Below are 113,756 nucleotides of genomic sequence, written 5' to 3' on the forward strand. Positions count from 1 at the left end.
CAATGTTTTGAGCCAACAATCATGGCGGAAACGAAAGTAGCCAATCAGACGATGGCAGAAACGAGAGTAGCCAATCAGACGTGCCGATGCTCGGTTGTTTGTTGGCTTCATCGATTTAATAGGATGAAGATACATATGGTCAGATCCTCTATTTATAACATCCTTGACTGATGAGGTATCTTCTGATCGTTCAGGTTTACTTTAGGTGTACCACTCGAAATAATTGTTGAAAAATTATAATTTATCACTGTTTCCGAAATGATTTGCGTTGACCGACATGAAAATTATTCGCATAGCATAGGTAAAATCCCTCAAGGGGGCCATCAAAAGCAATTATCGATTAACTACAATTCTGTTAGGATTTGCGTACAAATACGGGGCCCGGATATAGAGAATAAAAGCTGTAGTGCAAAAAACGCAAACCAAGTTGTGCTAGGTGGCCTCTGGAAAGTATGAATGCTATCTAGCCGAGTCACGACAGAGCCACGACGGGGTCCGAGCACCAGTCAGTGGGTGCGAGCGAAGGAAGCAGGCGCGTCAGTGAATGTAGTGAAAACGAGTGGGTTTCGGCAATGATACGTTTGAATAGCAATTGTCATGGTATCGTGGTAGTAGCTCCACTTGTAAACAAACTATAGCTTCTGTAACTATACAGAAATAAACCGGTGTTGGAAAATAGTATCATATGCACTCACTTAGGTGAATGATTCGCAGAATGGGTCCAGAAGTAGGCAAAACATACAAAATTTACCGGAGAAATGGAAGATGCAAGTACTTAGACCTAACACAACCTAACCAAGTCTGACTTAATGAAATTAACTAACTTAAACTAACCTAATATTAGTAGAAGTAAGCGAAATTCTGTCACTTTTTGAAAATTAGCTGGAATCATATACTAATATAATCTAACGTAACTAACCTGAACCAGCCTAAACTAAACTAATGTTAATAGAAACTACCTAAATTCTAACATTTCTTAGAAAAATTAGCTGGACACTTTCTTCTAAACATTGTCTCTCCCCTATTTTATCCGTCGTTAAAACATTTATAATGATTTTACACTAGTAACCATATAATTGTAAACATAAAATACAGCTGTATTACTTTGTATTGAAATCTGTTGTTTGCAGAAATCTGATCTTTATAAATATGTTTTTTCATGCAAAGAATTAAATTTTACTTGTAAACCTTCTAAAATGTGGTCCGCCAAAAGTATACCAGCACCCTTCTGACTTATGTTTTTCTTTTTTTTATTTCTTTTTTTTTTAAAGAGATATCCAGTTTAACAATATAGCGCTTGTTATTAATATCAGTGGGATGTGCAGTATGGTTAGCATAGTAATTCTTCAACTATGTATTTTTATTAAACAGTCATGTTGATAAACGTCATTGATAAACTTGTTGATAAACGTCATTCGGTCAGACAGGAAAACTCTTCACGTGTATGGCACAAAAAGGGTAGGATTTCCTATAAGATATGTCATAACATTTTTCCGGTGATAAATCCTAAGATATTTCCTAGGATTTATCTCGTAGTGTATAGTTCGCCTAACATGCTTTCTTAAATCCGCTTTTCCAGACGTTAATGATAGTGGCAGTCACATGCGCGGCAATAAGCAAAGAATGGCCCCTTGCTGCTTCGTTTCAACCACCCTTTGAAACATGGATCGTTCTCCCACCCCTCATTGTATTTTTGGCTGTATCGTGCTTTCTTTCTTAATGGTTGCGTAGTACTTGTACTTTCACCAATACTTTCCTAATAACTCACGCTAAGAAATTTGAACCCGCAGCACAACACTTTCACACGATTACAAACACACGGTGGGTCTAGATGAACACAGCATCCTGTAACACAAGTCACATGTAAACTAATAGTGAAAATGATTTCTGATTCGAAAGAAGATATCAGTTACTGGGAAAGGAAATAGAGGAAGTTTAGGACATACTTTTTTTCATCCCTCTCTAGCTTTATTTGTCAAGTTCGGCAAGTTAAGAATTTTATCACAGCGGCAAATTCAACAATCAAAATAAAAGAAATGATGGATCCTTTCTTTTTAAGAGACCTAGGACACAAATATACACAGAGAGAAACACTTGCTGTTATAAATATCCCTCTTTCGTCGGGATGTTTCTTGAGTTAGGTCTGTGGCACCTCTTTCATATACGGGAGAAAATCTTTTTCAAATAGCGTTACTGGATATTGATTATTGAAGGGGTCGTAAATGTCCATCCGGTCCGGTACCAAATGTACTTCAAAAAGAACACGGAAACGATAAAAGAGAGAAAAATGAGTATATTCTTTTAGATTTTTCGCCGATGAACAAGTGTGACTTGTTTGCCATTTCATTAACTTCTAAGCTTATGGGTTTCACGAACCACCCCCAATCTCCAAGTCAACATGCTAGATCATATACGTATGTCGGCAAGGCTCTTTGTACGGTTAATTTTTTTCTCCCTCTTTTACAAAACATTCTAAAACAAGAATAGGGTGCCTAGAAACCCGAGAATGTCTTGAGGATGAGCCAGTACTGACCAAACGAAAGAGGGAAGGAAAGAGAAAGGCAGAGCGGAAAACAATTTTGTAACCCAAAGTCCAGGCATTTTTTTTGTTGCAACCGACGCCTCAATAAAAGTTCATTGACATGAAAAAAAAAAAGGTTATCTTTCAGGTTGTATCTCATTTTAGCATTGGAATTTTAACACATGTATTGAGCTGAACAATGTTCTCATGAACCCAAAAGAAAATCTGTAGATTAGACCAAAACTTTTTATTTTCCGTATTGCTACGAAAAATCTGTAGACTTAGCAACGCTGCCCGGGGCTGCAATGAGCCAACACCATCTTATAATGAAAGCCTACGAACTGATTTTGTGACGTCACTAATCGAAGTCATAGATTTTCAATATTGTGCTATTTGAAACAAGGGCAGGATACTGAAATGTACTGTACTTATTTTGATTAAAAGTGATAAAATCGGATATGAACAACAAAAATTGGTTGTATACATATATGTGTGAAACTCTATATTAAAGTTTCTTCAAGTTATTTTTCTAAAAATATAATTTTAAGAAGAAAAATCTGAAGTAAGTATTTGGTATTAAAAGGCAACGATTTATTGTTTACAAAGTGGTGTTATGATTATATTTCTAAGATTGTGTAATGATTAAATATACATTTGAAGGGAATTAGTGAATGATGGAAATGAGTACCCTTTATTTAAGTATATAAGAAAAATGTTTATTTAGAAAGGCCTGATTAATGTTGAACTAAGTTGTTCATGAAGGCGGAGATCGTGTTCCCAACTATTTTATTTATGACATTGAAGATTTACGTATATTTTTAGCATATATAAATATTTGCAGTGTTTATTGCATATAACTATTTCTCTCACCTTTAAAACAAACACAACAAATATTAAAATGGAATATGTTATCTACCCTTGCACTAATAAGCGGTCATTGTGTAATAAATGGTATTTATGTCTTGTTTTTTAATATGCCGTGAAGTAAAGGATTTCACTTCCATTTTCTTACTTTAAATGAATGTCTAAGGTATAATGCACTCGTATATTCTTAGCATATTTCCAAATAATTGCGTCAAATGTGCGTGTAACATAATGTACCATTGAAACGATCGTAGGTATTTCTACAGATCATACGTTCCAGCATCCAGTGAAAAAATTAGGGCTTATGGCATTACTGCTGTATCACTAAACCACACGAAAATCGAAAGAAGAAAGTGAATATTATGTTTCCTCCAAAATAGTAGGTAGTCACAGTTGCTTAGTAGTGATGATTGTTTGAAATACAGTGTGGATGTATGGCATAAAACACCAATTTGTGCTAGGTGGCCACTAAAACCACACGAATACTATCTAACCGAGTCAGGGCAGGAGCGCAGCAGGACCCAGGCGGTAGTGCGGGGGTGCGTCCGTAGAGAGCAGGCGCGTTATCAGTGGTGGGTATAAGTATAAACGAGAATACTGAAAAGTACTTTATATGTCATAGAATGCATGGCTTATGTGTTTCACAACTTTGGGGGAGATATTAAATGCCACCCAAAAAGTACAAAAATATACTAAATTAGGTTTGGTTACATGTTTCTCTTATCACTAGTTTCAATTCGTTAGGACAGACTGTTCACCTGTTTAATAGGCCATGCCTTCCAGAAAATTTCAACGAATGGCACTCCTTATTTTTGTACAACTCGATAAAAATCAAACATAATAAGTGAAAATCTTGTCATTTACGCACCATTGCCACACTACCTTTCCCATAAATCATAGCAAGTGTACCTCTCCGCCAAATAGTCCCTTCTACCTTCACTTATAAAGACAACTACCAACAACAAGTATTTTGTCAACTTCAACTATTCCCCTCGCTTGACTTTCACTCACTCCTCATCACAAACCAAAATAAATTCTTTAATACATCTGGTAAACTTCCTAAAATTCGTCCGGTGATTCGGCATTTAACCAAGCCCTATTTTTAAGTAGTAAGAGCAGTAGTAATAGTAGCTTAGGTTAGATTGAATTCAGCGTAGTCACACTTTATGGGTGCATACTGACATTCGTGAAAAATAAGCCTTTAGCACCAAATCATTTCTTATTGGTATAGTCTCAGCAACTGCTCCTGAGAGGCTGTACCGTACAGCATTTTACGGGGTGCACACTGACATTCATATAATAAAGAGCTCAACTAGTACTCTTGAAGCTGCAGTGAACAACAATACTATATAAGCTATTTAATATTTTAAAACGTGATGTAAATGAGATCATTTCCACATTACGGATGGATACATTAGTATTCATTATGTATTGGGGCGAATAGTTCAGATTGGTGGGTACTTGTTACGGGTGTGAATTGTGGATTAGGTAAAGGAGACAATGTCTGTAGCACGACGTGGATTACTGAAGCAAGGAAAAACGTGTGGAAGTTGTAGGAGAGACCTGGAGATAAAGAAAGTCCGAAAATCGTGTAAACGGTTAAGCAAGTGAAATATGTTCCACTTCGCTTTATTTTACATACAGTCCTTAGAACCGCCTTTGGTAGAGAAGCCATAGTTATTGTACAAAGAGTCAGTGCCTTTGTGATGTCACTGTCGTTCTGTTGCTGGTCTAATACGTATAATGAAATATCCTTTAAATTGTCATAGTGGGTGCGCCAGTTAACAATGAACGTACACCTCGTGTAGATCGGTTATAGAGAATGTAAGCGTGCTATCGTAAAAGTGGATATTATGCTACTAATACTTCGTTCTGCAACATATTAGCCCTGGTGTACCATACGGAAAGTTCTTAAGAAGAAGACGAAGTAGACTCTTTTGGGTGGCCACTAGAAGCATGGATCGCATCTATTTCGCCCTGGGACTAGGCGAAACTTGTGGGTACTCGCAGGGGTTTCTTCATAGAAAGCAGGCACAAACTGACAGTGGGTATGCGCAAAAACTCTTGCTTTTGCGGAAAACACGATTCAACCTGTCCTAACTGGTCACTATAGGCAAGAATTGAGGGCAATTGGAATTGGTTTAGGCATGGCAAAAGCGGCGTGCAACGGGCTGGGAGGTTGGCCATGTAGCAGCTACGTGTATGCAGATAAAGCAATTGCAAAAACGCTTTAGGATTGGTGCAAAGGATTCAAGTTAGTTTTGGAGGTTCCTTAACCTGTAAATGGTGAATACTAGAACTTGATCATAGGGTAACACATGTTTTTGCAGTAAAGTTCAAGTTACTTGGGGAAATGTTTTTCTTGGTTGTAGGAATAACAAGACAGTTTAAGATCAGGAATATTTTAAAAAAAAATCTTAGCGCAGGTCAAAATGTATTAAAAATGTCATAATGACCTACCTGGAGAGCGAGGACTTAGTGCTAAGTAAAACTTTTTCATCTAGAAATTTATACTTCGTCACTTACACTTTTTAGACTTTTGTAAGTTACTATTAATGTAGTTTAATAATGTACGTACTTAATCTATAGAATGTTTAGTATGCGTATCATTCTTCTTCCAGGAAAACATCACACCAACTATCAGTTACCGGGATGACTTACGAAAGACGTGACTTAATAAATGAGAATGTAACAAATTTGAAGAAGGCAGGGACGATAACAGCTGTTTTGGACTAAAATAAAATGTGGTAGAAGTTCATGAAAATTGGCATAATACTACGTGACAATATGTATACTGTATAGTAGTTACTGATTTTTAACGTATAATTATAGGTACTTTATATTGGTGTATGTTTTTCTATCTAAATTACAGCAAAACCATTTCATATGTACGTGCACAATACTTAATAAACTATGCTTCAATTTAGAAAGTTGTGATTAAAATAAATGCCTTAGTTTTCCACATATTCCTTGCTTTTAGTTTACTTGCTTTAATGTAGTGTTCCATAAGTTTCCGTACTTACGAGAAATAAATATTTTTCGCTGAGAAACTATTTTTATATATTAAATATGCTCTACATAACTAAAACATTTCCAAACACATTTCGATGTATGTTCTCCAGTACTGGAGAACAAGTATAACCACAACTAGAATTATGCTTGTAAGGTCGTTGGTAATGCATTCATAGAGATAACTTATGTTTTGTATCTTTTCCTGATACAGATGTCCTTCAAATGTTCTCAAAGATAAAAATCATGTGTGGTGGAATATGGAAGGTTAAATTCACAGAACCTCGCCAATCTATCCAAGCAGCTGGAGACTGCTGATCATACGAAAGAAAAATTATTAACAAATATTCTCCATAAGTGTGGAAATTTACGGAACACCATCTAAATTTCTTGCACCGTTGTAACAAACATCTTCGAATACCAATTATAATCACCATCGCCTGAATTGGTGGATGACGTCAGTCGGAAATCTCACAGTTCTCTGTTGCTATATCTTCACAAAAAATGTAATCATTCGTAATTGATGATGTTCATATTTATGGACAATTATTAATGATACACTAACGATTCATTAGTGATTTGGCAACAGCGCTCTGCAAGCTTATTGGCTGACGCCGCCTGCCAGTTCGGCTGACACTGACTATAGGTACTATTTCCGGTGAAAATTTACCTAGCAACCGTTTCTTTTTCTCCGAACCTTTGTGAAAAGCTGGTTTTCCAATTCGGTCGCAATGGTTTAGGAGAAAACTGGATGACTTTTTTTTAATCACTTTTGTATATAATAGTGATTTCAAGTTATTCGCAGTTATAAAATCACTAGTCTGTGCCCAACTGTTCTTTTGCTGTAGCTTTTCCTAAACCCTCCAGAGATTAAATTTCATTGTGCTAGAAACTTTCGATGAATCTGTTTCATTATTAATATTTCGCACATGCCGATGGGCTTCTTTAGAATCATCTCGTTTCAAGAACTCATTGTTGTCCTATCTAAGTTGTTTGTCAGATTAAGCCCTGCAAAAGAAATACTCTTTCCCCCCAAAATATCTGTGGATGAAACACTTCTATTCTTTCTGTCATCAGAAATAGTACTTTTCGCAGTCACTCTTTCTTTGTAAGGGACATTGCATGCTTTTCCTTACGTACTTTGGCACTAGGCACTTTGGAAGTTCCTAGCAGTTTCTCCTTTTACAATATCTACGTACATTCTTCTAATTAAGTATGATTTTATTCACTAGTGGGTTTCCTTATTATGGAAAATTCGTCGTTCCTTGAATTTTTCTGAAAGCAAATTCTACAGCATAGCTAATTAACAGTCCCATCGTTTGCCTTTTTATGTCTCAAATTAACGTTTAATATAAGGTAAGTTCCATATGTACCTGTTCTAACAAGCAATTGGCTTTATTTTCTCTTGAAGCTTGACTAAGTCCAAATACAAATTTTAATGATCCATAACTGGGTTGTTGGCAAGGAAGGGAATGTCAGCGACATAAAAAAAACTTAAGATAACATCAATTTTTCACTTGCAACCAGTGATGTAATGGTAACATAAGTAGTACAGGACTATCCCATTACTTTAATGTTTTGTCATAATAGGTATATCCGTGTCCCTAACGCGCCTGTTTGAAGCCGTATTCATTGCACAGTATTTCATAAATTGAATAAACTTCATCGTTGAACATATGCAATACGTCAAGAATGTTTTTTTTTTAAGTTCATTCTTTATTGATCTATCAGAAAAGTTTCCGTATTTTCCTCTTCTTCTCGTCCTTGCTTCACACGTATAACAAGGTGACCAGACGTCCCGTTTTATCCGGGACAGTCCCTTTTTCAAGCGTTGTCCCGTTTTTTCCTGGTTCTCAAACGGGGCATCTAATTGTCCCGTTTTAAAACAAAAATGACTGTTGTCCCGTAATTATATTCAAAACAGTGGCGTAGGGAAGGGGAGGGGCCGGCCCCCCCCAAAGAGGTCCGACAATGTACTTTGGTACTTTGATGTTTGTAATTTTTTATATATTTTTATGTTTATATATTTTCTTGTTTGTAATTTTTCTATATGTACCTATAACAGCACTTGGGCCCCCCCCCAAACACACATCCTGGCTACGCTACTGATTCAAAATATGCAAATTCTACACTCTTCCGTACCAACACTCATTAGGAAGGTTCAGCCGTGTCTGGAACTTCTGAATGTTCAAATGAAGATTGAGTGTTCTGTGGTTCAACTGGGAACTGAGTTGGAATTCTGAGTGCTCAAAAAGTTAAAAGTATTGTTGGGTAGTACTTAAAGTTAGAAACTCTGTGTTATCACTCTTACTTCTGTATTTTGGAAATTGAAAACTCCCAAAATGCAATCTGGAAGTCAGAAATTTATCTCCTCCCATCACTGATTATTATGCGTCCCGTTTTTGCAAGTAAAAATTCTGGTCACTTTGACGTATAATCCCTTCTTGACACAATGCAGCCAGCAGATTGATTATTTCTCTGAAATAGTGCCAGCCTTACCTTGATAAGAGATGCCACCAGCAGAAGAGTAGAGGAAGGCTTAAGCGCCGACGCAATTGAAATATTGGGGGGAGGGGGCTCAACTACTATAAATAGATTATATAGGGAATTGTTGATTGGCCGACATTATTTGGCAGGCTGCAGGGGTGAGCTCCCAGGTTCCGGCACCTATGAAGGGAGATAGAATACGTGGTAGAGAGAATCTGTAGTGCAGTGTCTCTAGCATATTATCGAGTGAATAGACGGTACGAGGCTTTGTTGCATTACTCGCAATACTGAACCTTGACTGTGCCGCCGTGTTCTCTGGTCAAGGCATGGATGATCTACTTCCAGTTGGAATCATAACATATATATTTTTTTATTGGTCAATGACTTTTAGGTATGTGCTTATATAATTTTAAAGAAGACTTCTAAAGAAATGAATAGTCGTAACAAAAATAACCATGACATTCCCATGGGTTGCAAAAAATGCACCGTGGTGGCGCCCTAGCACAACTACACCACGGCTTGCAACTCATTCCTTCTCTCATATCTGCTTTGCAAATTTAACTGGATTTCTAGACGTACTGGGTGTTCTAGGACAGGGTTTCTCAACCTGAGGGTCGTGAAGGAAGACGAAAGATGTAAGTAATTAGTATCTAAAAGCGGAAAATATTTTAGAGTCTATTTTGATAACACATACTCCTACTTGCATGCTTATTGTCGAATACTGCCAGGAATATTAAGAAAAGTTCCTCTTACAAGCACAAACTGGAAATAAATTACAGAGGTCAGTGGCAATCTGTGATACGAAATAGGTTGAGAGCCTGCTCTAGGGATGCGATTCTCTACCTTGGGATGCATGAGCCTGCTTTTCCACTCTTCTAGCGACCCCTGTATATTGACTGTACACAATAAGTAAACTCGTATATTTTTCTCTACAAAATTTAGGCACATTTCACTGTTAATATAGACACTTCTAGTGTGAGGTAGAATGACCTTCAATTTGGTAGACCATGAACTTTTTATTATTACGGAGATCATCCTTGATTTACAGGATAGCTAAGCAAATGCCTCATCACTTGCTTTTTTATGATTTATATTTACGGTTAGTAACAGGCTTGTTCCATATGTGTTTCTTCTAAAATGTTTTTTTTTTTTTTTAATTTGCAAGTCCAAATACCAAGTTTAATGGCCCATTATTTTTTTTTAAAAAAAGCCTGTACATCACACTATTTTATTCCTGCACCAAATATATCAAGGTCTACACCATGCCACATTTAATCCACATCGGTTGAACTAGTGCGACATATGGTTAAAATTGGTGGTGTATCATACACACAAGCAGAAATCAGATCCAAATAAATCAATCTGTTAACAGAAAACGTGAAGTAAGCCAGAGATTTATTCAACTATGACAGTGTAGTTTCCAGTGATGAAGGGATACAACTGTTATATTAATTTCTAGAAGGCAAAGAAAATTAAACCCACCATTAAATTTAACCCGTTCATATAATGTCATTTGTGTTTGGCTTCTCTTAGAATTTTCTTTTCTTTACAAAAAATCGTCACCGACTTAAAAACGAACTGAAAAATAGAAAATAATAATGAAGAAATAGTAGTATATTAAAAGTTTTGAAGCCTGTTCCAAGCCAAGCACAATAGGGTCTAATACAAAATTACGGGAATATGATGAAGCTCTAATTTGCGTGGCTTGGCACAGACTTCAAAACTTCTAATATAGTACTATTTCTGTTTTATCATCATTATTTTCTGCTTCTCGGTGCATTTTGAAGTCATGAAGATTTTTTTGTGAAAAAGTTACTACTTTTTCTTTCAGTGCTTTCTGCCATTGAAGAGCTTCATGGTCTTACTCCAAAGATTACCATTTAGTCCCAGCGACTTTACACCAGACTATCAAGAAAGCATACATTTTTTAACAACAACAAAAAAAAAGAATCATTAATATCGGTGCATACCGTCCCTCTCGAGACAAAAGGGCGTATGTCATTTTCTTAACTTTTCCAGGATACGAGTTTAAACCTTTTCTAATTATTTATTCTATCGTCTTCTTTTAAAATTTCGTTGGATATCATTCGTGTCAGATATGTAACTTACGAGATCAAAAAATTAAATTTTGACAGAACAAGATAAAATTAACTTATGATAACATCTTTAAACTTGTATCCCGGAAAAGTTGAAAAAATGAGATCCGCCCCGATAGGGACGATATATACCAAAGTTATGCCTGACCATAAGCACAGTGAAGTCGATTAATCAGAATATTAACACTGCACCCGTTGAAATATTTCATCGTCAATCTCGGAAGACTTTAATCAGACAGCAATGCAAATTCTAGGGGACCTTCCAGAAAGTAGAGATTTATAGGGGGCAAACAGGAAACTACACTCTTAAAAAAATCATCAGAATCGGTGCACCTATGTCGAAGTTATGCGTGAACATATCCACATTATATATGTAAAGAACATATCGAAATTTCAGGCATTCAATAGTCTAATCGTTAGTACACAACTAACCAGAATTAAAATGTTTATGAACAGAGCTGAATATTCTTATCAGTTTCCTCGGTGTTAGCGCGCTCACTTCTGGTGCATGGGTCACTGGTTAGATCCCAGTCCATTTTGTGGTAATCTACCTATTTACCATTTCCCTTAGCTTTCGAGCATAATTGTGAAACTTAACGAACAAGCAAACAAAAAAATCCTCCAACTGTACAGACAAATGTTAATTTTTCAGCGAAAATGGTATTAAAAGTTTTCATTAGAAGTCACAATTTTGGAAATTACGGTTTAATTTTGAAGTAAAGTGGTTGCAATAAGGTTGGAGGACATATATAGTTGTTGTCGGTAACAATCTTCTATACAGACTGCATATAAAAATAACGCGGAATAAGACGCAATATTATCAAGTGTATTAAAACACCTGGCATTTTCCGGTATTACCTAGGTGACTGGTAAGTACAGAAAATAATTTTTAACAAGAAATTTCTATAATACTGACTCAAGGGAACATTTTTGTACAACTGGAGAGATTGGAGAGTACCGATAAAAATAACGAGTTATACAAGCAGCACAGTTTCCAAAACATGATGGTGACGACACGAGATCGTTGAAACAGAGACGTTATGCAATCTTAACATTTGAATGCTTCAGTGGATACACTATTGTTTCATTCAGTCGGAATAAAGTCCACTGTAAGTAGGAAAGTCACGTCTTATTAACAATTAGATGCCATACATGGAAAAGAAAGTTTACATCTGTAAATTATGAAACCTTGAAATGACACAAAGCTATTGCTATTAATAAAATGAATTATCTTTTTATAATTACAATTTATTGAGGCAAACAAAACTAGATACAATGAAATATTTACAAATAATAGTAAAAACAATATAACATTCTTAAATTTGACAATATTAAGGTAAAAAGTCGTAAGCCTCACTTCCAATTTTTTTTCAGGAGAGCAAAAAAATAACCTCTAAATTCCATTTGCATCTTTCCAAGACACAATTCAAAATTCAAAATTATGAATAGATGTGCTTAAAATTCGGCAAGTAAATCACAAGCACGTAATTTCAGAAGTTATCATTTGTACATGTACATGTAAAAAATGCTATGAAAACTTTATTTACTCTGGTATAGTACTCTCACTGACACCTCTCACTTTATATTTATTTGGATTGTATTTTTTCAGAACATGCCTGATGGAAGTGATATTACACTGCCAAACCTGTTATCCATGGTTATTAATATAGGATATTCTTTGATCATATTTTTTTTTATTATATGATTTCATATAATATGTATATACAAGATAAAAATACTTTGTTGTTCTGTGAGTGTGTGAATTATTTTCGTTGAATTAGGGATAACCATTTCCTCTTAGATTCTTCGTCAGGTGGAAATGACTAAACGTTCACTTTTGGACCACCTGGGAAGTTTCCTTTGCAAAGGGATACGCAACATCTATTTGGCATAGTTAACACCTGAAAAAAGTAATAACGAACACATAATAAACATTAAAGATGCCTCATGCTTTTTACACATAGTTTGATCTGATAATATAATAACTTAAAAGTGGATAATCTTCAAATTTAAAAGTATTCATAGGTTTACTACCAGGGAAATATCCACTCGTCCTTCCATCTTTTCCAAAGACACGCACGTAAACAAACGCTTAGAATTGCTATTAAATTCTGGATAACAAAAACAATGGTGGGAACATCTAATCGTGCAGAAGATTGGAAATCTTTAATAACTAAACTTTCACTGAGCATGGGAAAAAAGCTAAATCATTTATGTGTTGATGTTGACTATTAGCATTCCTTTTCAACACGGAAACTATTTGAAACGCGAGACTACAATTTCAGGTAGACCCCGAATCACTGCGATGTGTTCCAATATCATAGCTCCCCTACCGGGAATTCAATCCACGACTGAGGCGCGCGTATGTGCACCGGGGCCAGCCGGGAGGACATCCTTAATATATGGAATAAACCCCACCAATAAATATATTATAACCCTAAAGATTCACCTTTTATCCAAATTGGCAAAAAGTATAACGAAAGTTAAAGACTAAGGGACACCGATATTAAGGAGTTTCAAGTTATGCAAGTGAGGGTTAATTTATAGTAACACTATACAGAAACAACCACATGCATTACATATACAAAGTAGAGCCCATTTTACCTTCAAAGCAACAGCGTCAGCTATTATTAATGTAATGCTCAAGAATGAAATTAAGGATTCTGAGACGACGCTAGAACATCAAATCTGAATTTCCGTTATATATTTAAAACGACAATAACCTAATAATTTGTTTCATTAAGGTGATCTGGTACCCCTAGCAACCTTGAAAGTTAGTCCATTTAAAAAGCATTGCAAAGTTTTTCACTATTTTCTTCTTTATTATTAAAGTTACAAACGTCAAAATTTGAACAAACCTAGAGGAGACACATATCTATGCCTTGTGTGTTTAAGATTTTGAAAAAACACAGTAAAAAAGCTTCCATGTTTGACTTTAAAAACTTGGCAACGCAGATGTAACCCTCCCACTCAAATTTTGAGTTGGTGTCTCCTTTTGTTGAAATGTCTATTGACTCCTGTGTGAACCTCCCTGTCCGCGTTTAGCGGTCGTCTTTCTGCCTGTTCTTCGAGTCGTGGTTGCGTGAAAAGTGAATATCGACGGATAATCACTTTATGAGTGACAGCAGGAGGGATAGCTGTACAAATGTCTGTGCCGTGAAAAGACAATGGAAAGCGAGATATTCCTGCCGACCGAGGAAAAATATCGCACGACCTTCGGCTTCAGAAACATAAGAAAAGAGAAGAAAGAAGTGCTATTGTGTTTCATATTTCTGTGGTTGTTTCTTCCGTTTCTATATACCTTTATTTCAATGCAGTATTTGAATTTAGAATGAAAGATGATAAATCGAACGGTTGATAGACAGGTAAACAGATAGAAGTAATATATATAAGTAATATATATATATATATATATATATATATATATATATATATATATATATATATATATATATATATAGAGAGAGAGAGAGAGAGAGAGAGAGATAGATAGACAAGCATATAAATGCAGAAAAAATATTTTCTAAAAATGATAAATAGCTAGAAACGATATATAGGACCTAACACATCAAACTGAAGTTCTTGGAAAGTATGTACATTAGTAAAGAAATACTTTCAAACAGTGGCGTACTTTAAGATGTGTTGGTACAGGTTGTAATCCCTCCTTTCATATCTATTGAAATGAGAATATTTTAGCTTTCATCTTGGATCAACAACAATCTTCCTGTGTGTAGAAGGGGTTTACATATACGTACGACGACACATCACAATATTTAGAAAATGTAAATGAGTAGAGAATATACACACCCAGGCAGAGGTCCCTATTTTCCCCTGAAGGTTACCATTCTTCCCATTTACTGTCCTCCCCCCAATTTTACCATTCTTTATTATGACAATTACTTATTTAAAAATGTTATTCATGCTAAGTTCTCCTTCATACTTAGTGTTCATCAGTCGGTGGCTATCGAGCTCAAGCCCCCCCCCCCGAAATAAATTTGTTATATTCACAACTTCATTAAAATTTGTCGGCACCTAAAAGGAAAAATATAAGTGCTTATTCTCGTATTGTGTATACCCCTTCCCGAAACAAATTCCTAAATACGCCACTCGTGTTCATAAAAGCATCATTGTGGTATAATTAAAATTCGATTGTTCCACTTTCAATGACAAATTATGTCCCTCCCTAAAAAAAAAAAAAAAATCATAGGTGCAACCTGTGCCCCAAAACCTGACTGTGGGCACCCCTGTAATCCAGAGAAGGCTAGGAAATGAAGTTTCTTTGTTTAAAATCTTTCCCAACCCCATAAACACCCCCTAATGCCTCTTTCACATTATCCGGCGATTTGCCGGATCCGGTTCCGGCTGTTTGCCGGATCCGGTTTCGGCCCCTTTCATATTATCCGGCGTTTTGCCGTGGATGAAAAATATGCGAGCAGGGTTGCTGTGCAACTGAAGAAACAAAACTCAGTGACTCTTGTCGTGTTGTGGTGGTTGTAATGGACAGACGCAAAATATGTTTTCTACTCGCCTTGTTAAGACACAGGCAGAAAAAAAAACGTCAGAGACACATATGGGTTCACCCTTTTTTAGAGAAGCGGTATCTTGAAGGAGATTTTTCTATACTGTTTCCACAATTAAGGGAAGACGAAGGAAAATTCTTTAATTACTTTCGTATGTCTATCGCATCTTTTGATGAGTTGTTGGATCGCGTACGGACCCAGCTGCAGAGGCAGAATTCAAAATTTAGGAACTGTATTCAACCTCCAGAAATGTTGGCTGTAACAGTTCTCTCTTTCTCTCTCTCTGTATATATATATATATATATATATATATATATATATATATATATATATATATATATATATATATAATATACAATACGCTACAAAAACGTAATTGAAAGTGTCATATGTAACTAACAATAATTTTACTTTTAGTACGATATATATATATATATATATATATATATATATATATATTCACTCCATGATCGATTTCACTCTAACGAAGTAAAAAATGTAACTTCATCACCATATTATAGTTCATTTGCAAGCCTACCGTGAAACTTTTAGGGGGCCAGCCAAAGTTTAGGGGGCCTGGCCCCCCTAGCCCCCCGTGGATACGGGCCTGTTTGTTACCGAATGAGAGAACATGCCACATACAGAAAAGATGTGCACTTTTTATTAGAGAAGCGGTATTTTGGAAGACATTTTTCTATACTGTTTCCACAATTGATAAACTTGGGCAAAATAGCGGCCCGGTTCTGGATATTTAAAATACCGTTCCGGTATTCAACTGTTGTGACTGAGAAAACCAGGCTAAAGTCCTCTCAGGATAGTCAACCGTTGAGGTCTATCCGCGAATCTCAAGCCAACATTCAGCCACTGACCCCAAGACTGGTTTGTAGGCATTATTATTATTATTATTACTAGCTGTTATGCCCGTTCTTCGCACGGGTCAGATAAAATATCAAGGTAAACAAACTGAACAATGAAAGAAGAATTAAGCAACATTTCTAAAATTAGATACATTTTGTGTGAATATATATCCAACAACGTACATGTTTTCATTGGGAAGGCCGACGGGGGCTGAATTTAAACGTAAACACTATCGGGAGTATCAATATACATCTGAGCGACCTCATAAATATGAATTCATCACAAATATTGGTCATTTTCTACTACTTTTACATGTCCCGGTAAACGGCCCCTGAGACCCCTCCCTGGTTCGAATTGTGAAAAAATCGCCTCTGGTCTTCAGCCGATACCGCAAAAACTATGAATGTGACACTAACATCTGTCATTTTCTACTACTTTTACATAGAAAGTAAACGCCTCTGTGATCCTCTGGTACCAACTTTGAAAAAAACAACGCCTCTGGCTCCCAGTCGACGGGGGCTGTATTTGGAAGTCAACGCCTTGGGTATATCACCATTCATCTCAGCGACAGCGAAAACTATTGATTTGACACTAATATTGGTCATTTTCGATTATTTTTACGTCTCGCAATTCTCCAGCCCGGTGACTCCCGGCCCGCATATAATGGTGGCTGAATTTGAAAATCATCCTAATGAAAGTATCACCATTTATCTGAGACCGCGAAAACTGTGAATTTCACACTAATATCGGTCATTGTGGATTATTTTTTACTTGTCTCGGTGATCTCCTGGCCCAAGTTCCTTAGCTGATGGGGACTAAATGTGAAAGTAAACGCTATCTTGAGTTTCACCATTGAGCTCAGTGACCCCGAAAGCTATGGATTTGACATTAATATCGGTCATTTTCTATTATTATTACATGTCTCGAAATTACTCCCGCCCCCCCTCTGGTGATCCCCGGCCCGCATACAAATGGTGGCTGAAGTCATCGCTAATGGTGGTGTTACCATTGATCTCAGCGACCGCGAAAACTATGGATTTGACACTAATATCGGTCATTTTCTACTACTTTTACATGTCCTGGTAAACGCCCCCCTGAGACCTCCTGGTTCGAATTTTGAAAAACACGCATCGGTTTGATCTGGAGCCTGGATCAAGGTACCCGTGACTAAATTTTGGTAACTTTCGGTCCACTCGTATGGTCCCTAGGCCGCACAAAGACAGAGATAGACACATAAACTCTTTATTTTATTTATATTAGATTATTATTATTATTATTATTATTATTATTATTATTATTATTATTATTATTATTATTATACTATTTCGGGTTTATTCTTTTGTTTTAAGCGTTCCGACTATTGACTCAAGTCTCTTTAAAGCACTGCTCTAGTCTCTGAATTCAGAGGACTATTCAAGAAATTACAGCCAGATAATTATAAAATATATAAAGTACGGTATATTTATCAAATATCACATCATGAATTCTCTCTTGCTTTGCGTAGCAAAATAGTACATAATATATAGCAAAAGACTGTATATTTCAATTTTGGGTCACCACAAATTTATAGAGGGTCATTTGTCCAGTGCTACACGGACATCTCCCAATCTTCTATTACATAGAAAAATAATAATTTATATTGATTTCGACACTTCGGTAGCATTGGTCGTTTTCAATTAATTTTACATGTCATCTTTCCCCATATATTGTATATACAGGTTTGGTTAATTACTCCAGATGTACTGGGCTAGAACATAACACACAAAACACACTCCACATAACACACAAAACCACACGCTCCCATATTATAGCAGCCACTTTCTGCTCTTTCCTGGCAACACTTGCTACCTCCCCCAACACCCATCCGGTAGTTTGCCGCGTATATGTGAAGAGCGTCATTGCTTGTAATGTTCCGCTTGGCTATACACGGCGATTTGCCGCGCCGGATTCTAGCAGGGAGATCCGGCTGTTTTTGCTCGCCGGATGAATGTCCGGTGACCGCCGCACATATGTGAAGAGCTTCATTGCTTGCAATGTCTTTCTACCTCGTCCGGCAATTCGCCGGATAATGTGAAAGGGACATAACACCAACCAAACTTTCTTTACACACATCCTGGGCGTAACAAAATATATTGCTTCCTTTGCGTTTCTGTAAAAATATGTATCACTATTCTAAATGCTCTCCCTATTGGGTTTTGAACACCTCACAAAATAAAATTCCCAGCGTACTTACTGATTAAACGGGAGACTCAGGTGAGATGCCCGATTGCAATACGTACATTTCCAGAGTTTCCCAGAGGGAAGTATTGCGTCGCACACTACACCACACATCTTTTAGGTGAGGACTGTTAATTTTATGCAAAGATTGAAGACTATAAAGAAATGCATTCCAGTGAAAATAACAATAAACAGAGAGACGGACCACCGAGACTGATTGGAATCTAAAGATGTGGGGGTGGGGGTGGGAAAGAGGAAGAAGTCTACGTCTGTTCTACGAAACACAATACTAAGCGGATATAATAATAATAATAATAATAATAATAATAATAATAATAATAATAATAATAATAATTATTATTATTATTATTATTATTATTATTATTATTATTATTATTATTATTATTATTAGGGGCTCTATATTTAAACCCGACTAACAAATATTTCTGGCTACGCGTATGCCTTCAAACATAAGTGGAAAACATTCTTGCGTATCTTATTTTATCCTGTAGGGATGGCATAGAGACTTGTAGGCGGATCCTGAGGGAAGGGTCGTTCGCCATCTCCAATAGAACAAGCACCAGTGATGCAAAAGTTCAAGTCTGTACATAATAAAACTAAAGTAACCCTAAGTAGCAGTGTTACAACTCACCGCTACCCCATCCCTCAGGAATCCATCTTGGATCCGTCCCTGTGTCGTCTGGAGTCGAAAATATGTCATGTGAAAAGAAAAGGTATGAAAAATGTCATCTTACAGCCTTTTGCGTCGATTTCCTTATAAATTGTGAGAGGCCCGTCCTAGTGTGCTAATTGACGAGGGGATGCCAGGGATTTCTCCTCTGAGAAATTTTTATCCCCCTGCAAGAGAAAATTTTCATTCCAGACAGGAATAACTTTTCCCCACTCTTACGTGTGTGATGGCTGGGTGCGTATATGAGTGAAATTCATCCGCCCTGGGAAAAATATTCAATTCGCACACTGACCCGTCGAGTTATCCCATTTTTATATAACGTAGTGAAGAATTTTTTTGCGAAATAAAGTAGTGGTGTTTATTTTGTGAAATAAAGTACCGGTACTGAGGAATCTACTTACATAGTTGTGCAACTACGGCGGGGGTTAGGGGGCCTGCTCCCTTCCTAAATTTTTTAGTCCCTCAAACCACAATGCATCCGTATGACATTGATACGGAGACCCAGAATTGTTACGATTGTCCCCCTAGCATATTTATGCTCCCCAAACTTCAGTGGCTGGTTGCGAGCCTGGTCAACAAGGTTTTCACAGATATTACATAATTTAAACAAATTTGTATAATGCAAAATAAATTTACTACTAAATCATGCTTAGGGGTGCGCACGAGACGAGTCAAGACACGGCTCTTCCAATAGAGAAATATACATTTTTCGAGTCGAGACATCACTTTTACAGCAAATTTTCGAGACGAGACAACCACAAATCTTGTCTCGAGCGCATCCCTAATCATGCCCAATTTTAAAATAAGCCAACATCATTTACTTACAAGAACATAAAATGTTGCGTGAGCCGTTACCCAGCTTTATCAAACTTGGTTCTCTTTTGTTCGAACTCACAATGAAAGTTTGCACAAGATATTTCACACGAATTTGATCGAGGGTGTATCTATGCACATGATACCTAGGTAGAATCTCACAGTCTTCAGGCGCCTTGCGAACTTCATTTATTAAAAAAAAAAAGTAATCTAAAATTAGGAAATGCTAGTGTGAACATTACATGGATCTATATTTTTTCCTTCTCCGCTTCCAGGAAAAGGGAGGTATAGACATTACACATGAGTATATGGTAATTTATATAATATTGTATTGTCACCGGACATATGTGCATGAATAATTAAAAAAGTTCTAGGGGATAGTATGGAAGTGGCCATGTGGACAGGCAACAAAGAACGAAAGTGATTTTTTAAAAAGCAGGCCCCAGGAATTTTGCCCACATGCCATTTCACTTGATCATATTTCCCTCAAAAATTATTCATGTAAATATCTTTCAATTATTTCTGAAGAGAGGGTTTTGACCTCGCTTTCAAAGGGTAATTTTGTCCTAGATTGATTCCAACAATATTTTTTCTATAATCTTTCCCAAAGATCACAAACTGACATCTATACTAGATTATTTTGCGGAAATGGTAAGCTGACAAGTGACAACTACCCTTCCAGGAATTCGCAGAATGAAAAGAAAGAAAAAAAGAGAGAGGGAGAGAGATGAGAAAAGAAGGTTTCGGTTGTACCGCTGTTTATGAGTCACCTGATTGGAACAACTTGAGCCAGGCAGAGAACTGAACTTGCCGCTCGACTCGGGCGGAAAGGAAAAACTATACCGTTGCAGGGAGTTCAGGTCTTACTGTTGCCATGTTTTCAAAGTTGAAGATAAAAGTTTCCTTACTGTGTTTTTTTCAAAATCTAAAACACACAAGGCATAGATATGTGTCTCCTCTAGGTTTGTTCAAATTTTGACGTTTGTAACTTTAATAATAAAGAAGAAAATAGTTAAAAACTTTGCAATGCTTTTTAAATGGACTAACTTTCAAGGTTGCTAGGGGTACCAGATCACCTTAAGTCACTATCATAAGAAGACTGCTGTACTAACTGCACGCTTTCACTTCATATCTTCGTAACGTGCTAACAAGTTATATGCTCCACCTTGCAGTATGGTAGAAAAACTTTTTCGTATCAATGATATTAAAAAGAACTTTGTTCTAAATAATTATTTGAGTTTCTCTGACCTATTTCAGAATAGATAGTTACTGCAGAACTCTTCACTTTCACTCTGTACAATACTCTTCGTTACAGTCGTAATATGTTCATCCATAAATCTAATATTAAACGGTGTCAGATAAAGAAACTGCAGTTTTCTATTAATAATGAAACTATAGTTAGTGTCCTTAATATTTTGTTTGCAGTTGTTTGTATAAAGACATTTCGGCCATATCAGGCAGTAGTAGTAGATTGGGTTAGCTTAGGTTAGGGTAAGTTCTGTTCTGTTATATAATCGTGGTCACTATTGCATCGCGGAAGGCACTGCAGGAGGTATGCCATCTACGGAACTTTACCCCATTTACTTTAAGATTTGTAGATATCCATTAAAAACTTCAATAATCTATTTCGTTTTAAAATTATTCACATTTCGCTTTAAACTTATGAATAACTGATAACAATACATTCTCTTTCATATCAATTGCATGAAAACTTGTTAAATTAGTAAGTTTCTCCAGTAAATTTTGCTAATTTTGCCGCCTTTCTGCAACAGTTAGCCCCCGAAATATAAGTGTATAGCACTAAAATACGGTATCTGACATTAACTTAACCTACTACTATTTGCAAGAAGGTACTACTCTTGTAGCGGAGACTGAGCAACCGGAGTGCTGTGTGAAACCATGACAATTTTCATTGAAACTCATATTACTGCCAAAATATTTGGTTTCACAACCCTCACTTACATGTATACCCATCGTCACTGACACGCCTGCCACCTTTGGACGCACCCCGTCGCTACATCTTGGGTCCTAGTTGCGCTCTGCCGTGACGGTTAGACAGCATTCGTGCTTTTGTGGCCAACTAGCACATGATGGTTTGTGTTTCCTTGCATATAATTTTTATGTACTGTATCCGGACTCCATTTATATGCAAATCGTAAAAGAATTGTAATTTTTTCGATAATGGCCCCCTTGAATTTCAACTACGCCAAGTGAGATATTTTCATGTCACCCAGTACAATTCATTTAGGAGACAATAAAAAGCAAATCTGTGAAGGAATTTTAATTTTTCAGCAATTATTTCGAGTGGTGCGCGAAAAGTAAACCTGCACGGTATTGTTTATTAGTATGATTAACTCTTGTCACATGAGGAAAAAGCATGTCACCCGCTTCAATGTGTATTAAACACAAGAATATGGAGGAAATGTCTGTTTAAATGAAATGTGCAAAATTCCACACAAATTAATGGGTACTATTATGGAAAAAAATAGTGCAAGGCTGGACATGTGCTCCCTGGAGCGCCTAGCGCTACAAGTACCGGGACTCACAGTTTTCTTACATTAAATTAGGTTATAGGCCTACTAAGAAATTTCTTTGTGGTTTTCTGTACTCTTAAACATAAATGAATATGTGTAGGACTAATTATTTCAAACATTTTCACTCAATGAACTTCACCTCGGTGTTATGGAGAGGAAGATAAGTTCCTATTTCCCTCCAATCTTTTAATACACATTGGGGTTTACTATAAAATAGTCTTATAATCAACAAGAAGCTACACATTTATTCTGATTATTTTGAGCAAGCACGGTACGAAAACCGTGAATTTTAATAGTTTACGCTGTACTTCTTAATCCACATTTAAGTAACATTGATAAGTCTCATTTTGAGGTAAAATTTATAGCGAATGTATTGTTGTTTCGATTGTTTTCAACTGCAAACTCTTAAATAACGTATGAAGTACATTTATTCATTACTCTAACCTCTCTGGACATTAAATGAACTATCTTACGAATAAAAATGTGTCTTACCTTCAGCTCCTTCGTATCCTTCTTCTTTCTAACATTGGGACATTATGACTTCGATTAGTGACATCACAAAATCAGTTCGTAGGCTTTCATTATAAGAGGGTGTTGAATGAGCAACGGAGAAACCCTATTGTCTTCCGAGGCTGCAGTGGGCAAAGGAGACTCCTAATCACCTATCTCAGAGGTTGCAATGAACGATGAGTTCCTGTCAAAAGTCAAATTGAACCTATATTCCCGAAGTCACTATCCTGTGTGCTAAGGATTCATTGGACTCTGAAAACATTTAGCGTATTACAAAGAAACTGTAAAATATTAGACATTTATTTTTGTAAATTAATAGGTTAAGGGATAAGAATCCCTTAATTGTATTAGACTCTATTGAAAAGATTGCAATATACAGGGTGCGGCACGTAAAACCGGCCCGTCGTAATATTCTGGTATATTGTGTTTTTGGCAACACTTAAATATTCTTTGAGACGACAGTGAACAGTGACGTGTATATGGGAATCCTGGAGGAGTTTTATACACACTTGACCGAAGAGGAGCGTCAGTTATGTTACTTTCAGCAGGACGGTGCAACATGCCACACATCAGCTGCATCATTGTCTCTTGTGCATGAGATGTTTACACCAGAGAGGACAATCAACAAAGGCTTGTGGCCTCCTCGGTCACCAGATTTGTCCACGTGTGACTTTTACTTATGGGGACTGTTAAAGGGAAGAGTATACGAAACAAATCCACACACAATTGAAGAACTCAAGACCAGGATCCAGGATGCCACCAATAGCATTACAACACAAGAACTGACAAGGGTATATATGAATCTCCTCAATCGTGCTCACATGTGTGTTGAAGTGGGCGGAGGACACTTTCAGCACCTGCTGTGAAGGTGAGTAGTCATATTCAATACATTACATTTCATATATGTGTTGTAGTTAATCATATTCAATACATTACATTTCATCTTATGTGTTCACTTTACGGGCCGGTTTTACGTGCCGCACCCTGTACTTTCTTATACATTTTAACTGTAATGATCTGTCGGTCCTCATTCCGTATTTATTTGCGTGACGCAATACAAAATTTACGAATCCATTGTATCACATATTGATTGTACGATTCGACGTTAGTGATGCAGATTCTACCTTCTAGAATCACTTGCCTTTCCAAAATTTTTACACAAACTTACTACCAAAATTTCTTAACGCTTATTTTGCCTTGAATTTGATCTACACATTTTGCCAAGACTGATATGGGGCTAACTTGGATTTCGACTTTCATCGAAGGAATTTTGAGTTTTTGCGATAATAGCCGTAATTCCAATTCTTGTAGTGCGAGTTCGTCTGTATATTTTGAATTGACTGATACAAAATAGGATGTGTAAGGTATACTTATTTAATAAAGTTTCTGCTAATTGTATTATTGTATTTACTGTAGCATTAGGGGAAAGGTTTTAAATACGGGAGAACATTGGCAAATTTGTCAGTGCTAGCCTTCCAGTGCTCATCGCGCTGCCGTGCCTTTGTGCAGAGGAAGGATGACAGTGGGATTTTCTTCATACATACACTACACTTATATTTCTCTTCTTTGTCCATTTACTTCTAAATATATCACCATCTTCCTTTACACTTTTTTCTTTTATCCATGCAATTCAAGGATGTTGTGCAATTTTACCACACCGGTCCATAGTATAAGTAGTAGTAGAAGTAGGGGTAGTAGTAGGAGTAGAAACGGGTTAGAAGCCCTTCAGGGGTTCGTTGGGTTCTGTTCTAGACATAAAATGGGCAAATTAACGACTTTCCTAAATTATTTTGGGCCTTGAACAATCTGTGGATCCGTATAGTAAAACTGCACCTTTTTATCATTATACATTTCTGAGTTTTCCCCACATTTTATCCTCGTCTACATCTTCGTACTTAGCCCTCTTTTTTATTTATCTGATTTTCTCACTAGATGTTGACCTTTTCCTGGTTTTGACGTTTTTTCCTGGTTATGATTTTTTACTTCTACACTATTTAGTTTTCTTTTAAATTTCGTCCGTGAGAGGTATTTATACAAATAAATCAATTTTTATTTGCTGCCTACATAGAAATGTGCGCGGCAATATGTCCAGTCAGGTGTTTGGAGAAGAAGAAGAAGACGACGAAGATGATGGAGTGCAATAATTTAATTGTGTATAATTAAATATAAACGAGTTTGTTTTCAAATAATAGTTTTCGTTTTAAATTTATTCAAGAGAAAATGTGTGTATAGGTAAAATATAATATATTTCGTACAGGTAGGTGATACAAGGCAGTTACATTGTATGAATATATTAATTCACTTCAGAAACTTATTCGGCGTAGATTTCAAATGAATAAATATGCTTATCTTCCGAGACTTCCTTTATATAAATCTCCCGTAAGGGAGATAACTGAACTGAACTGAACTGATTGACATGAATATTTGTTTTGTTCGTGAAGCATATTTGGCACAACTATAGAATCGTATGTCTGCAGCAGTTTTAAGAGCTCTCAACCAAAGGAAAATGCTGCTGGTCAAGTTTAGGCACACCAGATTTTCCAAAATTTACAATAAAAATTCAATACTTTGCATGGAAAGAATATTCATAATAAACCAGAATGAATGCATTTGTTTCATGGCTCCAGAAGCAAGTACTTTTGTATGTATAAATTGTGATAAAGATATTAGAAATGTTCCCTGCGGGGTTTCAATCCCATTACCTGAGCCTCTTTTCAACATTGTATTGCTATTTATTTGGGTAACTTTAGTATTATGGAGCCAAATTATCGTTCACTGTTTTTAAAGGCAGTAGTGAACCTGTACAAATCGTAAAAGTAAGTAAAAATAATTTATGTGAGGAAAGAAAGTTAATTCTTGGCAACGAAGACAGAAAACAATGTGCACTGCGGGGCTCTAACTTGCCTTCTCTCGTTGACGCTCGCTTGGCAATTCTGTCTGAATTTAATGTTGGTAACCTAATTTAACATATAAAACCATAAAACGACCGGGTCGGAATAGAATATCGCAAATAAGTAGGGGAAAAAGCTGGCCCCCTAAAGTTAAAAATAGCCCTTATTTGTTATTTGGCAATACTCGAGCAGGTGGTTCTACCAAGTTTTGACACTTCTCTTACATATTCCGGTTTCTTTTTGCAGAACATGCACTAAAGAAGGAGCTCTAAAGACTACAGTGCATAAACCACGAACGAGCTTGTGATAGGTGGCCACTAAAAAGCACGAATCCTATCACCGAGACAGGGCAGTAGCACAGCAGAGTCCTCCGAACTATGCAAGGGTTGCGTCAGCGACGGTGGGTGTACGCTTGAACGAGTATGATGGAAAAACATTTAAGTATCCGTAATAATTCTTATTTTCAAAACCACTTAATTTCGATCCTTCAAAGAAAAAAGTACCTTTCATAGCAGATACACGAGTGTTACACTGTCTTCTTTTCTTACGTTTACGAGAAAAACTAGTGTATGTAGGTCTTTTGCCTCTGTTCTGGATTTTTACTTGATTTCCGCACGTGGTGGACAAACACCGTGTGCGTGGTTTTCTCGGGGTTCTCCCGTTTCCTCCCACTTTATTCATTCCACCATTTCATTCATTACTCATCATCACCGTCTCCTTTAGCCTAACCGGCATAACTGTGGGACGTAAAACTCAAAAATTTCATTTTTTGATTTCCACACTTTGTACAGTTAATCTTATGCTTCATCATATCATGACTATGCAGAAACATTTTAATCTTTATCTATTTATCACACAATTCTTTGTAAAAATAAATAAATAAAAAATAAAAATAAAAAGAGTATCTTTGCATCACATCCATCGCACGTATCCATAACTAACATATGAACCGAAAATTTCCGCCGTTTATTTCTACCCTATTTGTAGTCTTGAATTTACTCCGCCTACCCTATTCAATCTACCCTATTTGTGTATTTACTCCGCTTCAGTAAATAGTTACACATACACAATACTTTCCTTACCATTCAAAATCCATTTCAATATGCTGTGCAATGGCAGAAATAATTTAACGTTCACACTCATTGCTTCACGAAAAATATTTTACAGCATATTTTACCTATAAATTTTGTTTTTAGTAGAACTGTCTGCTCGACTGAATCCTGTTCTTTCTTCAGTGATGACCACCCACTTTAACTGTCTTTCAGTTTTTCTCCCAATCTTGCACATATAAGATCTCCAGTGTACTTAGTAGTTAGAATGTTAGAATCTCAGGAGGGCTCGTTTCTTTATACCTTTATTACAATTTAGACAGAAACCAGGTACTCAGTTCTGCAGCCATGAAACTAGTTGGGGGAGATAATAAATGCCATCCGACAAAAGTAAGGTACTCGGTTCTTATTTGGGGAGATTCTAAACACATTCTTCACTTTTTTCTTGTTCTCATGGTGACATTTCGGCCCGTAAAATTTCAATTTTGGGGCCGCCATTTGCGGAAGTTAACCCTAGTTCATAAAACACGAACGAACTTGTGCTAGGTGGCCACTGAAGGGCACTAATGTTCTCCAAGGGCTAGGCTATATCTAAGTGTAGTTAAGGCCTAATTTCACTATCACTCAAACTTCATTTCAATATACTCTACGCTGACAGTAATTACTTATATTCACACTTTCATTCCTTCGTATTTTACCTATAAATTTTGCTTCTGCAAAACATTTACTTCCCTTCCCCTTACAACCCATTTCCCTCCTCTCCACACCATATGTTCTAACACCTTATCTAACCTCTCTACTACCCCAAACAAAGTTCTGGCTCTCTTGCAATCGCTATCTCCTCATAGGTCACTTGGACCCGACAACATTGGTTCTCTCTTTCTCAACAAAACTGCGTTAGTTAGTGCGGTTCTTCTATCCATTCTATAAAAATAGATGGTTCAAGCAAGGATTTACCTCACCAGTTGGAATCTAGCTCACGTGATCCCCATAATATAAATCTGGCCCTAAAGATCATGTATCCTCTTATAGGACAATATCTCTTCTTTCTGTAATACTAATTATTTGCGAAAAAATAGTCAAGGATAGGCTATTTAAATTCACCTCACTCTACATTCACACTTCTCAGCACAGATTTCTACCAGCTGTGTGAAGTTGGCCCGTAAAATCGAGATAAAATTTAAAACTCTATATAGAACGATTGCCCATCGTTTGCCTTTGCCCACCCAAAATGTTTGTTTGCCCACAAACAGAACCTAAGTTATACGTAAAAAACAATTTTAGGGCCAACTTCACACTGGCACAACAAAGTGTGAAAATAAAATATTGCACCATGCAAAGCGATTGCCCATGTTTGCCCACAAACAAAAAGTTATAAACAAAAACTTTTTTACGCCTAATAAACTTTACAAGCAAAATAAAAGATTTGTCAATATTTATATTCTTTCTACATAAAATATTAATTACTCATATGTCTCTATCAAAACCAACCATTTTGCGCTACATAAACGGAAAATTATGGAACGGACTATGCATCCAATAGTAACAGACACAATCATATTACTGCATTTGTAGTATGCAAATTGTAACACTGCGGAATCTAAATTTTTTCTATATGTGTAAATAAAAGAACTATATCATTAAACAAACAAAATCATTTGCTGGGTAAACAAAATCATTTGCTGGACAAATTGAGGCAATCGTTGGGCAAGTCAAACAAGGGCAAACATAGGGCAATCAATATTTGTGATTAGAAACATAGCCCGCTTGAATTATCACATGTAGTCTCAAAAACGTACGAAATTAGGTTCCAGCTTCTTTTCTATCGTTGCGCAAACAAAAACTAATGCTGGACAAACGAAATCAAGTGCTGGGCAAACATAGGGCAATAAATATTTGTGATTAGAAACGTACCCCACTTAAGTCTCAAAAACGTACGAAATTAGGTTCCAGCTTCTTTTCTATCGTTGGGCAAACAAAAACTAATACTGGGCAAACGAAATCAAGTGCTGAGCAAACAAGCGCAAACATACAGCAATCAATATTTGTGATTAGAAACATAGCCCGCGTAAATTTTCACATGTAGTGTCGACAACGTACAATTTAAGGCTTTTCTATCGCTGGGCAAACAAAAACTAATGCTGGGCAAACGAAATCAAGTGCTGGGCAAACATAGGGCAATCAATATTTGTGATGATTATCATATCCCGCTTAAATTTTCATATGTAGTCTCGAAAACGTATGATTTAAGGCTTTTCTATCGCTGGGCAAACAAAAACTAACGCTGGGCAAACGAAATCAAGTGCTGGGCAAACAATGGCAAACATAGGGCAATCAATATTTGTGATTAGAAACATAGCCCGTTTAAATTTTCACACGTAGTCTCGAAAACGTACGATTTAAGGTTAACGTAAATTGGCTAATCGAAAAACTTTTTTCAAAACTAGGAACTGTTGAACAGAAAGGCAAATGTTCCTCTTGTCAATTTGATATAAGAAATTCAGTTTTGTTAGAAATTATACACATAGGGTTTATAATTCTTTTGGCACACAACTAGAAACATTCGTAAACGATTTTTTTAATGTCACCGAAACGAAATGCATTGTATGTTGTATTTTATGTAGTATTTTATTTTATTTTTTATGTTGTATTTTATGCATTTTATGTTGTAAGTGCGCAGAAAAAAACGCAGATGTTCAGATCACTGACAAAAAAATGTTGTCTAAGTTTTCACAGAAAAAATTCATCTTGTAACTTCGAAAAAGTATTATAAATGTTCTGTTAACAAAATTAGCATCACGAGCAATCAAAACATACAATTTGAAGTGAAAGATATGATTTAGCCCATTTAAAAAATCAACCATGTAGTTTACTTACAAAAGTAAACTGTGATTTTTGTAGAAAATTCTCGAAATGAAACATGCAGGTTTTTATAAATCGACAGAACAAGTATTATTTTTAATGTAGGGATGTGACAAGTATGTGAGAACAAATATTATGTAAAAAAAACTTTAATAATTGTCAATTAGTCTCTTTAGTTTAACTTGGACGTAGCTATAAAAACATTTTATAAAACAGCGTCTTTTTAATTTTACTATTTAATACTATTACCTTGCAACGAAAAATATTTTTTCTTACATCTTAATATCGCACGGAAAAAATGTATAGTGACTAAACTACTAGGTGTTTAGCTGAATCAAATAAAATTTATGTCACACGCATAACTTTCGACATAAATTTCTGTTACTGCAACTAAACGTTTACGAGTACTTGCTATACATTTTTCTCCGTGCGGTTGTTTCTAATCACAAATATTGATTGCCCTTGTTTGCCCAGCACTTGATTTCGTTTGCCTAGCATTAGTTTTTGTTTGCGCAACGATAGAAAAGAAGCTGGAACCTAATTTCGTACGTTTTTGAGACTATATGTGATAATTCAAGCGGGCTATGTTTCTAATCACAAATATTGATTGCCCTATGTTTGCCCTTGTTTGACTTGCCCAACGATTGCCTTAGTTTGTCCAGCAAATGATTTGGTTTACCCAGCAAATGATTTTGTTTGTTTAATGATAGTTCTTGTATTTACACATATAGAAAAAAAGTTAGATTCCGTAATATTACAATTTGCATACTACAAATGCAGTAATATGATTGTGTCATTGTTACTATTGGATGCATAGTCCGTTCCATAATTTTCCGTTTATGTAGCGCAAAATGGTTGGTTTTGATAGAGACATATGAGTAATTAATATTTTATGTAGAAAGAATATAAATATTGACAAATCTTTTATTTTGCTTGTTAAGTTTATTAGGCGTAAAAAAGTTTTTGTTTATAACTTTTTGTTTGTTTGTGGGCAAATAAAAATTTTTGTTGGGCAAACATGGGCAAACGATGGGCAATCGCTTTGCATGTTGCAATATTTTATTTTCACACTTTGTTGTGCCAGTGTGAAGTTGGCCCTAAAATTGTTTTTTATGTATAACTTAGGTTCTGTTTGAGGGCAAACATGGGCAATCGCTCTATATAGAGTTTTAAATTTTATCTCGATTTTGCGGGCCAACTTCCAACACCTCTTTCTACCGGAAAGTTCAAGTCTCACAAACTTAAGTCTCTTCTTTCCTGTGCAGTTAAATGTATGAATAACAATACTCAATTAGATGTTATCTATTTTTATCTTTCCAAGGCCTTTGATTTTGTCAGTCACATTCATTTTCTCCAAAAGCTTTCCAATAGGTTTAAAGTACATGGCAAATTTCTCTCTTTAATCACCAGCTATTTAAAAGACCGTTTGTTCTTTCAGGGGTGTGACTAACCCCCAACCCGTGATCTCGGGGTGCCACAGGGGAGTGTACTTGGGTCCCTGCTATTTGTCCTGCATATGAATGACCTCTACTGTCACTTATCAGTTCATCCTAGTGGCCTTCTACTATTTGCTAACGATTATAAATTATACAGAGAAATATCGCGTTTATAGGCTGGTGTAAAATATAGCAGTTGAAACTTACCAGCAAGAAATGTGACAGTATTACCATTACATTGAAAAAGTCTCCTGTTCCGTCCACATAGCATATCAACGATTCCCCTGTTACACACACTGCTAGTAATAATGATCTTGGTGTCATCTTTGATCCGAAATTCACATTCTCTGACCAAATCTCCTCAATACTTAGGAATTCAATTCGCATGTTTAGGCTTCTTTATCGATTTGCTGAATTACGCATTGTTTCATCATTAGCAACTTTTTATAAAACTAATAGCGACCGAGATCGAATACTCCTCTCCTATATATGCATGGCCGCACCTACATATATCTCTAGACTTGATTCTGTTCTTAATTTCTTTATGCAATAGTACTGTTTCGTTTTCCTTCTCTTCGAATATTACTTAAGGAGGAACCCTTATGATATCTTAATATCCCGACTCAGGGAGTACGCAGAAAATAACTCTGACCTGAAATTTCTTCCTAAAATAGTTAATGGAAACTTAAGATCGGAAACATTACTTCAGGAATTATTCTTACTTGTCCCTCCCCCATAACCCGAAATACCCACCTATTCCATCTTGCTCGCCGTAGGTTGGCAGTTATACAGATTTTTTTTTTTTTTTTTTTTTTTTTTTACAATGCTGAACCGTTACAATTATTTAACAACTGATGTTGATATTTTTTCGAGCTACCCGGTGTTTGAAAGAGCAGTTAAACGAGTTTTGGCGAAATAATATTACTTTTGTACTTTTTGCTGATTTTTTTTTCTTTTTCCCGTTTGTTAACATTTCCCAGTGTAAAATGGCAAAGTTATGTTGTATCTGGGAATTTTTTCAATAAATAAATATTCTGTTTGGTAGAACCTGTGCTCGAGTGAACCCTAAACAAGTTTCGGTCTTTGTACCGCACAGTAGTCCCAATGTTTTAGGCTTTAAAACGCTGACATTTTATCAGTAAATTCACTGTCACTACCATGAAAGTGTTTTTGAAAAATTTATCGGTGTACATTCATTTTAGGAAAATTTTACCCTATTTTGTATAAGTACTGCGTTAGCGAGTATGCCATAAAAACTAGAGTGGAAAAATCACAACATGTACTAGGCATTAAAAGCCACCAATTGTATCTAACCGAGTAAGCGCAGAGGGGCCCGATGGGGTGCAACCGCAGGACACAGACGTGTTAGCGATGTGGATGTGCGCGTAAAGGAGGATGTCGTTAAAAAGACAGCGTTACGTTAGGTTAATTCCTTTCTTAATACATTCACTGCAATTACTTATCTTTACGGTTTGTAGAGTTTCTATCTGCCATTAGGAAACTATGGAGAACTAATTTGTTTTCCGTACAGGAACTAGATAAGTACTCTGTTTTGTATAACTTTTCATGTGTTCATTTTTTTTACGCGAAGGTTTCTTAGCAGACAGTGTTGGCTGGTTTAAACCGAAAAATGTTCGTAAAAGTGTAAGTGTTTGTAAAATCTTGATGAACACACATTTGTGGGTTATCACGTTTCACTCCCGTATATTATTCGTATTATATTCAGACCTAAATTCTCCATTCATTACTCACAAAGATTATGCTACAAAAGCAACTTTTTTTTTTTTTTTTTTTGCATAAGTTTATAAATGTTTGTTTTGTGATTTTTTTGTAGTTATTGTTATGTAATTGCAATCAAAGAAAAATTCTAAATATTGTTTCGTTTCAATGTTTACTATTGATAAAATACATCACAATGCCGTTTCTTTTTGTGTGTGTGTGTGTGGGGGGGGGTCATACAGACCCCACGAGAGGCATTTACTGAAATGAGAAGTATCTTTGGTATCTATTTATGTATAAATGAGTCTGAGCCAAAGTGGACTCAAATAATTCGTATCTTTATTCACTTTTCTTACTGATATGCAAATTAAGTCGTCGTATTTCTTTAATTTGGACCAATAAAAATCGTTGTTAACTAACTTGAACAAAATTAGTTCTTCTGTACTCCGTAGTACTTTGAAATTGTCCATATGTAATTCTGTATAATGGTCTCACTAGTGCAGCTGTTTATCTTTTTGTCCTTCTGAGATGACTCTTGACAGTTATATTAAGAAGCATGTAAAGATCAGTACAACGTATTTTTATAAGTATTCCTTCGTGAGTGAGTCGGCAGACGTATCGCATTTGTGGCCAATTAGTCCTGGTTCCGAGTTCAAATGGAGGACAATTTCTCTCGGATGTAACTCGAGAAGCAGTTTTTATTCCGCTTTAAGCTTATGTGACCCCTTCCAGCATAACCCGGCTGTTGCATAATAACATCAAGGGGAAACAAACTTATTTCTGTCCATATATGATATGAATATATAGAGCAAATTATTTAAACCAAATAAACCTGGTTTAAACCAAAAAAAAAACTGGTTTAAACCAAAAAAACATTTTTTTTTGTTTTTTCAATAAAAAACATGGTTTTTGCCAACCCTGTTAGCAGAACATACCGCGATCTGTGATGTGATCGCAGAAAATTTACCGCGCTTATGCAGATAAATAGCCAACAGAGAAGTTTAAAAATATGCCTGCTATGTGTAGATTTCTTAAATGCACGGACGGCTCGCATAAGTTTGAGTTTTTTACGTCGCGTAAAACGTATTTTTAACATTCCTAAATCTTTCTTCTGCAGAATTCCTATAGAAAATTTTTGATTTAAAAAAGCTCATCGCAGAAAGACAAAGAAAGTTCTGCCATCGGGAATCCGTGCCTCTTCTCAAAACGTAACAACTCCTGTTCCTCATCAACACACGTTGTAAAGCTGAAAATCAAAATGTCACCATGCCTCCACTTAAAATAGAGCCAACACGAGGCAGCTTTTAACATCTCAAAATAACACATTAAGCTTGTTTAGTTTGTACGACCTTCACGAAAAGTAACCGAATCGCCATTCCTTTCTTGAGTCCCCAGCACTTAACTCCAACTTGTGCACACGGTAGAAATAAATACTAAGTAATACAACTGTAATTTGGGTTTACAATTGTAAGTTACGGTTAAAATGAGTGAGTGCATATGAAAGGCGACTGTTTTAGATACTATTTTCCATCGATGGAATGTTTCTACTCAGTGTACAAAAGCTTTATTTTAGTTTATTAGTGTGATGGTACTAGTATGAAACCATTGGAAATCTATTGGAACTTGTATCGTTGCGAACACCCAATACCCTCTCTTACACGTTTACCCAACGTCGCGGACGACCTGCTCCCTTCAGACCAACCCCTAGACTACCGCATGATCTCACCAGCTCAGCCTTGCCCTGACTAGGTTAAATAGTATTCGTGCTTTTTAGTGGCCACCTAGCATTTTTTTTTTTTTTTTTTTTTTTTGCATTGTAGTTTTATGACACACCCATATGCTGTTTTTACACAAAAATCGTAGAAGAATTGTAGGCTTTCAAGAATTAAGTCTGCCGGCTCCCTTGAATTTCATTTGTGCTATTTAAGGTAATGTCATGTGGTCCAGTATAAATCTTTTGGAGGATAAAGTGCCAGTGGGCTTTATTGGACAAAATTGGGTTTTCTTGTCTACGTACATTTAAAGCCATATTCCTACTTAAAATAGCACTTGAGCATTATGTTCCCCATTATATATGTTTGGAATGAAACTGAAATTGCCCTTGTCGCATAAAGGAAATCTGTGAAGACCCATTCTCCAGTTTTTTCTTGCTTGCCTTGGAGCGCTAGGAGTAATCTACCCCCAAAGCCTTTAGTCTGCTTCGGAGCTCTGTAGAGATCCTGTCCGCGACCGCACGGTCAAGGACTACCTAGTTTCTGCCTTACAAATTAGAGAAAGTTTGTGTACTATTCTTTGTAAATACTGTTGTTATAGAAGATTTTATAAATAAACCGGTAGTGGGAGTCGATTCCGGACTCTGATTTTATTAAACCAGTTCTACTTACAAAGAATGATTACAATATAGAATATGAATGAAATTCTCTATTACTCTTAGGATTCAGGATCCAGCCGTCCTGAGTCAAGATTTCTGTAACTGCCTTCAAAAGATGCCAGGCGAATACTAGGATAGTGTCTCAAGTCAGTCATAGATGAAAGAAGAAATCTCTATTAACCCCTTTAGCACAAACGTTGTGTCACGTATATAATTATATATATATATATATATATATATATACATATATATATTTTAGGGTGGTCCTTAATTAAATGGCGAAATTTTTTCCGAATTTCCTTGCTCCCAGCCCCTAAATTGGTTCGATGTCGGATCCAATTTATCCATGAAAAAAATGGGCTTAATCGAAGAATATTTAGCCGACCCCCAAGCGACCTAAAGTTTGAGTGCATATCCAATATGTTAATATATTGGAAAAGTCTGGAATAAACCCTTTTTATTTTAAAGCGGCTGAAGGGAAAGGGACCAAATCTTGGATACAGGGATTGGAAGTAATCCATATTTGACACTGAGAAATAGCATGATGGCGGCCATTTTGAAGTCCGCAATTTTGTATTCGGACCCAAACTTTTAAATGGAAATGATGTTTTGTGACATCGTTTTTGGGAAACCTTTCATTAATCTTCCTATATTTTCAACTTATCTCTGGTCATTTAATTCTTTTTAGCTTTGAAATAATAGTTTATTATCTTTCAATATTGTTTTTTTCTTTATAGGTTACGGAAATATTAATAAATTATTACATACATGTAACAAGGAAATAATTATGTATGTTGTTATATAATTATATCCCGTCGAAATGCACACCAGCCTATATTGAAATTATTTATATGAAATGAAATAATAAATAATATATAAATAATATAATGAATGTTTAAATTGATAATAAAAGAAAGCTGAAGGCTTTGGGTAACTAGCCAAATTCTACTGCATCATTAAGCCAATTTTTGTAGCATCTGGATACTTTTTTCTGTGTTCACTGATTATCTGCAATATGTATTGTTTCTCTTTTTCGACCTTTGTTAAAATGTTCCCGTATTCTTGTATCATTTTGACACCTCTCTCTGCAACATCATTCACAACCACAATGTTTTTCAATATATTCAACCCATATTTAAAGTTCACATCTTCTTTCCAAGTAGATGGGCATGTTTGCAGAAAATGTGTATTTATCGAAAATTTTGAGAAACATGTCTTCGAATCTGCGGAAACGAAGTCTGAGAATTCTTTTTCTCTGAAGCTGTTGAGTTCTGCAATATTTATAGAGTATAGCTTTATTTGGTTTTGTGCATCACATCAGTAAGTACTTGTCGTTTTGAAGGCAGTTTTGTTCCTACAATTTGGTTCCTAATAGGTCCAATGAGAGCGCATTCCTAGTCTTTGCGTAAACAGTACGAAGCTGACTTCGGGGATAATGCCATTGCATTGCATAAATTGTTTACACTTCGTAAAAAACTACAAATTCAACAGCACTGTGTGTGAAGAAACTAAAACGAACAATCACATAGGAAAACAATCGTATTTTCTCGAAGCCTTCAAATAAACTGACTGAGCTGAGCATTGCTGTTATCGTTTCAGTGTTGTTATTTTACTTGTTCCCTTTCTAAGAGATAAATAAGCATTCTGAATATTTTTTTCAGTGATAAATTGGAACATACTGTTTAAATTATTGATTAGGAAAGAATCATATATACTTTTTCTTGCACTGTAGAGAAACGAATGTGCATTTCTTTCTTTACTTTATGGTTTAATTCAAATAAGGGAAACTATTCAACAATCATATAAATCTGCAGCCCGTTCCGAGATATAAAGTCACAGAATATTAAGTTTTATTATTCGGAGCTTTTATTTTCCATAGTTGATAATTATTACATGTTCAGAGATAAGTGGAAAATAAAGGCAGACGTCTGTTTGTCGTCAAAAGCTACCTCAAAATGATATACGAGGTCATTTCTATTTAAAATTTTGTCTCCGAATCCAAGATGGTGGACGCAAAGATATGCCTCATCTCGGTCACTACTCAGTATCAGGTATGGATCTATTTATACAACCTCTATCCAAGATATGATTCCTTTCCCTCAGTCATTTTTAAGTTACAAGAGTTTATTACGAACTTTTGCCATATACTATACATTGTAAATGCATTCAGAGTTTAGGTCGCTTGGGGGTCGGTTAAATATTCTTCGATTGAGCCCATTTTTTTCACAGATTAATTTGGTCCGACATGGAACCAATTTAGGGGTTAGGAGCAAAGAAATTCGGAAATCGAAAATTAAGGACCACCCTAATATATATATATCAATTATCATCCCTTAGAAAATACATGTTTGATTCAAAATGAGCATCTTGTGTCATGTTCAGAGGGTATAACGTTATAAGACGATTAATTTTCCGTTCTTTGCATTCGACGAGGGTGATGACGTAGCTTGGACTTTGTTCTTGAAACGAAGTCACGTGTTTTGGGGTAACGTAGAAATATTTGTTTTTGCTCCGCAAAAGTAGAAGGAATAGATATTTATCAGTACGTTAGGTCCACAGTTACTGTAATGCGTGTATACTGCATTAAGAAATGAACATTGTAGCACTTCCCCCTTCCTGTCTTCCCATTCCTTTCCTTACATCCAGAAAATTGTACTGTATATGATTTAGTTCTGAGACAAGCTAGAGAAGTGAGTATTACTTGTTTTAGCTGCTTTTTATGTGAGTTGGTTGCATTTTTATTAACCAATAGTAATTGAGTGGTGTAATTTGAGTGTATAAGTAGGAATTAGATTTCTGGACTTTCGGCAGCTGTAATCATGAGTGATGACGTCTCTCGGCAAGCACACTATACCCAGGGAATTGGGGAAGAAGAAATGACTAGGGAGGGAAGGAAGCGGGTTCGGGCCATTAAATTAGGTACCATACCGCCATTAGCTGGTGTGAATGAGGAAAAATCCACAATTGGTAGTTTATTTTTGAGGATGATTGTTTTTCATGATTTTCCAAAAATGATTTAGACGATTTTGATCATGTTTCACAAATAAATATTTCTTTAAAAGACGAAATAATATTGCTTAACTTATCATTTTTAGTTGAAATTCCCACTGGGTTGGCTGGTTTGAACCAAAAAGAACGAAAAATGTTTTAAATCGTCTGAACTTCATGGTGACATTTCCACATATCAAATCTTTTCACCTTTTAATCTTTTCACCTTGTGTGTTAATCTTTTCACCTTTTAATCAAGGCGTCTCATGTTCAATTCTCGGTCGAACCACAACCCTTCTTTCAAGTGTAAACCAAGTAGCGGTTTAGATGTAACTTTAAGGGGACAGACTACTAAATATTTTTCAAAAGCTAACAATTTTTCTTTTGCTAGTTTTTCATAAATGAAAAGAGATAATGAAATGTAACTTACCTCAATAATAAATAATGTTATTCTACACCCGAAAATACGAATCGGAAGAATTTTCAATGTTGTCATCCATAGAATTTACAGTGTGATCAGAATTTGAATTACCCAAAAATCTAGGTTATGGCAGCGACTAGAAAAATGAACTCAACGGCAATTGATGACTTATCATGCTGTCTGTGTTCCTTGTTGACTACTTTTTAAATAATATTTGTATTTATTTTGTAATAAAGAGTACAAAATAAATAATTTTTAATGAACAGTAGAATTAAAATACAGATATTACAGGATTTTCCCAATGGCTAAGGCGGGAGTTTCCCGGTTTATATGTGATTCTGTATAATGGTTTCACTTGTGCAATTGTTTATATTTTACCCTTCTGAAATGACTCTTGAGAATTATATTAACAAGTATGTAAAGATCTGTACAACGTATTTTTATCAGGAATCCTTTGTGAGTCGGCAGGCTCATCGCATTTGTGGCCAATTAATTCCGGTTTTGAGTTCAAATGGAGGACAATTTCTCTCGGATATAAACCGAGAAGCGGTTTGGATTCCGCCTTAAGCTTATGTGACCCCGTTGTTGCATATGTGGCCAGCATAACCCCGTTGTTGCATAATAACAGCAAGGCGAAACAAACTTATTTCTGTTCATTTGTAATATAAACTCATAGAGCAAATTATTTAAACCAAGAAATTCTAGTTTAAACGAACAAACAAACAAAAAATGATTTTTTTTCAATAATTTTTTTTTGCCAACCCTGACGTCCCACGAGGCTAAGGGATACGGTGGGGATGATAATTAACGAAATGATGAAATAAAGAAACGGAAGAAACCCGAGAAAATCCATGCACACATGTTTGCCCACTATGAAGCCCATTTGTGCGCGAGCTGGAATCAAACCAGGGATTTCACGCTCCAGAGGTGAGTCCATTACAAAGCTCATTTGTGTGGGAGCTGGAATCGAACCATGGATTTCACGCTCCAGAGGTGAGCACTCTAACACTGAGCCACCAAGGCCCCGTAACTCATGTGTCCTGCAAATATCCACAAGTGGAAGTTTACTTTTAGAGTTGAGTTTTCTGTCGGACAAAGTTTCCCGGAAATGCCTTATAATTTTTATTATATTTCACAGATAAATGTTTCAGTAATAATTGCAGCGTATGATGATTTGCTTTAAGAAATTAGAGCGAGAAAGTTTAGATTCATACCTTCTATTAAAATTGTATTAAAAGCGAAGTCGTCCAATTTATTTACAGAGCTCCCTCGTGGTTAAGCGGTTAGCGTATGCGTCTTTGGCTTGGGAGATCCGGGTTCGTTTCCCGGCGGGAGTTCATGTGGTTCAGATTCCACGTTAGTCAGTAGGTCCACGTCTTATGTAGCCTAGCTTCTGAAAGGGACGCTAAACTAAAAAATCACATCAATTCATCCAATTTATTTACACACTGTCTGCCTTAGTTTGTTCTTCGTTTACTTGTTACGAAATCGTAGTTGTTATTTCATAATTGGAAATGTTCCTATCTTCAATATTTTAGTTATAATTGATGGTAAATATACATTAAGAATTATTATTATTATTATTATTATTGATTTAATTAGTAATGGTAGCCCATTGCATCCCATTCTCCTGTCCGAATTTCTTATATGCTTGTTGTGCTTTTCTGATTTTTTTTTTTCCTTTTGTACAAAGCTTCAAATACACTTCTTTCTATTAGTGATAGAAATGGAGAACGGTGCAAAACTTCAATATCTTGAATATTGTGTGTGGAATTGTTTAGACGTTTAGAGAGTAAATAGATTGCTTCATTTTCTTCTTTGGGATTTCAAATGTGTTCAGTGATCCTTGCTTCAGTTATCTGTTCGCTGATGTCTTAACAGTATATAAAATCAAAATTTCATATATCTCGAAAGGAGCCTTTCCAATTTTCGATCAAAAGTCTGAATATATTTCATTCCTTCTATAAGAAAGGTTCTCAAATCATGTAGCTATTGAAAATTGTTTCTGTGCGAATCAGGTAATGAATTGAATGGAAAATGAAGAAGAAATGTATGTGAATAACTAACTTAAAAAAAAATATATAATTTCAGAATGAAGATCGCTATCGAGGGGTGTGCTCATGGAGAGCTTGACAAAATATACGAAGCTATTGAACACCTTGAAAAGAAGGAATCCGTGAAGATTGATATGCTAATATGTTGCGGAGATTTTCAGTCCACAAGAAATATAGAGGATTTAAGATGCATGGCTGTCCCTATAAAGTACCAAAATATGTGTTCATTTTATAAGTAAGTTGTTCGATATTGTATTAAGTATAAGGGTTTAATTTAAATTTTATTTGTAAATAGAAGCTATAGAATGAATATTTAATATTAAGAGGAGAAAAAGGGATTCTTGTCTCACATCCTGAAAATGTCAATATCATAACAGACAAGATAAAAATAGTATTTACCTTGTTCTATTTCTAGAGGCTGAAATACTTTTAAGTATTTTGGGTAGAGAAGCAGGTATCTGTTTTGAGGATCGTTGAGGCTTAATGCGTGTTGCGCAATAAGTTCTGATTTACATGATTATAAAGGGAGCCAATGGTTACGTAAAAAGTTGTATCAAGGGGATGGGTATATACGTAATATTTGCGTAAGTGGAGTTTACATATAACATAATTTTAAGAGGGAAAGAATAGTTTTTGAACTCCCACGTAATATTTTTTCTTTTAACTATTAATACATAAATATGTGTTATCTCGAATAGAAATTAAAGTGTCCGCTGATACTGAAGTTATGTGAAGAACTTGTTGAATAACATTAGCCGCAAGCATCCTCGAAAAAGGATACTTATTCAAGCTGATTTGATCGAAATATTGAAAAGTATTCCATCTTGTAGGAACACAAGTACGTACTTTGAAATATGAGGTGCGTAGTATCAAAATCAGCCACATCCCTTTAGCTTAGTTTCGATTAATTTTGCGAAACGTATAGTGAATCTCCATATATATACGCGTACAAAGTCCCATATTTGAATTAGTTTTTTAGTATGAAATATTAAGCTTGTAAACAAAATTCTGTTTCCATGGAATTCCTTTGGATCAAACATATAACAAACGATATATAACTCAGTTTCGGTGAAGAATGGATTTGGCGGCTTTTGATACTAGGCGCCTCATATGTAATGTATTCCATAAGTTGTATATTTATTGTAACAAACAGTTTCAAGGCTTCTCTAAGTTCTTTCTCATTGTGTCTTCTTCTATTACACTGCCAACTAAGACCTTGTGAAGGGTTCTTTCCTTTTGTCAAAATCCATACTTAAATAGAGAAAATCCACACTTCTAAAATATGTTAGTTAACCTTAGACAATGTATAGGGGTCTATAAGACCCCAGCAAAGATTTACATAGACAGCATATCATATGTATGTTATTATTTACTTTTTATGTGTATACACAAGATGACAAAGACATCTTAGAATTTTTTTCTCAGTTAGAAATTATCTCTTTTGCCTTTACACACATTAGTGTTTCTGTCTCATCTTTTGTTAGCACAGGAAGTGTGACTATTTGTATAGAATGGTTGATAAATTAGTTTAGAGTTTCTCGTATTTATAAGGTTAGTGTACGCATCTTTTTGGCGCGACAGACCCAGGTTCGATTCCCTGTGAAAGGTGAAGTGGTTTGAGTTCCACACTAAGCTGTGAGTTCACGTCTCATATATATCTTTACTTCTGAAAGGGTTGCTAAATTCAAATCCAAAAACCTACATAAATTAATTTAAAGCCATGCTTTTTTATTCCTTTATATATATGTGTATTTGCAAACCAATATATAACACATATATAAACAAATATACAGTTGAGTTACACTTTTATACAAAGGAAAGAACACAAAGGACAGAGAGTGAAACTCAGGTCTCCGGCTCTCTGAACATAGTAAAATTTTATGTACATATTTTTAGTTCACAATTCCTTGTGCATCCTCATATTTCTATCTATATCTTATTGATTTTTAATTATTTACAATTCGTTTTTTTTTTTTTTTTTTTTTGTGATCACTAATTTTACATTTTGTCCTTGTTCAGTACTAGAGCCTTTCTGTTTCAAGTGTGCCCTCGGAAAATATGTGAAACATACTTCGCCACTCTCTTATGGAGGAAACCTTTGCTTTGGGGAAAGAAGTGAATGTCCTTGGCTGTGTTGCCAATTTGTCATTCAGTCGTTTGGTCTTGGCGAGTGAAGATCGTAAGCTAGTTAGAATGGCTAACAAGACAGTGCACAGCGAAACCCGTGAAGTAACTCGGAATGTTTCAATGTGGCAACCCTGTCCGTATCCAACTATTGAAATATTTCGGCCACAACAACTTGTCCCTCCTCTTTGGAGGGAGGTACGGGAAAGCATACATCGACAGCAGCACCAGCAGGGGCACACTTGAAATAGAAATTCTGTAGTTTTGTATATTGTCACTCAGTTACTAATCACATACTAAGCACATTGGGCATCACACACCTATAGCTATTTGCGGTAATTATTAGTCGAGGTAACCAATATATTTATTTAGTATTTTCAGGGGTTACATTTCAGACCACAGTTCGAATAAATATAATTTAGTCTACTACCTTTTTCTGAAATTCACTTAAGCACACCACCTTGATATTTCCTTTTTATTATAATATGTAATGAATTACACATCTTTTAAATATCATACATGTTAGTTCTACAAAATGGATCTTCTGTTATATATTATGTTTCTCTTTTTTCTATGACGACCAATAACACATATCGTCAGATTACCATGTTAACAAAATATCAATATCAGAAAATAATTAATTTTTACTTCTTTTCATATTTTCTTCTTCTAACTAGCTTGTGCATATTTCAATAGCACATATTTCCCGTAAATACAAGAAATGATATTTAAGATTACATGTAAAATACACAATATCGTTATAAAGTTTCCGTACTAAGCATTTTCTAGTTTTCGCTCATAAACTATTGATGATGCTTTCAAGTCAGAGACTTATGTTCGATCCTCGATCTGTTATTTATTTATTTAAGAATTCAATGAATGAAATATTCTGTTAATTAAAACATATGCAAATTATCTTGTAGAACTTGTTACATTTACCATATCTTATTCTTTACATGTGCATGAATATCAGTTACCTTCGTATCGGGTACAACTTTCGTGTTATTTACACACGTACATTTTTTCGTTTTAGATATTACTCAGGGGAGAAAACTGCTCCTATTTTAACTCTGTTTGTTGGTGGCAACCACGAAGCTACAAATTATCTTCAGGAACTAGCCTATGGAGGTTGGGTGGCACCAAACATATATTATTTGGGTTACGCGGGGATAGTTAATGTAGCTGGCGTAAGAATAGGCGGCTTATCTGGTATCTACAAAGGCCATGATTATTTAAAAGGACATCACGAAAAGCCACCGTATACTGAAGAGACAAAGCGAAGTGCTTATCACATCAGAAATTTGGAAGTTTTTAGGTTAAAACAGGTGGGTATATAAATATATTATTATGTTTTTAACAGAGAGTAGGCATCAAGTGTTCGCTCATCGGATATACAGACGTCATTTCATAATACTTCATGACAATTGTGCTATTTTCGCCAAAAAGACATGCAACAATGGAAATCCACTACATATGTTTGAAGGCCACAGGAAGTTGGTTTTTAATGCCGCTAAACAACGAGAGTGTAGTCAGTTCCACTGAACAATGTTGAAGTAGAGCATTGGGAGCTTCAGTTAATTTATCATTTTTCGTTTGTTTGTTTTTCATAAGTGAAAGGAGATAATGAAATGCAACTTACCACAATCATAGATAATGTTATTCTACAACAGAAGATATGAACCAGAAATCTTTTCAGTGATGCCATCCATAGAAATTACCGTGTTACCAGAATAACATTTACCCCAAAATCTAAGTTAAGGCAGCGACTAGAGGAACGAACTCAACTGCATTTGATTATGTATCATGTTGTATTAAAATCCTGTGAACTACTTTTTAAATAACATTATTATTTAATTTGAATAACTATAAGTTAAATATGTTTTGTTTATTACAAGCTAAATACAACTATTATTTAAAAAGTAGTTAACAGGACACCAAAACATCATGATACATAATAAAATGCAGTTGAGTTCGTTCCTCTAGTCACTGCCTTAACTTAGATTTTGGGCGAAATGTTATTCTGGAACACTGTAATTTCCATGGATGGCAACTCTGCAAATTCTTCAAGTTCATATTTTCTGTTGTAAATAACATTATCTATGATTGTGAAAAGTTGCATTTCGTTATCTCTTTTCACTTATGAAAAACAAGCAAAAGAAAAGTGGTAAATTTTGTATTGTATTTAGTAAGTAAGACTCGTGGTCAAAAAAGTAAAAGTTGAAAAAGTTGTTCAGAAACTTTAAATTTAGACTTTGACTACTACATAAACGAGTTTCTAGTCGCACTAATTATAATACATGAACATACACAGATTATCAAACGTTCATCTATAATGTGCCCCAGGAATCCTAAAAGAATTTAAGAAAAAAAAAAATATCGTCGCTATTTTGCAAAAAGGGGTAACTGACATTTTTGATGAAATTGAGATAACAGCATTTTTAAATTTAATAAGACCCCATCATCATGCGAAATGGTTGTAACTACAATCCAGAGATAACTAGCGGTATAACTGATACAGAAGTCAACCCTATTTGTCTTCTGAGAAATTTATAATTTGTCAGTTTCCCCTTTTTGCAAATTAGTGACGATATATGTAAACCCGAAGTTGTTCATTATTGTCTAGCCGTCGATGGCAAAAGAATTGGTGAGATTACATTATAGGTGAATGTTAGTTAATTTTAACATGTGCCAAATTGTATCTATGCATAAGTATAAGTATGCAGAGCTGCCAGATTGTGTTGTATATATGTTTGTTTCTTAATGATGATATTCAGAATACCGAGATCTTTGTAGTCGATAATTATTATTTGATATTAATGTTTTATTGTATTCTAAATACAGGAAGTTTTACTTACAATAAGTACAATAAAAAAGTAAGCTTATACTGTGTTTAAGAAAATGGAGAGAGGAAGATTTAGAACTAAGAAGGCTCTTTTAATAATAAGTAAATAAATATCTGGAAGTTCGAAGGTTAGTCGCTTAGTAAGATTAAAGCTGTATGATTATAAACACCACCTTAAGCTTAAAATAGTAAAACATTTCTCAAATATTATACTGCATATAAGATTGTTTCCCCAGATTGACAGTGTTTATGATTTGACTCCCCATGGATTTGACTGACCTTGAAATCAGGGAAGGTTTGAAAGTCAAGGAAATCTAAGTGAGTCAGAGATATGTTTACAAATAAGCGGAGTGTCAGGAAATTGTTGTGTATCACAATTGGATCAGGAAAAATGGAATCAGATTTCATGAAAGTATTCCATGTATTCCTATTACTCAAACGATGTTAACAAACATTACAGCTGCTTACAGAAGATATGAAGAACTGCATAAAAAATCAATGAAAATTCAAAAAGATGATGATAAAAAACTGTAAAATGATAATTGTCTTTAGAAATAAACTTGAGAAGAACGAAAAGGTGTTGAAACATAAAGCATTGAAAGAAGGACAAATTAAATAATTTGGGTGCTCTAGAAGAAGAAAATAAGATAGGTTTGTTGGTTGTAGATAACCAAAGAGAGCTGCCAGATTGTGATATGTATATGTTTGTTTCTTGATGATGGTTCAGAATACCGAGATCTTTGTAGTTGATAATTATTATTTGATATTAATGTTTTATTGTATTCTAAATACAGGAAGTTTCACTTAAAATAAGTACAGTAAAAAGTAAGCTTATACTGTGTTCAAGAAAATGAAGAGAGCATTGGACTGCCATGACAGTGGTCAAGCAGATTAAAAAGATTTTAACCGTTTCTAAACCTTACTATAAATGATAAGTATCGCGGGTCAGGGAAAATTTATTTACTTAATCATGGAAAGTCAGGGAAATTATTATCAGAATTTTAGTGTGAACCTGGGGACACGGTGGCTCTGGTAAAGCGCTTACTCGTGGCGCGTGGAGACCCTGGTTCGATCCCCGGGCAGATAAATTTGTGGTGGACAACATGGTGTGCTTGTTTGTTCTCGAGGTACTCCCGTTTTCTCCCACTTTCTCATTCAATCAGTTCTTCCATCATCATTCACTTGCCTTAATTATCCGTCTTCCTTAGCTTAAAGGGCATAATCGTGGGACGTTAAACTGAAATATTTAATTTCATTTTCTGTGAACCATTTAAGATTCCAAAATGCAACAATTTTGGACGAAAAAAGTGTGGCAGATAGTATCTGCAAAATGTTACTAATAGGTGGTGTGATTTGGGAGTGTATTTTTGTGAAGAAGCATAATACGTATACGAAAGAGGAAAAGCATGTATTGTGTGCTGAACGTTTAAGATTTTCTCAACATTTAGAAACCATATATGATCAAAATCAATTTTTATGGCATTGAAATGTGTATCGTTCTTTGCCAAATAATTGATAGCGTGTATTCTGTTGGATTATAGTTTATTTATTTTTGTACTGTGTGTGTAAAAGAAAGTACATAGTTAAGTAGAAGTTTGTATCTATTGTTTTTGTCTTCCTTTAGCAAAGACAGATTTAATCTTAGCAGTGACACATATTTGTAGTAGGACTAACATTATTGGTAATAAACCGTTCGAAGTCTCTAGGTAGGGGGTATAGGACACATATGAATAACTTTTTATTACGAAAACACGTTCCGAGCATAACAGTGATACAATGAGATAATATACATTGGTTCATAAAGTTGTTTAGTGATCATCATGTTCACATGTTTCGATAGTTGAAACTTATAAGAGTTTTTTTTTTTCTGTGAAAAGACCACTGATATTTTAAGTGGGCACTACGACATGGCATATTAATTTAGTGAAGCTCCTTATTAATTAAATAATCAACTTTAATATTTTAATTTACGTTTTGTATGTCCTTGTCATACTCGGTGATGAATTTTTACCATTATACATTTTTAACGTCTTTACTTGTAACGTGATGATGAATAAAATTGTAAAGTATATTGACTGATGGTGATTTCTCGTCTTTGAGAAACAATAGAGGATGAGTTATCTTATTTCTTGTTTGTTCCCATGCATATTATAACTGTTTTTATCTTTTTGTCGGTTTAACATCTAACAAGTAAGATGAGGCGAAGTCGCCAATGTTATCGACCCAGTACTTATCAGTGCATCTATGCGGGCTAAAGAACGAGAAACAAAAGTATAATGCGGTGGCTCAGTGGTAGAGCGCTTACCTTTTATGCGTGGGGTCCCTGGTTCGATCCCCGTCCAAGTAAGTTTGTAGTGGACAACGTCGTGTTCTTGGGTTTTCTCGGGGTACTCCCGTTTCCTCCCATCTTCTCATTCTACCAGTTTCTCCATCATTCACTAGCCTTAATCATAGTCTCCCTTAGCTTAAAGAGCATATCCCTAAGACGTTAAACTGAAAAATTTCTTTTGCCCTACAGAGCATAACTATGGTACATAAAACTTAAAGGTTTCATTTTTCACGGACAATTGAAGAAATGGTATACGCATTGTTCGTTTGTGTTACAACTTTTATATGTATTATTTAGTTTATAATTTAATTTCAAACTTGTTTATACCTTAAATTTTTGTAGTGAACAAATTCAGTTTAGACCTCGAACCATGTGGTTTTGCATAGCGCGAACGTTTCTTTGTTTCAATTAACCGTGTTATGCGAAGTATTCGTGCACAATCAACTTTATATGTAGTATTCCATTATGTTCGGAACTTCAGCAGCATATTCAGCAAGTTCAGGAATATTTCTTGCTTCACCATTATTTTGATAAATTTGTGAAGAAAAATAGTGCGACATTCTAATTAATTTCTTGCCATTTTAATGTAACACAAGTTGTTAGGATAATTTTATTGCATTTGCTCTTGGCTTTCAGGTGGATGGGGTGACGAGTACCATCTGCTTGAATATGTGTAAAAAGTTTACTTCTCTCTTGGTTTTCGGAGTTCTGACATTCAGCTAAGTGCTAATGAGCAAATGGCTATGTATACTAAAATAAAAGAACAATGCATGTGCTGACCAATATGTGATGTACGTATATGGTTGATGGTCTTGTTCACTTCACTCCATCTGGAAAGCTAAGCAGTAAGTAATTATATTCTAAACTTAATTATTACATGCATTTTATATAATTTCTGTTTTATCTATGTATTCTCTTCGGTGTATATTTTATTGTATAATTTCTGTTTTCGATATTTAGGAATAAATTTGTTCAGTGATAGGAGTGTTAGTGTAATCCCGACAGTTGAACTATTTTTCTTTTCTTTTCCTTCTTCTTCTTTTTTTTTTCAATTTATATTTTTAATGTATAAGCAGGCCAATGTAAGTCTACTAAAAGTAAAAATTTATTAAAACGGTTTTTCACATAGAAAGAATAATAATGTTTAAGTTATTTGGTATATTTTATAACAGGGAAACAAGAGTGGAATTTATTTTTAAACCCTTGTGAGACCGACGGGGGTTTATTAAAATGACACTGACCTGTCACTAATTATTACGGAGCAGTGATTATACCTCAATTCGTTATTTTTGTGTTATTCTCTTATATGGTTCACAGCAAGTGACTTTCCAAGCAATTTGTATGTCTGTCTGTGTGGGAGGGGAGGATAGGAGGTGGGTCAGTCAGTGGTAGTGCGATCACTTCTGGTGTCCAGTCCAAGCGATTTTGTGGTAGATAGCATCATCTTTGTGGGTTGTGTCGAGATTTTTCCTTTTCTTCCACATATTGTCGTTCTACCATTTTTTATTAACCATTCACTTCTGTTAATAATCCATCATCCAACTTAAAGAGCATAACCGTGGGACGTTATATTAAGAAGAGGAATGCTATTTATAGAATAAGAAAATCGAGAAGCGTCAGTTATAATTATTTTGAAAATTGGAAAAGTTCCTTTACCTAATATGGTTGTTAGTTTCTGATAATAGTCAACTGTTACACACAAAAATAATTTATACATTGTTTGTGCTTTTATGAGCGAAAGTGTTGCAACCTTACAGTACATGTCTTGTTCTCCTCCAATACAAAATCATGGGTTGAATTACGATTTTTAGAATTTTTTAAGCGTTTGTCATTTAAATTCATTTTAAGGCCAAGCTTACGTCGTAGCTCTCAGTAGCACTGGAAATACACTATTCTTTTTATTTTTACTGGACGTACATGTAACATTTCATATTGAAAATAGTTTTAATGTCAAGTATCCTGAGAAGAACAGTCTAACGCATTGCAATTCCAAAAATTAAATGAACATAAAGGAAAGTGTGATGTCATTATAAATAAATTCCTTGACCTTTTTCATTGACTGTATTATACCTGGTGAAAACTTCACTGTAGAATATTACGTATACAAAGCTTTTGGACTAACTACAGAAGAAAATAACGGGAAAACTCCGTGTTTATCAAAGAGAAACTATTTTTTTGTATCATGGCGCCTGCTTCCATGTGGGTGTCGTTGCAGTTCTAAAATCAATGACCTGGATTATGCTTTGCTGCTACATTCCATATTACTGATCAGATTTGCCTTCATCAGACTTTTCCACAAAGAAAATACATTTCCTTAGCCAGTTAGTACAAAGAATCATTTTAAAATTTAAAGAAAAGGAGAAATTTAATAGATAATAATGTGAAATGTGTAAAAATAATTTTTGTATAAGACTTACTAAGGTACACAAGGTGTGTTCAAAAAGAGACTGAACTTGTGAAGTAGCGCGCGAACCGGCAGAGGGAGCGCACTGTGGCTACAAGCGCACCTAGCGGCAGATTTAGACAAATTACCATTTGCCTCGTTTGGCTATGACAATCGTCGAAGTACAGCCGCTGAAGTAAGCACGTGCACATGCTGTTTGTTGGATTAATAATACAATGACAATGAAAGAGCTTGAAGAACAAAATGCGTATGTGAAATTTTGCTACAAACTTGGCAAAGCATTTACAGGGATATATCAATTACTTTTCATTGAAAACAAAAGTATGAGTCGGTCAAAGATCAAAGTAATGCTGATTGTGTTTTTTGATTGGAAAGGCATTTTCTATTATGAATTTCTATCATGTGGTCAGATGGTAAACAAACAGTTTACCGGTACATTTTAGCGTGGTTGAGGGATGTTGTGTGCAGGAAGAGGCCTGAATTGTGGAAAACCAGATTTGGATGGTTCACCGTGCCAATGCCTACTCGCGCTTCGCTCCACGTCCGCAGTTATCTGGCAAAACATCAGACTCCTGTTATGTCTCATCCACCCTATTCTCCGAACCTATCCCCAGCAGACTTTTTCTTGTTTGTCAAAGTCACTTTGAAAGGACGTCATTTCCAAACCATAGAGGAGTTTCAGGATAATCCGGCGAGAGACCTGCGTACCATCCTAGAAGGTGGTTTCAGGAAGCTTTCCGAAAATGGAAGAAACGTTGGAAACTTGTTGCTAGTAGAGGGGAGTGCTTTGAGGGGAACAGTGTTTAAACTATTGTGAAATGGGTACTACAGATTTTATAGCAAAAGTTTTTTTTTTTTTTTTCTTTCTTGAATACGCCTTGTATACATACTTGATAAGGGAAGACTTACTTCTTATACTTACTCCGTGATTTAAAAGAGCTGTATAAGACCATTTGTAGTGTGTGAAATTAAATATAATAGTTTTTAAAAAGTTAACTATTATTTTTGTTATTTCAGGTTAAGAAACCTATTGATATATTTATATCACATGATTGGCCACGTGGTGTATATAATCATGGAAATGTCAGCAAGTTATTGAAACGGAAACCTTTTTTCACGTAAGATAAATTAATTTTATTTCTTTAACTAATATTAAAAACAATGAAACTATCTATCTTTCAGAAATACTAGTTTTTGTGTGTAAGTTGCGTGAGTTTGATTTTAAATCGCGCTGTCAGTTTTGTAGTAGATCATTTGCGAAGAGTACAGTAGTGACTTCATGATTCGTCTGGAAGTTTGAACCATTTTCATTATTGTAAGCATTTCAGGGGGCCGCGATGGCACAGCGCTCACCTCTGGTACATGGGGCTCCTGGTTCGTTCTCATCTTGCACCCAGTAAACCTTGTGGTGGATAAACACAATGAACATGCGTTTTCTTGAGTTCCCCTGTTCTCTCGCACTTTCTTCATTCCACTGTTCATTGTCATCATCATCATCTCCATTAGCATAATCGTGGGACATTGAACTTTAAAAAAAAAAAAAAAAAATGCTGAATAGTACATAAATGCTGGAATGAGAAGTATTTGATGTCAAAGTGGGAAACTATTCTTGTGATAGTTTCATTGTCGTAGAAAGAGTTTTAGAGAGTAGTGTAGATCAACTGTTTCTAAACTTCGTGATTTCGAGGACCCCTATAATATTATCTGCATGTTGCTGGATCCCTAACCATTTTTTAACCCCTTTTAATGGAAAGTTGCGTCTTTAGATGCAATAGAAGAATTTGGCGAATAGGGCTGAGAAAAACTCAGGGCTTCTTAAAAAGCCCAGTCCATTGGATTTGGGTAAAATTAGCTTTTATTGGGCAAAATTGGGTTTTATTGAATTTAGTACATGCATTTAAAACCATATTCCTACTTAAGCATTCATGTTCTATTATACATATATAATGAACTTTGAAATTCTCGTGCCGCATAAAGGGAATTCGTGAAGACCCATCCACGTTTCGTGGGACAAATTTTGTCCTTGTCATTTCTAGAAAGAAGGAAATAGACAACTTTGTAGAATAACAAAGAAGTGGATAATTCTGTACAATACAGAACAGGAATAAAATCTTCTGTTACACTCAGGATTCAAGAGTCAACCGTCCTGACTGAAGATTTCATAACTTCCCTTAAAACATGCCAGGCATATACCGGTACTAGTACCTCAAGTTAGAAGCCAGAGATGCAAGAAAATGGTTTTATTAACCCTTTTGGCACAAACGCTGTCACGAACACATATAATCAATTATCTTTGACAACTAGTATGCTTGTTTCAGAGTTTTTTTTTTTCCTTATGCCAAGAGGGTATGACGTTATAAGAAAGCGCATTTTTCACTCTTTGCGTTTGACGATATAAGGCGATGTCTCTTCATATTTGGGCTTGAAATGAATCTACATGTTTTGAGGAATATAATATAAAATACTTTTGTCTTCGCTTAGCAAAATGGGAGGAAAAGAGAGTTTATTGGTATTGTTTGTGGGTACTTTAGGTTCACAGTTCATTAGTATATATTAAGAATTGAACATTATAGTAATTTCCTCCTCCTCTTCTCATTCCTCTCTTTACATCCAGAAAACATCATATGATTTAGTTCTAAGGCAAACAAGGGAAGTGAGTGTTGTTTTAACTGTTATTTATGTGGATGTGTTGCATTTTTATTAGCGAATGGTAATTGGGTGGTATAATTTATGTGTAATGCGTGGTATATTAGAAGAATGAGAGTGTTGTTACTTTGTTCGATTCTCTGATAGTATCTCATTTGTATTGTCAAATAGTATTGAGAAATATTTTTACCCACGTAACTATTCTTGATATTGCAACGAAACTGGCATCTCATTACATATAGACCATAATATTTTTCAAGGAAGATTATATTCGGGTACCTGTAGCCAAGACCTTTCTAGGGCGCGCCAAATTTCCGAAAAGAGATATTTGGAGGGAAATTTCCCTATTTATCCCAAATTTCTCTTTTTTTTGTGTGTGTTATTAACACATGCGCATGGTACTATTTGCAGGTCTGTTTTATTCTGAAGAGAATGATGTACGAGTCATGATCTTGGATGAATAGTACTGTGTTTGCAAAGTTCTATTTTATATATCCTATATTTCCTGATTTATATAAGGAATTTCCTATTTATATATTATCAGACAGGATTGATAAATATTTTTCTCTCGTTCCTATTCTAGATATTGCATTTAAACTTGACACATGCATTACATACGGACCATAGTATTTTTCAGGGTGGGTTATGTTCATATACCAGTAGCCGGGCTCGCTTCAGATGGCACAAAACATAAGAAAAGGGATTTTTTGTAGGTAATTTTTCAATTTTATCTCAAATTTTCCTTCTCTCTTACACCACGCACATACGGAGAGAGCAATTTATTTTTAAAATTATTATTATTATTTCTTTGTCCTCATGTGATGCATCTAGAGACAATCTTTCGAATTTATGCTTGGCTCAGTTGCGGAAGTTTCGTCATCAAGTGCGGTTATTTAAACTTCTTTGTTAAAAACAGCAGAGACATGACATGCCCCATTAAAGGAGTTAGTAGAAGGTCAGAAAATCTTTCGTGTGTACGATATACTTATTATTCACTATACAAATTGTTACAGTCTAAAGTTCAGTATATACATTAGAGATTGTCAAAACCAGTTTCATTACAGTAATAACTTACCACACAATTATCTGGCACAACATGATCAATATATTCGTATTTTTATAATGAAAATCGGTAGCTGAAGCTATTGTCCTTAAGTACTGAGAAATAAAAACCCTTCAGGTATCTGTCCTTTCCTCTGTAAAACTACATGTACGTATCAACCACTTAAAGCGCTGAGTTCATGCAAATTTGAGAAACTTAGAATAGGGATAATACAGAGTCCGTGAAGAAAATGAACACACAATCCAGTAGATAGTATCTTCGTATTGTTTTCAAAGTTGAATTATCAGTTGAATATTTAATGTGAAATTTCTTCGATAGATGTCGGTACTCGCATGATCGTAACATACGATGTATAATAATAAAACAAAATGGCCGATGAACGTTCGACATTTAAGGAATGAATGTTCATTTTAAAGTAGTATTTCAAGTTTAAAAACATCGCTGAAGCTCAGCACCAGTGCAGGCGTGAGTTTGAAACAGAACCTTCTACACGCTTCACAATTACACGGCTGTGTAACAAGTTTGAGACACATGGTACCATTTTTGATGCATACAAGGGAAGATTCGTAGGACCTCGTACAGCTACAAGTTCTGTTTCTTCAGCTATGGTCGTAGAAAAGTTTGCAACCACTTCGAGCACTCTCAGTAACTGTACAGATGCAGGAAACGTATATTGTGTGATGTATAATTAAGTTTAGCACTAACACATAATGTAGGGTTCTCTTTCGTTAAAGCATAGCCCTTTCCGTTGGTCTAATAGCTAGAACTTGTGGACTGTGGACGTGGTCGCGAATTTGATTTAGCCTAAAGGACATAATTCGTGGAACGTTAAGCTAAATTACAATAATAATACTAATAGTTTAGTTTTCTTCCATTATTAAAGTTTATGTGAGTACATTTTTTGACGGACTCTGTAGTTAGCGTGAATGTAGCAGCTCCAGTTACAGAAAATCCAGCTGGTACATTCAAACAAGTGGACACTTGCGAGAAACAATTTCTTAGTGTTCAGAGTGTTTACCATAAGTTACTGAACCATGTACTGTTGATAACTTTTTGAATGGCATTACTTATAATTGGGAAATTTTCTATTAGAAGAAAAGCTTTGAAATAATTTTCCCTGTTACATGGATATGAATAAAAGTAAACTAAAATTCCTTTCGCTGATGCTTCATTAGACAGGGCTGGAAAAATAAGAAGAAAGAAGTAAGGTCTGATTTCATACTGGTTTCCAAAATTGCGTGGTGGTAGTATTTCAGGTTAAAAGTTGAGATAATGTAGTGGCGGAAGATAAATTACGAGTGTATCAGTCTGTGAGAGCGCACTGAGAGAGACCGTGATATTTAATTCTTATGTACTACCTTGGGATCCTCTTGAAACTCCAGAGATTGAGTTGATTTTGGATTTAACGTCCCGTTCAGGAGCGAGGCTATATGAGACGTGGACCTACAGATTAACGTGTAATCCGAACCACATGAGCTCCCGCCGGGAATCGAACCCGGGTCTCCCATAACAAAGGCGCGGATGCTAACCGCTTAGCCATGGATGAGCTCGAAACTCCAGAGATATTTAATGTAGTATATCTCTTAGATGAACTTGAGTATCTTAATGTCTGCTCTTATATTTTCTCTACAGTGTATGTTTAATATATTGAACGCAAAATATCGTTTCCTGTTACTTTGCTGTCATGTAAAAAGTGATTGTTTACTAGTGGGGTTGTAAAAGGACCCCAAGGTAATACTCATGTAAGTAATCAGTTATTTCTTCTTCTTTTTTGTTACTTCTTACCAAACAAGCAACTCTGCTTACATTTTTGAACACCTTGTAAATAACGAAGTGGCTAGTTTCAAAGGGCCCGTTACTTCTAGCCACAACCCCAAGATGACATGAGTTGACTATTTTAGGTTGTAGTTGTCCCTGTTATCTGATGACGAGGTCGTCAAGTATTTCTTTTCTATTTTGGATGAAGATGATGTTAGTGATGTCGAACGTGATTTGGGGTACAATGCAATAAATTATTGTTTCCAAATGTATCAATATAAAATTTCTGTACGAAACACCAATAATCATCTATTTTTAATTATTCTGTGTTATATTTTTAACGGTAATACACACGGGTTAAAAGACTAGTTTTGTCTCGTATTAATTCCTTAATTATTTCTGTAGTGTGAATACTAAATGATTAAATAGTTTTAGGAAATGTATTTTGATGTTTTATTTTTTTTTAATTTATTTATTTTTATTTTATTAATTATTTTTGCAGTGAGGAAATAAATAGCAACAAGTTAGGAAGCAGACCAAGTGAAGAATTGCTGCATGAACTAAAGCCCAAATTTTGGTTTGCTGCTCATTTGCATTGCAAATTTGCTGCTATCATACGACATTCGGAAGTACGTAATTTTACTGAGATGCATATTTACAACTTCTTTATTAGAATGTATATTCAAATCGAAAATTTATTTCTATTGATTTCATCTAACTTAATGTGGCATGTATCCCAAAAGTCTGTTCCTACAGAGATCCCACGAATGATAATGGAGAAAAACATAGTATGTATATTTTGAAATTTAAAGTACCCGCTCGTGGAAAAAAAAATTCTTATCGATGCCATGCATGAGGCATACGCTGTTGACACTAGCATTAATATTTCTGTGCATATTTACGTTCTAAAATACCTAGTTACCTTGTGCTCTTCAAAAAGCACTGTATTCATATTGTTAGTTCAAATGGAATCGAATAAACCCCTTTGGTTACTTTAGCTGTTGATTTAGAAGTCGAAATAATGAAATCTTTATAGTAAAATGCCAGAATTTTTGGGATCCGTAAATAATTCGTTATAGTGAAGTGTTACACTGAAATAATTTAATTTTCAAGAGTTCATTTGTTGTTACATCTATTGCATTATCTATATTACTTCAACATGAATTTATGAGCAAAAGAGCATATTATTTATTAGATAAGAGAAAAATTAGGACACACATTAACTTCTCTCTCGTATATATATCGTATCGTGATGCGAGGCAGAGGTTCAACGTAACGTTCATTAGTTGATTTTAAACTTGGCACTCCTACTTAGCCAGTAGTGTTACTCCCTGCGTTGGAAGACGTACAAAAGCCTATTAATGGGGCAACGCACATTGGTTGCTCTTATTCAACCCATTGCGTACATTTATGAAAAGTGGCTACCATATCATCTGAATAATAATAATAATGTAACAAGAAAAATATTTATATAAAACAGGATTAATTTGAATTATATTGTTAAAAAAAATAAAGGTTAATATAGGCAAAAAGACGAAATTTTAATTCGTTATACTGAAAGTTAGCAATTCGTTAAAATGAAATGTCTTAACGTACATTAAATAGTGAAAGGGAAACGGGCCTAAAACTAATTTCGCAATTATGAACATTTCGTTATACTGACGGTCATTACAGACGATTTTACTTATATATAGGAAAAAAAAAAAAATGCCATGTATTCTGGAAATCAGTATCAAAACATATCATTTCAAGGTATCAGTGTAGCTTTTTCGCTATAGCCTCTATAACTAAATGTTGATACCCTTACTAACACTTGAAAGTTGAATTGGTTTAAAAGAAAACTCAGTGCCAAGTTGCTGTAAATGTATCTCGTAACGTTGATCAGGAGGCCTGGCTTAGTATACAGTAGGAGTTCGAACCCAACGTTAAATTGAAAATTCACGCCTCATATAGTTTTAGAAAACTGAAAAATGAATGTTAATCTTGAAAAATATTACTCGTGAACTAACGCAGAATGCAGAGCAAGTAATGTATTTGAGAGCCGAAAATAAGTGTAGGCGTGTATATAGGCATAGTATGTATGAAAATTCGTAAATTGAATGAATGGAAGTAAGTAGTGGTTTTACAACTAAAGATTAATTTTTAATATTAGTTGCATGTGTTGTATTTTAAAATCAACTGTAACCAACTAATCATGTGCCGTTTGTTGTAGTTACGTTCCATGTTTTATATTTCTATTTGCAATATATATTTGTTCATACAATATACATTTTTTTTTTTTTAACCGTTAAGCTGTCAGTGGAGAACTATGTAATATGACGAAACGGGTTTAAGACAAATTAAATTGTTCATTGGACATCGCCCATCTCCCACTCCGAAAGATATATTCTGTCTGAATCATTGTGGAGTAGCGAGCATGAGAACATACTGAGGAGTAGAATTAAAGCGCCCACCAAGTGTGTACTACATGATCTAAATCAGTTTCTCCAGGCCGAAAAGAATACAGTTGCAATTCATCTTTACGTGAGAAGATTTACATGGGAACTTTATAATTGATGATTGTGTGCACGAGTACAGCAGAAAGTTTAAAGATTTACTACATACATGACGAGAGTAGTCAGTGGCGGTAGACAGCACGTGAATTATGTGATTCATAAAAAGCATAGGTTAAGATTTCTGAACTGTCTGATTTTGGAATTTCAAGGAACTCAGTTTTGCTGATTTCGAAGTATTGCCCGAAACCTTGCTGCTACACACACACTATCCGATGACAACAGAAATAGTTTGTTCGCCGGAAGAGCTGGACTTTGCATTTCATTGACCAGTATTAACAAAAGAGCCCGTAATGTATGGTGTCGAGGTTCTCTTCACAGACGAGTCTCGATTTAGTCTTCAGTGATTCGCGTCGTGCCATCATGTAGAGGGAACCAGAGACAAGTATCACCCTGTTAACATCGTCAAAAGAAACTCGTATGGATGTGGTGGTGGTTTGGTCTGGAGCGGGATTTGTATGGATGCCCGTAGACCATTTATGTCTTTGACAGAGAAACTGTAACAGATCAGGTGTACCTGGATATTGTGCAAGCGTATATCCGCCTTTTTCTGGATGCTGTGTATCTTGATTTGATACTGATGGATGACAATACTAAGTCACATCGAGCTGTCGTAGTAGAGGAATAGTACCTGGAAACAGAAGATATTCGAATCTCGTAACTTTGATTTCACCCGGCTTCAATCCAATTAGCACGCGTGGTATGCTCACGGTCGATGTATTATTGTCTTTTACCCACACGGATACTTCCATAGCTCCGACAGGCATTAGTGCAAGAATGGAATGTCATATCTCATCTGCTCCATAACCTATCCGGAATATTCCAGTACGTTGTCATGCTTGTTTCATCACATTCCAAACTGGCAAATTTTTCCACACCCTGTAAGATGTGCCACAATTTTTTTTCCTTCATTTTTGCAATACAGTGTACGTATGGATATGTTGTTTTCTTCGAACATCATGTTTCATTTGTTTTCTCCACTTTTCTGAATTATCCTTTATTTACGAGCATGAGTGCAATGTTGGTGATATACCAATTGATAGTATAACTAATATGTTCCTATGAATACCGTACGAAATAGAATTGAGGTCACATCGATCTAGTCGCCAGAAGAAAATGATCGTGTTTCTTTAATATTCAGGCGAGGAAAATGTAACAAAATTCCTTCCTGAATTCTGGCTGTCCCTTCCTCAACTGATTTAAGGTTTCATTTCCATTTTCCCGATTGTCCCGATGAGACAGACTTTCGGAGTAATTTGCATATTAGTATTGATGTTAGCCATGTAGAAATTAGCTTGGCTATATTTTGCTGATCTTTGAAATAATTAAAATAGGAGTAGAAAATTTTAAAGAATTTGGTTCTTGGAATATCTGAACCATTATGCTTTGTGCTACATTTATATGTTCTAAGCAACTATTCGTTAATCTGTTTTTCAGGAATCTGAGTCAGAAAACCAGCGATCGACTAAGTTTCTAGCTCTTGACAAATGCCTGCCCAGGCGAGAGTTTTTACAGGTAATTCTTTTAATTTTATCGAGCTTTTTCATCCAGCTTTAAGATTTTTTTGAACCATTTTTCATAGTTAGTTGTCAATTCTTTTAATATATAAGGCATGCAGAAAGTAAGTTCTGTTTGCAATTTATGCAGCAGCTTTTCTGCAGTTTCTAGAATGCGTATTTACACTAAATAGTTAGACCCATTGGCAAACAGTGTGTTGCCAATGGCAAACAGCAAACAGTTAGTGTTAAAAAGACTAGAATTCCAAACGCTTTGTAGTAGGTTGCGATAATGTTCAAACACTCACTGCGCGTAAAGTGCGGTGAAACCATTAACGTCAACGCGTATTGCAAAAATCTGTAAATGTGTCACTCAATCTAAAACAAGCGACATGACATATTAAACCGTGGCGGTGTTTTCATTTACGTCAATGCTCGTCTCCATACTGATACGCAACGATTTTTTACAATCTTTGATTGGGAAACATTTCTTCATCCCTTGAGTAAGGCAGACCTCATCGTGAGGGATTTTCATCTTTTTTGTACCCAAAACTTTCCTTTCTAATGACTAAGAGCTTCGGGGATGAAGATGCGGTGAAACAAGTTGTTACATGTGTTTGTCATGGGCGACATCGTTCTTTGATGTGGGGATACAAAATATAGTGTCACGTTGTGATATATATGCCTTGGCGGGAATGGCAACTATGGTGAAACATGCACCAAGGCTTGTACTTCAGTAAATGGTAAAATACGTTTTACTATTACATTTAATTTTTCTTTCAAATTAGTCATTGCATCTTACTTCTTGGATGAACGCTGTACATCCGACCAAGAACCTCAAGTTCGAAAAGTGTTTTTATTTTATTTTATTTCTGCAAGTCGTAAAATTTTAAACAGCAGAAAGACTGAATAATAATCAAAAGTAATTTGTTAGTACAATCTCTGATTTATTGTATATTTTCTTTATATGATCGTAAAAAACGTGATTTTTATCAGTTCACACTAGTATTATAAGACTGGTGCTTTTGTAAAGTAAGCTGCATGTGGTACGCTCAAATATCATACAGAGTAGTAACAAATCACTTGTGCTGATTGGTAATTTGAGTTAGAAAACTTATACAGTAAATGCTTAATTAAGTTCGTAACTGTTTTGGATGTTGGGTAAAATTTACAATGGTTTTCTTCCTTTCTTTAAAACATTGCGAAAGTTAAGGAAAATAAAAAGTAGTGTTTATAAATTACTCTAATGTTAAATAGCGTATATTTTCAAGAAGGTCTTCATTGTTGAACAGTACGTTACTAAAGTGTGTGCGTCATAATCGATGTACAGATTACATTTTGTGGTTCCGGTCTATATATTTCAAGTAACGATTTCGTTTTAGTTTAACTTCCTACGTTATGCAGGATGCTAAGGAAAATTGTAATGAGATAGATGATAATGGTGCAATGAAGAAACGGGAAAACCCCAAGAGAATCCACGCATACTGTGTTTGTCTACCACAAATTCACTTGGCGCGGGGTATAATCTAACCAGGCACCCATGCAGCAGGGGTGAGCGCTCTTCCACTGAGTTAACGCGGTCTCAGGTGCCAGTTGTGAGCCACGTTCTTATTAGTGCTATGTGCAGGAGAAGCAAAATAAAATTACACGGCAGACACCTTTGCCGACGAATTTGCCAAGTGACAAGTAGCGCTATTATGTGTTCAGTTTCTAAGAAGCAACGACTTTTGCACAGCCTGTGTTTCCTTTTTCCCTTCTCTCCTCCAAATCAGTATTTGAGCTAAATATTTAAAATAAATGACAGAGAAAACATAACATAGAATTCTATTGCAAAGCTAATTTATTGACCTCGAAGACTTTACAAATAATCTTATTATATACATTTCACGACGTGTACCCTTCACCTGTTGTGATTTTTCGTACTATATGGATATGCTCTCTCTCTTTGTCTCTTTTTTTTTTTTTTTTCCCTTGAACATCAAATACACCAAACGCAAAATTTGCCACCCATCTTTTACTGAGAATCTGTGGTTTTATCCAAAGAAATCCAGATACTATTGTTCGTTGTTTTCTCCTTAACTCATAAAGTTTTACTGTATAATACCGGGATGTAATTTTTTCTTAGGGTAGATTCATCTGGTAATGGCTGTTTAGTATATTTTTGTAAAAATTCTGCAAATTCCTTATTTTTGAATTTTTCCAATGGAATATTTGCTGACACCATAGCCGGACACAAATCTTCGCTGAACCGATATCGTTGAGGTCCTGATTTGTTAATTGATTTTTTTTCGAATTAAAATCTGCTGGTTCCTTGGTTTCAATTTCTACTTCTTTGTTTTTTACAGCTTTTGAAATCATTAGGTGTTGAGTTACTTTGAATCTCTTTCTAGGAGTCATTGTAGTTTCGCAAAACTGTAGTAAACTCTTCAAATTCTTTAACATATGCATTTAATATAATGAATGACGACCTCTTTTTCTTTCGTCATGTCGCACTGTAATCTGACGGAGATAGCTTACTTACCCCTTCAAAACTGCTGGAGCAGTGTCATAAATAAATAAAGGAACTGCATTCCATTGCAAGGAATTCGGTCAATGATATTTTGTAGCAGGTGCAAGATCACTGAACCAGATAGAAAATCTGTGGAAAAATAGAATTTCCTTCCCAGCTTTGATGAGAGAGATCAGCGGTGAAGTCATATTTACATGTTGACGTACAAATTGTTGTCTTCTTTGAAACAGAAACCGTAGAATATGCGTTTAAAAAAAATGCAATATCTGATATGCATTTACATACGTAACATGCAAAATACATAACAATCCGAACCCTACACATGACATCAATTGGGGTTATTGTGTGAATGTATCAAACAAAAACCTTTCTTTCAAGAAATAAAAATATACAGTTACCTTTTTAGGATCTGTAACAAATGATGCAGTTTTAAATATCTAAACAATCATAGAACCACACTGAACTTAAGTTGAAGTTACACAGAACTTTCCAGGTTTGTGTAGATGTACTATATGATGACAAATTTGAGGTAATAAATTAAAAAAAAAAAAAAAAAGGTTACTTACCAATCAATAGAGAGTGTCTAGTTTCTCTACAGGAGGATTTATTGACAAAGTAACCGATTTTTTGTTAATTTGAATCATGCTCTCATGTGCCTACGTAATAATTTTAATTGAGGGGTAATAAAATTGATTAATATCATACTTGTGAATAACGTAATGCTTTCGTTAGGCTTCCTGCTCTGTTGGACTGCTATAGGTACCCACAAATTGAAATTCCAGTTTCAAATACTAGTCCGTTGCAGTTGAATCAAACACTTCCACCAGTCGATTAAACAATGCACTAATTGGAATTCATATGGGGTTGGATTAGAAAAGAAATAATTACTAATTTACTGGATATTGATATACAATATCGTAAGTTTAGAAGTATAAGTTATAAACCTTCATAATTTAGTTTTCACTGAAATGAGATTGTCAAACATACAGGATTTGAATTGAAGCAAAATTTCACATGATCTTCTGGAAAAGATAAAGCAAAAACTGCCTGTAACTTGTGGGAAGTACATCACCACCAACTATCACAAATTTCTTTGGATTCAGAGGATGAAAGGAAGTCTTCATCTGTAGGTTGTTTGAATTCTTTCGTTACATACAATTCTTGCATTTTTTTTCGAAATATCTATATACATTCGTTCGGTGTTCCCACAAATCGTGTTATCTTTGCAGATGTGTATATACGTATGAGGATATATATGCTAGCCTGGCGTAAGTAAATAGATGTTCGCAGGCAACGTGATTTCGTGGAAACCCCGAGTGCATGTGAATGACATAGGTGGTAGTATGAGTATGCAGTAGAACAAGTAATTGCCATCATGGCGTTCGGTCGTGTCTGTGAGTAACACAAATGTTACTCTAGATTGCACAATTCGGTATTGGGAGTTTAACAGATATCTATCATTAGTGCTATGATACATGTATCGTAAACAGTTGTCGATTGGACTATGGTATAATTCAAACAGGATGAAAAATGTAGGAAAAAAGAAAAATGTTTTAGATTAATTTGTAATCATATGCAAGGGAACATATACTACGAGGTGTGTTCAAAAGTATCGAACCTTATTTTTTTTTCGCGTAAACCAATAAAGCGCAGGAGACTTTCTCAGTGTAGATGTAGAGGGGACACTCATGCGCTGTCGTAAAACGTTTCCTGCTCGCAGAAAGCGTCAGTTGGCAGTCGGCCAACGAGTGAAGACGTGTAGTGAGCGATTGTCGGATTTGAGTTTTTTTGTAAAATGACAGCAAAACTTGAGCAGCGATATTGCATCAAATTTTGCCGAAACCTTGGCGATACCCAAGCGGAAACCATTCAATCGGTTCGGTACATTCAAATTTGAACGGTGGGGTCGCGGTGGCTCAGGGCTAGAGCGTTCACCTCTGGTGCTTGGGGTCCCGGGTTCAAACCCTGCTCCCGCCAAGTGAGCTTTGTGGTGGACAAACACCGTGTGCGTGGGTTTTCTCGGGGTTCTCCCGTTTCCTCCCACTTTCTTCATTCCACCATTTTCATTCATTTCTCATCATCACCGTCTCCTTTAGCCTAACCGGCATAATCGTGGGACGTAAAACTCCAAAAAATTCATTTCATTTTCAAATTTGAACGAGAATTTGAGCATGGGGAGAGTGTCCGCGAAATTTGATTCAGGCTTTCATCGTCAAACACAACATTCTTGTGTGCTGTCAGGCTTCGTACTCACCCGACATGGCTGCGTATGACTTTTGGCTATTTTCCAAGCTGAAAATGCCACTACAAGGGACCCGATTTGAATCAGTAGAAGACATCATGCGGCATGCGACTGCACAGTTGCTCACCATTCCAAAAACTACGTTCCAGAAGTGTTTCCAACAATGTTGGGAGCGCTGGGAGAAGTGTGTGCATTACCAAGGAGTCTACTTTAAAGGGGATTAGTATTTCGGATTTCCAAATCAATAAATGTACTTTTTGCCAACTAAAGGTTCGATAGTTTTTAAACACAACTTGTATTATCCAATAAAAATATCAAAATAATCGTTTTTTCCCCTCTAATTTTTAAACTCGTAAAATTTCAGTTGGTGCAGCTGCAGTCATTTCTTGTACAAAGTCGTATTCTTTTTTATACGTTGAATATCATAGGCCCTTCTCACTGATATAGTAGCTAGCGCGTGCGCCTTTGGTGTATAGGGTCTCGGATTCTTTTCCCGGTAGGAGAATATTAAAAATTTGCTTGCATAACGCTGGTTCGGACTCCATCTTAAATTAAGTTCACGACTCATTAAATCTCGGAGCTTAAAAGGAACTCTCAACTTCAACAAACAAACAAAGTATTACAATGTTAATTTCTTGAACCCGTCGTTACTTTAAAATCTGAAGAAGATTGCAGCTGCAGCAGTTGAAGTACTTGCGAAGAGTTCGATACTTAGAAAACACAAGGGTAGTTATTTCTGTTGTTTCAGACTAGTGTTTAGTCTGAAAATTTTCATAATTGTTTACTCTCCTTTCAGGTAGTTGACATACCTCATGACGAAACAAAATCTGTTGAATTGGAATATGATCTGGAATGGCTGACGATACTTTTTATAACTAATCATTTGTTAAGTGTTAAAAGTGGCCTGAATTACATGCCTGGACCTGGCTGTTCAGAGAGGTACGTATAGCGATTGTAACGGTGTTGAATACGTGCTCCATCTTTGATTTCTAGCCCATTGATTTATTTGGGAAATTATTGTTCTGATTTCTTCGCGAATAAATATTCCTCGAGTTCACATATGATATTTCGGGGTACGAACACGGACTCGAAGCCTGTATTCACAATTTCACGCACTCCGTAATGCTTTTGTGCGTTAACCGTAAACATTATTTGTCAGAGTGCTGTATTCAAAAACTACTTTCCGTTCTGTTTTTTGCACTTCTTGTGTTATTCTAGTTCTCTTACTGTTCTACGAGGAGTAAAGAGAAAGTAAGGTTACAAAGCCTGCAATGAAACGTGTATTCATGCAACGAGTACAGCCTACACGTAGCACATACATTGGGTAATTTTTCGATATAGTCTCCATATCGCATCATGGGATGAGTTTAAAAATTTCTTCCTGATAAAAATCATGTCCTTGCGTGTTCAGTCACGTTTTCACGAACTGTTTCACCTCCTCGTCTGAAGCAAAGCGACGGCCTCCTAAGTGTTTTCACCAAGTGTGGGAATAGGTGAAAATCGCTTGGAGCGAAGTTCGTTCTGTAGGGAGGGTGGTCGATAATGTTGATGTGCTGGGTCGGCTACTGCGCTTCTCGTCGGTGACGTGTTTTCTACCAGCCGCAAACTCCGGACATCATTCTGCAACATGCTGACGAGACATTACAGTCTCTGCGTAAACCTCTACCAGCTGCCGGTGAATTTAAGCCGCGGTTACATGTTTCGTCCACAGAAATCGAATAACTGAGTGGACTTCTTCACGAGACCAGTTTCCCAAATGAGTCGCCATTTGTGTTTACTTACAACTAACACCGTAGATGGCGGTTGGCTGAAACTCTGCACAGTTGCCAACTCCATGTATTAAAATTACCACACACTTCTCATTTCTTTATGCAAACGAAACTCCAGAAATATCGGCCTTGTAACCTTAGTTTCTGTATTTAATGTAGTGTTACTTATTTGCCTTTACAAAGGATAATTTTATTTTCATTCTATATTCTATCTCACAGAAAAATACTTAAACTGTTAAGAATGCATTCAGTACCATGTGTCTGTGACTGAGATGGATTAATTGTATTTACTTGAGTTCAGTAGGAAAATAGTTTCGGTTTGTAAACAGTATTATGGAATGAAATAAGTCCGTTACCTGGCTGTCTACCGCATATAATGTAAATATTTAATAATCAGATTTAATTTTAGTAATATTAAATTTATGTATAAATTAATTTTTAAACAGCTAGGGACATTCAACTAAATTTTCAATTTATTTCAAACAGAACAGAAAAATAATATCGCTTGTAAATTAATGGGTTAAAAAAAACAAGGGTGGTACTCAACATCGTTTGCTTATTTGTATAGTAAGTCAAAAGAAAACTGATGATTAAACACTGCTTTTAGAATATTAAAAAATAGAAGAACTCTATGAAGAAGTTGTTTCGGCGTTTAAAACTTGAGTTCATTGGAGTATTAAATTCTGACCAAGGTCATTTTAGATAAAATATGGATACTATTGTTAGATAATTACAGTTTACAGAATGAAATGAAAAAGTCAGTTGAAAATACTTAATTACTAACTCCTAAATTCATAAAGTAATGCTAATGCGGATAATAACAATTTTCACAGTAGAGTTTCTAATTTTCACACCATCTCCACTTAAAACGTTCAAAATACCAAAAACATTGAAGAAATTACGTTTATTCACATACAGAGAACATAGTGAGATAAGAATGTTCTTTCAAAACGTTTCTGTCAACTTAATTTTGGATGTTTTTAATATTAAATACAGACCACATTAAGCGCATTATGCATGTACAGCTTTGAGACTTAAGGCTCTTCACTACAGCGAAATTAAATTACCGCTAATTTTAGACTTTTCTGTAATATCTTCAAAACAAATAAAAATATTCGAAAAGCAGAAACGTAGTGAACTAGACAATACGATTTTGCATGTGATATCTTTACCACAATTCACCTATCTGCTGTTGGTGTGCCGCTATTTACAGAACCCGCAAAAATGCTAAATCTATCTACAGTTGCAAATCGAAAGCAGATATATGAGTTGTAATAACGGTATCACATGCAGAATCGTATTGTCTAGTTCACTACGTTTCTGCTTTTCGAATATTTTTATTCGTTTTGAAGATATTACAGAAAAAATCTAAAATTAGCAGTAGTTTAATTTCACTGTAGTGAAGACCTCTAAGTGCCCTTATAGAGCAACTATTATACAATAATAATTTCAACTACCTCCCTGGCTTCCTCGTGAGGTTGTTGTTGTGTTTAAAAAAAAGGTAATTGGGCCTCGATAACTTAATGATGAATATAGATCGATAGGAGATTTGTTGTGTATGTAGATAAACACAGGCAGTTATTTTCCTATGCGTTTCGGCGATATTTTTGTGTTAAGTCTTACTGAACAACAAATCAAGAAAACACAACTATTATGGGAGGACACGTTGTCTTACTGCTAGAGCGCTGACTCTGGTGCTAGAGATTTCTGGTTTGATCCCAGAAGTGAGTTTGTGGTGGACAGCGTCATGTATGTGGGGTTTTCTACCTACTCTCGTTTTCTCCCACTTCCTTATTCCACTATTTATTTCATAATAATCCACTTTTCTTAATCATTCGTTTCCTTTAACCTAAAGCGGATGGGACGTTAAATTAAAAATTTCATTTTTTGCAAACGATTATGTTTTTGGTACTTAACTGTAAATTCGAACTGCCCCGTGGTTAGGCGGTTAGTATACGCGCCTTTGTCGTGGGAGATCCGGATCCGATTCCCAGTGGGAGCTCATATGGTTCGGATTCCACGTTAAGCTGTACGTTCACGTCTCATATAGCCTCGCTGCTGAAAGGGACGCTAAACTGAAAAAAATGTAAATTCGATTTTTGGACGAATTTAATTAAGTTCCTGAATAAGTAGGGCCTAACTAAAGTTTCCATCTGTCCTGGAAAGTATGACAATGTGTTCAACTTCCTCCTACAAAATTAAGTCTAATTTGTTAGGATTTCTTTTTAAGGGTTTATAAATTAGTATCAACTAAGACAAATATAAATTATCAATTAGAAATTATATTTGAATTAGGCGAATAGTATTAATGTTAAAGCACACTATGGATTAATCAAGAACACGGGCTTTCTACTTAATTTATAACTCAAATAATAAGTTCGCAGCTAAGTCCGAGAATAGACACTATAAGACCTCGTTTCTACACTAGCCTAAAGTAGTTGTTGCATCCTAGCCGTGGGTCTGCTGTACGCTAAGTTAAAATCGTGCTTAATTCAGAGCTCTGCATGGTGTGATTGGAAAGTTTTAGGACTGGGCTTGTAATTTTAATGTGACAGTACTTACAGGCTGTTGCGATGATCTCCTTCAAAGTAGTTCCCTGCTGCCTGAATACACGATACCAACGGTGTTTCAACTTCTGGAAGCATTCCTTAAAATTATCTTCTGTAAGGGTGTGAAGAACTGTCTCTGTATTTGCCTGGATGTCTTCAATTGAGTCAAATCTCTTCCCTTTCAGCGACATTTTTAATTTAGAAAATAGGTAGAAGTCGGAGGGGCCAAATAAGGAGAACAGCGGGGTTGCGAAAGCACAGAAATGTTGAATTGTGCCAGAAATGGATCGATAATGCACAATGCGCTGGTGCGTTGTCGTGGTGGAGGATCCAATTCTTGTCTTTCCAGAGGGCAGACCATTCCCTCCACAAATTTTCGCGCAAACGCAGAACGACAATTTTGTAGTATTTCTGGTTGACTGTCTGCTCCCTAGGGGCAAATTCTTGATGCACGTTACCCGTAGAATCGAAAAAAAAAAAAAAAAAAAAAAAAAGACACCAACGTTGTCTTGACATTTGACCGATTTATACAGTTAACTTTCTCTTTTAGTTTGCTCATCAACTAAGAATATTATAAAAATATTAATGCTCAAATCGTAAGTATGGTTACAGGCCTTGTCCTAGTGTGAAATAATTTGATATAGTTTTCAAGTTGCAGTTAAATTTTTACAATAGCTTTAATCACCAAATTGTCTGCACGACAGCAGTATGTATTAGCGTCAAGCAAGCAAGTGTTAGCACAGATAGCAATATCTGTTAGCGTCAAGCAGACAAGCGGTAGCACAGATAACGACATCTATTAGAGTCAAGTAGACAACCGATAACAGATACTAACATCTATTAGCGTCAAGTAGGCAAGCGATAGGACAGATAGTAATATCTATTTTCGTCAAGCAGCAAACGATAGCACAGATAGCAACATCTATTAGCGTCAAGCAGGCAAGCGATAGCACAGATAGCAACATCTATTAGCGTCAAGCAGGCAAGTAATAGCACAGATAGCAACATCTATTAGCGACAAGTAGACAACCGATAACAGATACTGACATCTATTAGCGTCAAGTAGGCAAACGATAGCACAGATAGCAATATCTATTAGCGTCAAGCAGGCAATCGATAGCACAGATAGCGACATATATTAGCATCAAGTAGGCAAGTGATAGCACAGAAAGCGAAATGAGCGGTAGAATGAGTGAGATAGTGTCTACTTGTCGCTATCTCTTCGTTAAACAGATAATTTGACTTTAGTTTGTGGCTACATTAAATGGCTTGTAGTTTGAATAATAATAATAATAATAATAATAATAATAATAATAATAATAATAATAATAATAATAATAATAATAATAATAATATATGTATAATAGACCTTTAGTTTAACATGAGTTTTGAATTTCGTGTGTTTCTACCGCGCCTCCCTCATAAGAGACGATAATGTTACCCATTAAATTACAAAAGAGCTGTACAAGGTAAGGAATAACTTATAATTTTATTCTTTTTTTTTTTTCGTGATGTCCCAGTAATAAAATAAAATCTTCTCTTTGTCTAGGTGGATTTTCACCCCTACAACTGAAGAAATGGAGATGGTCCGAAAGAAATTTAATGATAATTTCCGGATACCTTTGAACTTCAGTCAAACTGTGACCCCTTTCAATCCACAAGCTTCACCAGGAAAAGTTAAACCTCCTTCCGCGCAGATCAATCCTCAAACCATGGCATTTTGTGATCGTTTGGGTATTGATGACCCCATGTCGCTTTTGGTTCTTGGAGATGAGAGTCGTGGTGAACGCAATTCGAATTTCGTTAATGAAAAAGAAGCCGCTGAAGTTACTATGGTGGATCAAGGTATCAATTCAACGTATATGTCATTCGGTGCTGATGAAGATGAAGATGAACAAAATGGTGATGAGGATGATAACGACGACTCCGATAATGATGAAGATGATAAGATAGTGCCATTAGCCTCAGGACAGCGAAATAGCGGTGATGCTGAAAGTAGTGATGGCGATGACGATGATATAGCTGAATTAAACACACCACCGGCTACAAGCTCTCCCGTTCAGTTTGGCAGAATAGGTAGGATTGAACTCAGGTTACCTAGCCCAAAAGTTAGTGTACCAGAAGTAGAAGAACCATTAGTGGAAATCAGAGGGAAAAAGTTACAAGAAGGTTTGTAATTGAAATATTTTTCCTACAGTATAAATAGATGCAAGTAAAATCCGCATCCATGACTAACGCATATGTCTTTGTTTCGACAACATTCTGTCAAATTAAGGCTTGTTTTCTAGAATAAGGGCCAAAATGAGAATAATTACGATTGAATGAAAAAATTTGGACATAGTTTGGTGTGTAATAATGAGTTTGTGAAAGGAACTTTGTATTGGCTAAATGGGTAGCGTTCAGTTCTCCCATGTGGAACACTGAGTTCAGTTCCAAGGCGGTTCGGATCTCACTATAAATTGTAGGTTCAGATTTCATATAGCTTCGGTAGTGAAGAGAAATTTTGAAGAAACGGAAAAAAAGCGAAGGGTTACATTACAAAATAGTGCGCTTCGCTTCTTGCCATGTTCCCACTTCGTGCAGGGTATCAGTAAAACATGTTCAAATATTCATATCTTGCAAGAATTCATAGCTAGCTGATTTGGTTTGGTTAAATTAGTTTTTCTTGTATTTTTACTAACTGGTACGATGGAATGCGTTAACAGTAAATAAAATTTCTGGTACATCAAATCATTCGTTTGAATGTTTAAATACATGAGAATTTATATTTACTATTTCTTTATATTCGTTATATGCCGCGTGATGCGACAAAGTATTATGATATTACGAATCGTACCAAACTTTCGTACTTATTCTGTAGGCGCCAATTGAAAATGTTTCAAAACCTAATATTATCTGTAAATTCTCAAAAATGAATGTAGACTTTACCCAACAAATTTTATGTTTTTACCATATTATCTCGAATGTAGTACACCTCGGATATAATACGACAGGAAATTTTTGAGGTGAGCTTAATAGAAAAATAAAAATATTGACCATAAAATATTACATACACTTCAAAAATAAATAGGGGTTCTAATCATAGTTTCGATTTTGCTGGAAAATGAGATCGAATTGAATACACTTTCCGCTTTAAAATCATTCTTTCTCCTTGAAATCATCGTAATATGAGCATTTCCGACGCTTTAACGTTAAACATTTAATGTATTTTTATGCAAGTTTACACAAATATATAGAAATGTGTATCTATTTATGCAAGTCCACTAACATAACACCAACTTAACCAAGGAAATATTGCGATGTTAATTCACATTGAAACCTGATTGGAACTTCCCATGGAAACCCGGTCGTATTGAATACAGAAAGTATACCTAGATCAATATGAAACGCATGGATTGACGTGGGAGATCCAAGTTTGATTCCCGGCGGGAGCTCATATGGTTCGGATTCCACGTTAATCAGTAGGTCCACGTCTCATATAGCCTTGCTGCTGAAAGGGACGTTCAACTCAAAATAAACTCAACTCGTGAACCGCATGAAAGCGTAGTGAAAATACATCAATAACAATCGAACATAACACGATGTATTACCATTACCTATTTCCTATGTATCTCTGACCTTGACGAGTAACGCAATGGCACGGCACGGTCGTGAAAGAGTGATACAGATGGTACAGCTGTTCGTGGTATGAAATAAACTTTTTTTCCAAGTGTATATGGCTAGGCTGCGATTCTAATGCCAGTATCGTTTTTACAAAACTTTTTTTTCCTACTAAAAATATCGTACTATATTTGGGCCAATACGGTAATTTGTTACATGGTAACATGTAAGCATGATACAAAAAATAGGTTTTGTAACTAACCTAACAGCATGGAAGGATAATATTAATTTATTTTTGTGTTAATAATGTTGCTTGCTGCTTGTTAAGAGTGTAAACTAATTTAAAACATGTATAGTTACGTCAAAGTAACATATGTTGAAATCCTAGAGCTTTCCAAGAATGCAAATTGTACTATTTACTTCTGTAAACTATTCTTGCTTGTGTTTCTGTTACAAATTTATTTTTGAAAAGCGTCCAACAATAATGAAATATTCTGCGTTATTTTGTATCAGTTTTTACTTTATAAACAAATGAGTGGATTAATCCCTTGTACCGACAGATCTAGGTTCTGTTCTTCACGAGAATACACATTCATGTCCCACGTTAATTCTTAATGCATGTCGTATTCGGAGGGATTGTTCGTGCTAAGGGAAACGTTAAACTTCAAACAAAGAATAAAAGATTCGAAGGCTAGAGCAAATCAATTTATAACAGGAATATAGATCAATTCTCATAGATTAGTTACCAAGTGAATATTATTGCGTACTTAGTGTTCCTGTGTAATCGATATCAATCAAGAATTTAGATTTCTCTGCATTTGTTTGTTGTTACTTCTGAGTAATAGTACTATATTTACTTACAAAGCTGTTAGGTAAGTTAAAAGAAAATTCTTGTGATACTCTTGTTTATATTGTAGAATATATATTCTTTTTTTTTTTTTTTAAAAAAAAAAAAAAGGAAAAGTAACGACTATTTTTTAAAAAATATTTTTGCCTTGTGGTGCTTCCATTTGAGTTGTAGAATACATTTAAAATAAGTAAAAGTAACAGTACTAATTTTTCGTCTTGGAAAACGAATATATAAAACGGAATATTATATATATATATATAGTAGAACAGAGAATTCTTTTGCCTCTTAATATGTCATATATTCAGAATATATGATTCTGTTCCTTGCTTTGTATAGTTACAACATTAGCCTCCATTATTCTAAAGGACCTACCAATCCCTTAATACATTACTTGTTTTCAGTGCATTGGCAAGCAGGGCACCTCTCATGTATAATGTATAATTAATGAAAACAGTTACATGACAACTTAGAGAAATATCGTTAATGGTAGTTTGATGAACTATCATTGGCAGTATAAATTCAGGTCTCGGTGATACTTGGACTGAGGTTTTCTTTTAAGTTCAACCACACTTATTATTATTATTGTAATGATCGGATCATTTTCTCCTTGCCATTCGATAGGAGTGAAGGTATACTCGATTTTTTCTAAAATTTGTATCTGATAAAAACAGACAAGTAATTGTATCATTTCACCGTCGTGTACTTGAATGAATTCGTCTATGTTGTCTGCTTTAAAACGGGCACCGGGCGAAAATACTGAAGGAGTATAAAGATCGATATACGAAGTATGATCAAAAAATAGGGAATAATTTTATTAGAAACAAAGTAATAATTAATGGAATTTGATTTAAACTCCTTCAAAGTACTGTCCTTGACTAGCAATGCACTTATTCAACGTTGAATTCATGACTGGAAGCATTTGTGGAAGGCTTCTTTTGGAAGGGAGTTCAGCTTCTCTTTGTGGCCCACTCAATGTCAGGAATGGTGTCCAAACGTTTTTCTTTAAGTACGGTTTCAATTTTTGGGAAGAGCCAAAAGTCGCATGGTGCTCTATCTGGAGAGCACAGCAAATATGGACAGACAGGAATATTCTTTTGGCCCAAAACTCGCGGATCAAAAAAAAAGGTGTGGCACGACGCTTTTTTGTGGTGAAGAAGGTAGCCATTTGCCCATTTAATCAGCGGTGGCCTTTCACAGATCCGTACGAGGTGTTTAGTTTTTCGGAAAGCTCTCGGGTAGTCATTCGGCTGTTTAGACAAATCATTTCTGCCACTTTTTGCACGTTTTCATCTGCTTTTGACTTCGAAGGACGTCTCGATCGTTTCTTGTTTTCAACTGGCTCCTCGTCCTTGTGAATCGCTCATATCGCTTGTAAAGAGTCGTCAATGCCACCGCTTCATCGCCATACTTTGATTTTAACATTTCGTGAGCTTCTTTGGCACTTTTTTGTAACTTAGAACAAAACTTAATGGTGGCGCGCGGCATACATTCTTAACACGTCCTCACTCTTCTGCCTCTGGAAACAACTAACATATAACAACTCGTTCAAACTCGACACTGACTGTACCAAAGGTCTAGGCTACCGGGCTTACTAGTTGAAATGGATACAACAGTGATAGATGGCACTGTACAGCTACATTCACCATACTTTTTTGATCACGTCTTTTACTTTGAACCAAACTTATTTCCTTTGAACCTAAGTTTTTTTTCTCACATTCTATTGTTGCCTTTCTCTATAGTAATTTCCAACTGGTCGATGTATGACGTAGGAGCATGCTTTTAGGGTAACGTAGAAGAAAGGGAAAGGAGCGTAGGGGATAACGTAGGAAAATGAAATAAGCAAGTGTGGGAGTGTACTTATAGTCGTATGTCTGCAAGACAAATGACTACGTTATCGATATTCTTCGCCTGTCATCATTGTCTCTTATCAGCGTCAGTTTTTCTACCAGCTCCCTCCACTCTCCGTATGGTTTACTGCGAAGAGGAGCAGAAGACTGTGACGTCAAAGAACCACTGACGTCTGGTCTAGTGGTTATGAAATGACTGGTGTATGACTAGAGCTTGTGATTAGATGCAAAAGGTCTCGGATTTGATTTCTAGTGGGAGAGAATCGAACTCATTACAGCAGTTTAAAATGTAAGTCGTCTTCTATATAGCTTCACTGGTCACAAAGGACGTAAATGCAAATCAGTCAATCGTTCTAATTCTCTTTTAACACTAGAAGTCCGCATCGAATATTGTAACGTTAAGTCCGCATGGGGTCAAATTCGACCCCACACTTAATTTTGCAGCAGTTACGTTTAGTTATTTATTTATTTCACTGATTTAGAGTTAATTAAAATATTTGAAATAATAGTAAGGCATCCGTGCGCATAACCTATATAATTATAAATATTTAATACAAAATAACAAGTTTCTATAGATACTAACTTAAAAACAGATTCTATAAGTATTTTACTGTGAAATCTGAAATAATGTTCTACTAGGAAACATACTTTTGATTTTATATCCTATTCCAGATCCACCTTTTTATTTATAACTCCAGGAAAGTAAAAGGTGTTTGCGTTTTTGAAAGTTTCGCGAAGTCCACTTGGGGTCTTTTGGGACTGCAACACACAATTTTTCATAAATGTTGTATTTCTAAGTTTATTGCTTTGTGTGAATAAAAATTATACACAGAAAACTCTCCAAAGCAAAGTCACAATAAAACAAAACAATAGAACTAAAAGTGTAAGAAATATAATAAAATATATCATCTTGGAGTCCAAAAAGACTTCCAAGCGGACTTCTAGTGTTAAGCAAATACAGGGGTCATCCAGCAAGTAACTTCCATTTGTTACGTTAAAAAAAATAAATAAAAAAATAATGGAACAAAATACTTTAAAGTGCACTGAAGTAAGTCCCTTTACAATGTTTCAACATATTTGCTATTCTTAGTGAGGCGCTTGTCAACTTGATACCATATTTTTTTTTTTTTTTTTTTTTTAAATCCCCATATCGAAGAATTATGCTGCCTGTGATGATAACCTAATAGTAACAGCTTGGTTGACTGCATCGTCATCCCGGAACCTCTGGCCATCGAGGAAAGCTTTTAAGTGCAAAAAGAATTGAAAATCAGATGAAGTGACTTCTGGGTTATGTGGATGATGTGAAAATTATTTCTGGGCAAAATCAGTAAGCGTTTGTCGTCATGCACATTGTTCCGTGCTTCCTTAAACTGTCATATCCATCTTTTTACTATTGATGCACTGATGATCTGTCAAAATAGACTTCACTAACTCGATGGTGAATTTCAGCTGCAGACACATTCAACAGAGCGGATTTAATACACGGTAGGTGTTTCGATTTTCTTTAGCTTTGTCGTGGAACTGATACCTGTGGACAAAACAAATGCTTACAATCACACATGAATTCTGAAAAATCTGACTAAATACACTTATGTACGTCGGGCAGCATTTGTAGGCCGTCACAAGTCAGGATTTTTGTTCTGCTGGTTGTTGTTATGGCGAACAGCCCCGCAGGCTGTACAGCGTGTGCCCATACTACCAATGAGACACACACGCACACAAAAAGCTCCTGTGGTAAAACAAGCCACTCCTATATAAGCACCCTGTTTCAGCATTTGACTGTGGTGGAGGTGATAAGGCTACAAAACGTTGTTTTAGGGCATTCGATGCATGCTCAATGGTGACTGCGCTGGTCACTCGAGACGCGTGATGTCTTCATGCTGTAGGTAATCTTGCACAAACTGTCCTGTGTGCGCGTGCATTATCATTCATAAAACGAAATTCAGGACCGTATGCACCACGGAACAGTCGGGTATACTGCTTAAGGATATGTTCCTGTAGAGCTCAGTTATTCCCATCTGCTGCTTTGAACGCATGGTTGTGTACGGGCCCCTAACGTGGTACCATCCCACACAGACTGTTCCATTTCGCAAAATATTCGTACAAAATGAGAGAATTCCACGGATTGTGTCATGTTTGCAATAGAGTGATGTCCATTTCGTTCTCGCTTTAATTAGGTTGTGCTTTTTTTTTTATTTATTTTTTTTAACCGACCTACCTTTAAAATATTGTTTTTGTTCTTTCTCTCTTTATAACATATTGCACATGTGGTATATGAAACAATGAAATACCTTGACTACCGGACACCAGTGGAATATGATTATTTTCCGCAAATGAGAGGTGTTCATCACAGAGATGTTATGTATATTTAATTACAGTTTATATGGTTGTTGTGTACAATAAATACAATAGTTATTAATGTAGATATAGTCTAATAATATCGAAATAGTGTATGTACTTAGTATTCCGCTGGGGAGATGAGGAGGAAGCTACAAAAAATATTGGTGGGGAATATGCTTGTAGAGCATGTACTATGAAACATAGTACATGTGTACTAATTGTGTCACCCTTCTGTAAAGATCCCTTAAGTCGCATACGAAAAGCGAAAGTAATGGAATAAGATCATGCGACATTATTATAGATACTCAAAATGTAGATAGAACTTACCAACCATGGCGACTATGAAAAGGATTTCTGTTTAGTGTTATCATCATCATTCTTAGGTATTCTGCCATTATTGGCAGGTCATTTGCTGTAACTGAGAAGCTTCCATGCTCCACGGTCTTTCGCTAACATCTTCGTCTTCACGTATGACGTCCATTAATTGTATCTCCTTCGCCCCCTCCCTCTCTTTCCTGCGACTATACCCTCTAAAACGTACCTGATGATACAGTTCCTTCTCATTCAATGTCCCAATCAGTTTCTCTTTCTCTTAATAATGTCTGAAATTGTTCTTTTCTCCCCTACCACTTCTAATACTCTCTCGTTCGTTTTTCGCTCGACCCAACTAATTCGCTCCATTCTTCTCCACACCCACATTTCGAAAGCTTCCAGTCGTTTTTCATCATTTTTGCGTAATGTCCATGTTTCTGACCCTAAAATACAATACTCCGCACGAAGCATTTTATGATCCTCTTTTTTCAACTCTATATTCAGGGTCTACAAAAATAGTATTTTCTTCCTCCTGAACGCTTCCTTCGCCATTCCTATCCATGCTTTTATTTTACTTTCACATTTCACATCATTACTAATAATACTACCCAGGTATCGACCTGTTCTATTTTCTCCCCTCCTACTTCTATATTTGACACCGACCCCTTCGTTCCAATCACCATGGCTTTTGTCTTTCAAACATTTATTTTCATCCCATATTGTTCACACCCCTTCCTCAAGTTTTCTAACATCTTATTGATTTTCTTTTCAGACTCCGTAAGAAGTGCCATATCATCTGCAAACCGTATACACCTAATCATTCTAACTCTTATTGAAATGCCGTCTTCATTTTGGAGGCTCTTTTTACTATTTCTTCTAGATGGATATTAAATAGTGAAGGCGAGAGACAGCATCCCCATCGAACTTCCCTTCCAGTTGCACTCTTTTCTGACATTTCCTCCCTCATTCTAACACTTACTTGTTGGTTCATCTGTAAGTTCCTTATGAGTCCTCGATCTTTCCATTCCAACCCAACTTTCTTTAGAACTTCCAATAACAATTCTCAATTCACGCGGTCCTTACCTCTTCTGAACCCAAACTGTTCCCTCTCAACTTTTTCATTTCACTCAATTTCTTCCATATAACCTTCTGTTCAGAATTCGAAGCAAAATTTTTGCTTATGAGATACGAGTCTAATAGTTCTATAATGCTCACATGTCTTCGATTTCTTAGCCATGAAACGGCACTGGTGGGTGCATATAGCACTACAGGCCTTGTGGTTAGGTTTAATCTACCCTGGTAGTTGTTTGTTGCAGAATCGGAATTGTAAATTTTAAAATTCACCTTTCGATATAGAAACAATTTATTTTAACAAATAACGAAAAGAACTTCAAAACACTTAAATATTCAACAAGACATAAATAATATAGTATAATATCGAAAGGGTCAACGGCTTTTCTTATTGCACGCAATATCACAGTTTTTACGTTGCTCGTTGTGATTACATTACAAATTTCGAAATGCACTACGTATTTAATTTAGAATAGGTTTAATTTATAATAGGAAAGAAATGTTCTTCGTACAGTCAGATCCTCGTTCTCTATTCTACCTTTACAAACCCTTAAAGCACACTTTTCACTTCATCTCAAAATTTGTAATTCACGTCAGCGGAATATGCACTAAAAAAAAAAAGTACGTGTTGAAACGATGGATTACCTTTCTGCAATACGCCGAGTAATCGGTTGCATTATTTAACATTAATTTCACTAGATGACAGTACAATCTAGAACTACTACCAGTCACTCAAGAGAACCTGACATCTATAGTAAATTTATGAAAGTTCAATGTATCTTATTGTCAACGGTCCCATGCAGGTTTTATATATATATATATATATATATATATATATATATATATATATATATATATATAACATCACCGCTACAGCCATCAGTATCATGATTGTCTTCAGGTAGTCTTTTGGCCACTCTCCTGTTTCATACATTTCATTGCAGAGTCGGAACAACTCTTTCTTGCCCTTGTTTCCCGTATTCTTAATGAATTCGATTAGCATATTTTCTATCCTTTCTTTTCCATTCCTAATCTCGGATATAGCTTTTCCAAACTCATTCCGAAGATACTAAACCCGTTATCATCCACGCCTACTTCATTTTCTACTTCAGTATCTAGGTCACACGGTCTAATCCTACTCTCATATAAGTCCTCAACAGTCCTCAACATATTCTTTCCATATAAGTCCTCAACATCTTCCTAAGACTTCATTTCTCTCACACTGATTACCTTCCCATTTTTATTTTCTACTGCCATCGTAATACCCCCTTGTTTCCTCCGAAGTTCCATAGACTCACTTCCTCATATATCTCTTCAGATTTCACCTCATATTTCCCAGTTCTTTCCACTTCTTCTATGTCGTCGCATTTTCTTTTATAAAACTCTTCCTTTGCTCTGTCTGTTTCCCTTCGCAACTCGTTGTTTAACTTCCTGTACATCCTTCTGCCCTCTTCCGTATTCTCCTTTCCCTCCATTTTTGCAACATCTCTTCTGTAACGCATGGTTTCTTAGCCGTTTTGTGATCACGGTATCCTGTTACTTCTTCTGCAGCCTGCTGTATGCAAAGTTTAATATGCTCCCACCGTCTATTATTACCTGCACCTATCCTTTCCTCGTGTGAGTATTTTTCTTCGAACTTTTTAACGAAAGGATTTCTTAGCTCTTCGTTTTTCAATTTTTCAGTAATCAACAGCTTGTTGACTACTTATTTCTGTCTACATTTTCCAGCTGAATATCTACTTCGACCAGCACAAGATTATGATCAGTGAAAATATCAGCCCTGGGAAGGGTCTTCGCGTTCTTCAAGCTATTCTCTCTCCTGAATCATTTCATAGTCTATCTGATATCTTCCGTCGTCTATTGGTGATTTCCACGTATATCTTCTTCTCTTGTGCTGATTGAACCAAGTGTTCCAACTAAGTAGTGTACTCTATCGCATATTTATTTTGAAATCGCAGAAAATATTTTCTGTCCTAAATACATAGAACTGGTAATAACTCATTTTTGTTATGAAGAGGTTATAAAAATATTGGGAGAAAATTAAGACTATTCGGATCCATATATGAGCGTGTTTGTCCCATAATTTACACTGTTATATAAAAGTAGAAGGGAGTGACTCGTCATCGCCTAGGCTATACTATTATAGAAAAAGGAAATTTGAGTGAATTACTCCGTTTGTTACGGAAATAAAGGATAAGGAGGGATTTTTGAAGGTTTAAAAAAAATAGAGTATCTTAAGAATACGCGCCTTATCAGGTTAAAGGGGGATTTTTTTTTAAAACAAAAATAGAGTAACTTCAGAATCATTGAAGTTAGAAAGACGAAACTTGACATATAAACTCTTTTTTAAAAAAATAAGATGATACGTATGCCAGCATTTTAAGGGGAAAGGGGAATTTTCTGTTATTTTTTCCTCCTCATTGAAAGCGATGTTGTCTGTTATGTGCGATCGCATCATGGGAAGACAGTTGAAAACTTAGAAATGAAATTTGGAAAGTACCTACTGCGAGCCCAAAAATGGAGTATTTCACGACCTGTGTGGACACCTAATACAAAATGTCAAAATTCTGTTTTTCGCAACATTAGAATTGACGTCTATTATATGTGATCGCATCATGATAACGACTTACTCATTGCTTGACGGACGTATCCTAAGGGGAAAGGAAGTTCAAATTTATGCCAAAAATATCTTAGGATTTAAAAAAAAAAAAATACACTTTCATTGAAATGCGTATCGTAAGGGGATTCAAATATTTTCCGTGAATCTATCCCCCCGGTGCGAAGTACAGGCATTTCAGCTGATAATGCGTATATTTTTGCTGGGACAAGATGGTCTGTCCATATTACGACGAGGTGTCTGTTCACTGTACTACTAACCAATGATTCTTGAACACATACATTTGTTTGCATAAGGTATTAACGTAAGAGCGGAAAGAATAGTTATGTTGTAATGAAGTCTCTTCTCTGCAAAAATTCAATGAGAAATTAGGAATTTTAAGGTAAAGAGCTTCCGTCATTTTAAACAAAACTATCAAGTATTAGTTGGTTACCAATATCCCCGAGATTACCAGTTTGTTCCTGTATATATATTTACAGTAGTAGTTTCACTCCCACGCTTATTTATTTTTATTTTTTATTTGTTTGGTAATATTTTCAAAAAATATCAAAAAGGTATGAAAGGGATTAACAATCACTCTTAACAGTATTTCCCTATAATAAAGGACAGTTAATAAGAGCTGAGAAGGAAAGATAGAGATCTGTTTTGCGTTACCTATTTAGATATGATTATATGTGTTTATTTTTAGCTGTCCTTAATGCGTTAAAATAAGGTTCAGTTCATATTTTTAAAATTATTAAATTCTAAGCTACTGTCAGACCTAATATTATGAACATTATTCTTAAACAGTTTATAAAGATCTTTCACGTATAATGGTGCTTATAGCTACGAAAATCTAAATCTAAATGTTTTTTTGTGTTCCGATACTAGAAAGAAATTGATTTATTTAACTCATTTAAGTATAAATTGAAATTGACAGATAATTCAACTATAGAAAGATGTATTTATGTGTCACATATATTATCCCATAATTAGTCGCGTGGGAGTATGTCTTACCTCAGCTTACCTTGCGAGGCTTTTAAGAAACATTTGGCGTTCCAAAGCTGACGTATTAGATCTCGACAGTCTTTGTTCCGTGTATTGAAGGTGGCTTAAGTGCTTTAACCACTAACAATCTAGCGGACCATTTACTTTAATATATACTAATGAGATACTAATTGAAATATGAAATACCTCCACGCGATTACTTAAGGACTAAAATGTTCGAACAATTGTTACTGCTCTCCTTATCTCTCTGACATTAATTCGTATTTAATTATAATGTCGTTATTGTAATTTCCAGGAGATACTAATCCCAAGCGTGTGTAACTATTGTTGTTTTTTAATAGTTAATATTCTGTGGATTTTGTTTTTATTATTATTATTTGGAAAACTATATGATTTTCATTTTTATGAAATACTATTAGAAGAAATATTTTATTTCATTTTTGATATTATGTAATTTGAATGAACTCTTAAATATTTAGCAAATCGAAAATTAATTTTCACTACTGTTCCACTAACATTAGTGTACTAATATAATAATATATAATTATTATGGTAGTATACTAATATAATACTTAGTTTGCGTATTGATTGTCTAACAAACAATTCAGTAAATTTTAATGAATCGTTAAGCAAATGATTTACCACACTGACAGGTGTTAGTGAAATGGCCAATTCTGTTAACGATACAGTAAATTCTATTAAATATCATGTAAATTTTGATAATTCGTAAATTGTTATGTTTGGTTATACGTAAGGGCATGGGCGAAAGTAAATACATAAAGAAAAAAGACCTACTATCAGACAAATATGTTTATTCATTACAAATACTAACCCAATGATGGAGACACTGTTGACAAATCATCTTACTTGTTACAGTGCTGCTTGAGATCCGTGGTCTTCAAATTGTCGCAATTTGATTCGTACCCTCTTCAGCATACTTCGGACGGATCTGAAGTCCAAATTTTGTAACATAGTCTTGATGCGACGGATGAGCTATAATGCAATTTTTGCTTCCCAGCCCCCATCATAGACGTTCGCAGCCAGTAAAGACTAGAAATATTCTATAGAGCGTGCCTGTGGGACATTTAGTAGATTGGTGTTCCGTGGTACGAATGGTACTGAGTGCGCTGTCAGCCACTTAATTGCTTTTCTGGTATAATGGCTGGTTGCGAGGTCCGGCCAAAATACATATCACCATGATAATGTATGTTAACGAACTCAAGCAATTTGGTAGAGATCTCTTGGTGTACGTGTAGGGTGTGACTGCTGGACCATTAACTGTATTGATGAATGGTTGGGTGACATTCTTTGGTGAAATGGCCACCCATACCAGTACTTTCTTCTGATATCTTGCCTTGCTTTTGTAGCGTATAGTAGCTGGAGTCCCCATAATATCGGAAATGTAATAACCACCGTTTCCTGGCATTTCATCTCCGGCAAATAAAGAATACTTTTCATCGTCCATGATCATTATTGTGTCAGGATGCAAATGTCGCGAAGTTTTCTATACTTGCCTCTACTATAGTGAGTTGCTTTTCTGTATTCTGAGATGCTTTTTGAAGCATGAAATCCTTTACACTAATTTCTGCAAATTCTGAGCAGTTGCTCTTTTGGAAAACGAAATTTACCAACCAATTTCTGCCCACTTGTCCCAGTGCATTTTTCTGCAAGTTTCTTCAGTTTCTTCTTGTTACTGTTTGTCCGTTTGCCAGGACATCTTGGCAAATCTTGAACCGGGGAACCATTTTGATAGCGTTTTATAATGGTATATATCGTGTGACGTGAAAAGTTCTCTTTCTAAAAAAGCTTGGCAACTTCTATCATAGGCAGTTGTCGAAGAAGGTGGTATACACGTCGTTGTAATGCAGTTCTCTCTTCTTGTTTTATCTTCATACTGCTATGTCTGGTTGCTCATTACGAATCACAATTGCTTAATGTAATTTTGGCACAGCGATGACACGTTTTGTGTGCTAACCTTCGCCCATGCCCTTAGAATGTAATTTTTATATTCAGTTGCACTTAACACAAATGCAATTCACATTATTTTCTTGATGTAAAATACTTTATTTTGTTAAATTTGTGTACAGTCACTATAATTTCTATTAAATTTGACAAAATTTCATTATCTGGTTATTAATATTCCATTCTCCTTGATGATGATAACTTTTTAAGTGATAATATGAACTTATACTACAGTAACTTCACTGAAAATAAAATCACGAAACATCACTTCATGTGTTTGTACAAAATTGACGTTGAGGTTTCAGGTTGCATGCGATCTTTTTCCTGAAGGCAGGAAATGCAACGAAAGAATAAATAAAAGGGAACATAAAAGGTTTGATAATAAAGAAAACAAACGACCAAAGAAACTGTTAAAAAACTGTCGAAAGTATTACTTGTCTAGCTGTTTACAACGCTCATGGAATGCACTTCGTGCGGACACAGATGGTAAACTGATAATGCAGCTTCTTGTTAATGAACTCGAAATATAGTTTATTAAATTATTCCTAGTTTGGGTTAAACTTTCACTATGAAAATTTTATTGTGGTCTTTTATTCTAACAATGCAGCCTTGAATAAGCTGCCTGTTTAAATTATTTTATGTTTTAGGTTGTAGCATATTTTTCAGCTGATTTTCTTGAAAGTGTTTTCATAACACTGAGACGCATTCTCATTTCATGTTTTCCTAATATGCTTTGCCAAACTAATGCTTACATTTCTTCTTGTATTAGCAATGTAAATTTTATTACAGTTACATGAAACCTCGTAAACTTCACTTTGCTGTATATCCTCAGTACAGGAGATATCATAGTTAATAAAATATTGTACTGTCTTCGTCCCGAACTTACAAGCTGGTTTATACTACAAGAATTAGAAATCGTAATTGTTCAGCAGTTTTGTAGTGTTAATAATATAAATCCAATTTTTTAAAAGTAATATCTTCCGTATTTTTTGTTTTCGAAGTTTTAACAATTTTTGCATAAACGGCATTGTATCTTTCTTCTAACCTTTTTTTTTTTCTTTACCTATCTCGATCAAGGATTCTATCCCCTCTCCCAACCTCTATTTATTTAAAGAAAACTTGAAAACTATTAAAGAAATAAAAAATCTACATATTTGCTTTTATACAAAAGGAGTGTGCGGGATAGAATGTGAAACAAGAACTATTTACAATTTTTATAATATTTATGTGTTACTTTTTGTAATTGGAGTGTATTGACATTAACAGAGAGTTGTGTGGGGGTTGCTTTACGTATGGCATTAACGAAAGAAAACGTTATAGTTTTGGACGACAGATAGTCATTATGTGATCCGCATATTAGTGTGCAGTGGCGTATGTAGAAGGAACTTCCGGGCTTAAGCCCTCCCCCCGAAATCTTACTTACTATAGTAAAGTATATGAAATATTTTGCAGAATTTTCACATTGTCAGGCAAAGCCCCTCCCCCCCCCCGAAAAATAGCAAAGCCCTCCCCGAAACAAAATCGTAAATACGCCACTGTTAGTGTGGAAAGCAAAACAATAATACAAACACGATCATCTGTTGAACGATACAAGAATACTTGATGAAATTGTAAATTTGAGAATATTGTTGAAGTACAACGTTAATGGAGGCATGGGTATGCAACTGACCTACCAATACGCTTAACAATTGCTCATATTTGCGATACGTTGGAAAACAATGGGACAATGTGTGATGTGCAGAAGGGACTGGGTGACATACTTTGCTCAGCAGCTAGTCCTGCTTCCCCAATGCGTTGTTGGAACATTTCACACGTTTCTATAAAATCAACAAAACAATGTATATGAAACAAAAGTGAGCAGAAGAAACATACGGTACATTCTCAAAAAGCATAGTGGAGAGTTTTTAATGATACACAGAGAGTGAGAAAGTACATGACTGGACTGAGACTCGAACCCAGGATCTTCGGCGTATCGTTGTGATGACCACTGCGTTACCCAGTTCGCTCCCAAAACAGCCGTACACTTCTTACTCTTGAAGTCATTGTTTTTATACTCAGACCACATGGCTTGTACCCAATTTCCTGTTGTGCTTGGACAATCCATTGTCCGTATTCAGAACATCTCTGACGGTTGTGTTATCATTATATTATATTAACAAAAGAAGGAAACATCCGATTTTTAACACACGAACTCTCAATAGATGTAATTTCAATGTTCCCTCCTTTCGTTAATATAATATAATGATAATACAACTGTCGGAGGTGTTCTGAATATTGACACTAGATTCTCCAAGACGGCAGGAAGTTGTGGCACAAACCATGTTGTCTGAGTGAAAGAACACCGACTTTACGAGTGAGAGAGTGAATGGGTGTTCTGGAAACGGACTGGATAGCATAGTAGTTAACGAATCGGCACGATAGGCCGAAGATCCTAGGCTTCAGTCCCTGTTCAGTCGTGCACTTTTTTACTCGCCATTGAATTCGCATTTATAGAGGAGTTAGTGTGTTAAAAATCGGTTGTTCCCTCCTTTTGTTAATACAAGGAAAATTTGTATTCCACAACTGGTATACATATTGAATAAAAACGACCTTAATAGACAAATGAAGTATTGCAAATGGTTTCTAAACGTGTTACAAGAGGACAGGAATTTTGTGAGTAAAATTGAGTGGTCAAAGAAAGCACAAGCCAACAGGAGCTTTTATTGGGCTCTGCTTGTTTGTAAACTGAATTGTTCACAAAATGAGGGGTTCATAACTCGATGGTCCACTGTATACATCTCTGTGTTGTCGAAAGAGGCTAGCCTTGTATTGTTAGAAACGCATATAGTTCTGTGTTCAAGATGTTTTTATCTATTCTTTAAACAGATTTAAATAAACTGGCTATATTTAAATTTAGGTATCGGAAATTTAAATAAAAATGGGATTATTTAATAAAGAATACTATGAATTTGGTGAAGAGATAAAGAATTAAGGAAATACAGTCTATTGATTATGTGAATCACTGGGCGAATCCATATCATTATGAACAGCGAGGGAAATGCTATTATAAATAAGCCTTAACACTTTCTTTGGTTGTTCTGCTCCTTATTGTGCGACGTTTTAGTATTTTACCAATATTTAACCATTTATTCGTTTCATTTTGATATCTGTCCATATAAAAAGTGTTACGTAACAAACTGAAATATGAGGATCAACTTTGTACAAACAGTGTGTGGTGCGTACGTGTTTTCATTATCTGCAAGAAATCTCCAACACTTTTTTTTTTTTTTCAAACTTTACTACTGCATGCGAGGCTTGTCAGGAAAGTGAAGATACAAACGAAAAATAAGATATTCAAGAAATGTATTGGACACAAAGAAAGCTATATTAGATACACTGGTACAGACACTATTTCTCCACATAAACGCGACTATTGTCCAAACATTTATTCAAACGCAGAACAATGTTTTTGTATCCCAGAATCGTTAAAATCCGGCACCTGCATCCGGACTCACGTTGTGACTTCTTCCCTGACCTTATTGTCTTCGTCAAAGCGTTTTTCCACCAAAACGTTTCTTTAATGCAGAAATAGATTGTAGTCATTGGGTACGAGGTCGGGGCTGTATGCCGAATGTTCAAGAAAGTCCCATTGAAAATATGCAAGCAACTCCTTGGTGACAGGGACAGTCTCCTGCTCCTCTATTGATTATGATTATCATATGGACCTTCTGTGGTCTCATGGCACCACTTCACTACATTTTTTTTTTGATCCATTACGCTTCCGTACACAGACTATTTATCGATGGATCTCTGATGGACGATATCATCTCCGATGGACGGTATTGCCGCTATCATTTCCAACGTATGCTCTTCGCGCAAGACTCAGCCATCACTGACGAATCACTGCAATTCTCATGTGGATAAGGGTTTCTGCCAGTGTTGACAGCTTTGGTACAATTTTCCCCCTAACGTGCAAATGTGTATATCTTAAGTACCCTGAGAAGCCTAGTAAAAGGTACAATGAAATAATAATTTCTATCATGGATGTATAATATTACTTTGTTTTTCCTTATTATTATTTTCTGTTGACTTCTAAAATAGAAAATAATTGTAATACAATAGCACAATTGCAAACATTCTCTTGCGTAAAAGTGATAAGTACAGGTAGAAAAGGTTTAAGCGCATCTACGTGACATTATCAAAAGGTTTACTTCCACAATGACCCATCGCTGAAAACCGATGGATCATTGTGGAGAGTAAGCCTTTTGATTATCATGTAGATGCGCTCAAACCTTTTCTACCTGTCCATATTACTTTTAGGCAAGAGGATGTCTGTAATTGTACTCTTTCTTTCAAAAATTATGATCAAAGTATAGTTGTACTTTCGTAACGATAGAAATTATTGTTGGATTTGTGTTAATGTGATAAAATTACTAGTCATACAATTAACATAGAAGCATTGACACGGTGAAATATTTGTTTGGATTGGAATTTTATGTCCCTTTCAGCATCCAGGCTATATGACACAGCGTGGTTCTACGGCTTAACAAAGGGTCCGAATCACATCAGTTCGCACCTAACATCAAACCAGGGTCTTCCGCGCCTCTTTGAAATGTGAGGCTAATAGACAATTCAACGATGCACACGTTTACATATTCAAGTTGTGCTATAAAGATAGAACATCCTGGTCTTTCGCATGGAGGAGTAATTCATGGTCTTTCGCAGTTTGTACAACGATACAACTGTAGTTTATTAATCTGAAATCAAATGGCAAAATGCAGAGTACCTTTTTCGAACAGAATTGTAAATTTAGCTTTGTACATTCATAACATTAGATTTGAAGGGTGAATGAATTTTGTATCAAATTGAACAGTAAGAAACACTTGCAAGTACAAGAGCCTCTAAAATTAATTTCCGGATGTAAGCAACCATGATACATGCTGCGGAGTTTCTGTCGTTATTTTGCAGAATCTGTCTTGGTGTTACAAATACAGCTAGGTGGTTGCCTCTGTATTTGTGTAGGCTTCAAATAGTGGATCTAACAGAAGAGTATTTTCGTGCGATAATTTTTCCTACGATTTTAAAAGTATCTGAAGCACAGTCTGAAGTTTTGGAGGAACATTCATTTCTAGAGTACTCCATTACGAACGCAGATGTGCTTCGGCGTGGCATAACATGTTTGATACAGGAAAACAAGCAGCAAACTAGAGTGGAATAGTACCACAGCATGGTTGAAAGATGACATGTTGCAGATACCGTAACAGGTGACGTACGCTGGATTTATCAATATACCGGAAAGAAACGTCAGCCGGTCGCTTTGATCTTTCCAGATGAAAAGTAGCAAAGGAGTAGCAAACATACTCAAAGACTGACGTCACAGATACTTCCAACCGTAGTTTCAGAGAAAGGATAGCTGCATGAAGATTTAATAGTACTTTGAGAAAATGTAGTAGTTATTTGAAAATTCCATTCGTAGTGTTCTCGTATCCGGAAAGTACATGAGTAATTCTTGTATAGGGTTGACAGTAAAGGTCGTAGCAGGATATTTTTCGATACGAGATGTCCCCAATCGATATTACAAGAACTTGTGGGGAAGAAACAAACTCCTAATAAGTGTGCCTGCAGATTTTAATCCGTTTTCTAAGATTAATAACTACGTATAAGTATTGTAAAATATTCTTTTTGTATTTCAGATGTTTGTTCAAAAGAACTTGAAGTTGCTGCTGAAGTGAGTACGCCTTCTACAGAAACTGAAAATAATGATGTACCTCAGAAGAAAAAGTTCAAACGACGAAATCAGGCCATTTATTCAAGCACAGACGATGATTGATAGTTTTAAATGTAAAATATTACGTACCACTTTGATCTCTATCCGTACCTGGTTCATATGTTATTTGCATACAAATTCAGTACATACTTCTCATAACAATTAAGTACAAGATTTTTATATAGCTTATCAGGTAAGCTACAAAACCAGAAATTTTAAGAAAATAAGTTAGGTATAAACAAATTAATACAATTGTCTTGGTTTGAAGACATGTCCAATATTATAGGGTCAGTAGCATGAATGCATCGATGTGGTAATAATTTTACCATTGTACAAATTCATTCATTGCTCATTCGTGTTGAGGGGCTACTTACTTGGGCAAGTCATTTCAATCAAGTTTATCCCATTCATATTTATATGTAAAGAACATTTTTCAGTACAATATTTCACTGTCCTTTTTATTTTTTACAGGGTAAAAGAATTAATAAATTTTACGGCATTATTAATGTGTTATTTGTTAGCAACATACATATCTTTGTAATTGGATTTTAGAATTTAATTTTTTTTTTTTTTTTTTTTTTTAAATCTTAATGAAAAGTATAAATGGTGCACCTAAATCTCGAAAATGTACATTTGAAATTAAGTTTCTAGGTGTGATATCGAAAAACCTACAGAAATAAAATATGTGATTTTCATCCACAGCGAGAACTAAATTTTGAATGAAAAATATAGGTTTTATGCCAGGTACTACTTTTCCTTTTATTAAGTTCTATCTAGAGTAGAAAAAAAAAAAAGATATTGTTGAACAGTTTTTAAATTTCAATTGTAAATTACTTTCATAATATGCATATTCGTCTGTATATAGATATATTTGTGTGTATAAATGTCATAATTGTATTTGATCTGTTGTTTTGTTTAAGATTGGTGTAAAGGGACAAGTTTTGCCGATATGTGTCACCTTAGTTTTTGTATCTCTATCATGTATATTTTACCTTTCACGAAAATTTACAATTTCTCTTATAAATTTCAACCTAGAGACTTCATATTTTTAAAGAAGAAACTTCATAACGTATCGAAGGCACAATCCATGCCGATTTTTTATTTAGAATTTTCTTCATTGTTGAAACAGTTCCATTCTTCAAGGTTTGGATATCAATTTGAACAGTCAAGCCATTTCAACAATGAAGAAAATTTTAAATAAAAAATCGATATGGATTCTTGCCTTCGATAGATTATGAAGTTCCTTCTCTAAAAATTTTTAATCTGTAGGTTGAAATTTGTAAGGGAAATCGTGAGTTTTCGTGAAAGATAAAAAATACATGAGATTAATGCGAAGACTGTAGTGACATATATCGGCAAAACTTGTCCCTTTAAACCAACCTTAAGGTAAATATGGTTCTTGTGATGGTTAAGGAATTATGGTTCTTGTGATGGGTAGTGAAGTTTTTAGGAAGATTTTAGAATTATGTGTATTACGGTTTCCTTGTTTCTAAATAGAGCACAAGTTGAATGCAATATGTCTACTGGTTGTAGAATAATTATAACTAGGTTTTGAACTTTTTATGCTTTTAAAAATTGGCTTTTGGTGTCTGAAAGTGTTGTTACAGGCTCTTATATATATATATATATATATATATATTGGTAAATCATGTACCCCCATCACTGAAATAGTACAAAATAGTAGAAATTGTACATACAGATTGTTAGAGAAGAAATGAATTTCTTCCCTTAAGAGCCTGATACTCTAAAAATGACACAAAATTTACCTTTTTTTCTTTTGCTTGTTTTTCGTAAGTGAAAGGAGATAATGAAATACAACGTGTCACAATCATAGATAATGTTGTTTTACAACAGAAAATATGAACCTGAAGAATTTTTAGTGTTGCCATCCATAGATGTTACAGTGTTGTCAAAATAACATTTCCCCCAAAATCTAATTTAAAGCAGCGACTAGAGGAACGAACTCAACTGCATTTGATTACGTATCATGTTGTCTTGGAATCCTGCGAACTACTTTTTAAATAATAGTTGTATTTAGTGAATAATTGCGTGATCGATAAAATATTGAATGACACCATTTTCGAACAGAACTTACATAAACAATTGTACCGTCTTGTATCAATTCTTCGAGATCTTTTATATCCACTACGGTAACTTTAGGCTTGTTTCCACTTTCTTCTGCGTTACAACAATTGAAATTAACTTCAGAAAGCATGGTGGCTCACTGGTAGACCTCTTTACTTCTAGTGTGTGGTGTCCCTGGTTCGATTTCCGGCCAAGTAAATTTACGGTTTTTCTCGAGCTAATCCTGTTTTTTCTCACTTTTTCGTTCTACCAATTTTCCATCATCATTCGCTTACGCCTTAACGTCGACTCCCTTAGCCTAAAGGGCATAATCGCCGGACGTTAAACGGAAATATTTCGTTTCATTTTTGGAAATTAACTTAATTACTTAAAGAACGTAAGGAGCATCTAAAAGTAATAATTTGTACGTGTAAGCTAGCTGGGCGGAAACATCGAACTTGTCAGGTTTGGATTTTTTTTTGGGGGGGGGGGGTAAGTGTAACAGATCATCTCCACGCTGTTAGAATAAGGATTTTCAGTAAGTCTAAGATGTGAGAATAATAATAATATATAAAATTTGTTGTTAGAAAGGAGGAGACCGATTAGTATGTGAAATATAGTACAGATAATTATCACAGATATCTGAGCATGGAGTGGTTACGTATTCCCTATTGAGTAAATTAACTTTATCTTGAAGGTTAGTCATCACTGCCGACTATGTGGTATTACAATCGAAATGCTAAATCATCTAATTATAGCACCGACTGATTTAGCGGTTTTCCTTTTTCGTGTTTTCTTTTTCACAAATTAGTACTTATTTTAACTATCTGAATATACTAAATATGTGTTTTCTTTTCAACCACGAGAGAGTAATAACTAAATATAAGGAAATTCGTAAAATTAACATTTTATTATGGAAAAACCATTTTAGCTCAAAAAGTCTAAAATAACTTTTTGGACATTTAGAAATCAAAAAGTGGTCTTATTTGTTACGGAATTTGAACATTGGTTATTATTTTTGAATATTTTCGTAAGTAAAGAAATGAAGTAAGCTCGGTAAAGCACTAGAAAAATTATATTTTGAGAGTAGAAGGATTGATCCTGAGAAAACGTCAGTCAATATATGATCCCTGTGCTTCATTTCACTGCAGCCATCTTTATTTCCACAACGCGAATGCAAGTCCATAAAACTCTTAAGGTTAGTTTCTTCGCACCTGTTTCACACACACGCAAAGAGTTTGTTGTCATCTCGAAACTGTTTCCTAGGCAGAATCGACCAAACAGTTTAAAATCTGATGGCCTTTGCTTGGGATTGTGACATCACCACTTCTCATTTGCAATATCTCCCGTGTCTTGGGACCTAGTGGGCTCAAATTTCCTTTTGTATCCCAAACGTTGGATTAGCGTTAATACACATCTTTTTGCAATATTTGTGTGTTCCACGATTTGTCTCGCGGTTATATATCTGTCTTTCTGGATCAGCATCTCAATGCTTTCGTTGGTTGCGAGGGTTAACGGTATACCTGACCGTGGTTGGTCCTGGATGCTGCACTAAGCCGAAACTTCTGAAGCCATGGACAGACATGGTTTCGATATATTGTTGTGTCCATACACTGCCAGTAAATGATTATGAATCGATGCTACTGATTTGTCCACGGATTTGCGGAATAATTTGAATACTGCTCGTTGGGTTACTGTGGTGTGACGTTGATCATCCATGGTGGTTTCCATGCAACAGTAGGAAATAAAAATTAGGTGTACGTTAAGTTGTAAAGGTAAAGTGCGTGTGCTTACAAAATGCCATTTCTCTAGTGCGCACCATTATCGAGCTACAGTGGATTGTGCGCTATTTCGTTACCCACCGTTGTACATCGACTCGGGGATTTGGCCTCTGCTCAGTGCCGATAAGCATTCCGTTGCATTTCTGCTTTATATTTTAACTTCTTGTTTTTATTTTATTGTATTTTTGAAAAATCCCGCAGATAAAAAAAATGCAATAGATCAAGAATTACAAATCAGGTCCATACGAGAATTTTAAGGTCAGAAACTTTGATTTATGTATAACATTCTTCACGCGCTACTAGACTAATATTTGCTGTAGTAATTATTGGACACTTATGTATTATATTGTTTGGTACACAGGTTTACTTGATATCATGTAGGCTATTGTGCTGATGTATTTGAAACAATCTTACACGGTTGTAAACATAACGGTTTCTGTGAGAAGCTTGTTTTTCTCTGATATATAATGTACAAAGATACAAATCGTACAAATAACAACAGTAGTAGTTAGTCTATGATTTATAGATATAAGATAACTAAATGATAAGGTGTATATCAAATAAGATGTTAATTTTGTGTGGCTGTTGCCCATGTTGTTCAGAACTATATAATGTTACTGGTTTTCCGTAAGTGGCCCAGAAAATATAAATGGGTGCTGTTCCAGTTTAGGTAAACATAACTTTGTAACATTTATGGAAGAAATGTGCTATGTTATTTTGGAAGACGTAATGTATAAGTACTCGAAATATATTAGGATCTTGCCTCTCACACGTTTAATAAGGTAGAAATACGAAACGAAAAGTATGCTCTTGATCACTTCACGCTCCGTAAGGAACCCAAGATGAGATGAAATATTATCTAGAGGCAAAGTAATCATAGAAGTGTCACATGCAAGGCATGTGTTCTTATGCAATATGAAGTGTTTTTCCACTAATCTCCATTGCTGACGCGCCTGTTCCTTATGGACGCCCGCTGTGCTTCTGTGTGGACACTCCTGCTGCGCTCTTGGCCTCACATGGATAGATGGAATTCTCGCTTTTTACTGGCCACCTAGCTAGTTGATTAGTAACCCCTCATAAGTTCATCTGCAACCTAATAATGCAATTCCTCCTTTAAGAAACACTTCCTAAGGTAGTGAGAGTAAAATTCTTGATGAAAGAAATGAATATATTATGAATATAAGTATGTTTACCTAAACTAGAGCTGCACGTATGAATGTTCATGTGGAACTATTAGTCAGAAGGGCAAACCTAATTTTTAAAGCATAGATTTCTAACCAGTTTTTACTTAACAGCTGTATGTGTTATTATATACTTTTTATTCTAAAGCAGTGTTCTGTATGAAATCATCTTGACTTTTTAAAATTGCTTTCAAATTTTTATGAATTTTTTTATTACGTGTTGGTAGACAAGTACAAATATTCCCATACATAGGTACAAAGACGACAATGTTTGTTTGAAATGAGTTCTTTTTTATGTACAATGCAATTCATTCACTGGTATAATAATTTGCATATCTTTGTAATACTATCTGAAACACATAATGTTCAACAAAGCAATAAATATTTCATAAAATAAATTGTGGTACATGTCCTTTTTGGAATAATTTTGTCACCTTTTCGTATTCTTTTTCTGTAATAACAATAATAATTAAGTGGATAATAATATGTTCAAAGTTTTCTTTATACTCAATGTATTAGTATTTACATCTTGTTTCACAATATTATGTTCTTCAAAGTTTAAAATTACCTGTTTCGAAATATAAATATTTATTACTTATCTAATATTTAAAGTTTGTTTCCAACACCGAGCTGTAAGTGGGCAGTAAGGTGGGCTGTAAGACGTTTAACACTAGTAGTTATTCAGTTCTGAAATTATTAGAAAATGGAATGTTTTAAAAATGAGGTCATCCCACTGTTATACCGGCTAGGCTAAAGGAGACGATGATGATGAGGAATGGTGGAATGAAGAAAGTGGGTGGAAACGGAAGAAGCCCGAGAAAACCCACGCACACAGCGTTTCTCCACCACAAAGCTCACTTGGCTCGAGATGGGATCAAACCAAGGACCTCCTACACCAGAGGTGAACCCTCTGTTGAATGTTTTAGTTCGACTTCGTACGATTATGCCCTTTAGGGTAAAGCAGACAGATAATGAATGATTGTGAAATTATTTTTATTGTGTTTTCGCGCCGGGAATCGAACGCGGGACTAACTTGAACCAAAGGCACACGTGCTAGCCATTAGATGAGTGGGGAGGGTTCTCAATTCCTTAGACTAGCAGTAGCTGATTAACGCAAAATACGTTATGGTTTAGTTTGTGAACAATAAGTTATAAAATGCGATTTTATAAAGGATTTCAATTTTGTTACATTTGTAATTTAGTTAGTTTACAATGAAGACGAGGGACGTTCGTTATAGCCGGAATTTCTTTTTTTCTGTTGCAGAAGACAACATACGTATGAATTATGGTTCTTTTCCAGGATACGCCCCATGTACACTTATGTCCAAAATTATCGTCGCATATCTATAAATATGTTGTTCTAGGAATATAATTTGATAACGAATTCGCTCGGTATTTCTTATAATCGGCTAAGACATGTATGTGGCAAATTTCATGTCAAAAGAGCAGTAAATAAGACGAATAAAACGAAAATAAAACTTCCTTCTTCGTTTAGCAACATTTTGTTTTACTCATTCTAATTTTCGTATTTATAATTCTTTTCCTATGAAATTTACCACAAATATACATTTCCCTATTATACACACAATATCAGTATTAAAAGTGCACTGCAACATCATTATCAAATTATATTCTTACAAGAAGACAATTATAGATATGCGACAATCATTTTGGACATGACTGTACACGCACACACTTGTCCCAACGGTGTGGGAGTGCCCGTACCCCTGCGGCATAGAATTCTTTGGGACGATCTTTCAGCCATTTCAGCACACACGTTTTGACTTCGTCGTCGGTGTGGAATTTTTGTTCTCCCAAATGCTACTTGAGGGGACCAAAAAGATGGAAGTCGCAAGGCAACAGATCGGAACTATACGGGGGTTAGTCTAGGATCTCCCAACTAAGTTTGATAATAGCTCTGATTGTTGTTGTGACCGTATGAGGACGCGCATTGTCATGCAGGGTGACGACGCCTCACAGTCTTCGGCCGTTTTCTTCTCAAGGCCTGTTTGACTTTGGTCCGGATGATGATGTCGCAGTACATTGCATTGATTGTGGCTCCACGTGCCAGAAAATCAGTGCATATCACCCCGTCTTTGTCCCAGAGTACCGTCAGCATTACTTTGCCAGCGGCCTAGATTTTTTTTCCCGGTGGCGGTGAGTCTGGATGCCTCGACTCCATGCTGGAGTGCTTTGACTCCGGAGTGGAATGATGCACTCATCTCTCATCGCAGGTGATTATCTTTGCAAGGAAGCGCTCGCTTTCTTTCTGAAATCGCAGCAGGTGCTGAAACAAGACGTTTTCCCTACACTGCTTCTGCTCGAATGTTAGCATTTTTCGGACCCAATTGGCTGTGATTTTCTGGAAGTGCAGGCGTTCGTGGATGATCGTTTCCACACTTCTCACCTTGATGTTTATTTTCGCAAACAAATCTCTCACATTGATGCATCGATTACTCAGAATGAGCTGCTCCACCCGACGAATGTTGGTTTCATTGACTGCAATAGTTCGGCGTGGAGTACGAGCCACGTTGAGAACGGATTCTCTTCCTGCCTTGAATTTTGAACAGTACTCGTGCACTTGCGACTGAGAGAGAGTTTCTTAGCCGTATTGCGCACTTAATCTTTTGAAGATTTCAACAGGTTTCGCGCCTTCCTTCACGAGGAATTTGATGATATAGCACTGATGCACTGGGGCCGCTAGCGCCACATTGCCAGGTTTATTGCTATCGTCCATCGCTGCTCCTTGAGACTCTAACTGCCCACTGTCGCAGAAAAGTGTTAGGACTACCCTATCACAGATGGGACACAGACGTCAAACTGTGCACAGCAACACCTGAAAAAAAGAAATTCCGGTTATAAGTTATACGTCCCTCGTAGAAAATTATCAGATGATGAACGCGTGTTTGTACTTCATATATGATGATTATGTGACCGTAATTACAAAGATGTGGTTGACTTATTTGTGCAATGTTTTGTCCGAGTAATAAAATGTTTTCTAAATCAGAAGATTGGAATTTAGTGCATTTAGAAGAGCATATTACTTCCGAATTTCATAACTTATTATTGTTCAATGTGTTCTCTGCTTCAAAGATGTAAGATGTGCATTGAAAGTGATAAGGGACACTTCGGATCACTTAATTTAGGCAACTTAATGTTACGATACAACTTGTAATAATTTCAAAGATTTGGTAGTTGATAAATAACATATTTCAAATGTATTTTTGTTAAATGTCACACTCTGTATAAGACATGGACATAAGATCAACACGGGATCTGACTCATATTCTCTCGCACCGGGGGTCGAACTCGGGTCTTCGGTACCAAAAGACATTAACATACTAGATATAACAATTCAGTCATTGTTTGATAGTCACCTTATCTACAGGGAGAGGCGAGAAGTGCTTATCCTGACTGATTTGGGTGTACTTGCGCACATTCACTTTTTGTGGACACACATTTTTCATCTATGAAATAGTTCTTGGATACTTATTTATTTTTATTTATTTATTTATTTCATTTTCCGCCGTAAGAACTTAGCGTTCATGGCTTCGTCAAGAGATACAGTTACTATTACAAGTTATAATAATAATAATTGCAAGAGATACGCTACAATTAGTAATACGATACAATTATTAAAAAAAAAAATATATAATAATACAATATATAAAGTAATAATATAAAATATATACGTAACAATAAAACAAACTAAGTGTACTTTTAGAGAAAATATAAATTTACCTTGTTTTATATATTTTAAAATTCAAATAAATTTTAATATTTACATTATAAAGAAAGATCACAGTGAAGATATTCATCTAAACCATAGAAAAGATGTTTGAGTAACAGTAACTTGAGGTGTCTTTTAAACTGCAAGTTTGGCATTCGTTTGACACGATCTGGTAATTTATTATAAAGTTTTATTCCTATGTGGTGTAACGAATTTTGAGTTCTTGTTAGACGGAAATTTTGGATATGAATATGATTGGTTGTTCTTGTGTTGTATTCGTGTAGGTCCGAGTTGAGTTGAAAGTTTCTTTTATTCATATGTATAAATGATGTTGTTTCTAGAATGTATATACACGGCAATGGTAATATTTTAAGTTTCTGAAACAGTGGTCTACTTGGTGTATGAAACGGGACTGATAACATTATTCGTAACATTTTCTTCTGCATAGTAAACACTTTCTTTGCATAACAGGTATTACCCCAGAAAATGATTCCATACGATAGAATTGACTGAATCAATCCGAAATAAATTGTTTTCAATGTCTGTAGTTAGAATCTTACTAACTTTACGTATAAGATATATTTTCGCGCTTAGTTTCCTCAACAAATCATTCACGTGATCGTCCCATGTTAACTTAGAGTCTAATTTTATCCCTAAAAATTTACAAGAGTCAGATACCTGTATGAGTTCCCCGTCTATACGTATTTGATGTATATTTAGAGAGTTCAGTTTCCCTTCATTGAAACTCATTATAGTTGTTTTCGCTGCATTTAAGTTAAGTTGGTTTGCTTTTATCCATTCTGTAATTTTATCTGTCGTGTTCTTAAATATGATTTCCTCGGAGCAAATGTTATTTGGAATTTCAACTAAAATATTTGTATCATCCGCAAAAAGTACGCTTTTATTTGGAACTATATAATCAGGAAGATCGTTAATGTAGATAAGGAAAAGTATAGGACCTAATATTGATCCTTGTGGAACTCCGTGCCTAATGTGTCTTACCTCTGACTTGGTTGGACCTATTTCTACATATTGCATGCGGTTAGTCAAATAGGAGTGGAACCATAAATTAGCATGACCTCTAATACCATAACTACGCAATTTATTCAATAAAATTTTGTGATTAACAAGGTCAAAGGCTTTTGTGAGATCCAGAAAAATTCCATATATTTTATTTCTTCTCTCTCTCGATTTATATATATCACTTAGAAAAGCAACTACAGCATTGTTAATTGATTTGCACTTCCTAAACCCGAATTGGCTCTTCGTGAAGATATTATTCTTTTCCAAAAAGGGCACCAATCTGTTATACATAACTTTTTCTAAAATTTTGGAGAAAACAGATAGAATAGAGATAGGACGATAATTTCCTGGGTCAGTAGTTGATCCTTTTTTGTGTATAGGTCTTATTTTTGCAAGTTTAAGATCTTCTGGAAATGTTCCCGTTTCAAGAGAGGAATTGCATATATCAGTCAACGGTATAAGAAAATATTCGGCACACATTTTAAGCAAGTAATAAGGAATATCGTCGGGCCCAGAAGATTTTTTCGTCTTCATTTTTTTAATAATCGATCTTATTTCTAACTCTGTGGTAGGTATTAAGTATATAGATACAGAATTACTAGATAATTTTATGTTGTTAGTCTTTTCAGACTCAGAATTTGAGTATGTTTTCGCAACGTTGGCAAAAAAATCATTAAGTAGGTTTGCAATATGTTGTTTATTTGTTATTTCTCGGCCATGCTGTATTATTTTTTTAATTTCTATTTTTTGCGTTTTTGATGCGGTTGATTGTTCATTTACTACTTGCCATAGTGTTTTGTTCTTGTTATCAGATTTAGATATCCTATTTGATGTGTGCATTTTCTTTGCTTCTTTTATTACACCTTTAAGAATACTCCTATATTTATTAAAATATTCTTTTAGTTTCCTATTATTCGTCCTTTTCACAATTGTATGTAGTTGTTTCTTTCTCATGCAGGAATTAATTATGCCTCGTGTTATCCAGTTGCATCTAGTTTTGTGAGAATATACCTTTATCTTTTTAAGTGGAAAGGCTATTTCGAAATAGTGCCTAACTGTATTAATGAACTGTCTGTATTTATTGTTTACGTCATTTTCTAGTAGTGTGTCCGTCCAGTCTTCCTTGCTAAGAAGATATTGAAAGTACTCCACGTTCGTTTCATGAAAGTTTCTTGCCCACTTACATTCTTTTCTATCAATTTTCCGATCTTGGGGTTGAAGTGTTATGTTTATTTGAACTGCATTATGGTCGGAGAGTGATGTGTTAAGATTATTTGCTTTAAAGGAAGTAGTTTCATTATCTATTATAATTTGATCTATACAAGATTCTGAGTTTTCTGTAATGCGGGTTGGAGTGTTTATAGTGTGTTGTAGGCCGAAGGATTGCAAAGTGTTTGATAATAATGTTAGGTGATTTGATGGTGTCAGGTAATCAATGTTTAGGTCGCCACATAATACGATTGGTTTACTTTCTTTCTTAACTAGAGTTAACAGTTGTTCTAATTTTTCAATAAAACGGGGAAAAGAGCTGTCAGGTGTTCTATACATGACTATTATAATGAACCTATGTCCTGATTTTTCGATTTCTATTACTGCATGCTCAAATGTCTGTTCCTCATTCAGATACATGCTGTTGTTTTTTACCTTATACTTTAATATTTTTCTCACAAACATTAAAGCTCCACCGCACCTACTGAATGTCCGGCAAAATCCACCAACACATATATAATTTGGTAGGACTGTATACTCTATTTCATCTTCCCTCAACCAGTGTTCGGTAATACAAATTACATCTGGGTTCATCAGCTCAGTGTCGTTTCTGATTAGTATGTCTAGTTCATCTATTTTATTTCTAATGGATTGTATATTCTGATGTAGTACCTTTAGTTCAACTGTATTATATTGGTTTGATTGATAGCATACTGACCTAGAAGAGGTATCTGTGTCGATGAGTGGAGCATTTGTTATCTCTTTGATGCTTAGATTTTCATCAAACTTAGATACATGTTCCCCTTTAACTACTTTAGAAGTGATATTATTGTCTCGTCGCATAAAAAATCATTATTCCTGAGTTTTTCGGGTAATCGCCTTTGTCGATTGCTCACACGCGTACTACTACTTGGGGCGCCTATTGTTGAATGTGTATGTTTCTTTTGTGGTGTCATGCATTGAGAAATTGGGAGGATAACTTTTGCGTTTCTTTTGTTGTGTTCCGAAACGTTTTCATTGCCTTCTGCGTTACCATTAAAGAAAGCCATGGATTGCGAACTCTCAGTAGATGTATCTGTACTCCTTTTTTTAAAGTTACATGTTTGGTTATGTACTGTCTTTTCACTATTAAGATTTACTAGTGTCACTGATGTACGCCCCAAATTGTGAAGCATCTCTTTTGCTACAAACAACATTTGGCTATCCTCACTGTGCATTTCAAGCAATCCATTCCCCATAGCTAAACTAAAACTTATGTTGGAGAACTGAAATGTGTTCAAAGCTCTAGAGGCATCGTTTACAACTGTACATTTAGACGTTACCTTTGTATTATTAGTAACCTGTTTGCAGGCTAAAGATTTTGTTTGCCCATTTCTGTACTGTACTATACTATATGATTTTGCACTGGACTTATTACTTATTAATTGATTTACCTTGTCTACAATGAAAAGCTTACCTCTGCGGTTTAAATGTAGACCATGCTGAGTATGGTGCGTTCGGTCGAGAGACGCAAGATCGACAATATGTACATTAGTATACTTGTTACATAATTTCATGATTTCCTGATTGGTTTTCCTTACTTCTAAATTGACACAAGATTTATCAATTAAGTCGTACCGGTGAGGGACTGTACAAGCCAGAACATTGGTATTACCTAATTTACCTAATACACTTTCATAAGCAGCTATTACATTATTTGCTTCGTTTTTAGATACATCATTAGTTCCAGTGATTATTAACACATAATCTTCTTTTGTGAGTTTTTCTGTTTCTTGTACGCAGTCCTTCAACACTTGCTCAGATCGAGCTCCTGGCTTAACAAAGTTAACTGTTCTTACCTTGTTTAGTTTGTTGCTCATAAGTGTACCTAACCCACGACCTTGGCTATCTGATAATATAACTAGTTTCTTCAGGTCACTTTCCTGTCTATTACTCCCTTCAGCATTCCTATTTCTTCTGTTGTTTTGTCGAGTCACATTTACGTCTAATTTTGTTCTCAGCTTGTTATGGGTTTCACCATCTTCAAAGAATTTTGGAATACTTTTCCTGTCGTGCGACGTACTACTTTTAAAATGTTCTTTGACCATTTCACCTTCAAGCACTACAAATCTATTCTGAGTTCTATTGCCTTCTGGTGAACCTACCTGTTGATATTGTGTGGTTTTTACATTACGCATAGTTTGCGACTTCAGATTATATCGCGGTTTACTTTTATTTGTTTCGACCTTTTCTTTGTCCTCCAATAACTGCGTTTCGTATTTACTGTTGTATATTACATTTACATTGTTTTTCTTCTGCCGAACATTTCCAACAAATTTCGATGAGTTTTTAGCTATTGGTTGGTTGACACTATTATGCACTGAATGAGGGACATTGTTTCTTTTCACCTGTTCAAGGGTGTTGCTTTCTTGCGAGTTGGGGTGTACATTAATATTGCGTTTTACAATTTCACTCCAGGATGCACTTGTATTTTCGTTTTGAGAGATCTGTCCATTATTTTGCAGAATGTCTTTAGATAATATGTCTATTTTTAATTGTTTCGATAGAATTTCTTCTAGTTTTGCATTCAGTTCTCTTTGCAGTTTTTCACAATTAATACAAAATGAACCCTCCATTGTATAACATAAACAAAATTTTAATACAAAGAAGCTATAATTTTCAATATCAATGCGATTTTTCTGAAACCATAATTTCAGCGTAAACCGTAAAGTTAAAAAAGGGTAAGCTGGCAACGCTGACTTTCATAGAGATTGCAGCTATGAGATTGCAAATGGCCGCCAATTTATTGTAATATATTTTTCAAAATTCTGAGAATCCACTACGAACTAATAAAATGAAATCTACACAGCTATTATTGTTTTGGCACAGCTTTACACTTTTATCCATTGGAGACTGGATTCAACATTTCTTTTTCCTCCAGAGGGCTAACTCGCATTAATACTAAAATAATACTTCTAGTGGAAACACAAATACAAGTTTTGTTTACGTTTCACAAATTATTCATATCTCAGTTTCTATCACTACGAAAGTACATTTTCGATGTTCTTCTTACCACTGCATAATTCACAGATAAAAAATCTTATATTCGTAGTAGTCTGCAATTTCGGATGGCAAACAATTCCTCCATTTCAGCAATGGACTCACCATCATCATGGAAACTTTTCGGTAAATGGTGCTTCAAATTTGAAAATAGCTATTAATCGGAAGATGCAGGGTCGATTGAGTGCTTCGAATGACGGCAGAGGTTCATGACCCACAACGGCGAACAAGATAACTGTTTCTCCTGTTGTTAGCTAGCAGCAATACATGTTTCGGTATCAAACACCATCTTCTCTCTTTGTAATATCTCACCGCTTTTGAAACAAGTCCCTGCAGTATCTTCCTGTTATCATAGACACATTTTGTAAATAATCTGTCAATATTATATACTTTTATGGTTCCAGAACACAGAAATATGACCAGACTGATAGCTTACACGATCACATTGTAATGCTCAATTACATGCATCATTACAAATTTTAAATTGTTTTTCTTGTTCAAAGTTATCTATGATTTTAATTTCAAAGTTATTTGTTTTACGTATACAACGCGTGTTCGGAAAGTAAGTACCATTTTTGAAAAAAAAAAAAAAATACTGAAACAGGTTTGTTCAAGCCAAATTTATTTTTACATGAAAGAGCACACACACTATTCTTCGACATAGTTTCCACCAATGTTCAAACACTTGTCATAGTGGTGATCAACTTTCCAAACCTTCCTCAAAGAAACATCCCACCAATGAAGACAATCATAACTTAAGTGGTCGGTAACAATCTCATGTAAAACAGTTCTCGAAACTTGAGAAAATTCATCTGAAAGTATTGTCATTGTGCACAGTCTATTCGCACGAATTTTCTCATCCACTGTCCTCACCAATTCATCAGTCACAACAGAAGGCCGCCCCACTTCGTGGTCCGTCGTTGACATTTATCTGCCTCATCCACTTTCGCATCATTCCATCACTCATTGTATGTTCACTGTAATTTGACGATGAATTTCGGCCGGCGTAACGTTCCTTGCATTCAAAAACTGGATAACAGAACGAATCTCAAGAGTGCGGGTTCAGCAATTGTTTTAAACATATTAAACGATCACAGGACACAGTACACTTGCGACAACGCAACCGTACTGACGTCAGTGGAAAGGCAATGAACCAGTGAAACTAGCGCTGCGGTGGCGTTCAAAGGAAACTATTTACTTTCCGGATACGCCTTATATATATATATATATATATATTAGTTTTTATTAATCGTCTTCCTCACATATATAGCAACAAATACTATTTTTCCGCACTGATGACAAGTGAATAAAATGAACAAAACAAAATCAACAATCATTGTGACAATCGTCAATATTCACATTTAATAAAGTTCTGGAAAGCATTTCGATAGAAGAACATAAAATTAACTAGAAGTAGCAATATTGTCCAATATTTTCAAGATTTTATGCAGTATGCGATATCTCACTTGTTCGAAAAAAAAATATGCAAGTTGCAGTTTATTCTTGGAGGTAAGTTCTTAAAAGTTGAGACTGTTTATACTTAAAAAAAAAAAAAAAAAAAAAACACGCAAACTGCATCAAACATGACCTATTGATTAATCAGATTGGTATGTAACTTCCCCTTTGAACAAACGGAAAGAGGGATCTACTGAACAAATACCAATCAGTAATTGCAATGAAGCAAATAAAATAGAAAATAATAAATAATTTTGCTGTTTAATGCGAAACCCGATCTACTACTCGAGTGTATGTCCGCGACAAATATTCCTATCGGGGATCTAACGTGAGCATACGCGCGCAAAAAGTTCTCGCATTAGCCATTGAGCAATTAAGATGTATGCATGGACTTATTGTTTGATGTAGAATCTAAACAACATGTATTCCACAGTGTCAATCTATACCAGATATCTATACCATAGGCGGTGAAACTTACCGTTAAACTACTAACAGTTCTAACTTGCATTTTAACTAACTATCTTGCACTACAAACAGTTCTATCGCTTTTTGTGGAGATCTGTGTTCAACTGGTCCTCACACCGTGAGTTGAATGCGAATGGAGATAAGGCGAAGGTCAGTTGTTGGTGTGAGTATATCCAACGCACTACCTGGTTGTGGCAATTCACTTACACCGTGAACTTGCGTAAGGACTGGGTGAACATGGGACCTCTACAGAGCGTCATAAGGGTGTGTATGCTGTACAAGTTCGAACTGGGATCAAACACCACTGCACTAAGGCGGCCAGGCTTTTGATGAGGGTGCCGTGACTACGCGGACAGTGCAGCGGTGGTTTAACAAGTTTAAGGACGGTGACGAAACACTCGAAGATGCACCACGTGCCGGAAGACCAACACATGTGCAAAATGAAGATCTTCAGGCAGCAATTGAGGCGAGCAGTGACCATACGTGTGAGGAACTGGGACTACAATTCAGTGTGAGTGAAGAAACCATTCGGCAGCAGCTCCATCAACTTGGGAAGCACTACAAGTTCGGTCGATGGATCCAACATGATTTGATTCCGGGTCAGAAGACGACGCGAGCAGACACCTGTGTTTCTTTGGTGTCTTGTCTGAGGAAGGAGCCATTTCTGGACAGGGTGTTGACATGTGATGAGAAATGGGTCCTGTGCGAAGCTCCACGGTGCCGTCATCATTGGTTAGCATCCCATGAACCAGTTCCAAAACAGCCGAAACCAGCACTGCATCAGAAGCTCATCCTGTGTGTTTTGTAGACTGCTCGCGGCATCGTGCACCTTGAACTGCTACCAGCTGGTCACCTTAGAGGACAATCACCTTAGAGGACGCCAGTTCAAATCCCTAGTAGAGGTGTAAAATTCACTTGATACCATCTTCGCTTCACGTCCCACTAAGTTTTACCGCGATGTAATCTATGCCTTTCCAGAACGTTGGCAGAAGATTGTCAATGCTGATGGGGACAATTTTTGATCTTCCAGGTACGTATTAGGTGACATATCGATGTTCGAAGGTGGTGGGTGAAAAAGGCGACAGAACTTCCTTGGTTACCTTTATAATAAAAGTGACACATCACAGTGTAGTGTATTCTACTTTAATATCTCTAAAATTACATTTTTTTTTAAATTCTGGTGTTCTATTGGTTAATTGTTCTGGTACTATTGTATAGAACATGACGTCATATCTAGCTCCGTGATTTGAATTCCTTCTGGCGTTTGTCGGATTGACTTCAAATCTTGTGCGTATTGGTTGGACATTTTTTTAAAAGTGTAAAATTGTGTCTCGCAATTCAATGGACAACGAGGGAATCTATCGAAGACGGAAGTGTTCAGTTAGACCCTATTTAGTTCTGTAGTTTGTGTTTTTTAAATAGTTTTTTTCCTCAAATGTTTTCTTTCTTTTTTTATTATATGCTATTTTGTGCTTGTGAAAACTTTTTGCCAGCGTCCGCTCCCGAGTTGACCATTGGAAGTTACCCTTTTCATCTACAGGTAAAAGTAGCGTTAATTTAATGTATAATTAAATTAAATTATTTTTGCTAATTTGATATTAACCTACTGTTACTACCGTGTTTTAAATATATATATATAGAGAGGTTAATTTAAATTTAAATTTGAGGATATATACCGGTACTATATATTTACATCTTGTTCTATATGAGCTTCACTCATATATATATATATATACAATGGCGTATTTACGATTTTGTTTCGGGAGGGGCTGTGCTAACTTTCGGGGGGGGCTTTGACTATATATTTGTTGTTTACTTGTTCTCTATTATCTCGTTAATAAATTATTCATTGGTATACCTTTTAATTGAGGATAATGTTTTAAAAGCCTCTGGTTTCTACTATATCTGCCTAAGGGGGGTATCCAATCTAGTAATGTGCCTTTATGTATGTGTTGTATATGCTGCTGCTATGATGCGAGGAAGTATTGCTTATTATTAAATTATCTAACTACCGGTACAGTGCCTTCCTTGACTTCCGGTAGGGCGTGTATGATACACTACAACAGATAGTGTATATCATGAGTTTTAATTTAGGTCTACTTGTACTCAAATTCCTGAAGCCCGCAACTCGTTTCGTTTAATACCACATTTTCGATTCTTAGGTTAAGCTATTTATAACTACATAATGGTTGATTTGTTGATGGGAGTTTAGCGTCCCTTGCAGCAGTCACGAGGGAACTCACTATAAGTGACGTAGATAATATCAGTAGAAAATGTTCATTGTTATTTCTTCTTGAAACTTATTGTTTGATTGGTAGATTTGTATTTAACTCTATCAGTGTGCAGTGAGGTTATATAGAATGAGACTTACAGTTGTATATACAGGGTGAGGCATAAGTCGGTTAATACCCCTGTAGCACACGAATGACTTGAGGTTCACACTTGCTTCATGGTATATGTTGTTCGGGTGGGTAATGGACAGGGGTCCCCCAAGAAAATTTTCTAGGGAGGAGCCCATCTCTATGGTTGCTATATTACGTTTGATATTACGGATATTTAATATACTTGGTTTGCTATATTACGTATGCATTTTCGTGATCCAGAGGGGGGATCGGGCCCCACCATGCCCTCTCCTTCGGGCGCTCATGGTAATGGACCATATTCATGACATGATTGCCATGCATCCATCTTGGAAGCTGCCATCTTAGATCCAACTTTGGATTTTTAAATAGGAAGGGGGCATGTGAGGTATCATTTGATACGATCTCAGGGAAACAGTCCATTTTCACCTACCGTTATTGGTTAAGAAGTTATTGCGTCACAAAGGTTGAAAATTTGGCACTACAGCCTTTTTTCTCTATTGTTCCAGGTGATGTGAGTTCTCGCTAACAATCCCAGAACGAATCGACATCGTGGAGAAGAGTGGTGGACGATCTGCCAGGGTGATTGCGGCTGAGTTTAATGTATCCCATCCAGAGAGGGAGAACATTTCAACGTTGAAGTGTTCAAGTTTTTGAAGAAGTTCCATGAGACGGGCTCTGTGCACGACAAGGATCGATCTGGACACCCACGGACCGCTACTGCCGATGAGAAGGCGACAGAAGAGTTAGCTGCTGTTTTGAAAACTTAAAACGCAATTCTCGTCGTGTGGCATCCATAACAGGAATCAGTCAGCGATCAGTGGTACGGGCGCTGCATGTGAACAAGTGGCGCCCATATAGAGGCATTATTTTTCATCCACGGAGAGGTCAACAAACAAAATCACAGATACTGGAGTGACACAAACCCAGATTGGCGCCAAGACATCAAAGAGGCGGAAAAGGTCATGTGGTGTGGAATCTGGGGAACGCACATTATTAGACCGTACTTCATCCACGGTACCCTGACTGGTGAGAAATATCGTGATCTCCTCGAGGATGATATGTTCCCTGCTCTCTTGAATGAAAATTGTGATTTCCCTTCCTTTTTCCAGCAAGACGGGGCTCCACGTCACTATGCCACCATTCTCCAGATCTTACCCCGCTAGACTTCTTCCTCTGGGGCCATCTGAAGAACGTGTTTACCATGAACCCGTTCGTGATATCTACCATCTGATGCAACGAATTCTGCAATGTTGTGTAATTGTCGACCTGGACATACTGTTGCGAGTCCATGCAAATTGCCAGAGGCGTCTTGCAGTGTGTCTTGCCCAAGAAGGGCAGCACATAGAGCACATGCTGTAATGCCAATTTTTTACCCTTTGTGACGCAATAATTTCTTAACCAATAACGGTAGGTGAAAATGGACTGCACCACTGTTTCCCTGAAATCGAGCACTGTCAAATGATACCCCACATGCCTCTCTTCCAATTTAAAAACCCAAAGTTGGATCTAAGATGACGGCTTCCAAGATGGTCGCCATGGCAACCATGTCGTGCAATATGGTCCATTACCCACCCGAACAACATATACATGTACCAAGTGTGAACGCCAAGCCTTTCGTGTGCTACAGGGATGTTACCCGACTTATGCCTCACACTGTAGTGTTTTTGCTGTATACATAGTGTATATAAAGTCAATAAATAAATGACAATTTCTCCTAACCAGGAAACGTTCAATGACCTTCAAGGTAAGACTTTGAAAACTGAATGCTCCAATGTGTTTGGAAGTGGTAAAAAAAATAGAACATTTACGTATGTGCTATATGAATGTGCGATCTCTTAGAAAGAAGGCGACTGAGTTTTATCCTAATATTTTATCAAATGACTATGACATAGTAGCATTAACAGAAACCTGGTTAAATAGTTTTTTTTTTTGATCATGAGTTTTTTGATATTCGATATTCTGTTTATCGGAAAGATAGAGATAGTGCATGCAATAAAACACGTGGGGGAGGCGTGCTACTGGTATTTAAGAACATAGAAGTGATTCAGGTCATCTATACCGATCTGAACATGGATGGTATTCTTGTGAAAGTAAAAATTAATTCAAAGGCTGTTTACATTTGCGTTGTGTATATTGAACCGAACTCCAGTATCTCTCAATATGATTACTTATTGAAGGCAATTGTGAAGTAGGCAGCACTATTCTCATAGTGGTGGATATGAACTATTCTCAAATTAATGGATTGCAATTTTCTTTTCTTAACTTGACAGGCAAATATCGGCATTTATATAATTTTCTATTGTATTATGACCTAACATCCCTTAATATTATGTGCAACAGCTTAGGAAGAACTTTGGACCTCGTACTCTCTAACCTTGAGAATGTTACTGTGGAAAGAGAGCTGCATCCTCTTGTAAAAGAGGACATGCACCATCCGTGCCTTCTCATTATTTACAAATATATTGTGTAAATGGGCAATAACATCGAAATCCCATAAAAATATTTTAGGTTTCAACTTTCGAAAGGGAAATTTTTTTGCGACTTTACAAAGATCTACATGAAATTAAGTGGTTAAGCCTGGGAACAGAATGGTGGACCAATTTTACGAAATGTTTTATGACGCTTTTCGCTAAAGTATTCTCTTGAAAAAAAAAAAGTCCACAGAATTTTTTCCATGTTGGTTTACAAGTAGTATAATAGAAAAAATAAAACAGAAATCGTACCACCGTGCTTTTTAACTGCGGGGAAAGGGGAATTGTCAATATCATTACAATGAATTTTGTAAATTGCGGAAGGAAGTGAAACAGCAAATAGCAAGGGAGTGTAAATTATTTATTTTAGAAACGGAATTTAACATACAGGAAGACCCAAAACAGTTTTGGAACTTTATTAAGAGTAAAACACGACATCTCTTTTCTGGACCATTGTTGTACCAGGGACGTAGCCTGAGCAAAAATGATGAGATTGCAAATGCTTTCCCACACCATTTTCAGTCTGTATGTCGACTAGCGTTATCAACTGATGATACCGGTAGTAGTCATTCATTTGGTGATAATATGGATAATAATACTATGTTAGGTTCTTTTTTATATCGGAGATAACCATAGAAGAGATTGAAAGGGCAATCAGAAAATTAAAATCTAATAAATCAATGGGAAATGACAACATTCCTCCATATATTGTTAAAGCATGTATTGATATTTTCAAATATCCTCTAAGTATAATATTTAATTTTGCAATAAAAAACAATGTTTTTCATGACAAATGGAATCACTCAATAGTTTGCCCAATTCCAAAATCGGGAAGGAAAAACAATATTGAAAACTTTCGGCCTGTTGCAATTTTACCCGTATTTGCCAAGATATTTGAAAGTGTCCTATATGTTCGAATACTAAATCACATGCTCCCTGCAATCTCTTTATATCAACATGGATTCTTACAAAGTAGATCGATAGTTACAAATTTAGTTATTATTACAGACTTTATAGCTTCTTCTTTGGGCAACAATGGTCAAGTAGATGTTATATACACTGATTTCATTAAGGCTTTTGACACCGTACAACATGATGTTTTACTACATAAATGAACTTTATTTAACTTTAGTCCTGCTATGGTCAATTTCTTTTCCTCTTATTTGCATAACCGTAAACAGTCCGTTATCTATAAAGAATTTCTTTCTAAAGAAATAGACATGATTTCAGGAGTTCCGCAGGGATCGAACTTGGTGCCTCTTCTCTTTTTACTTTTTATCAATGATCTTCCGTGTTGTATTACAAATTCAGAAAAAAAAACTACTGTTTACAGACGATCTCAAAATATATGCCAAAATCAAAACACAAGAAGACTGTTATTTATTACAACAATACCTAAATAAGGTAATGAATTGGTGTAAGGTAAACAATCTTCAGATGAATGTAGATAAATGTGTGTCTGTGACGTTCAGTAGAAAAGAGTTTTCTTGCGAATATTCGTATTCCATTGGCGGGGCAAATTTAAATAAATCGAACTCAGTGAAAGATTTGGGAGTAATATTTGATCATAGGTTAACATTCAACCAACATGTAGATAAAATAACTAATGAATCTTACAGGAACCTCGGATTCATAATTCGAATGGGTAATGAACTTAGAAATGACATGACATTAAAGACTCTCTACTTTTCGTATGTTAGGGCTAAATTAAAATATGCATAAGTTATTTGGAATCCATACTTAAAATCTGAATGCCAGAAAGTTGAGCAATTACAAAGTAAATTCTTGAGATATTTTATCTACAAAAAGACCGGTCTGTATCCAAAATTTGAGCACTATACCAATCTTATTGATAATTTTAAATTCAGGGCGTTAGAACAAAGAAGAATACTAACTGACTCAATTTTTCTCTTTCGACTTCTGCATAATAAAATTGACTGTCCAGCCCTGTTACAAAATCTATTTATTCAAGCCCCGTCCCTCAAAACGCGTGCAAAAAATAATAACATATTTTTTTAACGGAAAGCAAGGACAAATATACTGTATATGTCACTTACTTGGAGAATTAGTGCTACTTACAATGCAATAAGTAAAGAGAATGTGTTTTTGGATATATTCAGTAACAAAGAGCGTCACTTCAGGAACCAAGTTTTGGAAATCCTATGATTCATGGCTTGTACACTTAATATATTTTGTCTTGTCTTGTTATTATGTATTTATTTATGTATGTATTTAAACTTATTTATCATCATTACTCTCACTGGTTAATTGGATATAAACACTAATGTTAATCTTCTGTAACTGGAGTTTTATACTCTGTTGAGGGTACAAATACAAATAAATAAAAACTGTCAATTTAAAATGGAAATGAATGACATTTTTTAGCGCCGGGAAAAGTTCGGTTTCCTCGATTTTTTCGACAATTTTATAGAAGAATTTGCCCTCACAC

At 35.6% G+C, this 113,756-nt stretch overlaps 1 protein-coding gene across 1 annotated transcript; it reads left to right on the forward strand.

The window, feature by feature from the left end:
• The first annotated feature begins 25,175 nt into the window (after positions 1-25,175).
• ldbr (lariat debranching enzyme) lies at positions 25,176-95,950 on the forward strand. Its single transcript, XM_081745893.1, has 9 exons — positions 25,176-25,377; positions 40,949-41,146; positions 44,069-44,360; positions 51,628-51,728; positions 56,580-56,706; positions 60,067-60,144; positions 65,673-65,815; positions 70,744-71,363; positions 90,453-95,950. Exons 2-9 carry the CDS (start codon positions 40,950-40,952, stop codon positions 90,587-90,589), a joined length of 1,695 nt encoding a protein of 564 aa, XP_081602019.1. The 5' UTR covers positions 25,176-25,377; position 40,949; the 3' UTR covers positions 90,590-95,950.
• Positions 95,951-113,756: the final 17,806 nt, after the last annotated feature.

The sequence above is a fragment of the Thermobia domestica genome, chromosome 18 (genome assembly GCF_964235325.1).
Source record: "Thermobia domestica chromosome 18, izTheDome1.hap1.1, whole genome shotgun sequence".
In the NCBI taxonomy this organism is placed as follows: Eukaryota; Metazoa; Arthropoda; class Insecta; order Zygentoma; family Lepismatidae; genus Thermobia; species Thermobia domestica.

Excerpts from the sequence above, each read along its gene's own strand:
- ldbr (XM_081745893.1), top strand. The coding sequence starts at position 40,950 with ATGAAGATCGCTATCGAGGGGTGTGCTCATGGAGAGCTTGACAAAATA. Across the intron at positions 41,147-44,068 it reads AATATGTGTTCATTTTATAA|ATATTACTCAGGGGAGAAAA; the intron begins GTAAGTTGTTCG and ends TTTTCGTTTTAG. Across the intron at positions 71,364-90,452 it reads AGGGAAAAAGTTACAAGAAG|ATGTTTGTTCAAAAGAACTT; the intron begins GTTTGTAATTGA and ends TTTGTATTTCAG.